This window comes from Semicossyphus pulcher, unplaced genomic scaffold, assembly GCF_022749685.1.
Source record: "Semicossyphus pulcher isolate SPU_LCO1_2020_fin unplaced genomic scaffold, fSemPul1.0.p SCAF_6, whole genome shotgun sequence".
Taxonomy (NCBI): Eukaryota; Metazoa; Chordata; class Actinopteri; order Labriformes; family Labridae; genus Semicossyphus; species Semicossyphus pulcher.
The window spans coordinates 24,063,474-24,191,054 of record NW_027211737.1 but is presented as its reverse complement, the minus strand read 5'-3'; the positions used below and the strand labels follow the sequence as shown (position 1 = coordinate 24,191,054).

The 127,581-nt window shown below is 42.0% G+C and overlaps 4 protein-coding genes across 8 annotated transcripts; 1 reads left to right on the top strand and 3 right to left on the bottom strand.

Annotated features, from left to right (window-relative positions):
• Positions 1-53,646: 53,646 nt before the first annotated feature.
• Positions 53,647-84,034, bottom strand: gapvd1 (GTPase activating protein and VPS9 domains 1). 4 transcript variants are annotated; one of them, XM_069682674.1, is made up of 29 exons: positions 83,931-84,034; positions 78,003-78,221; positions 76,734-77,001; positions 76,066-76,638; positions 75,894-75,977; positions 75,674-75,808; positions 74,291-74,483; positions 73,586-73,666; positions 71,258-71,412; positions 70,841-70,970; positions 70,432-70,557; positions 70,158-70,331; positions 66,104-66,241; positions 64,742-64,876; positions 63,946-64,065; positions 63,522-63,599; positions 62,400-62,746; positions 61,699-61,786; positions 60,876-60,908; positions 60,189-60,260; positions 59,947-60,075; positions 59,762-59,855; positions 59,535-59,647; positions 58,710-58,869; positions 58,375-58,562; positions 57,912-58,125; positions 57,087-57,159; positions 56,784-56,981; positions 53,647-56,550 (listed from the first exon to the last, which is right to left on the bottom strand). In XM_069682674.1, exons 2-29 carry the CDS (start codon positions 78,185-78,187, stop codon positions 56,410-56,412), a joined length of 4,425 nt encoding a protein of 1,474 aa, XP_069538775.1. In that variant the 5' UTR covers positions 78,188-78,221; positions 83,931-84,034; the 3' UTR covers positions 53,647-56,409. The 4 variants fall into 4 exon arrangements, with proteins under 4 accessions (XP_069538775.1, XP_069538772.1, XP_069538773.1 ...); XM_069682671.1 differs by lacking the exon at positions 60,876-60,908; XM_069682672.1 differs by lacking the exons at positions 60,876-60,908; positions 73,586-73,666 and having other exon boundaries at positions 71,258-71,415.
• A 1,935-nt stretch (positions 84,035-85,969) lies between these two features.
• unm_hu7912 (un-named hu7912) lies at positions 85,970-93,286 on the bottom strand. The gene is made up of 2 exons (XM_069683756.1): positions 93,151-93,286; positions 85,970-90,606 (listed from the first exon to the last, which is right to left on the bottom strand). The coding sequence occupies exon 2, from the start codon at positions 90,552-90,554 to the stop codon at positions 87,348-87,350; it is 3,207 nt and encodes a 1,068-aa protein (XP_069539857.1). The 5' UTR covers positions 90,555-90,606; positions 93,151-93,286; the 3' UTR covers positions 85,970-87,347.
• A 7,264-nt stretch (positions 93,287-100,550) lies between these two features.
• syn1 (synapsin I) lies at positions 100,551-114,662 on the bottom strand. 2 transcript variants are annotated; one of them, XM_069682526.1, is made up of 14 exons: positions 114,409-114,662; positions 113,687-114,132; positions 112,667-112,724; positions 110,560-110,651; positions 110,320-110,476; positions 110,125-110,214; positions 109,549-109,611; positions 109,318-109,460; positions 108,621-108,695; positions 108,428-108,530; positions 108,185-108,334; positions 106,665-106,734; positions 106,048-106,543; positions 100,551-104,520 (listed from the first exon to the last, which is right to left on the bottom strand). In XM_069682526.1, the coding sequence occupies exons 2-14, from the start codon at positions 114,001-114,003 to the stop codon at positions 104,385-104,387; spliced, it is 1,950 nt and encodes a 649-aa protein (XP_069538627.1). In that variant the 5' UTR covers positions 114,004-114,132; positions 114,409-114,662; the 3' UTR covers positions 100,551-104,384. The 2 variants fall into 2 exon arrangements, with proteins under 2 accessions (XP_069538627.1, XP_069538628.1); XM_069682527.1 differs by having other exon boundaries at positions 100,551-104,482.
• vgll4l (vestigial like 4 like) lies at positions 114,450-121,966 on the top strand. Its single transcript, XM_069682528.1, has 6 exons — positions 114,450-114,701; positions 118,078-118,428; positions 120,042-120,165; positions 120,256-120,517; positions 121,036-121,117; positions 121,247-121,966. The coding sequence occupies exons 2-6, from the start codon at positions 118,362-118,364 to the stop codon at positions 121,525-121,527; spliced, it is 816 nt and encodes a 271-aa protein (XP_069538629.1). The 5' UTR covers positions 114,450-114,701; positions 118,078-118,361; the 3' UTR covers positions 121,528-121,966.
• The last annotated feature ends 5,615 nt before the right edge of the window (positions 121,967-127,581 follow it).

The following is a 127,581-nucleotide window of genomic DNA, read 5'->3' as shown; positions in this document are numbered from 1 at the left end:
GGGGCTGAAGGTGGATATCCCACAATGCTGCAGCCCGCCACCTCCCATTGTCTTGATAGGGGAGCAAGAGATGTACAGCGGCCTCAAATGGAGGTGGCATCTGGTGCCCAATTTGTCATGCCTGAATTACCCAGGAGCTGATAAAGGCTGAAGTTTTAATAAAAGTTGGGAGCAGCAGATAGCTGGGTGAAGGACACTGATGAAGTGTCTTGGGGCCTATTTCCAGCTCGAGATAAGAACCTACAGAGAGAGGTGGGTCGAGGGTCTCGCTCAGTGTGATAATACGCTGATGCTGAGGAAAAAAAATAAAAAGTGCTGTTGAAATGCAACACAGCACACATAATGGAAAAAATAATAAATAAGCAAATAAATAATGATGATGATCTAAACGAGGAGAAGCCAGGGTGGAGGCTGTGGAGTCCTGAAGCGTCTCTGCCTGTAATTTGGCCTCCCGCCAGCAGCCATTGCTCACCCTCAGCTGCGACGGCAAGCTCCAGATGTGCCAACGGCACGTTTTGGATTTTGCCAGCTGACTGCACCGTTTGATAGCCCGCTCTCTGGATGCCCATCACCGGCCGCAGAGATAGAATTAAATGATGATGATCTTCCCACAAGTTGGGTGAGGAAACAACGCATATAAATCTTGATTTCATCTCAGCGTGAGAAGTCTTTATCCATCATCACTCTTAATGAACAAGTCATTAGCCGCGATGAATGGCGCTCTGGGCTCCGGCTCGCCACTGCTGCTTTTGTTTGCAGCTTTCAGGGGCAACTTCCTGTGCCCTTTGAGAGGGTCAAACTCATTTCTCCAGATGTGGGGTAACCTCTCTGCTCCTGGGGTGGCTGCACACCCGTGTACTAAACAGGGCCGGGAAAAATGAGGATATACAGGGGCTTTTTCTGTTTGTGCCACATTGTCTGCTCCTCAGCAAGTCTCTGCATGCCCCATCATCCAGAGAAGCACATTAGCAGACTCTGTGGCTGCCTATTATTGTAATTGTATGTGCACAAGCTGGCTATGTAAACAGAAAAAAGCTTTTTGTTGTACTGTAATAGAAAACTACTGAGGAGATGTTAAAGCATGCTGTGCTCTGCAGATACACTGTAAAACAAATATATACCATCTACACTGTGACTACGCTGGATTTTTTTCTCTATCGGCAAACTTGATCAGTCTTTTATCTGTGCTGATAATTCCCGCGTTTGAAATGAATGACCTGTTTGGAGAACAAGATTTCTTCAAGACAAACATTTCCTGGGAGCTTTCCTTCTTATTTACAATCACCGTGCGGCTAAAAGCATTGTTAAAGAGTTTTACAGTGCGCAGCACGTACCCCGAGGCTAGCAGAATCTAAAACACTGACATAAAAGTTGGATGAAACTGTTGTGATCTTCTCCTCCTTCTTCTCCTCTGAAGAAGAACAGAGCCTGAAATATGAAAAAGGATGCGCATCAATCCAGCTGCACGGCGGTAAACGTGAAGAGATAAAGGTTGACACGAGATAATTGAAAATATCTGGCGCTAATACACCAGAGTCCGTGTTTGTATTTGAACATAAAGGGGAAGAGTGGCATGTGACTTTCCTTGTTAGTGACAGCTGCCATGTTCCCCAGTCTGCAGGGACGTACTGTACTGCAGCATTCATCTGACTCGTACAGTATGTGTGAAGTTCCTCAAATCCCCCGAGACACAGCTTTACATGTTTGATGATTTTCCTGAAGAGGTTCCAGTTAAATCTTTTCAGAAGTTTTGTGCCTTGAATTCCCCGAACGTTTAAGTCACAGGAATAAGAGAGAGGCCAAACACAGATGGAGAATTTGCAGAAGTGCTGTTGTACCCATGGGATTATTTCTGCTCTTTAAACACGATGTTATGATTCAGTCTCTAATATCAGCGATGCTTCCTCTCCTCTGTGTTTCTAGTGATCAGTCTAATGCTTCAGTTGATGAAATAGAAATTTACTGATGTTGTGGATACGCGCCGTATTTATCTGTGTTTCCAGTTTCAACACGCGCTCAGTATAGGTGCAGAAGTGAAATACCCATTACTGCATGTGTCAGTGTCATAAACAATAGCGTCGACTCCTCGGAAGGAGGCAGGGCGGTAATGGAGGCAGTGCATCAATGTTCAGCACAAGGTCTGCAATTCACACCAGGAGAACACTCACCTGAGCATCAGGAACGCTGCGAGGAGACGGCATTACCACGAGCAGAGGTGTGGAGGAGGACCGGCGTGTAAAATGAGCCCGGTACACGCATGAACATGCAGCTTAAAGGGTCAGTTCACCCAAATCCTGAAGAAATCACACGTTTTCTAGGCCTGCAATGTGCGATTGCGTTGTTCAATATTGATATACCGATATGAAGTGCGATAAATTAACACATATTAAAGAGTGCAAATTAGCTGTAACTCTTATTGTCTATGTTTCTGCCGTTCTGCATCTTTTACACAGTACCTGTGTTTGCAACAGGCCTCTTCCTGCATCAAAAATAATTCCAAACAGCAGGGTGTTTTTCATCAGTAAATTGACACCAATTAATCTGAGGGGAGCTGATGCTAGCTTGGGCTTCATACGGTCGCATCAAAATGGTGTGAAAGCACGCCCATTATACCCAGGGCTCCATCCAATAGGTGATATTTACACATACTGAGTGAATAAGCAGGGCTTGTTTACATAAAATAATTTTCTTATTTATTGTGAAAATTCACACTTCTGAGATGTGTTTTTGGTGAAAGCTCATGTTGTTATAACGATGAAACTGGGATTTATTTCGCAGCCCAAATGTTTTCTCTGCTGTCCCTGCTGGTATGCAGCCATACCATCAGTAGCATTAGCTCAGGCTATTTCCAGAAATGACACTGTTATCCACGATCCTGTTCTTAAATCCTTCTTTATTATTTTGTAGAAAATACTATACTAGCGATAATAACTATATCAAGTTAAAGGGGTTAGAATTGGGGCTGCACCTCACTGCTAGATGAACGTGGAGTTTGCATGTTCTCCCCATGCATGTGTGGGTTCCCTCCGGCTTCCTCCCACAGTCCAAAGACATGTTCGTTAGGATAATTGGTGACTCTAAATTGTCCGTAGGTGTGAGTGTGAGCGTAAAAGGTTGTCTGTCTCTATGTGTCAGCACTGTGATTGACTGGTGATCAGTCCAGGGTGTACCCTGCCAATCGCGACCCTGAACAGGATAAGCGGTATAGATAATTCATAGAATTGAAATTAAAGTTAAAATGACATGTTAGTAGTTAATTCATTCAGTGGATGTGTTGGGTTGTGTAGGATAAACCTCCACAAATCCAAGTAAAACTTAAGTATCTGCAGGGTGAGATTGTGGAACTGTCCCTTTAAATTGAGAAGATATTAAAGGTACTGTGCTGACTTCTAAACATAAGAACGTATATTTAAAACAGGTGCTTCATAATTAAGGCCTAATACAAGCATAACATTTGTTTCCTTTCTCATCAAACATTTGCAAAGTGGATTTTCCTCTAGATCCTTCTTTGTTTACATCAGCGTTTGTTGTCTTGTTGTGTCTTCCTCTCGCTGCCTTGGGTGGCACATTGCTTTGTTTTGTAGTGCGTTACAGTTGCCAACTCTTGGTGTTTGAAACTGTCTGCAGGCATGTTTGACTGTAGCATTGCCTCTAGCATGAGAAACAGACAAAGCAGGGCCCACTCATGTAAACAATGCTCTGTAGTGCTAGTGATCAGAAGTCCACGGGATAGCTTTAATGATGTGAAAACAATGAGGGATGTTCCTGAAAATGATCAAGGGCGGTCTTTGTCATTTTAAATTAACTTTTCATTTATAACATTTTGATTTAGCATTCATTTATATATTGAAAATCCAAGCTACAACATTAGAAAATAACACACATCACAGGTTTTATAGATAAACAAACAGTGTTAAAATAAAAGTACTGAAACACTTTCTGCTTCATGTGCACATGCTACATGTATTTTGGGAGGTTTATTTTGGTCCCCCATATTGCAGGTCAGAAGTCTTCTCTATCTTCTCTCAGCATAAGAGCCTCAGTGCAGCTCGGCCATTTGATAATGAATAATAGAGGTGCTAACAGTGTTTGAGGGGCTTCAGTCTATAAAGCAGTTACATACTGTAGGTCTCTCATGACCTGAAACGCGATGGTGCCTGAGGCAGAAAGTGCAATTACTTGAATAAAGAAGAAAACAAGCGCAGAGGGGTTTCCTAATCTGCAGCAGAACATGTTCAGAAGTTTGATCCAGATTATCGTGGAGGAGTAGAGAAACGAGGCTGAATGTGGAAGGATTTCTGTGTGAGATGTTTTTTTTTCTAAGTGGCACTGAGCCGAGGAGTCTGAAATATGTTGATCTGCAGTGAGGACTTATTACAACGTTTCAGTCAACATCATCTAAGCTTTATATTACTTAACCTATTTATGAAAACAGAAAATCTTTCTTTAGTCATTTTACAAAAAGACAACAGCCAGCAGGAAAATATAAGTTACGTGTGTGCGGTTTACTTTTTCCAAATGTTTTAGAGAACAAGTTCCCACGCTGTCTTTGGGCAACACCTTCTTACTCCCAGTGTCAAATACGGCAGAATATTCTGTGGCCCTAAGCTACAAGTATAGAACATTAAGGAACCACTCTACAATCAGTTTGCCATATGCAGGACTCCACAGTCAATTTAGCTATAATAAATAAGCAATGTCCAGTTGGACTTTCAAAACAAAGCAGTCCAGTCACTGATAACAAATAAACAACATCTGGATACATTTTCAAAATAAAGCTTGTCAACAAACGTGTCACATTTGATTATTTTTAGACAAGACATTACCAACACACCATAAATTGCGTAACTAATTTTTCTCACAATAACCAATGGTGTGCCTCAGGCATCAGTCCTGGGACCACTCCTTTTTATTCTTTACATCAACAACATTAATCAAAATCTTTTTAATACAAATTTTTACGCTGATGACACTGCAGTGTATTGCTCAGCATCCACTCCAGACCAGGCTTTCTCCCAGCTACAACATGCTTTTAACACTGTTTAACAAAATGTGTATAATCTCCTTCAACGCAGATAAAACTAATCGAATCAAAACCACCAAACCTTCCTTCAGTCTCCTCTTTTCAGGGTACACAGCACGAGTCTGTGTCTCAATACAAATATCTTGATATGTTAATCAATGAATCTCCTTCTTTTACACCACATATTCAGCATTTGGAAAAAGGATTAAAACTTAAACTGGGTTTTTATTTTAGAATTAAATCCTGCCTTTCTTTTAAGTCTAATAAAAAGACCTCCATCAAATGCAGACTCCCACGCTCTTAATACTAGAAGTAAGAACGGTCTGTATTTAGGAGGTGCAAAATAGCCTACTAGTCATGCCCTGTGTTTAAGCTTGCACGATAAGAGGCTAAACTATGGAAAAAAACGGTCCATATGACTGACCTGCAAAAACACCACAGTCACAGCGTCCTTGTCAGAAACTGAATCTTACCTAGAGCTTGAGAACCTCATATGAGCAGTGAGAGTGCTGCCAGATCACGGAGCCTCTTTTCTTTGCCTCTGACTGACGCTCCTCTACCTCAGTGGTCAAATCTGCAACCTCTCCCTGTCGTTCTCAGTGTCCTTGAGTTTTTCTCTCCCCGAGGACCTCCATCACCCGACCTGCTGCCCCTGGGACTGAAGTCTCAGGTGTGGATGCTGAATCTTTCAGTGTGAGATGATGAGTTGTGGGTCATCCTGGTCCGACTACTGCAAAGTGAGATCAGTCCTGTTGACCTAAGTACAAAACTAGCTAGGTCCTAGCTACCTCTGTGTATATACACACATTCCTTCAGCTTGATGTGCACTGAAGAAGTCACAGTCATCTAAAATGAGACCTTGACTCCAGCCACCTTTACAATAAGACAACCTACTGCAGGCTGTTGGAGTCAAAGATATGCAGTCCAGTGCAGAGCAAATCTATGGCTGAAAAACTCACATACATTTGATAAAGACAAAGAGGCTGAACTGGACTGAGTTACGGCCTCAACATGTTAGCCCAAACAAAAAGAATGAAATGCCTTAGAAATCAAACATTATTCTGGTGCTAACCCAAACATATAACGGCACAATTCTGATCGACAATTGTGACTAAGTATTTCCCAATCAGAGTTTACGCTTGACTTTTTTTTGACAGCCAATTTGGTCGTTAATATTCCAGAATTGGACATGTGCTTTAAATATCACCATGTGCCTTATTAATAAATTCGACATAAATTAATTTATTAGACATCATCCTAAATTTGTGTCTTTGCATTTCACGGGACTTGTGCTGGCAGTCTTTCCAGTCGGAGAAGATTTCCCCCAAATATCCAGCGGTGTGGAATTTCAACCTGCCATAACCACGCAGCGCTGTCATCTTCGGCACTGCATCTCAACGGATACCGAGATACAAATGATGAGTCGCACTGCGTCGTTGTCCGTCTCTGCCTGTCCATCTCACAATGTTTTAACAAAGGCTGTATATGTTTATATTTAAGTTCTCTTAGAAACACTTCTTTTAATTAACACAACAGCCTATTAAATACACCATTACTTATTTTTTAACTATCTATTTATTTGGCATATTTTCCCACCGAACATTTTGGCCGTTGATATCTTTACCTGCCAAATAACTGCACGTCATACCGGCGGAAAGTCGGTAGATACCAGCTAACGTTAACCCTGTTCCCAATATTTTTCTACGAATAAGTGGGCCTACAGCAATGCAGTGACAAAGAAACCTTCATCATACTCTGAACAATTTTCTAAGCAACAAAATAAGTGCATAAAGTGTAAAATTGAAAAACCTTTTCTTTATTTATCGTAAATGACTGAGCTGCAGTACACTAAGGACCAACCACAGGGCCTACACTTTGGGAATCACTGCATCGGAGGAAGAACATTTAAAATGAATTTGAATGGTGTTAATCTTGACTTTGATTTCTAAATAGAAAAAACAAATCTTTAAGTCTCCAAGAATAGTAAGTCACAGTCCAGTAGTGTAACAATAGGCACAGATGCAGTCCTCCAGATGAAAGACAATGCTTCTGAGAGTTTGATGGCATGCTGGCTCCTTTGCAGCTTTTTTGTTCCCACAGAGCTGTTATTTCCCTGCTTTAAGGTGAGCGTAATGCAGCTGCTGATGGAGAGAGAGAGAGAGAGGCAGAGCGATGCTGTGACGACTGTGGCCTTGTCAGTAATTCAGCAGATCAGATGACACTTCAATAGAGGAGCCGGAGTGTGGGCTGGAATCTGAAAATTGAGTTGACAACACCAACTATAAAGGCGTTATGGTCTCCGGTATTGGTCTTTAAACGGCCGGTGATTCTGTTGTCGAACAATGTGCTGGTGAAAGATTGCTCCATGAAGCAGCAATATTGCCTCTTGTACTTAAAAGTTCTGGCTTTAATATTTTGTGTAAATTGAATAAAGGCACAACAGGAAGTCTCAGCAGGTGTGGATAAAGTCTAAATGTTACAATCCGGCTCGGCCTGCGTTGCGTGATAAATGCTCGTATTCTCTAATTCTTCTGAAGTCAGAAAGCAGCGTTTTTTTATTCTCTAAGACCATCAAAGAGTAAAACTGCACACAGATTATAACCCAGCGATGATGCAATATATTTAAGAGGTGTGAATGTGCTGGATTTAAACAAAAGCAGCTGCGGTGTAACGTTAACGTTGCACCATCCTGTCAAGATTTCAGTTTAAAGTGTTATTTTTTTCCCTCCTCGCGCTTCTGTCTGATTTAAAACGGTTTGGAGGAACAGTCTGCAAATCCTCCTTGAGCGGATTACAGCTGAGGTTGGAAAACTTGGGGCAATTTCATGTACTTGCTAAATTGCATAGATATGTGAGTCAGAGACGTATAATACTGCAAAGCCCATTTTTCTTCATATTTTCTCCCTTAAAAGCATCTCTGTGACTTTGTTGCCTCTCTGTGCTCGATGTAAAAATCCATCTTGAACCTTTTGTCTGTTCGTTTTCTATTAAGAGAAAATGTGCAATCATTTCATAAAGACAATTGTTAGCATGTGTGTACGCTTTATAATCTCGCTCCTGTATTAACAGATGAGCATTGTGCATCTACAGAGAGGTGTGATTTTCTGAAGGAATTGCGTCAGCTTCTGAAGAATGCCTTTATGTTTCCAAACGCGCCTCTTTAACACACATTTCAGAGGAGGCCTGTCAGCTTATGGCATATTAGCTGGATGGGTCTGTTTCCCCCGGGACGCGAGCGGCTAGCTTGGAGGGATCCCAGGGAAGAAATGGAAGACACACTCTGTGAAATGCTTTGCTCTGTCATTCCAATTCAGCACAATAAAAATCAAAGGCAGCTTGGCCACAGCCTCACCTGGAGTACCACAGTACAGTGCCGGCCTCAGACACTGCACAGCTGTGGTAAAAAATACTGCCGTCCTGTCTCGTTCTATACTTTATTAAAGGAGGGACTGTAATTGAAAAATGAGCATTTTTCTGCACAGCAATATCCCAGAACTCACGCTGCATTCACAGCCGTCTTACACATACTAGTCCTTGTAGTTTAAACACCATGTGATTGGATGTCTGAAATAGCACCGTGTGATTGATGTCATTTAAATTCCTGTGCATAACGTGTGCACTCACTTCAAAATAAAAGCAAAAATCTGAGGTACGTCTGCATTATCTTTAATTATTTAACACATTAAAGGTAGTAAAAGTGTTTTTTCATCACGTCTCGGTGTTAAAGCTGCACTTTCAGCTCTCCGTGTTGTTTCCCACCGCGTACAGTAAAACAACCTCCGCCACGCTACTTGCCCTTATGGACCCAGAAAAACACGAAATCAATACTGCATGCATTTCAAGCAGGAAAATTCTGTTATTGAGTATACTGCTTTATAATGGTTTCCATTATTGACATCTATGAGTTATGAAATAAAACCTAATGCAATGAGGATGAGGAAAATGGTATTTGAGGGTTTTTATTGGATCAATTTAAAGTAGGAGGAGTGCAGTCTGATGACAGCCGAATGCAAATTTAGTCCAGTATACACAGCAACAACAAAGGTTAGAAAAGTGCAGAGGTATCAAAAATGTTAACACGAGGGAGCGGGAGAAATAATCAGAGCGTTTATAGGCTCGTCTTTCTTGTGTTGTTTCTGGACAAGCATGCTAGAATCTAACTTTCTTTGGTCCATGAAGGAGGATATGTTTTTACAGATTATTCAGTGACAGAAAATTGATGCAATACAAGGTCTAAAAAATCCAGTTAACCTGTGATGTTTTGCAAAAGAAACCTTTTCACTTTTGACATAAGAAAGTTGCAATAAGTTTGGTGCATGCTGTTTTTATCTTTTTTAAAATGTTATGTTATTTTCCATTTTCTCTACAACATAACCACTTTTGTAATACATAGATTTATTATAAAATGAAATAGAAATAAGATGTAGAAATATCAAATCTAAATCTAAATACATTTGTACAAACAAACAGATGTATCACAGTCGTCAATCCACAATGTAGTTAGGTCAGAACAGGAATCAGTTATGGAAGAGTACACTGTTTTAGTGTTTTCATAAATGTCAGAAATGGTCACCATGTCTTATAAAGTGTACCAGTAGAACCACCCAATGTGTAAAAACCCCATAAGATCTCCAGCCCACTGCCCATGTGTGGGAGAGCATTCAAGGAAGTCGGGAAATCTGAACGCTAAACAGCTTTCCTGACACAGCGTCAAAATGTATCTCAAGTTGAATTTTAGATCTAAAACGGATCGTTAGCTGTTGGCATGCAGATGTCTGTTTATATTGATTAATAAGAAGCTAAATCATCGTCAGATAGCTGCTGATGGGAGCCGGGATGTCACTACAGCGCGTTACGTTCTTCCTGCTTTTGTTCTCCACACAGACTGTGTTTCCTGCATACGCTGCAGCCTGCTGATACGTGATTGGTCAACATTACTGGGACTACAAGCGTAGTACAAACAGAAACCAGAACACTTGGCGTCCTAAAATCCACGTCACTTCCTGCAGATTCTACATTTCTTTATGTAATCGATAAATAGAGATAAGCGTTTGAGTAGAGTCTGGGAGGGAGTGTGTCCTCCGGTGCAACTCCGAAAATTGCAATTTAAGGGGAAGGGGCAAATTTGACCCCAAAAAACTCTCAAAATGTATCAAACACGGCTGTTTTTATCTGAAATATTATATTTAACCCAATATTTTATGCACCTTAAATGAACATTTTCATGTAAAACTCAGGTCCTTTAGCCATAAAACCATCAAATCCTTCATCAAAAGTATTCTGGATTCTTATTTTACAGCTTTAAAAATAGTCTTGTAGAAATTAGCTTTAAAATGATATATTTTTTACTGTCATCATTAACGTCTCAGACGCTTGTGTTGCATTGTTTGTCATGCACTGGTCAGGAAAGTCGTAATGTACATCTGTAACAGTCTCCACACAGAGCAGAGCGTGTGCATACAGTAGTCATTGAAACTGTGCTATTGATGCAGCCCTCTGAACATGGCTGATCTCAGATGACCCTTCCTCTATTCTCCCCCCTGTATCCCCCCCCCCCGCCTGCACCTACCACCCACCACCCCCTTTCTTATCCATTACATGGGAGCTGAATGATGGTGATTTGGTTGAGGCCCAGTGAGTGCCTGTAGAAAATTGGTTGGTTGATAAAAACCCTCCTATCAAAGGGGGCTACTTTCTCATTTACATTTAGATGAGTATTGATTATTTATTTACTCAGTGGAGTGGGATTCTTTTCCAATCTTATCTCTCGTCTGGGCCTGTCACCTGGAAAAAAAGAGATAGAGTTCTTGACACCGCGCTAAGATAACGGCATTTTGTAGACCAGATAAAACTTGGAATGGTGGTCTCTGCTTCTATAGCCCCTTTTTTTCTTCTGCACAATTTTGACGGAAAAGCGAAAGTTAGGAAAATTAAAACTGATAGCCTCTGTTCAAGAGAGAGAGGGGAGAGGGGGGGAGCAGGTGAAGGAATCTCAATTTGCAGGGGGAACAAGTCAAATTGGATGTCCAGATATGTTCCGGCTGCTTCCACAGGGGGAAATCTTATCGTAGGTGTCTCAATAGTTCAGGATTTGATCAGATATAATATCATATTGTTTGATAATTGTGATGTGAAACAGAGCTGTACACATACTATAATAAGATAGTATCACATTCTGCGCGCTGAGCTACATATGATCCCAGTGTTTGCAGTCTGTGTGGAAATGAAGCCCCCGGACGTGTCTGTCATGTTCTAAGTGCTAAACTCTGGTGATGTTTGGGAGCCTGAGCTGGGGATTGGTCATGCATTGCCAATGAGTCTGGAGGCTTGTGGCAGCGTGAGGAGCTTTTGCGAGACTGACTAAAGGTGTTTAGGGTGGGAGGTGCAGCATGTGGGTGCTCGGTAGGAATTGGGAACCCCTGACAGACCCTGCCTCTTCTTCTCAGCTCTTTGATGGAGAGTGAAGAGTCTCTTGAGGTGGCCTCTGTCAGCTCTACTCCTCCTCAAAGCAGACACGCGGCTTCAGCACAACACTGCCGCGCCTTCTCACCCTTCACCCCCCGGGCCACTCCCATCCTCTCATGGTCACTTTTCATCTCCTCTGTCTCTGCGTGGAGGAGGATGTTGCCACATGTAAATGGACTTGTAATCACTCTATTTAGAGTGTATCTAATGGAGGGGGGCTTGCATATGCTTTGACCCCAAAGTACATCAAGGTTGGCTGTATACTGTAGGTGTGCACAGTGAGAAGAGCTGCATGGACAATGAGTCTTTTCTACTGCCCCACAGAAGGTGACTTATTAGACTGCTCAAGGATTAAAGTCCATTTTTCTTTGTTAGCCAGTCAGTCATTAGCCTAGTTACACATCTGGATCCCAGCAGCAATTTAAGGATGTGGACGGTTCCCTCAAAAAAACCTAATTAGTCCAACAGGAGAGGAACATCTTGTTTTCCTACACCCCTAATGGATTGGACCAAGGTCTTTTGAAATGCAAACCCATCAAGGAGATGGCTGATAACGGCCCCCACCCCCACCACGCCTCAGAGCAAACATCCTTACTGCTAACCTGCCAAATACCTTTAGTGTATTGTGCTTAGTGCGATGCAGCTTTCAGCATTAATATTATTTCACATATCGAAATGTAGTAGTATTTCTTAGCTCTACTTTTAACGCCAACCCCATCACGTTAATAGCTAATTAGCATGTTTTGATGGAATAGATTCAGGTATTTCTCATGCTGTAATGTGATCTAAAGACCTTTCATATGGACATATGTCATCACAAAACATTTTATGATATGCTATTAAAAAAATATACTGCGACAAGGATGATTTTCCAATCAAAAAAAATATTTAAATCTAAATGAATCATTCTTTGAGAATGGGGACAGGAATACAGCTCGTAGTAAAGAATGTAACAAGTAAGGAATATAGTCATTACAATAATAATAATGATTAATAATATTAGTAGCACATTTTCTGCATAAAAGCAAAACCTGCTTCCTGTTTCTCTTTAGATCCTGACACAGTGTATAAATGTAATCTTCGCCTTTGTCACCCAAGAGCTTTACAAAAGGCCGATAGCGAGCTGTAATAATGTTAATGAAGTTTGTCAGATACTTGCCGGACGGTAAAGAAGGGCCAACAAAACTCAGTGGATCATCATCAGTCAGCCTGTCATATAGAGATAAGTAAACAAGCCAGAGTCTGCTGTAACTCACCCACATACTCACTGTTTGTGCCCACAGGAGGAGAGCACGCATGTGACTGGAGCTGTGTGACAAGTTGCCACGTTGTGAAATGCGAATGTAAGTGACACGGCGCTGCGCCACATTTCATGGCCATACGCATTAAGATCTCGGTTATTTTGGAACACGTTCTCCTTGCCTTTTCATGTCATTCTTATTATTTTTAACATGCAATAAAAAAAGTATTCGCAAAGTAAAAAAGTGGCACATGCAGTCCAGTGAATCACCCACACCTCTCAGGCTGAGCGTGGTGTTGTTACTGTAGCTGTGAGGGAAGAGAAGTGAATTGGTCCATCAGCCTTCCAACAACAACAGAGAGTGAGAGACAAGGTAAGTACAGCACAGACTTGGTTAGCTCGCTGATTAGATGACAAGCTGTAAGGTTCGGTCAATCAAGTACGCCTCAGAACTGCTCATTTAAGGCTCTCGGTTAGAAATGACGTTCTCAGCTATCCCCACAGGAGAGCGCGAGTCCAAGAAGAGATCTCATGTTTCTATCTTTTCCTGCAGCTCGTTGTTACACGGAGACGAGAGCTGGGGAAGACAACTGAAGACAACAACCATGGACTTTTGTTTTCTATGCAAAAAAGAATTATAAGAAAACATGATGATATTTGATGTTATTTTTGTAGTATTTTTAGTACAATATTGTTTCCTTCCTGTTATCAAGTTTTATTCTCTTGTTTTTACAACTCAATTTTAAAGAGCAGCTCCAGTCATGTTTTAAGAAATATAAAATGCTCTGCTTGAAATAATAAATTGTGTCTGATATGATTTTTCTACAAAATATAGTTAATTACCTTGTAAAAATCCTCCCAAGGCGTCTCCTCCTTTCCCTCATTAAAATTCCTGAATCTGCATAGGCCCCGCCCACTATGCAAATTTACAACTGCCCCCTCCGTCGCGAAAACCAAACACGTCTCTGCCATCGTTTAGTGGCACCTTGTTAAAACTTAGCTAGCTTTAAATGTAGTAATTAGTAGCAGCAACGTTAACGTTAGCAGTCAGCAGTGAGTTTGCAAAAATTCCGATGACGGTTACAGCTGGCTCATGCATCGCTGAAGTGGTTGCCATAGGTTACACATAATGATATGCATAGCGTCACCCCATCCATTAACGGGATTGGCTCCTTAGGTTTGTGACGTCTCAAACCTGCCAATCTGAAAACGTGTTTTCAGCCTGTCCTTGGTTCACTGCAGTTTAAAAGCAGACAGGCCCAGCCATGGTGATGACTGCTGATGTTGTCCCTGATATGTCTGGTAGCACATGAAGAACACCACATGGAGATGTTTACAAGGTTACACACTTGATTTTCACTGGAGGGGGGGCTTTAAATAAGTCATGCTAATAAATAAAAATACAGTATTTTTTGTTGATTTTATTGTTTTTAATACAGTTGATGTTATTATAATCAATTTAGGTGTTGATAGACATGACGTCACAGAATCACGTACAGAGCATAAAATAGGACCGATGGTCAAAATTTCTTTGGAGAGAAGGGAAGAATGTTGAATCAACTTTTACATCCAAAAAGGAATTAGTTTTCTCCTCTTGAGGACAGACCTGGCAAAGCTTCATTTTGACTTTTTACTAATCTGCTCATGATGTTGAAATTTTGGCAAATGTAAGACCCGTTAATTAAAGTCAATCACAAGAAAAAACGGATTATTTTTCTGTATACAATGCAGCACGCAGAAAAGGAAGTCGTTTATCGCTAACCGCCAGCTACATGCCCCGACAGGTGTCCCAGAGTTCCTGTATTTGTGTAAACATTTCCTACCAGTGCTCAACTTTTCTTTCTTACAACATTTTTAGCTATTTTCTAATAAACGTTAAATTTCATTAATCTGACCAAACTTCTGACAGGTGATACGGACGATTTGGATTCCTGCATTCAAACTTTTTTATGCACCAGAAAACCCTCCTTTGTTTCAGACTCCCACAACCCTTCCGCTCTGAGCAGAGAAACAGGGCCAGAGGTTGTGAAGCGGACCTGTCTGAAGCATCACTACCTCCATTCCTCATGCCTACATCTGCCACAGCCTCCTCCCACCTGTCTGCCGCTGCTCAGATTTATGTGGCTGTATACGAGGAGGCCAATCCGGCGTGCCAGGCCATGTGTAGGCTTCCTCTTATACTGACAGTTGAGTGTATGATACTGTAGCTGGCTCACAGCGGGGCCTGGCCCAGTGTGTCTGAAATCTGTCATAAGAGAGAGCTTGAAAAGGTTAGGACAGTTCAGGGGAGATAAATGGTGGATTGGGAGGACAGCTGATGTTGGAACACAAACACTTCAAGACGATGGAGTGGACTGCGGCCCGTCTTCTTATCCCGCCACACACTTCCTCCTCCGCTCAGTCTCCTTCCTGCTACAGACGGCTGAAATCATCCAGAAGTTTCCACTGCGCCGGCCGTCCACACGAGCCACTCTATTACTCTCATCAAAACAAATGATAAAGAATGGTTATTGGGTTTTCACAATGTCTTTTGTATAATAAAGCTCGTTAACTGCATTGCGCCAAACAAATGGGCAGAATAATCAGTATACTTATTGACATTGTGTCATTTCTAGTTAGAGCAGGAAGACGACTCTCACTGTTGCTGCGGGCTTCGCCTTCCATCTCTCAGGAGGAAGAGCGCTAATGGCTTCTGAAAGCCGGGATCGAAGGAACTCATAAAGCTCTGCAGGACGAGACGAGAGGAGGAAGAGTGTTATTAATCCTTCTTCATCTGAATACATGACGCTCCGTGCTGTACAGCGTCCAGACCTCAGACCAGGACTCTGCTGCTGCTGCTGCTGCTGCAAATTAACTGCAGATGGCTCTTTATGGTGGACTCTATAGAAGACAGAAGGAAAAGGGCTTTGGATGTAAACTTTTGTTCTTTTTTCAGAGATTTCGGCTTAATTTAGTCTAAAAAAGTCTAAAAATTCAGCTTTGTAATTATTTACACCAAGTTGTTGAATTTCACTGAATTTATAATAATTTTTTAGAACTTATTATTATTATATTTAATTTATCTAGTCCTCCAGTTTTGCACATTCAGAACTGCATCTCATGTTATGAAATAAAAGTGTTTTATTTTCTCCATTTATTCTGTAATGCAAGTATAGTGCAAGTGCCTAGTCTATATGTTCAACTGTCAGCCAACACAACTGCTTACAGACAGCATTAAATAGAAACAAAGATCGGTGTCTCCTGTTGTAAGATCTACAAAATATCCATCTAAAAAAAGGTCCCATTTCTAAATGCAACTTTTTAATTATTGTCCAACCCGTAGAACTTGTCAGAAGTGATGAGTGACATTTGACTAAAAAAGTGTAACCCTTCTATAAACCAAATATATAAGACATAACAATTAGCAATGATGGAATATAAGGAACATTACACCACAACTAAAAAATATGAAAAATATGTGCCAGATACATACGAGACTTACAATAGACAGTTATGTATAAGGAAAAGGGAAAAAACAACGTGAGACACTGCTCCGGTCCACGAAATGTTATGTAATTTGAACATTTTGGGGTTTTTTTGCAAACAATGTAACAAATGTAATAAGTGAGATCCAGCATTGCTAGTAGGTGGATAAAGCCAATGCTAACGGATTTGCCCTATCTATATGCTAAGCTGTCAGCTGATTGTAGATTCATATTTAATGTACAGTCTTTGGATAAAGCCATTGCTAACTGATTTGCCCTATCTTTATGCTAAGCTAAGCTAAGCTACCTGTCTGCTGACTGTAGATTCATATTTACTCTACAGTCTTTGGATAAAGCCATTGCTAACTGATTTGCCCTATCTTTATGCTAAGCTAAGCTAAGCTAAGCTAAGCTGTCAGCTGACTGTAGATTCATATTTACTCTACAGACATGAGTGGTATCAATCATCTCGTTGAACTCTGGGCAACAAGGTGAATAAGCATATTTTCCAAAAGGGAAAACAATTCTTTAAAGCATATTCTGCAGTGTTCTTATTGTCAGTGAGTATGATTATATTGATGTTAACGTCTTCATATCGCTCATGTTTTACCCCCTGCTATATATTTGCTAATAAAATGTGAAAGATAAATCAGGGTGTGAGTGTCTACGTGGCGTCACAGGTCAAACTCCCAGCGAGCGAGCCGCTCTGCTCCAATCATTAGGAGATGATTGACAGCTGTCATGTCTTCATCACAGCAGACTGATATTTGTCAGAAGCCATCTCAGTGACAGAGGATCTGAGGCTCTTCTGCTGCCTGTGTGACTGCTTCAGTGCTGCGAGGCATCACCTGCAGGAGAGCAAGGCCTGTAATCAGCCTGCGCAGAGGAAATTATGTCTGTCTTCATTTACATTACATTCTGTCACATGGACGCGCAATATATCTGCAGCTTTTTATTATTATTATGCACTTTATTATACATTTGATCATGTTGTTATTACTGCAGAAGCAATGTAGCATGAACACACACCTGGATTTACAGTGATGATTATTAACCTGAACTACAATACACACCTGTAATGTGTTTCTGCCTCACGCTGGTGTCTGCTTTTTAATGATGCATACTTTATAATTTATTTAAAAGTCTGTCTTTCAGCACTCAGCTGTGCTGGGTGTTTATCATCATTTATCATGTGCATCAATCTGCCCGTGCACAGACCCATGCTGGGAGAACGAGTCTCTGCTGCTACTGTTGCTTTGTATCAGCACCTTAACAACCCAATCAGCTGCCCCGCTCTCTCTTCCCCTCATCAATGCACGCTCTGTAATGTATGATAGAGGCCTGATTTATAATCCACGCTCAAAATTAAACAGCATAAATTACTCTTATTTACTCTGCAGGTGATAAAGATCCCGTCAAATAATGTCACTCGAGCATAATTTTTATAGAACAAATGAAATTTGTTATCAGGGAAAAGCAGGTCAAGTTCATCAATTAAAAAGTCTGCTCTTTTTTTCCTCTCCCGTCGCTGTAAATGGTCCGGCGCTATTTAAGATGATTGATTTTATTATTTCTTCATTTATTAAAGTACTACGTGAGGCTGCAGCGTGAGTAATCAGGACAACAGAAACTGACTCAGCATGAATGTCTCAAAGTGGCACCTCACACTTCAGCTCGTCTCTTCTTTATGACTGATTCGGCCTCATCTATTAGGAAAAACACACACAGGAGCGTTTTTTAAGACATTTAAGATACAATCCAGGAAAAGTGACATTTCGTGTTTTATTTAAAGAAGCATTTCTGCTTTGAGTGGATGGTAAGTGCTTTCATGTGTGTCAAACCTTTGGGAAATGACTGTGTGAATAATGTATACAGCAGAGGGAGGAGGAAGGGTTTTAATAAACGTCCTGTCAGCGACTCAAAGCATCCATTAATGAGACAAATCTATTTTTACGTTATGTCTTTAAAGTTTTCATTTTGTTATAGATATGTAGTCAGGAATGGCCCACCTTTTTCTGATTGAATATTATGAAGAATACACAATAACTGCCATAATGTAAAAAAAAAGACACTGACAAATAACCTGTAATTTTGACATTTGTGATAAATAAACTAAATATAACATCATAAATAAATCAGAGGTGCTGGGAGGTGTTTTTTGTGGTTGTCTTTAAATAAAGCCATGCTAGCTTTTCCCCTTGTTTTCAGTCCTTATGCTAAGCTAAGCTAACTAGCATCTGGCTGTAGATTCATATTTGCAGTTCAGACATGAGAGTGGTAACAATCTACTGACTTATTACACGGCTGTGTTAAATCCTTGATTCTTATTGGTTAATTATGGCATTCCGAGGTCTGCTATTTTTCCATAACAGACTGTTGCTTTGAAGAACAGACCGTTGCTAGGGATGCGGATCTAATCACACAATCCAGAGGACGAACTGTAATCATATCAATCCACCGAAAGAAGTCCGGTAAATTTGACGTCGGTCTGTTTACAGAGGGAAAAAAAGAAAAGAGACAAAACAGCAGAGAGAAAGCAATAAAGGTTAAAGACGCATCTAAAGGCTACGACAGAGAGATCTACAACACTGAAGACGGCACATGAAGCAAACATTAAACTGAAGACAGTACGGGATACGGCGCTGTTTTAAGACGGTGAACGGAAAAGAAAATATCAACAGACTGACAGTGACGAGACAGAAAACCCGAGCTGATACGACACGTCACAGCAACATCACGTGACTCTTCTGAGGAAGACAGCAGTCGAAACATGTCGAGGTAACAAACACCTTAATATCATTGTCTGTTGATAATTAAAGTATTAATAAGACAGAAAACCTCAATCAGCTGCTGCGCTGATTCCTGCGGGCAACTTGTCTTACTTCACCATCAGTGGAAATGTTTCCATTTAATGTGAGTAATATTAGCTCGGTTAGCTGATTTTAAGAAGGCTACAGAGTTAACTGTTGCTATGGACGCAGCTCTCACGGTCAGTGTAACGGAATATTTTGAAACGGAATCAGAAATATAATCATTTTTAAGTGAATAAAATCATTTGTAAATCAATATTATTGTCAAATAATTGATTCTGTAAGTAAAAAGCCATGTAATAAGCGGGATAATGTTGAGTAAGCAGGTTGTTTGTGCAGAACATTTTCCCTTACTTAACCACTGAGCAAGAAAGCCACTAAACATATTTTCCAAAATATCAAACCTTGTACTTATGTATATTCTCCAGATTCTTTTTATGCTCTATTTTATTATTTCTTCATATATTTTTGCACTACTTGGCTCTTCGTTTAGGGCTTGTTAAATCCATTACTAGGTAAAATAACATGTTTGGTCCTAACAACAGTTCTGCACATTGTGTATATGTAGTTTAGAAAAGCGGACAGACATTTTAACTTTTCGGTGCATTTTTACATGTGATTTGGTCCCTGTAAGGTTAATAAAGTGTCTAAAAAAACCTCTTATTTTAGCTTATGTTTTATTTTCTAGAGAAATTACATTTTTGATTATGTGTAAAGTATTTTACTTATATTCAACAAACAAAAATTAAACCCTAAGATAAATACAAAAACTAGATTTCCTTGTCCTTTAAACCGCACAGGAGCAGTATTTTACTTTGGTAAAGCAAAAAATTGAGTTTAAAGATCTGAAACTTTCAGTAGACTCGCCATCAGTTTCAATTTACTGAACCCAAACTGTTGATTTAAAAGGAAGAACATTAATAGCATCTGGCTTAAAGCAAATTTGTAAATGTAAAGTAAAGTCCAACTATCTTTTCCTATGTGCTCAGAAGTGACCCCAGCTGTGATCTGAAGGGGTTAAAAATCTGTGCTACTTGGAGTGTGTCCCCCCCCCAAAGAAAAGGAATGAGGTCCCGGGGAGTGTTTTACAGATAAAATAAAAAGAATCAGGAGGAGAATGAGGGAAAGAAGAGAAGTTGAATATATATTTCATGTGATAAGAGAAAGATGAAGCGCGAGAAAAAAGATTCCATTACAGCTGCGACAGTTACAAAACTGCTGCTGTGTGGACTAGCCTCTGCTGGAAAGATTGATGCAATAAGGACTGACCTTGGCTTGGAGCAGGAGTCGGTGATGTATGTATGAGCATCTCCCTGCTAAATGGACCCAGATTTGTAGCACTAATATACATGGAAGCCCAGTACCAAACTGGCTGCGGCTATAAATCAACAGCCACTTTGGGTGTCATTTCTGGTTTATATTCTACTATTGTTCTGTGCTTTTAATTCGTGTCACTGCCATCTGTTCATTTGATGCAGTTTCATACTGTATGATTTGGCTGTGCAGACAAACCCTGTTAGACCATCGGTGCAGATTAACTGCAGACGCTAAATTCCACTGAGGCTTTTCTCTGACACAATGTAAATAGAATCTGATTTGAGTGAAATCTTTACACATCGGCTCAGTGCAGAAAAAATAAATATACAATGTTAACTTCTATTGTCTGACAGGAACTCTGAAGGGAAGACATTCAATATGAAAAGCACAAAGAACTCCTGTTAAACATCCTTTAAATATTTCTTCTATCTAAGACCAATGTGCTGTGAGTTCAGATGCTCTGCAGGTTTACTTAAGGCACCTAAATTCAACTTTTTCACCATTTACTTACGTTGTCAGCTGTGTACCATCCACAACATGCATCCTCTTTTGCTGAGGTTTCTTTTTTTCACCAACTAAAGTTAATAAAGATAAAATTATCCGAACATCATTGGATTGAGGGTGTCATATTCTGTACAGATTAGATGACGTGTGATTTTGAGCTGCATAAATAAAGTGACTGACGTTCTTAAAGGACATTTGTGCAACAACAATAAAATAAATGTATGTATAAAAATTTGACTGAATTTGAATTTGCACATCATTACTGTTTGTAGTCCCAGAAAAAGCAGCTGTAAACATCTACAGGAGACAAATGCAATTGTGCAACAGAGAGTGCAAAGGTTCTGAGATAAATATGATGCTGTTGACTTAACTGACTCCAAACAAAAGTAATGTTACTCTCTATCATAACATAATGTACATTAATGTGTGTGACTGACTTTTTGACTCACAAACGCCTATATTTACGCACAGCCTGTAGAACACATGAAATATTTGGGGACCCCAAACAACAAGGAGGTAAAGCCAATATCTAGAGAGGGTTAGCTTCAAAACTTCCTGCTGTGTATTTGTTGTTTTACACTGACAGCTTGGTAGCGTTTCATATGCAAAAAGAGGTGCATTAAAGGAACAATAGGACTGATTTAAAGAGTCAGTAGACAAGATGAGATTCCGGCCAACACCTCTCTCATCAGTGACTATGTTATGTCGGCAAAGATGGACAAAAACAGAAAAGGAATCTTCCGCTAAGAAGAGATGCTATCGCTTGATTTCAATGGAGTTTAAGCCGTTTAAGTGTTCCTTAGTTTTAAATGAGTACCCTAACAGGGTTGCTTTATTACAACGGTATATAAGGGTCACAGGAAAGAAAACAAATAATAAAGTTGTAATTTTATGAAAATGAACTTCACAAGATGCTCCATGTTCCTCATTTTAACGCAACCGACTGACCGCTCTTCTGATATTCCCCTTCATAGTAATATACAGGCTAATAATAGCCTAAAATTACGACTTTATTCTCGTAATTTTACAACTTTATTCTTGAAATCTTAGATTTATATTCTTATACACATGGCTCTAATACTCGTTCATACTTTCTGAATGTAGCCATCTGAGATTTTTCTTTATGTTACCAAAAGAATATAATTGGAAGATTAATTTTGAAAAAGCAGTTGTAAAAAAAAAGGAACATCAAAACTCAAGAGCAAAACATTTCTAAGTTCCATATAAAACTTTTAAAGCCTCCCTCACGTGTCCTAATCTTAGATTTCTTTTCATTCCCGGCACATGTAGGATACTATTTCCTCCTTTAAGTGTGCGTGCTTGGGAAGGAAATACACTGACAGAGGTCAAAGAGGCCATTTTTGTTTTCTCCTTTAAATCCCTCGGCAGTGTCGCAGGACATTGTGTCTTAAATTGTGTACATCACCCTAAACCTAAAATCATCCTCTGCTGCCTTTAATAAAGCCCCCGATAAGTCCCCTTTCATCCCACGGCCGCTTCAATTTTAGTGTGCCACCGAAGTTATTTAATCAGCGCCGCAGTGTCCCATTCACAGTGTATTACCAATTCTGTCTGCGATCTGTATCAGCGCAGTGATGTATGTATGAGGCAGATGTTCACAGAGGAAACAGAGGCCATGAATGAATGAATTATTGGACTCACCAAAAGGAGCTATAGATATAGAATTTTGAGCCCTGTAATATGTTTGCTTTCTCTGCCTTATCTCGGCAGACAAAAATATACCTTATCTCGGCCTGCTGGGGTCTGCGTGAATGTGGAGCCTCTCCAGATCATCCTCTTGTTCAGTTTCTTTGTGTTGCATCTGGATGCGTTGTTGCTGTTTGTTGTTATTCTGCTGTTTGGTTGCTCCTCTGCATGTAATTCAGGGACGGGGATCTTCTGCCTTGTTTTGTGTCATTGCTGCAGAGGGGAGTGTGGGGACTACTTTTCTTATATACTTGAGATGATGCAAACACAACAAGCAAACACAGAAACACACTCTCATGCAGGCCTCACCCTTCATTTTCTTACACACACACGTAGCGTTACCTCCCTGTGCCCTAATTTAGACGCCTAGACAACAATAAAAAAGCAAAGATGCCAAATGTGTGTCCCCATGTTTCCTGTTTGTGAATTTGCAGTGTGTGTGTGCAGAAAGGGCATCTCCACACACACACGCACACACACACATACAGCTGCGAGCCAGAAATACACTGGGCTGCTGGATAATGAGGGTGGACAGGGCGGAATTATCACTTCACATCACAATAATATTATCCTTCTCACAACTCCCGCAGCATCCTCCATGACGGTGTGACATTTCCATTTTACTCGAGTTTAATCTTGGTCCTCTAAATAAAACCGTAGCCTGCAGGCCCTTCCCAAACGGACCCAGTCCCATTTTAATCACATGGAATTAAATAACTGCAGTTTAACGCTGGACTTGTTCTGACAGCAGTCATGACAAGTAGTTTGCACAGAAAACTTCCCCTCTGGTCAAATAAAGAATACAAACAAAGTAAATGCAGGCTGAAGATGACAGGAGTGATACTTACTAATAGTGAGAACTAGAGTGAAGGAAAACAAATATGTGAAGAAATCCAAAAGGAAGTTTTCTTTTTCTACTAGTTTACTTTTTTCAATATGTGCTGAGTTAGCAAAATGTATCAAAGCCGAAATTAATTAGATAACTATCACACACAGGTTTTAAGCTGGTTCACCTTAAAAACATTTTCCTGCTGCCTAAAAAAATAAAAAGCATACTGAACTAATCTAAAATATCTAATGTAATGTAAAGTCATCAAAGTTGGGTGACGTTAAATAACCTTTAACTTGAATTCAATAACACCTTTCCTCAATTACACAATGAGAGGTCACTGGTGAGTTATAACAATGCATGCTGGGAAGGCTGCTGTTGTTCTAATACTATAGCTGTGTCCCAATTGAGGGGCTGCATCCTTTGAGGGACGTATTTCAAGGCCGACTGCGTCACAGCGGCGCATCGAAGGCTGTCTCACCTCGAAGGCTTCTTCATCTGAGGCCGATAACTTCGTCCTTCTTTTTCCCAGGCCACGATAGAGCCATCAGATGCATCCTTGTAGCCCGACATATCCCAACATTCATTGCGCGTCAACTCAAACAAGATGGCGGATTCTCAAGCAACCCATGAAAACATTTTAAATTCTAAACATTTTTGGTTTCAGCTCAAATAGCTAGAGATACAAATGTTAAAAAAAGACAAGGGCCGCAACGCAATTGTCTAATAGTAGGTTAAATTACGTGACGTTAGCTAGTTAGCCAGCTAGCTACCTGTTGCTAGGTGGCAGGAATAGCTGGTGACGCAAACAGGAAATCCTCCGTAGACCACACCGTCACATTTCAGTTCGGCCTTAGGTGTGCACCGGCTACGAATGACGCATCCTTGGTAGCCCGTGTCCTTCGAAGGATGCAGCCCCTGAATTGAGACACAGCTAATGTTAACAGCTAGCTGTGAAAATAGTTTCTTCAGCAGCTTATTTCAACCTGCAGTAACTGATTCTTTTTGGCCACTGGGGTACGGTGGAAACAAGTAGTGTAGTGAACGTAGTATCATTACTTTAAAGTCTACATGGCAAACTTGTTAGCATAAAATTGCCTGTTTACACATTCAGCTGTTACACTCTTTTAACTCTGCTCTCTAATATATGCTAGCTAACCAGGTAACTTCCTTTTTTATGTTTGAAACGACTCAGCTGGAAACAACGTTATGAGAAAGGTAAGAGTGAACTTAAAAAAGTAAGGTTGCATGTCAGACAGCTAACATAATAATTCCAATATTTAATTTAATATATTGTTTATTATATTGTATATTTTAGCTATATTTTAGAAGACTTTTTTGTTTTGAGGTAAGCGGTACAAACAATAGTCCATTAGTTTTATCATTAGGTCTTAAAAGTTGAATAAAATTACGTTATTTTACAAGGAATAATGCATCTGAGCCACAGGAACGGTGCAGGTAAAAGGAGACGCTCGTGCACTTGATTTTAAAGCTGCATGATATGGAAGCTACGCAGGAGATTATTTAGACCGACTCTTTTGGCTTCATGAGCCACTGAGCAGCTTTTATCCTGCTTTCCTTTGCACATCCATCCTTATAACCCTAATCAATACATATATTTAAATCACAGCAAGCCAAAATACTTCAAGCCTAAAATAAGGTTTTAATATAAATATTGCTGCCTTAAGAGCTTCACTGTCAACTAGTTTATTGTAATGTTTGTATTAAAATGTTGGTACCTGACAAACTGTAAGATATGACATTTATTGGATAGGCCTGACATAAATATAAACTCGCAGGATATTTTTATTGGCACCTGTGAGTTTTTGCACAGGTCAGATAACACTGCAGGAACTTCAATTTTACATCTCTTGTCAATTCAGACGGTGTGCATCTCCCCCTGTGAGCCGGCTCTCCTCCTCCAGCTCATTCCTTTGTTGCACTGGGGCTGAACACTATGTTAACCTAGTAATTGGCACTGGGCCTTCCCCATTATACGGCTTTCTATTGAGCCGTTCTACATGACTAGTTAAAGAAGATGGCATGAAGATTAATGAAGTCCAGCTAATACAGGAGGGGGGGTTACCTCTCCAGCACTTCCACTGAGGAGATAGCAGAGACCAACAACAGTCTGCCCCCCCGGCTCAGCCGCTTCTCCACACCTTTTTTTATATTGCCTGTTTTAAGCCGTGAACTGTGGACCCTCCACTTGTGTAGCAAAGCCACCACAGCGTCCTGGTTTGATTGATGTCGCTACAGCAGTCACTCTTTTCCCTCTGAATTGAAAGGCCCGGCTCTCCAAAATAGATTTTCCAGCACAATTCACACCGGCTGCCAGCAGACAGAATGGCAGGGCAAGCCTTTATGCAGTTTCATTTAAAACCATGAGGTAGCTGACGTGTTCATTCACTTTTGCCAAGTGCCCCTTTGGATAAGGTCTACAGTTTTCACTTTCATAGCGTCTGAAAGGGTTTCATTGCTGTTCTGAGCCACCAATAACAGTGAAATGATAAAGCAGAATATGTGTCCTCACTGTGAAACCAGGGTTTAAAAAACAAAAGAACTGCAGGAGCATGAAAGTATCACACGTGGACCTGTGTTAAAATGTTAAAACTCTGACCTCAATCATACTTTAGTTTCTTTCTCTTTTTCTATGTGTGTGTATGATTTATCATCGTGTACTTAGCTATAAATCTGCAATCACAGTTAGAGGCAAATTTACCATTTGACTTGTAAAAAGCATCTTAAACCTGCATTAACGTTTTATTTTGACTACTTGAAGACAGCAGAAACAAGCACTGACATCTTACCAGCTTCTATGCTAACGCGACAGTTTTTCTTTCTCTACGGAGAGCATTTATTTAGTCAAGTTTCTCCCAACCTGATGAATGTAAGTCCAATATACACTTACCTTTTACCTCTGTTTTGGTCTCTACTCCAGGAGAAATACTAGCTACTAGGTCTGCTATTTTCACTAGCTAGCCGCTAACGTTAGCTGTGTCTCAATTCAGGGGCTGCATCCTTTGACGGACGTAGGCTTTGAAGGATGAGTCATTCATAGGCCGCGTAGATCGCTAAGGCTGAACTGAAATGAGATGGCCTGGTCTATGGAGGATTTGTTTGCGCCTAGCAACAGGTAGCTAGCTGGCTAACTAGCCAGTCACGTAACTTAGCCTATTATTTAAAAGATAATTTAAAGTTTCAAGGCCCCTTTTTGTTGCGATTGAGTCGAAACCAAAAACATATTTAAAAGTGTATTCCTCGGCGGGGTAAGAGTCCACCATCTCATTTGAATTGACGTGCAATGAATCTCGGGATATGTTGGGCCACGAAGGTTGTACCCGATAGATCCTTCATGGCCCAGTAAAAAGGATTTGACGGCCACATCTGAAGGAGTCTTCGATGCGCCGCTGTGACGCAATCACTCTTCGTCCTTCAAAGGATGCAGCCCCTGAATTGGGACACAGCTTCTGTCTTCCGTTTAGTGCTCAGAAGGTAACAGACAGTGGGGTTTTAGAGCTTTTGTTTGGAGGAAAACAGCCTGTTAAGAGACTAAGACTGAACCCAAAACTAAAGTTAGGGGCCGTTCAAACAAAACCTGTGAGTTAAAAGCTACAAACACAGATGAAGCCAAGAGAACTGCAGAGTCAGGTGACAACTGCCCGCTAGGTTCCTCATACTAGTGACCCCTTTCACATCTCACATGGTCTCTTGATCCATTGTTAATGTAAGACTATTGATTATCACAGCTTGAAACCTCCACCACATCTGTGCATTTACCAAGCAGGCGTATAATGTCCTTTTCCTGAGAGCGGAGCCAGCACGCCTCATTGCTAACCACCACCACGCCACGTTTACGGCTGCGTAAAAACACTAAAACCCCAGAACTGCTTAGATGCAACACTCGTGAAAGGTTGACTGCAGCGTGTTCTTTGGGTGCTCTTGTAATCAGATAAATTAACCAAAGCTATCAAAAGATTGCAATAACACTCAACGCCGCCATAAACCTAAGAGCTGCAACTGTGGCGGAGGCTTTATGACAGACGTCAGTAGAGCATGCTGATTTATTTGTGCACCCCTGTCCTATCGATCTTTCGTACGGAGGCCTCACTCTGCCTCTCAGGAGAGACCTCCTGAGCCAGGTTCTCACCGGCAGCCATCAAAATCAACTCTAAAGCACACGGATATTGAATGTGCCTGCGTGTGTGTGTGTGTGTCTTTTATGACCCCGGACATGTGACAGTGAGTGTTTTTTTTTTTGTAGTGTTTGCGTGCATGTATTCCTGTGGTGTTTGTGTAACATTAGTACATCAGGAAAGAACGCAGCTAATGAAATTAAATAGAAAGCATGTGTGGGTAGCAAAGTGACCCGTATCCCGTTTGTGCATGTAATCAATATTATAGCTTGGCCTCTCTCGGTTGTTACTTTAATCAAGAACAAGCTCTACCTCTCTTAATCGCTTGGTCCCAAGATGAATGTTTCACAAATGCTGCTGAACATATGCTTTGATATATGCATCTGATTGGTGGGTGTGATATACGAGGGCTCGCTTTTTCAATCGGCTCCGAGAAATGTTATAATTTGGACGGAAAAATTCATTAATTATTCTTATATATCGAGACCTTTTAAGAATCGCTATTTTCCCCTAAAGACACCTTTTTGCCGTTTTAATCATAAATGAAGAGTATGACACATAAGGGCACCCAATCATATGGTACATATTGCCTCATCCTTTTAACAAATATGTTTCATAGCCCTATTAAAAGGGGTCTTCATCCGTCCTGTCAAAAGGCAGCCTAGCTGGGTTTTTTAGTTTAATTACACTATCCAATTAAAAAAAAAAAAACGGAGCCGCGTTCTGATCCGCCTCTCCTTGGGTTTGAGTGGATATGACATTTACAAGGCTCGCCTTTCAAGCAGACAATGGCGTGATTGATGAGGTGCAGACGCTATGAAGGAGGCGATTGCCATGTGGAAGCAGTGCTTAGTGCACTTTGATTTATTTATCATCTGTTTCTAAAGCAAGGCTGCCCGCTGCAGGTCCGCGCGCCGCTAGGTGAGCCGGTAGGTGCACGGCGGCCTTGATGCTCCGCGCTACACGACTCTTTAACATAAGAGGAACCCGGTCGGAGCCTGAGAGGCGGTATCTTAAGGAGTTTCCGGCCTCCAAATTGTAGCCCTCATTGTGCGGCGGTGTTGAGTCCAGTAAATGTTGCTGTTATTGACATTGACATGCTGTGGTCAAGCAGCAGGGGCCTCTTGTTAGCTGACTCGTGCTGTTTTGTGTGTTTAGAGAATGATTAATTCATTCAGGAGGGAGAAAAGCTGGATTCAGTCCACACACGGATGCTGACAAGTGAAAAAGAAAGGCTGGGAGCACAAGTATGCATCGCCTTTATGTCAAAAGTCTTTGATATAATGTTCAAGATAGAATATTTTTTGACTCTAATGTTAAAGGGGTTTTTGTGGGTCATTGGGTTTCTGCAGAATTATACCTAAGAGGGCAGTAAGACTCCAATAAAACATCTAGTTAAAGCCGATTCATAAAGACTTCAGCATCACATTTCTGAAGTCTCTTCTCTGAAACTATTAAGACTTTTAAGCACAAATTCAGGGTCTTCTACAAAACTCACTTTTCCAAAGGAGACGGTAACATCTTGATTGGAACATCTTGAAAAGCGCAGCTGCATTGAAACTCAGCGAGGCGTGCTCGCTCTCCGCGGCAGCAGCACCAACCTCATCAGAATCCACTGATGAACTTAGCCTCTGACATCTCTCTTGTCTTCACACTTGTACGGCCGTGGAGTCAGAATAATTTAGAGCAATATTTCATTTTTCAGAGCGGATGTCTCGGTACGGGTTCATGAACAGTAACACTAAGTCTCTCAAAGCTCTTACTTTGAAAAGTAAAATGTAAAAAGTAAACGAAACGGCATCATGTGACGGTTTTTCTGTTTTTGGTGCCTTTTTTTGAGGGCTGGAAAAAGATAAATGAATGTGAGTTTATTTAGGTGATATTAAATCTTTTAATGTGAAAATCAAGCAAATCCTCCAAAATAAAAGCACAGAAAAATACCAAACAGAAACTCTGTGATTCCTCGACACTCCTCGGCCCGGTCGGGCTCAGCGCTGATGGGTGGCTCTGTAAGCTCGGCGTGATGATGGTCAGCCCTCGGAGAGGGAGCAAAGGGTGAGCCACCTCTGTTGTTTATGTGCTGCCTCCCTGGCAGCCTCCCCCGTACGCAGACTGAAGGGGGGAGTCAGGAGACAGATGCTTAACGACTCCCTCAAGGCCACGGCTCCGGCCCTTATCTCATCCCCAGTTTGTGCAGGTTGCCATAGTAACTGACCTGAACACTTGAAAGGACGAGGAACACTACAGTATGTACTGTATATAGTATGCATACAGTGTACACACTGCAGTACTCGCTACTACAAGAACTCATTGTGTACATATACAAATAAAAGCCTGGTGTAATGTTGGGTTATAACGTTCACATTGCTTTGTATTAAAGCTGTTAACTATTTAATATAAAGGTCGGGCATTTTAATTGATTAGATTGTGGTTGAATATCAGTGACTAGTCTGTTCCTGTTTAAGCTGCACTGGATGGCAGTGAAAGAATGCATGAAAAAAGCAACATCACATCTCTTTGCTCACAGTCAACGTATTCTGCACGTTCTGAGTTGTACATTAAGCACTTCTTTTATGAGAAGAGGTTCAGAGATAAGATGAAATAAAATAAGATAAGAAAGAAAAGGTAAAACAAGTGATGGATAAAAAAAAATACAAGACAAAAAGACAATAAAATACAACCATAATATTAATAATAAATATATACACTATGTAGACCTTTCACTTATTGTGCATGGTTACGTTTTTGTACAAAAAAATTGCACCAAGTCAAAAACACACACGGTGTGTATCATGGTGATATGGTTGATGATAAGTAAAGTGACATATTGCAGAATAAATAACAATTGCACATGAGAAGTAATTGCACGGACATGATTGCACAGTATGGATGGGGTAATAAATAATACATTTGCAACATGATGCAGGAAGAATGTCCTGCATCATGTTGTCAAAATAAAATACACAAAAAAAGTGCAGAGATTTAAAAAGATTCCTACAACCTGATATTTGGACATTAAAGAAAGCCTGCTGACTGAAAGCCAAGTAATAAATTACAAAAAAACAAATATATTTTATTCAATCCACGTACGCGAGTGCAGGGACAGGAAGGGAACAACTGAGTTGCCAATGAGAAAACAGTGAGCAAACACTTTACCCTGAACCAATGAGACATCTGCTCTGATAGAGGCAACAAGTTGGGACGGACAGGAAACACGTTTCTTAGCTTAACTACCATCATATTCTGAGTTAAGTTTAGTTGGTCATAAACAGCTATCATATTCAGTCTCAATGTGAAGCTGCCATGGTACATCAGGCTAAAATAATCCCACTTAAAATCATAAATCTAATTTAAAGCACAAAGTTACACAATAAGTAACCCTAAAAATGCTCTCGGACAATATGTTGTAATAAGTGTACCAGCTGTCAGTTAACTGCGAGATAGACACAAGAATATAAAGTGAAAAGGGATAAAATCCAAACAGCACTACACAGTCTAAATGTTACATGATCAGATATAATCTCAGAGTTCAGGCTCCTCCACAGTAATGTTAAAACTCAAATCTGCAGTGTCTACGTCAGTGAGGCGTCCGCTGTGTAGTCCCAGACCGGCCCTTGAAGAGGAGACTAAACTAACAAGCAGTGGTTGCAGTGTTGCAGGCTGCAGCAGCATGTGCACCGCAGTGATCAGACAGGTGTTTGACATCTCCCTCTCTCCTCTCTCACAAACATCTGGCTCTGCTGCCAGGACTAATTGTAACAGGATTCTGCAGCCTGTCAGTAACCTGGACACTAACAAGCAGGATTATGATCATGATGCAGGTGAAGCCTTTTGGAAAACTGTTGGCCTGCACTACTTATCACTGGGATCATGTGTTCGGCCTGTAATCATTTATTTTAAAATAGCAGAATGTGCTGTTTGACTGTTGGGTATCTACAGGTGTTACTAGAGAGCATGTGTGTGAAAGTTTGTCTTTACTGCGTGTGTTCCTAAATAAGTTTTCAGCTCACTTCCCTGGAACAGCTGCTACAACAGCCGTGTTTTTGAAGTAGTTTGGCGACTAAAATTTGGATCATTTTACCCAAATTCTTTGCTAAACAATTTAGCAAGAATACCATTTAGAGCAGGTAGTCTACTCACCACAGTTGTAGGAGGGAGAAGAGGAGGTAGAAGAGGAGGGTTACAGGTATTTAAGTTTCAAAGGGCAAAGCACAAGATTTAAAACTTATCTGCAATATAGTCCCAATCTACCAGAGCGACCAAGTTTATGTGTATTTTAATTTTATTTCCATGCAGCTGGACCCTGCCATAGAAACTCAAGTTACTGGTACATGTCCTCTCAGTCGTCTCTCCATTCTTTTACCCTGTCCAGGATTATTTTCCTCACTGACGTGGAAAGTTTCTGACCGGCGACCACATGATGAGACGTCCCCTGTGGATGCAATGCACACTGGCAGCCTGGACAGCACTGCCATAAAGCCTATGAATATCTCTGATCACAATGATATTCTATCTAGGCTATATGTGTAGCATACACTGTATTTTTTGTATCTCAACCAGAATTTACCTGGTTGGACCCCAGGGTTTTTTTTGATCCCGGCTGCAGGATTTCTGTGGTTCAATCAGTGTTTGGTCATTTGATTAAACACAAGCCTGTTAAGAAATGATGGGACAACGTGAGCACGACATAAATGAAACATTTCAGGTCTTAAAACTTCATTTTGACACAGGAACACAACATGAGTCTATTCTGCAACAGACCATAATCAACACACTGAGAGTCTGGAGTTTGGAGACAGCTGGCCATTTAGCTGGTAATCCATCTTTGGGATTACCGTAAAATTCTGTGTATAAGTCACACTTTTAATACCGTTTTTTTTTTTAATCTAAAAAGTGGGCTTTCTCCTTTATACGGGTGCAACCAATATACCAGTATAAAATGCAGAGAGGTATGTTATTGTGTTTCTGTATTTTACCCGGACGATGGTGCTACCTGGTTGTTATGGTGACGTCACATCTCCACATTAAACTGTTTCCGGGTACGAGCCACTACAACGTCTCCTATTTACAACATGCTGCAGTGCTGTTTTCCTCGCTGTTTAAAGTGAGGAACACTAACTTGATTGTTGCTAACGCTTTGTCACAGACATGCACTGTCATGATCGCCATTGCAGCCGCCACCCTCACAACAATCAATGTTACCGTAGGCTGGCTACAGCACCAGTAGCTAACAGGATTGCAGACTCAACAAACTCAACTGAAAACAGCTGGTAAGCTGTGATTTGTGTGTTTTGAATGTGTTTTAAATGAAAATAAATAGAAATAGTGCTGAGATAACTGGTATACACTGATTTATTCATAAATAGCTAAACATGCTGCACTTCATGCAAAAAAAAATGTAAAAAGCCAAAATAAAACATGTAAAGTCTTGTAGCATTTATGTTTATTTTTAATGTCTAAGAAAATGTTGCGACTTGTGTTGTTAGTTTTTCTGTAATTTAATTATGATGAAATTTTGATAGAGTTTGGTACATGTTAAAAGTCAAACTCCAGATATAAGAGGTGAACACAGCTTAGAAAAAGTAACCGATTGTAAAACCTATAAAAGGCTAGAAATTGTTTAAATCTAATTAATGATTTTTATTGTTTTATGAGCATTTTCATTTCAGTTTGTATCCACGTTTGTGTCGTTATGAAGTCTGAGTGAATGATGGCACACTTATGTCAAACATCACCAGTTCACCAGTAAGATATCAGGCCGTACAGTCATTACCATACACTGCAGAAATGACAACATGTCAGTCAACAGGTGTTTATAGCCGAGTGTAAACAATGCTTCTGATTGACATCACACTCTGTATGACTTTCCATTAAGCCATAATACTACAAACCCTGTGTGTGTGTGCCAGTGTGTGTGTGTGTGAGAGAGAGTTCTTTGACAAATAGAGAATGAACAGTTTTATAAATGCAGACAAAGGGGTGTTAAGTAGAAGTGTGGCAAAGAAATTAAATGAGCCCAATAAAAATGGTATGAGCCGTTTTACGAGTGACAAAAGATGCTTACTTTTACAGCATCCAGAGGACAAATTCCTGTGGCAATTGTGAGGAACAATTACTTAAATAATTGGGCTTTCAAAGAGAAGATTGATTGTCTAAAAGCTGTTTTCTGTGGAGAATCCATTAGGGGAAACCATTTTTCCTGGCTCCTTGACATAGTGTTTTTATTAATTTCTACTCGCAGAGATGCATGATTCTTTGCTTTTTTGCTGCTCTGTCGCTGGCCTGTATGATGAACTGTGCTGCGTGGGGAAAAGTCATCAGATGAACAATTTAGATCCAACCTCTGATTTACTGTGGCCATATACATATACATTTCTCAAGCAAAAAAATCTTTCAACTTAAGGGAAACGCACTAAAATGGATTTGTGCAGTGCTCCTGAATGTTCGGAGCAAACTGAGACGTCGTCCCCGCGTGCATTTTTCTCTGACTGCAACAGTATGCCATCTTCTTTATATGCACAAAGCTTAATTAGCACCTATTCAGTACATGCTCTTCACACAGCGAGCAGAGGCGAGGGATGGGAGGCTGCTGAAGGTTATCTCCCAGACAAGCTGCTCGGAGACGCCGCAGCCTCATTCATAGTCGACCACGAGGCGCATCAGGCGGGTCGTGCCCCGTCATCTTAAACCTGATTTTATTCCGTCTCACTTTGAGGAATATATTCCTTCATCTAGATCCCATTTTTAGGCCCCGTGCGATAGGCTCTACCCTTGACTTTAATGTAACTCTGTAAGTACCCTGATGATTGATTCAGCATCTCCTGTACGGTGTGATTAGGGGTTGGGGTTGGGGGGGTTTTGGGTGTTGTTAAAAACGTATCACGCTGGTGGGATGATAAGGCGTCTCCCTCAATGTGAGGGGGGCCTGTGGCCATCTTGAGTCCCCCTTCTGTTGTGCTGATGGGACAGAGCCGCTGCCATCTGCTTCCCATCCTCCCCTGTTCTCCCCCCCATGGACGCGGCCGCTCTCTGATGCCCTTTCATCCAGCGTGCAGGCATTGTCTTCCAGCTCTCCTTGGAGGTCATGCGGTGTGCAAGTACAATAACCTTAGCGGGATGAGGGAATCCAGGCCGTGTTACTTTGAGATCCAGCACAAAGATGGAGACATTAGTAGCTGTTTCTGCAAAAGTGATACATTTACCTGCAATAAGCGAGATGTTTTGAGTCGTAATATTAAGGAAGCTAATGTGAATTAGCATCCAATCCTGCTGCTTTAAGCATGGTCACATGACTTCATAAACCTTGGGGCTGATCGACGTGATGGTACGCATGGTGGAGTATTATGTAAATGTGAGCAGAGGGAAGTGTATTCCAGGAAAAAAAAATCGCTTTATTTATGTGTCCTACATCTCAACTTCTATTTCAATCATCCCCCTCCGACCCCTCCCCTCCCCCTGAGCCGGGACCCGCAGCTTCGCTCGGGGGCAGTCTGGTCCTCCTGTGACTGACACCCTCCGCTGCAGCCCCCCCACCAGGATGCTTCACACACAACCTGGGGGGGCCCTGCGTAGAATTAGCTTTAAAAAGTAGGGCACAGATAATTGTCTGGACAAGAAAGTGTATCAGTGCTCTGTCATGTTCAAGTTCCTGCCACTCAGCCTCATAAGGCTAATCCTGGGGAAGTACCTCTCGCTGCAGGGGCAGAGTCGCGCTGCTTTTTGACTTATTTCTCTGCCTGCGTACATACATGTTAATGCACTCCTCAGCCCAAGGCAGCTGAATATAATTAATATGTATGAAAGGTGAAAAAGGGAAGAAAAGAGGTGTTTTTGATTAATTGTTCCTCTGTGTTGGCTTTACCATATTAATAACCAGGAGGATTAAGAAGGTCAGGACTGACCTGGTAAACATTAAAATTTCATGGCACTACTACACAGAGCTGACAGTAAAAAGACAGTAAGCATACACGCGCAGGCTCTCACGCTGGCATGAATATAAATTACTCACACAGCGTAACACCAACCAAATCTGAAAAGTGTGCTGGGATGTCATTAATAATAAACAGGCAGGCTCCCATTTATTAGAATAGTGAAAAGTCATGTTTTCTCCAATGTGGCCTATTTTAAAAGTGCATCTGTGGGAATAGAGGAAGCGCTGGCTGCCTGTGTCAGAGCCGGCTCTCCGCTGGGAGGAGGTTTGGCTCCCGAGCAGCTGAACACACTCTTCATTCTGCTGGGACAAATAGCAGAGGGACTCTTTTTTTTTTTAAACAGAAGCTGGATTTCCTTTACACTGTGTCTCCATCCTGCTTATCATGTAAAGATCTGGGATTTTATTAGCCATGAAAATGTTCCGTATATTTTTATGCTTGGAGCTATAAAATGTAATGAAAGGGGAACACCCCACGGTGCATAAAAACCGCTCCGGTTTTCTAGGATCCAGCTGATACAAGGCCAAAGGGTCCATTTTTATCTTTTGATTCTCGCATTAACCTTCCATTAAAAATTATCTACGTTATCATCACCCGAGATTTAGCCTAATAAATTCCAGTTTTATGAGCCATCTTGGAGGAGAATTATCATGATGTTATAGTTTAAGTAACATATGTTCCAATTTACTGACATCTACTGGATTTGACACGGCATCAGCCATCCATTCACATCATCATCATCGTTTCGTGGCACGAAATCCCCCGCAATGAGTCGCCTTTGGATTTTGGTGATCAGGCAGCACATGGAGCCAGAAATGAAACAGAGCTGCTGCAGGAACGAATGAATGAGTTTTTACTCTTATTATGATCGTGCAACATTATGTAGCAGCGTCTCTTTAAATAAGAAAGGAGACAAGCACTGCGCTGAATAATGCGCCCAATTTTCTTTGTGAGAGTCCAATTAATGTGATGCTGAATCCTTACATTTAGGCACCTTATTGAGTGGAGCTCTATTAGCTAAAAACACAATGAATTATAGCGTGATTAATGAATATAGCTGTAAAAAAGTTTGTGCCGCATCACGGTGCTTTATTTCAGGAAGTAGAAGAATATATTCAGTGATTCATTCTGCATGAGCCGTAATTGATGGTTGATATATAACGAGAGTCAAATATTTCCTGAGGTCATGGGAGATGTTTGGAGTCTCTGAGGTGTTTATTGCCAGGTTTACCCGGAGGAGGTTGACAAATGCAGATGTAAATCTAATTTTTAAAGGTTAATGCTTCAGAGGATTCATAGTCGTATAAAAAGAAAGACGCTGTATTCATAAGTTTCTCTTTTCCTTCTGGGAACATTTCCCCAAAGCTCACTCCATTCTTACTTTTGTGGCAAAGAAAAGCATAGAGTCATCATTTTTTATTATTTTGAATGAAAGAAACTGAAATTGTCTGCTGTGTTTTAAACAGCATGCATCAAATGCATCTCTTTCTATTAAATGGTGGTGATTAAGACTGAAAAACATGTTTTCTTTGGGGTTTTTTTGCACAATGCATTGGCGTCAGTACTTTGTGTGTTGGGAGATGACTCGTACAAATGTCACGAAATAAAACCAGAGTGATATCACTAAACGCCTGACGCCTCCGCACGGAGCGAGCGGCAGCCTTTCAGGAGGTCAGCCGGGGTCAGACGCTGGGAGGAAGACTCCGGGGCAGAAAAATGAAGCTTTTCTGGACAGCTGCTGCAATAACGTGAATAAATGTCTTCCCCTCTGCAATTAAACCCTCCCTGATTACGTCTCCCCGGCTATCGATTGGAAACTTTCACTTAATAACCACTAACATGGTCTCTTATCTTAACCCCAAGGTCTAGCCTTCAAGGAGTGACTGTGCAGAGATTTATGTGCGCTTCTTTAGCGACTCCTCCGGGACATTGTGTCATTTCTGTATTCTGAGTGTGGAGAGGTCTGTTGATTTCTTGTTAAACCGAATTATTAAACACTGTAGGCTCACGGTTTGCAGGTCAAATCTTTTTGTTACAGTGCAGTGAAATGTGATGAGGGTATAATGGTTGAATGTTACTAATGTTACTGTCATTAATTATAAATTATGTCATAAAAAGCAGTATTAAAATTTGTATGACTTTACTGCTCAAAGTGATCATTCCTGTCATGTAGGAGTTCACAAAGAGAGCTGCTCTTATGTCTCTGTGCATGGAACCTAAATATACTTCAGTATTAGCCTACACGTGTTTCTAGAAGTTACTAAGAATTGCGTTTTGTTGTCATGTTGTACTAACCGTGGTAATGTCAGAGATCCAGGGACACAGCACCATTGCTAAAAGTAATTAAATAGGCGTATAAATACAATCAATAAGACAATTACTAACAACCCCACAGGTTAGCTAACCAAGTGGTTAAATTATTACCCTCAGTTAAAGTATTCCTGTGTAACAGAGGATTATTACCAACGTTACTGGCGCACTCATTTCTGTGGATAAGCTGTGTCTCAATTCAGGGGCTGCATCCTTCGAAGGAGGCAGGCTACGAAGGATGAGTCCTTCGTAGCCTGCGTAGACCGCTAAGCCCAAACTGAAATGAGACGGTCTGGTCTATGGAGGATTTTTGTTTGCATCACCAGCTGTTCCCGCCCTTACCCTTGCGTCACATAGTGCCGCTCCTGTTGCTTAGCAACAGGTAGCTAGCTGACTAACTAGGTAACATAACTAACGTTACGTAACTTAACCTATTGTTTAAAGATCAATTGTTTCAAGGCTACTTTCGTTTTTTAACATTTGTATCGCTGGCTATTCGTTTAAGTTGAAACCAAAAACTTTTACATTTCAAAGTGTACTCCTCGGCTGCTTGAGAGTCCGCCATCTTGATCTTGAATCTCAGGATACGTTGGGCCCCTAAGAATGCAGCCGATGAATCCTCCGTGGCAGGGCAAAAGGAGGTCACATTTGTCTGCCGCATCTCAATGATCCTTCAAAATGGGACAGCCTTTGATGCGCCGCTGTAATGCAATTGGCCACAACTTGTTATCAAATACCCCTTTCCCACCGAAATTAGCGTGTTGCCGCTGGTTTTTCAGACCGGGAAAGATGAGATGCTGATTGTCGCTTTTCCCACTGCCAGCGGAGCAGCAGAAAAGAGCAGCAGCTTTCTGAGACCATCGGTCTCTTTTCTGCTGCGACGTCACAAACGCACCCAAAACACTGTTAGTAAACGGTGAAGATGTTAGGGTGGTTAGGTCTTTATTGTATCTATTACTCATTCATTCTGTTTATGAAACTCAGTGCAACAAATTTGGAACGATGTTCGAGCGCTGCTCGGACGGAGACAGGCGGAATTTGTAGCTGAAATGAAAAGGTGTCGCAGAAGTTAGCGACAGAGCATAGCATTATTAGGCTGAGATTAGCGTGTCAACCCGGGTTTTGTGTTCCCATCAATGGCGATCGGAGTCAAGGCGATAATTACCCGGGTCTACTGTAGTCACGCTTGTAGCCTTTCCCACTAAGCAAAAAAGCCAGATGTTAGCGGGTTTTTTGACCAGTGGGAAAGCAGCTCAAGTTAACATAAATGATGAAACCCAAGCTACATGCTAACAAACTACAGCTAGCTCAGGGAAGAGGCAAGGTATATGAGGCTAATGTCAGATTTAGTAAGTGCCTTAGTAAAGGGGCCTTAAAAGAAGAGTATGTGGACATATCTGACATGCTTTGATACCTAAAATAAATGTAAACTCAAATGGTAAACAAAGCAGGAAGTGCACCAGCGTTAGCTGTCTGAGGCTATAATCAAGTGTCTTTTGCCTTTATCGATACATTGTGCTAAAACTGCTCAGAGCATTTTAAAGATAAAAGAGGCACATGGTGGAGCATCTAGTTTAATGATTATGTTGCTTTTGTGATGCTGAAGTGTAAGGTACAGCTCTGTCAAGCAGGTAGAACAGTGAAGTTATTGTTAAAGATAATAAATAGTGAGTTATAATGTGAACTCAAGTGTTCAGTGTCGTCCAGATCTTTCCAGACAAAATGCTCATGATGATGCACAGGAAGTGATGACTGTTTGTCAGCATGCAGTAAATAAAGAGCGCTGTGACAAAGGCAGTCTGTGGCTAAATGAAGAGGCCTCCTACACAGACTGAGAACTCATCTAAAGATAATCCAGACACCACAGGACCGACATCACTATGAAAGCAGCACTTATTAGCAGATTCCAGATGGCACTACTTCTATTTTACTTGTCATACTGATGAATGCGATTCAAGCCAATGTTTACCTTTCATCCTATAGAGTGATAATAATGTAAGGACTGGTTATACACATTTTTCACAGAACAATAGAAAAGCATTTTGGCGTTTGAGAGGAAAAAGTCACAACGCGTGTAAACGTTTCCTGGGACAACTCCAAGTCGCTGTTTGCTCCAAAAGCAACATTGACTTGTATAAGAAAATTCACCCTTCACAGCTCACGCCTCTGAATCATACACCTGCTTGGTTTCAGCGTGCCAGTCTTCCTCGCTCGCCCTCTGCTCAGCCATGTGCACACAGCGCAGGTTGTCCACAGTCCTGCCCTCAGGCCCCGCAATGTGTTCAGAGCCCGGCTGGCTGGCTGGCTGGCTGGCTGGCTGTGTGGGTGCATGCATGCAGGGGAAGAGGGAAGAAGGGAAAAGGAGGGGGAATTAAATAAATAATAGCATGGCCTTTCTCTGGGTGAGTAAGCAAAGAGGGAAGCAGAGTTTCCAAGTGGCAGACACGGTGCCCTTTTATTTTCCGGAGCTTAGAGCCTGTGCTCTTTATGGTAAATACAGAGCTTAAGATGATATAGTATGTTTGCTGAGTGCAGGAGAAGCTGAAAGACAAACTGTGCCATGAAGGAGAAGATCCACCTCTGCTGCAGTTCGTATTTATCTAAAGAAATAGTCCGAATTTCAACATGAAATTAACGTGAAATTGGGATAATCTTTGGAACGTGTCGGACATAACAGGGTATTATCTTTCAGATGGATAGATGTTTGGTTTTCTGTTCTCTCTGTCTGCTGTCTGATCTTGGGCTAACTGCTGCATTCATCAAAGGCCGACTCAGACACACAGAGACAATAGCTAATGAGTGGAAGCTCCCAGTTGGGCTGATCTGGGCTTTGGTGCTCCAGACAATGCAACAACATCTGTGCTGCTGCGTGCTGACAGAAGCGTCCCCAGAGACGGAGAGAGAGAGAGAAGGGGAGAGGTGGTGGTGGAGGGGTCTTCACATGTCCTGGACATACAAACCATCCCTCCCTCCCCCTTATCCGAGCCCTCTCATCCCCCATCTGTACTGGGGTCCCAACACGCCGAAGGGACGCATGAAACCAGGATCCATTTCTCAACAAGGTATACGCCACTTGCACAAAACTGGAAGCATTTGAAACGTCAAGAGTTTTGAGTTACCACTGGAAGAGAAAGAGGGATGATTTTTCCAGAATGAGGAGGGAGGGGGGAGGAAACAGGTGTGGACCTCCCTGTGGATGAAGCTCCTCCTGGGGAGGGTTAGCGATGACTGGGGCTGGATGGATGCCTCCCCACAGGGAGAGAGGTGCACATAATTCAGCGAAGATGCCGGTCTCGCCCGTACACAGAATTAGTTATGTTGAGTGGTGACGGGTCGAGCATGAGCAATAAGATCCCGAGCGTTACGTTACAACATTAAGCGAGGATTTCATTGTAAACATGCAGGTAGAGATAAAGCTCACGCACGTCTGCAGACTCACTCCCACCAAGGCGGTGACCCATCCGGAGGACAAGGTGTACCTGGTAATTAAAATGCAATCTCTGCTGCTGTGCCCCCTGGAGTGGCGGTGGCAGCGGACTCACCCAGGAGCCCGGGGGCGAGAGGTGCCACCTGCACTGCCACGCCACCTGCGCCACCACTGCCTCCCTTCATTAAGCCTGGTATTTATACGAGCGTCTGCCCCCCCTCCAACAGCCCTGGTCTTCGTGGGCCCCGGTAAGGCAGCGCTTTATTAGAATTAATGTGGCACTTCAGAGGAGAGTGTCAGTGTGGCGCGTACCGGGGTGCCAGGAGAAAGAGTCCCCAGCTCTCCTCTGTCACATTGAATAAAGGCGCCGCAGCCGGCCCCGAGCTGAGATGAGCGTGGACAGCACATGACAGAACTGTTTTCCAGGGCCAAGGGAAAGCAAAGTATTCTTTATTCAATCTGTTCTCATGTTTACAGGATGAGCGATTATATCGTACACGGAGAAGATCCGGCCTCAAAGACAAGCGCGAGTCAGAGCGTTGTGTCAACGTTTAACAAAAACCGGACATTCGACAAAACTCGCCTGAGAACGTGACAGTAGAAGAAATTAATATGAAATGGCCCCTACAGTCCGGAGGGCTAGCGAAGCCTCCTTACGTTTTGAATTATGTAATTGTCAAGTCAATGACGTCCAGATTTAATACATCACGCAGATGACACCTCGCTTTCTCACTTTACATGTTGCTTTTTCACCCCTGCCAAGGCTTAACTTCCTGTGACTGATGACAGAATTATCACATTATAAATCCCAGCACCAAAAATAATGTGAAACAAACTGATTTAATAAAGTTCCCACATGAGTCATGAGACTGTGTCTTTGGCAGGACTGTCGTGGGCACTTTTGCACCTCTTTGTATGCCAGGAACAAAAAAAAAAAACTGTGGCTTTTAGATGCATTTAGCCTCTAATGTCTGCATGTTGTGTTGCCACATTTAGAGGTGAGTTTGCAGGGAGTGTGTTTCAGACGTTGTTAGCAGTATGTTTGGTCATTTCTGCGAGGATAGATGGAAAAGGAGGGGTGGCAACACGGATGCTACTTGTAGTCGGGCAGCAGGGGAGGGCATTAAAAGCTAGTTTGCATCACTCAGCGCCTCCAATTAAACACGAATAACCAGATACAAGTTCCTGTCTTCAGATGTGTTTTATGAGCTCCTGTGCAGCGGGGGAATTCTCCAGAATATACTGTACATCTCCCCGCAGTTTGGCCATCTCCACTGCACGCCTCAGTTCATTAGTGTTAAAAATGGTAAGCATTTTACAGCCAGATGTACTTTTTAAGTCTTATTAGCTTCAGATGATGTTGTTTAAGGGGCATGTGAGGCTTCCAATTAAAGCCGGAGAAACTAAAACAGAAGTTTCTGCTATGTGTTTTTTTCCTAGAGTTAGATGCAACTTTTTTCTGAGCCACCGGCCTAACTGTTAGCACGCTCTGTATCAAAGGCTGACATCAAAGGCCTTCTGCAGCGTCTGCACACACAGCTAGATTAATCCTAAAGACAAAATCTTACAGGCCTGACTCGGAAAGAGGAACGAACAGTTAGATCATCATTTATTGATGTTGTCCGTCCTCGGTGTCGCTTGAAGTGAGCATTGGTGGTAAACAAATGTTAGCATTAGCATTACAAAACATTGGCTCAAACCTCCAATCATGAAAACAAAGTTGTTCGCACCATATATTGATGTTGTGGAACTAAAAAAGCTTTGTAAATGTCAAAAGGTATTTCAAAGGAAAAGACGTGTAACACACATAAAGGATACAATAACTTTGCTAGCAGCGCTAGGTCACAGCTAGGAGTTTTTCGCTGGTTATGAAACAGACTGCAATTAATTCTGATTACTTTGTATGAGCTAAAAAAGCAAACCATACCATCAGCAACAAGATCGATTATTTCTACTTAGTTATTTTAATGCCTGAAAGTGCTGGCGGGAGGTAGGTGTCAGACGAAGCGATTAACTGCTAGCTGCCTTTGTTTACATTTTCCAGGGCTAAAATTGAGTGATACATGTGACGGTTAAAGAAAGCAGGATGAGATTTCTTGTTAAAACGACCGCTTAAGCACGTACAGACCAAAATCAGCAAAGAGATAAGAGGTACGGCTTTGTCCACAGGGGGCGCCAAAATCAACTCAACAACAGCTTTAATTGAAAACTCTCCGTAAAAGTTAATGTCTCTACTCTTACCAAGACACAACTCTTTTGGTGTCTAATTTTGTGTTGGACTGGTTTTAATGGGATCCTCCTGAGCCACAGCAGAGGCAGAAACCAAGCCCTTCAGCATCCCCCAGTACGTGGAGGTGCAGCGAGGCCGGGCCGTGCTGCACTCCCCAATCCCCTTACAGTGCTGTCACTATTCATTCACGCTCTGCCCTTCCTCCGCGCGCCGCAACCTCAACAGCCGCATCGCTCATGATAGAAAACAATGAGCATGATTTGTGAACTCTCGCCGTCTTTGTAATTTCATCAGTGTAATGGGATTATATTTCAAATCACCACTCCTTTGTTCATTACACATTTAAACTCCTCTGACAGACAAAAACTTAAATAAAATGTGCATGTCAACCCTGGTTGACTTTGCCCGCTCCTGCACTTGATTAGACAAACAGCGTAGCGGGGCTGCGGAACGGGGGGAAATAATGTGCTCATTTATTCATTTTTCAGACAAGTCACAATAGATTTTTAACGACCAGTGTCTGACCTCCCTTAGGTACTTCTTGCTTAGGGGGGTTAATAAAGCCGAACGCCGTGGTGCTTTAGGAGCAAGCCGAGAAGAGGCCTGTGATGAAATAAAGACAGGACCAAATCAAGAGTCTCCGAAATACCCGCTCCAACCCCGGAGAGAGGGCGAGAAAGTGGGGGTGGTGGTGGTGCAGGGGGTTGAGGCTGGAAAAAGAGACTGGTATTCCACTTAGATTCCAATTCCACAGGTCTCTGAGGGACAATTAAACCAAGTGAGGAAGAAGTACTCTCTTTTCTCAATGCACTGGGGCGTGCATATTAGACGCCGCAACCATGGAGATACACTCACACACAGAGGAGACTGCCAAGATTTAAACTGGGAAGCTTGTAAAAGCCGCCCTGAAAACTTCACATTGACATTTCAGAACACACAGAGATCTCTCTGAATAGTTCTTAAATTTAAAGTCAAGTTGTGTGCAGTTAGAGGAGAGGCTCTGCGTCATGGCAACATTAAAAGAAATGTGCGTTTGTGCAACAACAAAGTGCCTAATATAGAGAGTTTAAAGTTGCATGTAGGCCCTTTGCAAGCCTGTTAAATGTGCAGCCAGACAGCGTTGGATGTGGTGTGTCTGGGGAAAATGTCAAAAGTTTGGGCTCACCAAACACACACACACACACGCACACACACACACACACACACACACACAGAGCGAGAGAGAGAGAGGCAGCCTGTGCAGATGTGCTGCCACTACACATCCATCTTGTTTTCCCGCCTAGCTCAGTGCTCTATTTGTCTGAATCTATGTCATTTTAGCTCACTCAGGTCAACGGCAATCCAACCTCCTCTTTCGTCTGAGGCACTTCAGAATCATAATGTGATGCATGTGGGATAGGAACCTGCTAAACACAGTCGCTGTCACCGCTCAGACATCGCTGGATATAAATGATACGAGCCCCGCGCTTGCCTTCCCCACTCTGAGCCAGACTCCATCCTGTTTCCACCTGTCCAGGACGGTGCAAACGTTCTCTCCCACACCTTCTCAGGTAGTGTTCACCATGTGTCACAGCAGTGGAATAAAATCACACCCGCAGAAGCAGCAGAAAGAGAATAGCCTCGTCGAGATGTGGAGGTAGAAATAGTAAGAAAGGGGTTTGTTCCGAACAGTCAATATTTCATACTTTTTCTGGCCTTGTTTGTCTGCTTTTCGTCGGTGCAGCTCTCCGCTGGGCGCCTCTTGGGAACGGAGGAAATTACATCCTACCTGATAATTAGCAAAGTTCAGAGCAAACTAAAATGTGCCCCACTCTCTCTGCTCCCCACCACTGGCAGCTTTCTCTTAGCAACTAATTAAGTCCGCCTCTGAGGTTTTCAGACAGCATCGGCGCTGCATGCTGCAGCAGCAGAATTAAAAAACAAAAGCAAGAAGGATGGAAATGAAGAGTGAGGCCTCCTTTTTTTTTATGATGTTCTTCTGTTTCATCTTTTTTACACTGACGAATAAAATATGACAATGCTATTCCTGGAGGGAATATTATTATTTCACACTTGGATGCATTCTTCAAATAGAAATAACAGCGTTGGCCGCCATTACGCGCCGTAGCAAATAGCGAAGCGCCCTCTGTCCATAATGTTCTTTAATTATTATAATGTCATCATCCATATCCGGCAATGTTGCATGAAAAAGGAACAGCAGAGCACACCGGGTATTAAATGCAAATCACTAATCTCCGCACAGCTGAGAGAAATCACAGCACACAGACGGCATTATTAGTGATGTTATCGACAAGGGTGCAAATCTTATATGAAACTTAGACGCTCGCAGAATGATGGTGATTCTTTTTTCTCCTCTTTTTTTAGCTTTATGTTATTTATTTGTGGTTTAAACACTTTAAGAAATCCTTTGTTTTGGTCGTCCTGTTCGCTTTAAATCTAAAGAGAGAGAGAGCAAGAAAAGGGAACAAACAGGAACAGGGACTTTTATTGTGTTTCATTGATACTAAATGAGGTTTTTCACATAATTAAATAATGTTAAATGAATTTGCTTGAACAATATTGTGTGGAAATTGTTGACATAGTCAGGTGTAGTAGGCCCCCTTAAAATGACACTGTCATTGTAACAATAAAAACCAGCTAATTAAAGCTAAATGCAGTGCAGCCTCCTTCATCGTGGTCTGAGCTGCAGAGCCGCCTGAAACTGGAGCAATTTATTAGCTTGGAAGATTATTAAAGCAGAATTAAGGATCATTTGATCAGTGAATGCACCTGTCTTGTCGCTGAATGCTGTTAGATGAATTTCCTGCTTGTCTCAGTCTGCTGTCTGCTCTCTGTGGGAAACTTTTTACGCGGCTGTCTCGGCCAGAACTCCACTGTAAAAGAGATTTTGTATCTCAGTGGGATTATTTCCTGGTAAATTAAAGGTTAAATAAACTACAAAGTATTGTTTAATATTGTTTTACACAGTTAAGTAAGAGCTACACATTAAGCTACACATGACCTATAAATGCTATCGAACTCAACTCTGTGTGGAAATTGTTGTCACACCTGGATGAAGTAAATCCAACAAATGATTTTTCCGAGTGTAAGAAATTCTGTAATTCCAGCACAACACAAAGAATCTAATTGTAATCTGTCATACACCTCGAGTTAAACACTTGAATACAAGTTGCTCATTAGAGACGCTTGAGCCACCGGGCCTCTGATGACTCGCAGTGTAAATGGAGCCGGCTCTAAAAGGCAGCCCAGCAGCCTCCTTGATAAGGCTCTCGGCTGCACTGAGACTGTTTGTGATGTGCAATCCATGAGAGACGGGAGGAAGCAGGCAGGCAGGCAGTCATTATTTTCTCCACAATTACCTGAAGTCCTTGATAACGAGCAAAAAAAAAAAAAAAAAAAAAAAAACGCCATATAATTAGAAAAACACCAGCAACACCATTATTGTCAGGAGAACACAACAGTATAATGAAGCAATTATAAATGAGCAGCTTTGTGCTTGTCATTAATTTCTGCTTTTAAGGATGTGGAGATGAAGCATGGCTAAACGTCAGAGCGGATGTTTAGGTGGGTGAGGCTGCGAGGAGAGCACTCTGGGGTGTTTGTGTGTGTGTGTGCGTGTGTGTGTGTGTGCGTGTGTGTGATGAGTCCAGCAAGTCTCAGCTTGGACCAAATGTCCACTGGGGGACACTTTAAACACATTATAATAACCTTCGATCATGCAAGTGCAGCTAAAGCTTTCAGTCTGATATGTGTGTTTACAAATATGGCCGGATGAGGACATGCAGGGTCCAACAGACGGCTGGAAATCATCATCACAGTGTTCAAGTTGTTTATTTTGAATCAAGTGGAAGACGCTCGGTTGCCAAATGAAAGGTAATGAGGAAAAGTGCATGCGGGGCGAGGAGCTCGCCCTTTTCACACATCATCACAGAGATTGATCTCTCCTTCTCTCCCTCTCACTCCTATCTGCTCTCAATTGAGAGATACTACATTTGAAATTCATGCACATTTTCCTTTGAAATGTATAGTGTGCTCCTGATGCAGCAGCGCAATTAGGTAACGTGTTGCATTTCATTAAAAGAATTTTCCTCCCAACCTCTGAGCGGATTAGAGACATGTCTTTTTATTAATGAGCCTTTTTCCCCTCTTTGATTTCTCCGCATATTGAAATGAGCGGAGACAGGCTGAAATCCCAGTTTCCTCCTGATATGTCAGGGCTGCAGCGAGCTATGGTTTGTTTGCAGCCTCGGAGGCATCAAACAGAGAAAAAGGTGAGCAAACAGGAGCAGCAGTGAGTGAGCGGAGTCACTCCGACTGGTAGGGGAAGAACTCCAAAGCTTTGTCCTCCTCAGTTAGAAATGCCATCTTATTAACACATCCTACAGCACACTTCATCATATTGTCTGCAGAAGGCAATTGTATGGAAGGGGCAATTAGGACGGAGAAGCTGTGAGGTTGCCATTATTTTAGAATTTAATGACCACGCAATACGGAGCTAGATGTAGAAATGAGGGCTACAATACTACAATTATGCATAATCTGGCAGATCTTAGCGCACCCCCCACACTCCTCTTCCTTTCGCCTTGAATAAATTTACATGGAAATGCATCTCGGCCTAATTTATTCAGAAAAATTAGAATATACATTACAAATATTTCCATAGACGACATGAGCAACACGCGGTAAGGAATTTAATGACTTATTTCTTTGTATTCATGCTTATGGATCAGGCTGGCAGGGCACCTCCCCCAGGCAGGAAACAGATAAATAATTAAACACAGGTGTATGTATTGGTATTTATATTCACCTTTCATTTTTTCAACCTGCTGTGACATTCATTGTATAGGAAAAGAAAGCTTTCCGGCCCATAACTCCAGAGAGGATACACACTGTGTGCACTGTGTGTGTGTGTGTGTGTGTGTGCGTGCCACTTGTAATGGCAAGATGCATGACTCTGGACACAACCCAAAAGCAGAGATTATTGACATGGATGCTCCACCATTAATAAGCCGCTGTATCCTTTGTGTTCGGGGTCGCCGTAGCTGCAGTTAACCATAACTTGTCAAGGCTGCTGCAGCCGCACAATGCGCACCTCATGCATCTCCTGTCAGCAGGCATAATTCCTGGATGCTGGCACGCCGCTGATTTCTGCATAAGTGATGCGAGCCTTCGAGTAGAGTTAGGAGCACGAGTCTTTTGCCATTGAGAGATGTTCATCATTCTTGATCTGGCTCTGTCAGGACCTGGTGTTTTAGTGCCTCTCACGATTAGGCAGAATTGACAGGCCAAGAAGGCAGTGAATAGCAAAAATGTGTGCAACTAAGGGGGTGTGGTGTGGGCTGCAGGGTGAAGTGGAGTGTGGCCGCCATTTAATCTGCAATTTATCAGTTTAGGCTGCACCATGTAACATCAGGGAGATTACATTCCAGAGAGAAGGGGCTCCATCGCCCCTCCGTCCCCTCCTCCTCCTCCCCTATCTCCTCTCAAATGCCTCCTAATGTCGTCTGACGGCGCAACGCCGAGGACAAAGAGGGAGGACTGTCTTTATTGTCGCCATTATTGTTTCTGAAACCCTTAATTAATATATAGCATTGTGGACTCCTCTGCGAGTAAGCAATGAAGTGCCAGTGACGGAGAGACGGAGCGTAAGAGGTTTCTCTGCAGGGAGACATCTTTTATGGAGGCTGTTTGTCATAAAGAGAAAGTTCGGCCACGTTTAACATGCACGCACGTGCACACGCCACCATCGACGTGCGCTCACGACCTCTGACAACACTGATCACGTTGGGCCAATAAATGCTTAATTGCCATTTTTCCGTTGGGCTGCTTTATTGATGTCATTTCAAAAGTGATTAATATGAACTGTTAACTAGCTGTAGCACTCAGCACCAAAACAAAACTGAGCTGGCATTTTGGATTTCATAGATTTCTTTGATTCCTTTAACACCGAAGAGACAGAATATATTCGTGTTAAACAATGACATTACACTACTCTGTCAAAAGGGTTAATGTGCAACAAACGACAGAAAAAGCTGAAGAAGGAATGAGAATTACTTCTTAAAAAGCAGGAGGACACAGGTGTTTTCTTCATATCTACACAAATATCACAGTCAATCTAATCCAAAATATTTTCCCAGCATTTTTACACCTTGCACGCTCTGCATGCTTTTTTAAAAAAAAGGACTATTAACAGGGTCACTATCTCTATTAATATACACAGGGAGAGTACACCAAAGCACGCTCACAAGTCCAGTTTTTATCTCTGGTTGGGAGGGCAGAAGCAGAAATATGAAGACGGCGGCTTACAGGAAGGAAACCCGTGGCAGCCTGATATTAAAATGGTTCAGGAGTCAAGTAGAACAAGTCAAGTAGCTGCAGGGCAAACAGAAGAGAGAGAACGAGGAGGGAGAGAACAGGTCATTCTTAAAAGCTAATGGACTGTCAATGGTCATATTGTACTATATCGAATATTGTGAAATATGTTTGCTTCGAGTAAAGACTCTGCTATTAGTCATTTACTGTCTATTATTAAACCAAGACTATTGAGCAACCCAAATACAAACATCAAATTTAAATATTTAATTGGTGTGTTCATTTCTACAACCACAAAGGCAAGTTTTATTTTATTTTCAAAAACTGCTTTAAATGTGTTAAACTCAGATTACTGACGCGCCTGAACGCATCTTCTTTCTTTTTCTTCTCCCACATCTTGGTAACCTTTCCAGTGTGGAGTCCGTCTACCAGCTGTTCACATTGGGGCTCAAACCACTGCAGCTGACTGTGCTGACCACCAGATGGACTGCAGCCTGAATACCCGGCCGTGCAGGGCTCAAAACAAATCTGCAGAAACCGCAGCCATGACTTGTCCAACAATACTCATGTGAAAGGATACAGAGTGCACGCAAACATTAGAGCAATTTATGGCCTCGTGATCAGCCGTTATTAAGCGTGCTCGTATCCCAAGGGTTCTTTTCTAGACATTCCCAGGAGGAAGCACTGACGACCGGCTGCACAGCCTCTCTGCAGCGACAGAGAGCCTGATCCATCCTGAAAGGGGGATTGAACTCTCACAAGATGAAGACATGACATCTTGGGCTTACTTGATGTCAATGATAGGACAGCTCACTTGTAGATCGGGCATGTTGCCAGCCGGCTCTCCCTGGGTCCTGAACGCAGCGTCTGAACAGAGGCCAACGACACAGATGACATCCAGGGAAGCCCAGTCACCTGTTGCTTAAGGACAGAATAATCAAAGTGGGTCATACCGGGACGCCGGGAAGCTGATGTGTTCATTTCATGCATGTGTGTGTTTGACTTGAGCTGAGCCCTGAAATCCACCCCAGTGACAGAGATCATCAGCATCAGGAGCAGATCTTCAGCCTGGATCATGTTCACGATGAGATCTTTGCCAGGCGGCGACACCACGGCACACAAACTCAGCCTGCCAACACATTTCTGAACATTGATTTAGAAATGTTTAAATCAGCAAGCACGAACATTTCTCTTGGTTATAACAAGGGTCATTTTAATCTGCAAAAATAACAACTCTATTGATTCACATGCATGTTATTGCTGCCCTTAAGGGATTTTTTTCCTTGACACTTCCCTAACAATACTTCTTAATTGCACCCTCAATGAAACATGCATGCTCAATCAGAGAGGGAGTTTACTGTCCAATTTATGGAAAAGCATGAACGAGGCCTGTGTTAGTTGCAGGCTACACCTGCACTTGTCAAGGTACTCAAGTACGCCGGGTAATTGGCTGTTGATTGCTGCCATTAACATGTGATGGCTAAGTGCATCTAATTCCCGTTCTATTTCCGCCGTTCAATTTGATGTCACCACCCACTCTGTATTCCTCGTAGGTGATTAGCTGTGCAGGAGGAAAATTGTTCTTTTTCTAATGATATAAGCACAATATAAGGACGGAGCCGTGGTCTCACAAGCACCATTGTAACTGACACCTTTTTAATTGATATCCTTTGTGGTGAGCAGGAAAGGAGCAGACAGGAAGTGTCATTTATTTCCACTATTTTAGGCAAAACCCAATAGGTTCACCGCCATAATAAAAGTCTGGAGATATATCACATGACTGTTTGGGTCTATGGTTTAATATTAACTCTCTAAAGCAGCCTTATAATGAACAAGAGCTATTCTGTTATTTGTTACAAGACACAAATCCCCCTTTCAGCCCTTTGTCTTCGTGGTTAAAGCTGGAATTATCACAGAGAATTGTGCTCACTTTTACTGTTTGCATCTCTTACAGTATCTCCACCTCGGGGCACACAGCCTCGGTATCCCTTTGAGTTTTAATCTCCTCCTCTGCCTGCGTCCTCGCGGCTATTTCATTTAAGTTTTAATATGTGTATTTGACATTTTCGTCCATTTAGACGCGCCCCCTCCTCCTCTTCCTGTATGCCCCCCACACTTAATTTAATTGACGTGCTGCTGCCTTGTGTTGTTTATTCTGTCCTTAGTGAAGATTTCCCGCCACAAACAGCAGATCAGTCCAACGAGATATGGACCTGTGCAATGCAGTGTACAGTAGGTATGCACGTGAGGGGTGGAAAGAGGGCGCGCGCTTGTGAGACAACTGGAAAATACCATATAGTCATCAGTCTATTCTTATGTGCATAGTCGTAAAAGATATAAGTATGTGTCTCTTTGCATTTTCATAAACGTTTAGGGTGAATGTAAGGTTCAATGTCCATCCTACTAAAAGGCCTTTACTGAAATTATAATAGGCCGATAATAATAATAATGCTGATAATAATAATAATTGATGTATTTTTTAAGACGAATATCCACCATAAACAAAACGGATCCAGTTCCAGACAGCGAGTCTCTCTGGTTTTAAATGTCAGGCCGTCGTGCCCCGTGGTGTTCTTTGTCTGAGCCGCTCTCAGATCAGATCTGCACACCGTCCACAGGAATGGCGCGTCTGCCATCTGCAGGACACACAGGGAGAGACGCGCACATTCACAGTGGACATCACGAGCAGTGACTGAGGTAAACAATGCTGATGTTGTTTGCTGGATTTAAGATAAAAATAATAAAGCTAAAATTAATGTAATATTCCAGGTCACGTGCATATAGCCTAATGATATACCTTTAGTCATCCTAATGTGGCTTCTTTTATCTACTCTTGAATCCCTTCAGATCAGGCTAATATCTAGCAAACCTAATTATTAATTATTTTTAATTATGGCATCTCCTTCAAAAACCACAACCTCGTCCTACTGATGTGTTTAATGACCTTCCATTGTTGAGTAAGGTCACAGCTTTACAGTCAATCTAACAGGAAGTCAGATATCATCTTCAGTGATGCAGAGCTGGTGTAGGATACAGTAAAGCAAGGAGGAGAGGGGGGGTCTCCTTCCTCAACTGTTCCCCTACAACCAGGAAGTAGCAGACCACCGTGTGAAGTCATGCACGAGCCCCGCTGGACTGATCATCTGTCTTCCCACAGCCATCTGGGTGAGACCTCAGGCCTGTTTATGTCTGACATCAATATGAAACTCAGACGAGTCCAACATCCCCCTCTTCTTCTTCACTTGATCCATCTGCCATCACCTGTAAAACAACTTGCCCTAATATCTTGTTTATACTTAATTAGATTGCACGGAAAACATGTATAATGCCTGTAAAGGTCCCAGCTAAGAAGGTATTAGCCAACATAATACAGTATGCAGAGCAGCACGATACAAAACAAAACCAAGCCTCCTTGTATCTCAAATCAGCCGAGTGCCACATAGTCAAAAGATCCAATCTCCAAATCTGGCCTATCTAGCCATTGGCTTATGCAACTAATTAACTTCACACACCAAAATTTGAATTTAAATTAACAATTGCGAGATATCATCAGGGGACACAAAGCACCCCACGAAGAAGTTTATGATGAAAAAAAGATGAGTATTAGAGAAGGCACGCGGTGAAGTAAGGAGGGCTTTTAGATGAGGGGATATCTCCAATTACAATCCAGCGTACACTTGTCAGCAGTAATGAAATGTTTGCTGAGAGGTTGCTATTTGTGGCTGCTAGATTGGATGATGCTGCTCCACTGCCCCCACTAACAATTATATTCCATGCATAAATTTCCCCACCATCTCTTTCCATTGTGTGAACCGTCGGACAGATATACCTACAACTGTCTGATAATGAAACACTGTCGTGCGTGTGCAGTACAGGAGGTACGACATCCTCCTCCTGCACAGGAAATGCATGGTGTATCTGAAGAGTCACAGAAGAAGAAGAAATAAAAAAAGGAAAAACTTCTGCTTCTTTTATTGTTTTTAAAGAATTACATAATGCATTAATCACAGTAAAGACAAACCGGCTTTCCCCGCATGTCATAATTGTGCAAGCTTACAATTAAATGTAAAATTAGATGTAAGATGTAAAACTCTTTTTCTCTGCTCTGCCTTTCGACTCAATTGTACAGGGAGCAGAGCAGTAAAGCTTTGAAGAACAGACCAGCTCTTCAGTCCGTTTTCTTGCATACAATCAGAGCTAAAGTTACAGTAAATCTCACAGTCGTGTGTGTATAAATATCTGGTGTTCGGATCCGTACTTCACCGGGGTCGTCTGTAGCTGCTGAGACCGGCTATCTGAGGAGAAACACAAGCCAGGTCCCAAATAATTTCATCAGATTTGTGGAGTATGTATTTCCAATTAAAGTGACATCACATAAACCTAATTAGTATAGATGCAACCTGCAACTTGATTTTCCAGTGCATGGTTTTCTCATCAAATTGATTACACAGACCCTGCAAGGAAGTACACTGCACTTACACAGATACACGAGGTGCATGTGCTACTGCTGACAGACATAAAGATGCATTTTTTTGATGCTGCCTCTAAGTGTGAATGTTTATCAGCTTGAAAGAGTAACAGTCAGGTGCATCGTTTAGCTACTCGCATGTTATTTCAATCACAATATGTTCATGTGGAATAATGACAAAATGCGCTGCTCCCTGTAAATTTGCTCAGGAAAACACGTCTGTTTTGTGCAAAATAAATCATCGAGTTCTGATATGCAAGTTTCACGGACACAAAGAGAAGCTTTGCATCCTCTTGCAGGTTCGATCACTGGCCTGTGGCAGATACTAATCCTATTCTACTGTTTATCATGATAGAGAAGCTACAGACCATCCAATGACTTCATGCAAGAGGAGGCAGAGGGTCAAGCAGTCGCACACTCGTCTCACGCACACACGCTCACTAGATAAAAACCACACGCACGTACTACACCAACCACTTTAGCATTAAGTCAGTAACAAGTCAATAGTGTTGATTATTTGCTCTTCTATCCTACTGTGTTTTGTGCTGTCAGGTCATCTGCCGCGGAAAGTAATGGGTTAACGAAAACTATAGTACACGTGGCACGTCTGTGCGCAGAAATGAAGCAGAGGATCTCAGGAGAGGAGGAGTTTTAGTCATTTTGGGATCATTAAAGACATGCGTGTTCTAGAAGTGGAAAGTTACAATGACACTGGGATCTCACAGCACGCCAAATCGGGAAAGAAAAAAAGAAATATAAGTGCACATAAACACAAGTCCCTTTCTTGAACTTAGGAGGAGGTAGAGAGCTAATTTCCAACAGCCTGCCCATGCGAACACATGTGGCCTCTCAGGTATAAGATTAGCAACTAAAAAGTCTTTGTTCACTAACAAAGACGTGTTATTTAAGGGTGATGTGACCGAAACAAGCATCACAGCAGCTCAATATACTTTCCCTCCCCTCCTCTAAATGTCTTTTTTTTTTAACCCAGTGCAAAAAGTGATCCCGAGCTCTGTTGTCAACCAACACAGGACAGTTTCCAGACCGATATCAGGCTCATTGGTTCCAACTCTGAGGTAGGATCGAGCAAACCAAAGGGGGTATTTGTTCAAGTGCATTAAAGGGACTGAGCCTGGACAATCAGTGATGTGGCGATGCGTGGTTGGCCCATTGGAGTCTTTGTACGTGGGGGCAGGGCGGGGATAATGCCTAAGCTGGGTTTAAAAAAAATAGGTAAAAATAACTACCTGTACAGAGCGCCCCACATCAAAGGCACTATTTTTCAATATCTCCATAAATGCCACCCCGTCTCTGTGCACGAGTCGACCCTGTTTCATAATCGCCCACAATCCCACCCCCCACCCAGGGGCTACTCCTCGCTAAGGTGCCTTCCTAACTCTAGCTCTTCTAGCAGGTTAATTACAATAACACCACTTGCCTCAGACATCTCAAATGGGCATGATATGCGTTTGCATTTTTTCGTTAAATGAGATAAACAAAGCATTAAATAGAATTACAGAAATAAATACATTTTATTTCATATAAATATGTGGGCCCTTATGTCCAAATTCTCACTGACACACTCGTGTTTGGGAATCAGATGAAGTAAACAATTCATGAAAGAAGCTGCCCGACTGTTTGATACACTAACCTTATGAGTGTTATGGTTGTTGTGAATTGATCTCAGTGTTTATGAGTCTCTAAATCCCATCAGTAACCATCACGCACTGTAAATCCCCACGTTACAATGCGTTTAATGAACATTATATTGTAATTTAATTGGAAGCCCTTCCCTCGCACTCGGGGGGAAATAAAGATCAGTGATCACATCAAGGAAGTCTGGTCCCTTTATATTGAATTATCTTTTAGGTCGATTTAATGTCATTTTGATAGCTGAGTATATACACAATTCCTAACACAGACCCCGAAAGTGAAACATGATTAAAGAGACAAAAAGAGGAAAAATCCAATCAGGTTCAACGTTAACATCTGGCCAATTTTTTCCCCAAGGCCGTTTTTTTTTTCAGCACGGCTAAAACCTGGATTTGTCCACGTACGTACAGTAATATATATTTTGTAATCTTTCAACGTCTCTGGCTATGTACAAGCTATACAAATAAAGAGCAGGCTGAGGGCCAGGTTTCATAAGCTGTGCAGAGGGAGCAGTTGGTTGGGAAGTCTCCCAGTCTCCCGGCTCCTTCCCCCGCAGTCTGCCCATACAGGTGGCTGTTCTGCTTCACTTGCGATCGTCGATGGTCTTAATGAATTCCAGCGCCGCGGTGAACTGCATCCACCAATAGCACTCCTCCCCACTCAGCCGGCTGGCATAGAAATTATTGATGTACTGAACGGTGGACAGCAGGCAGGGCGGGTTTGCCTGGAGGGGAGGAGATGTGGGGATGGGCTCACATTAAGCGCTGAAAGAAGCTCACGCAACGGCGTGCAGATTACAATCACAAATATGTAAAATATATCCACTCAGCTTAGTAAACAGCTCTGGTTATTCTTAGTTCTCATTTATAATAAAGCCAACACTGATCCATACTCAACATACAGTTTAGTTCTGAATGCTGTCAACATGTGTGGGACAATGAAGTAAATCTGACTCACCCTTATGAGGACAAAGACGAGTACAGGGACAAAGTCGTCCGCTCCGGGGACGGAGTCTTCATTGGCCAGACTGAGGAGGTTCATGATGGTGGAGCACATGCGCAGTATACACTGGACTTTGTCTCGTGGCGTCTTGTACGCATTGATGGTCCTGATCTCAGACTGAGCGGAGGGCCAGGGGGCCTCTTTCAGGTAAACCTGCAAACAGAAACGACTCACACAATGACAGTACTGCACCAACAAGTCTCTCCCTTCTCCATAGATTCATGCATGTTATGAAAACAAATGAAACCAAGTAGATACCTCTGGGACCTGAAGAGCTTTATGACTGGCTGTCACAACTTTGGAGAGCCGCTGGATATGTTCATGGAAAAGCCTGAGTGGGGAAATAAAACTCTTTTTACAACACATCATGTCAGATCCAAGAGTGCACTGCACTGGGAACAAATACATCGAAATATTAAGAAGTACATTTTAAATGATCTTCCTGTTTTTAACTTTTTAGAGATTGATTAAGTGGCTTCAGAAAGAAAATACACAACTTGAGCTATCTGGCCTGCTAGTAAAAGTTAGCAGCTAAAATTAGCTTTCATGCTCATACTTGCTGTGAGTAGCAGGCTATGGTGGTACTTTTAATTTAATTAAAATACATTTTTTCAATCAAACAAAGATGCAGTTAAATTAACCATCGTAGCATTACAGCAGATTCTAAATGTATACTTTAAATTAAAAATAGTTTCTGGGTGTAAAACATTCAACTCTTGATAGCAAATATTTCTCTGTTGTTGCTCAAACAATTATAATCAATATCGTGACATGTCATAGCACTATTGTATGAAAAAAGGTGTCCCAATGTGAAGATGTTAGTGCCAATTTTTACAACCGATCACATGCTGATTTATGAGATTATAAACATTATAAACAGTGCGCAAGTTAAACAAAATTTAGAGGAACACTATTTATTAGGTTCAGAATAAAAGTACTATTCTGACAGATGTTACTTTCAAGCACAAATTACAGCAGCCCTCATAGTTAATGGGTTAATCTTCATAAAACAACTCTAATAAAATGGATCAGTGCCCAGAGATACTGTTTGTGAGAGGCACTGGTGTCATTCCAGCTACTCACTGGTCTCTGAGAATGTCTCCATCCTGGTTGGGGTAGAAGGCCAGTTTGAAGATGCGGTTCATAACGCTGCGCTCGATAGCCATCTGGGCGTCCTGCAGCTGGTCCTCGCTCGCATACTGCCAAATGGCATCACGGGCCATGGCACCGTACAAGTAGCTCAGGAAATCCTCCACCGCTGCCGTCTTGTCATCTGCTGCTGTGCACCTCTGGAACTCTGGAGGGGAGCAGAGGAGCAACAGATTCAACACCAGCGCAGGGCAGGGCTGCAGACTCGACTGTGCAGCAGAAGGATTGTTTAAGAGTGAGTCAAGTTGAGCTTTAAACGGAATAGTGTCAGGTGGGACACCAAAGATCAGCGTTTTCTGTACTCTAGAGGTCAGCAGCAAAGGTCAGCTGAAGGACAAGTAGCTCAATATGCTAATATTTGGTTTCAGTTACACTGAATGTAAAAATGTAGATATACCTTTAATGAAGTCAAGCATCTTGGACTCCATGTGTTCAAGGAGGAGCCGAACACAGACAGTGGTGAAGTAGCGGTTAGCCACCTCCTTGTCTCTGAGCACCCTCTGGAGGAGCCTCTCCAGATGGGCCTGTGAGGTCTGCAGGCCCTGACGACACCTGGTTAGATAGGCGATATATGGGGCCCGCTTTCTATAGGAGACACACACACCACCACATTATATCATTATTGTTGACTTCATCTTTGTAGTTGCCTAAACAACAACATGCATTGAAGAAAGAAAAGATAACAACTAAATGAAAAAACCCTAAGTGAGTTTGCATCGTCTCCATAGTTACCTGTAGTCCTCAGCGATGGCAGCCAGCAGCCTCCTGCAGGTGCGTGCGTCAAGGCGGCTGACGCAGCGCGTGGTCTCCTGGATCTGGGCCATCTGGTTCTTATCCTGCAGGTTGATGGCTTCTGCGAGCTGGACCTTCAGGAAGCAGACGATCTCATTGTCTGAGGGAGAGGACGATAGGGAGACGGACTTAGAAAACACTGCTAGCCACAAAGGAATTCGACTAACCCGCTGCCTCCGCATGACAATGGCGACAAAGATGGAGTCCTACCATCTTCCCAGTCCTAAAGCTTTAAGAGTCTTACTTTATTTTGTGCTACATTCAAACTCTTCTGTTTTTGAATAAATGTTAGAACAATATTATCTTTGTGGTTGAATGGGTATTTGTAATATGTAAGATGGTTTAAGAATGTGGTATTTTACTGGCACCATATGGGAATTCTCTTCTAACATCCCCCACTCGTTCAACCTTGCCTCAAACCTTGGAAGGCGAGTCAGAAGGTGAAGGTGGTAGAGATTAGGTGTCTTGCTTAAGGACACTTTCAGCCGGTTGGACGCTTGCCAACATTCAGGGCGTGTACCCTGCTCCCGATGGAGAGCTGTGATAAAGATTCCGAAAAGTCTAGTAGATATTTGCAAATTAAAAAACAGCAGTGCTTTCATGAGGAGTTTATTCGCCAATACAGGAGCAGTAATATTTGTCCTGCAAGACCACAAATTAAAATGCAAGGGGAGAAAAAGGAGGTGTAATACTTTTTAGTTAACATCAACTGAAAGAGCAGGCTACTATGGATGAATTTGAATAATATATTGATGGACTGCCTACCTTCAGGGTCCATGTGGTCAGGCAGCCCATTGCGTGTGGTCGCAGGAGCCATGATGGGCAGAGCCACCGAGTCTGCAGAGCACAGCGCCAACCTCAGCTTCTTCTTTGCATCACTGGAAGACACAAAAAAAAAAAAAAGAAACCTTAAAAACAGCTAAAAATATCTTCTAAGGATACTCTACAGTTGTTGGTAAACTGGAGTTTTTGTTGGGTTATGAATTTCTTACCTGAAAGAGAACGAGTCAGGGAGGTCGTCTGAGGTAAAGTTCTGCAGAGGGTCCTCTCTGGGAGAGTCATGAACGATCTCCCCCACACCAATATCTGTCGACACACACAAAATCGTCAGATTACTCAATTTATCGACTGCCAGTGTTTCAAATATCCACATGTAGCAGAGTGTTTTATTCCTGACCTCCTGTACCATCGTCAGAAGCTCCACCTGTGGCTCCGTAACTCGGGCTGGTCCTCTTGATGTTCCTGTATTTGTCCAGGATGTCTTCAGCTGCCTGCGCTTGAAAGTTCTGTCTGGGTATTGGGTCATCTGATAAAGCACACAAGATGCATTATATTTATACCACTCATAATATATATGAACATTATTGTTAAGAGTGTTTGTTAATATTAGGAGTGTAATTAAACCCGACGGGGACAGACCTTGTGGGACACGCTCCTGAGGGATGTCGTCTTTCTCCTGCTTGTCCCTTTTCCTAAACGCTGCAATCGGAGCTGCAGACGAGAGACAAAAGACTTTTGGACTGACGCCACTTTCACTATCACTTGACGATAAACTGATGGTGAGTCACTTGCTGACAGCCACTTTGGTAAAATGCCATTTTTTTTAAGGTTTGTATTGTGACAAAAGAATCTGAATGTAGGATGTAGGGAAGCATACAGTGCCAAAACAAGTCCTGTGAAGAAGATTTAATAGGCAAAAGAATATTGAAATGGTGAATAAACCTGGTTCATATCAGAATATCACAAAGGTTCATTGATTCTTATTATGAGGGTTGCCGTAAATAAGCATACTGATGCTTATCCTATCAACACAAAAGGTACAAACAGGAGACACAGAGCTGACACACACACAGGAAACACCAGGTGGATTGTCTACATTGATATTCTGTATTCTCCATACAATTAAATGGTGACATACTGCAGCAAACACACAAGACATGTGATGGTAAATTGGGTGCATGGATGAGGAGTGTTGGCGTAGGAACTACACCATGTCACAACACAGCTCTACAGCTCCAAGGCCACATCTACAAAAGCAGCACGGGCACGCAGCCGCTGGCTCCAGCAGAAAAAGCTAGCTGAATGACGACAGCGTGGAAGCGTTACCTGGGACATCACTCTCAGCCGTCCAATACAGCACTGTGAGGGACACAACAGACAGGGTTGGCCTTTCACACACAGGCTGCCGCTCCGCCCGACATGACTGTGCGTCACCATGCAGAGCAACAGGACAAACACAACGGGCTCTACAGAGATTTGGCGGGAGATTTGTGGTTTGTGCTTTACGGCTCTCCTCTTCTCCATGTGCTCCGAGTCCTTCACTTTATGAATATCAATGTAATGTTTACTTAAGAAACATCATTATCTCAAAGAGTAATAAGCAGTCATTGTGTGTGGGCACAGCTCATTATTTCGCAGACAGATGTGTGAGAGATGGTTGTAGAGTAGAACTGCAACAAGAGATGTGTCATCTATCAGTGCTGATGACAGAAAGGTCTATCTAATGACCATTAGCCGCTGGCTGACAGCACTGCTGGGAGGGCTACAGCCATACAATCTACACAGCTAAAGCTCCTCTGATGACTGATTAGCTTTGAAAAGTCTATATAAATCTGCAGCCAGTGAGACGTGAGGGAAAAAGCAACGGACACGTCTCTGGTGTAACTTCAAACAACAAGAAACATAATTTTCCAACCGGAGCGTCAGCAGTGGAGTGGACAACATGGATCATCATTCTCTTTCTCACATTATAAATTGCTTTTTGCTCGGCTCTTTAAAGTGTGATATTTCCTGTCAGTTGTGATTAAGAGAACTTTTTTTTTCGCTGGGCCGCTGTGGGCAAACAGATCACTTTTAAATGTCTAAAGAGTCGTTTATCAGTTCAGAAAGGAGGTCACACTTAAAATGCCCAATTGTTTTCTTTCCTTACCTTTGGGAATGGCCGACACAAAACGCTTCTTCCACCATGGTCTGTTGCGATCAGACTTCTCATCGTCACTGTCTTTCCTGTCCTCAACCTTTGGATGGAAAGATAGATGAAGCTTATTACACTTTACAACTTGGTAAATCGATGTGATTTATAGCTTTTCCTCAGTATTTATGGCTATAAATAAAGCCGCTTTGCCACTGGTCAAAAACCCGCTAACACCCCCGGCTTTTTTGCTTAATGGGAAAGGTTACAATCGGCATTCAGACCCAGGTCAAATGACTCTGCAGTAGACCCAGGTAATTATCGCCTCTGATCCGATCGGCATTGATGGGAACACAGAACCCATGTCGACACGCTAATCTCCGCCCCCCTTCCGGCGCGATGCTATGCTCCGTCGGTAACTTCTGCGACTCCTTGTCATCTCAGCAACAAATTCCATCCGTCTCTGTCCAAGCAGCGCTTGAACATCGTTCAAAATTTTTGACCTAAGGACCGTAACATCTTCACTATTTACTAACCCTGTTTTGGGTGCGTTTGTGACCTCCGACGGGTACGCAGCAGAAAAGAGACCGACAGGAGTATACTTCACTGGCAATGGGAAAAGAGACAATTGGCATCTATAAGCAGGTCTTCCCTGGTCTGAAAATCCCGCATCAACGCGCTAATTTTGGTGGGAAAAGGGTCTAAGAGAGTCTGATTACCTCTCCCTTCAGGGAGTCCTTGCTTGGGGATGAGGACGGTCCCAAGGCGAAGGCTCCGGCAGGGTCCCGCTCTTCGACTGCTACCCGTCGGTTAAGGCCGGGGTCGCTTGTGGGCCGGCGGCCCGGGCACACAATGTCAGAGCTGCGGCTACGTACCAGCCTGTCAGGGAAAGAGTGGCGCTGCTTGGTGTGCTCCAGCTCAGCCTGGACCAGGCAGTGAGGCATGAAGAGAGAGTGGCGCGTCTCCGGCCCCAGGGCACTGGCTTCAGGGATGGGAGGATCGGGGGGAGGGTGAGCGGGCCTGGCGTAGTGGACTTTAGGCCTCACGATTGTTCCAGTGAAGGAGCCTGAGGTAATAAAGACATAAGATAAAGAATTTTTCAGTAAATGAATAATACTTATACATCCCTGTACACTTTATATAAGTGGTTTATATTACGTTCACTCTGATATTTAAGTTACTCACTTACCAGCTCATTGCACTGGCAAGACTTTTCTCCCCTAAGTAGATGTTCGTATTGAACTGTTTGAAAGCCTTAAATATACTAATGCAATTCTACAAGAGGTAGTGTCTCTTGTTGCTAAAGAGTAGTTTGCTTAACATTATAAAATTAGGAATCTAAAAACACCTCAGAATCAGGGGAGAGTGCTAAAGTGAGATGTTAGTGGGAGATGAGCCCTAGGTATAGGTAGGCCACCTGTTCCAAGGGTACACTCTCTCTCCTGAAAAGCTTCCAATGGCAGCCTCGTGCCATGAGCACAGTGGGACAAGGGGACAGTGCCAAAGAGCCTGGGGTGAGGTCTCTCAACCTGTCATCCCTTCACCTTGCCACAAACACACAGCCGCGACCATTTCTCTCTCTCACTGTTTCCACCTGCACTGCAAACTAAATGCAACAGAACAAAGACGGCTAAAAGTAATCTGAGATACTAAACGGGCCAGATGAAATGACACTTCACTTGCACTTCTAATGTGTCCGGTAATTGAGGCGCAGGAACTCTTTAAGTGTATTTCGCAGAGCTCAAGCTGCTCGGAGAGCCCGCAACATTAGGGTTGGTATCTAATGACACTTTCATTTCTAGCTCTGATTGGCTGTAGAGCATTCAGGGAGCGCAAATTACCTTCAGCCGAGGAGAGGGGATCGAACATGGCCAGTAAGGAATCGGCCTGTGAGGGTGGAGATGTCAGATGGTGCGCGCCTGTAAAAACACAAGAGGATACAAAACAATTACGAGCTTTCACTAAATGAACAACCAGTAAGCGAGAGCACATTGCTGTATTTAAAAATAATAGTTTATATGATTCAATTGGAAAGATAATAGCCTGGTATCCACTTGTGATTCCCCAGCCAGGCAAACAAAGAACATTTGACTCTACTCTATATCTTTATTTAACAATTACACGTGTTGAGAACTAAAGCAGTCATTAAGCCGTCTGCAGCTGTGGAAGTGACAGGGATTGATCGCTCTGGCTGATGCTGTTTAGACCACATAGACACTGGACTGATGGCTTTGATAGCCTAGCGGGGATGTGACACTCTCCTACCGTGGCCTGACTCCTCCCCATCTGGACTGGTCACAGAGTCCTTCCCCCCAAAGTCTGAGCTGCACTCTGACCGCAGGTCCTCGATCTTGTTGGGGATGTCTTCTGAGGTCGCGCTGATTCCTGCAGCGAGGAAAAAACAACAAAACAGTTGTGTTGACATTCAGGACAAAAGCCACTCAGTAGAGTAAACTTTGGCTTGGCAGCAGTCAGAAAACAAAACCTGCATGTTCAATGTCTCTCAAAAAGAAAGAGGACATTTTTTTCTATTTAGACTTATACTGCATGGTGTCTCTCGGATGGGGAACCCACTGGGAACTCCAAATTGGTAACGTAAGCTCCCATGGGTTAGAGGAAAGACACGGATAAGAGTGATCATCAGATGCAGACTATCCATCCACTGGATCCCACGGGACGTTTTCCTGTGAGCCGAGCCAGGGAACATCACCGCTGGCTTCTTAATCTAGGATACTACTTCATGCATGTCAACACATCCTGTCCACAAAGCGTGTCCACCTGAGCCCACGGAAAAGACAACCAACTGTGTCATACAGAGAAATTCACACTGACCCCATGACACTGGTTAAAAACCCTCCGAGCAACATGAGCACTCTGCACAAAATAAAGGAGGGTGAGAAACGGGCAGTTTATTTAACCAAAATTTAACAATACAGGTCAATTCAGGACTTTCTCCACCATTCAGAGGACAAAGGGGACTGCAGGAAATAGAACTGATAGTTTCAGAGAGAAAACCTTGGCAGAACATGTTAGGGAGAGGAGTTGTAGGAGAGGCTCATACCTGAAACAACACTGAGACCAGGTGTGCTTGGTCTCGAGCTGACCTCTCTGACCTCCGTGTCATCTGAGGTGCTGCCGACACCTGAGCAGCTCTCCAGTTCCTGCAGCCGCTCCTCCTGTTTCAGGTCAGGAGCTTCTGCAAATAAATGAAGAAGAGTTATAAAAATATTGTCTTCAGAACAAAAGACCTCCAAAACAAGAAGATGAACTTTTTCTGCTTCAAGTACCATTTAAAATAAACACACAAACCACAGTAGTTGTAGCAGTTTGCTACGGCTGATGGTCATTCTCTCTCCCAACCCCCCCTCTGTTATGATTATTGGGCAACCAAGTGGGCACATATGCGTGAAATCAAACAAAGCATACATTATCATGTCTTATAACTGCCAAACCAAACCATAAAGCTAGTACGGCCAATTCTTCGGCTACCCAACGGAGCTGTTGGGTCGAACCCAGAGGCTCCATACTAACAGCAGTACTCATTTGCATGCTCGTTAGTAATAATGTGTTGCTGAAGTGCTCTTCAGAGTGTAGTTTTCTGCTGCCTAGCCATGAAACAAGCGCTGTACTCCAAGCGAGTCTCCTATCGCGCTATTACCGAGCAGAACAGGGGCAGCAAACGGAACAAAAAGCAATCAAGACACTCATGCATGTCATTTCTGTGCTGCACATATTGAAGTGGTGTACTACTTCAATTAACATAAGGCTCAGGCTTTTCAAAGAAACACTTAACGCTGTTAATAAAAACACTCTGGTGATTTTCACAAAACACTGCGTTTCAATGGGGAAGTTAAGCACATAATCTGTTAATAATAAAAGCATTGGATTTTATGTTCGATATGTAAGAAGGGACAAAGGAAGTGTAATCTATAATTAATACCATGTTATTACATGTTGATTGACACAGTGACAAAACTGTGATGCCCTGCAACATTATAGTCATAACAATACAAGATGTAAATAATAATGCATTTTACATCTCGCCATATAAAAGACTGACACCGTGTAAAGTGAGGACAGCTGCTGTCCTTGTGCTTCCCTCCCCACTCCTCCACCACAGGTGCAAACACACCTGGTGGTCCCTCTAAGGAAACCCCGTTCTGCCTTTTACTGGCACAAGCAGATCCGCCCTGAAAGACAGGCAAGTGTGCAGAAATATGATGACAGATGCATGCACACATTTATTAGTATGGAATGCTGTGCAACCACACCTGGTGTCCCAACCCCCACTATATGGAGGAAATATAAATATGCACGCATGAATACACATATGTGAGACTGCCATGAAGATAAAGTGCAAGAATCAGGACAATAACAAGGCAACATAAAAGTCTTCAACGATGGAGTGAACCCTGGTCCCCACCTGAGTCACTAGGAAGGACCTCCACGCTCCAGGCCTCACTCGTGGTCTCTGAAATGGTGGAGCCGTAGGGGTCCAGCAGAACTGAACCCGAGCCAGGAAGACACAGCAGGCTGCCCAGCATGTTCTCTGCAGCTGCCCCTGAGAGCACCGAGAGGAAGAGAGAAAGAGTTAACCTCCTTCAACAACATAAAGCAGCTTTTTAAGCCTGGAAAAGTGTTGGAGCAGCAAGAAGTCACCTCTACACTCAGAAAGTCAACTTGAAGGCTGCTTGTTGGTCTTTAAAAACATCTGTGTGTTGTTGGAGCTCTGGTGTTGATTCATATTCTGTAATTACTTCTCATAAATTATTCAGATTTTAAATATGAGCATCATGTGTGCTTGGGAGTTCCACTACAAAAATGATGCCTTTCATAAAAGCTTGGAAATTTTGAGTTACATGCACGTTTATATTTTTTAATGCTCTATTCAAAACAATTGTAGATGGTACTACGGGTGAAACTTCAATTGTATTTTAATTAAGAAATTAATCATTTAGTCTATAAAACATTTTTTTTAAATCTCTTGCAAAATCCTAGAGCCCAAAGTCAAAAGCTTGAAAATGCTAGTTTGAAAAGATTACAATTAAAATGATTTCAAAGAGAAGATCATCACATATAAGAGCTGAAGCAAGCTTAATACAGCCTAATAATTTTTCATGTATTGTAGGGCTGTGAGGGTAAGCGCATGATGCTAACCGCGGGATGGACCCAGTGACCGTCATCACCACTTTGTTATTTTCAAGTATAGACCCAGTGTGTTGCTAGGTACGCATCCAGCATCTCTGGTGCATTAAAATCTAAAGGAACGCAGTGAACTCCCTATCCATGCGTCCCAGGGAAGCACCTCATCTTTCCACACAGAACGATACATTGTGAAGAACAAAGTAGTTTTAAAAATCACTGCAATCAGCAAAAGAAACCTTGCTGTCAGAGGACTGCTGTTTCAACCCTCTGCGCATCTTATCGGCTCAGACGAGCTCGTTTGCAGTCTTGCGACATGCTAGTTTAGCCGCTACTACAACAACTAGCACGTCCATACAATTTTTTTTTTTTCAACAAATATGGATACGAACTTAGCGGTGATAATAAACACGTGTTTCCATCGCTCGTGCTGTGCTCACTCATGATGATGTTTTACCGTCTGGGGGACGCGCTGTGAAAAGTGAACGTATTCCGGCAGCGGGCTGAGGCGACGGTTAACCCACAAACCACAAGGGGGCGTCAGTGTTTCACCGCGGTTAGAAAAATTCAGTACCGTCAAAGCCTTAATATCGTTTTCTATATGTTTTAGAGAAAATGTTTCAGCACTATGTGGACAGATTCTTGACTACACATGATGTATCTTTAATTAAAAGCTGTTCCAGTAAGCCTTCAGACGACACCGTGTAATAGCCTGAGATAAGAAAAAACACTGAATAAACCCTCTGTGAATGTTGTGTGGTCGGGGGCTTCAGAGACACTGAGCTTTGCATACAGAGACACAGAGAGAGTTGGAGGTCGCATACATTTCATGCTGGGACCCACAGGCACATATACCACTGCGCCAAAGGTCAGAGGTTAATGGTAATATCTCACCCTGCCCTGGACTCCAGGGCCATGACTTTGAGCTGTTGATTACGCCTGGCATTACTCACAACCAAATTACCGCTTCACCCAACCTCCCACAAAGTCCTCAGCACCATCCCTCCATCTCCTTTCAGGAAGCCGTGACTTAACAAGGCGGAAGAATGCGAAGGAGGGGGAAAAGAGTGAGCAGGTGTGAGTGGGAGTCAGTGGCCAAGGCTCAAGACCAAGAAGTCGGCCTGTGGTAGCCTCGCCCCCTGATAAGTCATGCTTCCACTTCATGGCACACACGCGCCATGAGCACGCATATGCATGCCAGCACCCAGGCAACAGTGTGTGCTGATGTTGGCGGGGGCAGGGCTCTCAGTGACAGTGGGAGAGCTCTATCCCGCTGTCCGTGTTTACAGTCTTCAAGGTAGGGGCGCAGAGTACTTGTCTTTCAGGTGGATGATTAAATGAGTGGCACAACAAGAAGTGAAACAATTAGAATTTCTGCCTCATTATCATGGTAATCTTATCAGTGGGATAATGAGGTATTAATGGATATTTAATGTGCATCTCATAACCCAATCCCTTGGAGAAAACACATAAGGAAATCGCTGTAAATTCACTTAATGATGGAAAAGTCCCCCAACGCCATATTCCGAAGAATGAAAAATGGTGGATGCAAATGAGAAGGAACCAAGGTCAATAAGACTGCAGGGACTGAGTGAATGTCAGAGAGAGAGAGAAGGAGAGAGAGATGGGCAGGGGGAAGGCTGTGACGAAACAGACTCAGGCAGAGGAGATGGGAAGATGGGGGTTTGAATAACATGAAGATAATCTGTGTACAGCTGGTTTAACATCAGATAAACCGGTTATCTTTATTACCTTTGTCTCGCTGATGTAATTTTGCCTCTACTGAGTGCAGAAGCTGAACTCTCCCTACACTCTGTATTGAATAAATGTATCTTTTATATCAACATATTATGATTATGCATGTACTTATTAGATCCATCCACTGGATAACCCAAGCTAACTTTAGCATATACAGAAACCAAGAACAAACTGGTACACTACTTTTATCTATTTAGCCTTAATATGTCCACTGATTAAAAAAATGCCAACTAATATTCAATACTAATATTCCTAGTTGTAAAAGAATAAATACCGTATAATTCGGAGTAAAGGACGCACAATTTTTTTTTCATCTAAAAAAGTGGGCTGCATCCTAACCGGTGTGACCAATTTCCCAGTTTAAAAAGCAGAGTAAGGTATTTTATTGTGTTACGGTATTTTACCCAGACAATGGCACTATTAGCTAGCTAAAGCTTCGTCACAGACATGAAGCATCATGATCGCTACCGTCACAACAATCAAGGTTAGCGTAGGCTGAGCTCAAATACTGCACCGGTAGCTAACAGGATTACAAACTCGACGTGGCCAAAACAGATGGTATGCTGTAATTTGAGTGTGTTTTGAATGAAAATAAATAGAAATAGTGTTGAATTAATTTTCACGTTCTTGTTATTTAATAGCTAGAGAAAACCTTTTTCCCTCTGGGATACCCCCCAAAAACCAGTCTGACTTATATTCAGGATTTTACGGAACTGAGATTCACTGTAAAACCCAAACTAAGAATTGTTTTTAAAGTTCAATTTGGCTGAATGGACTGACTTTGAAACCCAAAAAGACAAAATGTTTCATATATTAAGCAAACTGTGTATTAAACCTTAAACCTATATCATGATATAGGATTTTTCTTCCCATGACGATATATCACGATATAGCATGTTTTCTTGTAATTTAACAAATAATTAGTCCATATGAAATAAGCACATAGTAAAGCCTATTTTTGGATAATCCTGTGTGAATTAAATACTTGACAAATAAAAAGTACTGAGTTTCTCCCTCTATGGTTCACTCCCACGTGCGAGAATTAGAACGTAAACGTTGTCAAAATGACAGGAAATTTGCCGTAAAGCAGTTCAGCCGCTGATTTTGTGACATCACGATAGAGACGATATAGAAAAACACATACGATATATATTGTCATATTGCCCAGCCCTACCTTTTTGACAACTACAACTAGAAGCGCTGACCTATATTATTACTTTTATGTTTAATAGGCAACAAATTGATGATGTGCATTATTTATATGATGAGATAATACAAGCTATTTCTAAAGCACTAAAAACACACAAGATAATGTATAAAGCGTCATGCATGTGTTAAAGCAGCCATGATGTGTTTCACTTCTTTGTAGTACTTAAGCTCAGCTGAAGACCTGCCTTCTGTTGCCATTTCACCCACACACCACAAGGTGATGACATTTCCCTAAATCCACTTAATCATCAGCCGGAGATGGTCCCTACATGGTGCTAATTCATCTCATAAAATGGGCAATGATCACACAGGCTGTTTACATCAATCAATATGCTTAATGAAAAACAGGTACCACAGCCAGGCCCCACCTGCTATTTCCTGCAGCCGATCCTCATCCATGTTGGGGTCAAAGTCGCTGCCGAGCACATCAGTGCTCCACGTTTCGCTGACCGTCTCAGAGATGTCCCGATCATCCGTCAGACCCATCATGTCTCTGATCTCAAACTTGCGCAGTTTGTCATCCAGGTTGTCCTGAGTGGTGGCTGCAGGAGACGCGCATGTTAGACTGAGTCATGAATATCTTTCATCTGTGATCTCTCATGTGTGTCCTCAGCATTTTAGCAACATTCAGATATTACACACCCTGCTCATGCTCCAGAAGCTGGAGAGCCTCCACTCCGTTGCTCCCTGATGGTCCAGCTCCCAGCTCAGAAACAGACTCTCCCTCCAGGTCCAGAGATGACACAGAGTTAGAACGATTGGATGGACCTGAGACAAAGAAATGAACACAAAATGTAATAAGAGTCGGTCAGTGATTCAGTCAGATTGTGGGTCAAAGACCGGTTATGACATCTGTGATCTAAAACTGTATATTGGAGTGTCATGTTTTCAGCGTAGGCTTGTTTTTTTTCTGGTCTACACAACTGTGTGATAAAGGAAAGTACAAACACATTTTTGCTCATCAGGTTTTCTCTAAAAACACAGCAGAAATGTGTTCTTTGTTATTATTATATATTTTTTAGAAGTGTATGTCTTCAGACTGCACACTGACCCTCTGAGATGCCCTCCAAGTTGTCACTGCACAGGGAGAAGCGCAGGGTTTTGTCGGGTTTACCATGCAGCTTAGTATCATCAGCATGGCCTTCCCCCTGGGCCCCATCAGCCATCTGCAGGTTCAAAACCTAGAGAGCAGTAGAGAGAAGTGCTTACTTAAAAATAACAACTCATATTTGGCTGCAAACTATCTTTGCCGTAAGTTATTTTTGCCAGAGATAGGAGCCAGTAGATTTCAAACCAGGGAGTTAGTCTTACATAAGATACAAGGCTTCTTATCAGTTGCAGAGCACACACAAAGCAGAACAAACTGCATGACACACACTCCCCTTCACTGACAGGAAACAATATGACATTGAATTTATCACATCATCATCTCTCCTGCAAACGAGTGCATTAATTCAAATCACATTACCTCATTCTCTGACATCATCCCGGGGACAGTCTGAGGACCAGTTCCCAGTGAAATCACCAGCACCTCCTCTGGCATCAGCTCCTGTAGAGATTCTTGTGAGCTGGCCTCTGCCTCCCCCTCCTGGGCGATGTTGGTACGGCTGCGGCTCCGAGCAGCTGCTGGTTCGCCAGTTGGAGGAAAATAGCAGGAAGTGATTGTTACTTTATGATTCTTGATGTTTCAATAATAAAATCAAAGTAATGTTGAAAATGGAGATCTGGCTAATAAACTACAGAACCAAGAATCTGTCTGTCTGCGATGTCACACCAATGTGCTGCCTGTGACCGCTCTGCAATGAGAATGACTGGCATCATTAGTCACATGGCCTTATCAGTTCAGCTAGGAAAATGTAAAATTTGACTTTAAATGTTTTCCAATTAGTTCCTAAAGTAACTGTACACTGGTGTGACATCAAAGACGGTGTTATTTCTAGTTTCAAGATGTCAAACAGCGGTTAGTTCAAAGTAAAGGATGAGGTTTGTTTAGCATGAAAACACCTTCTCTGTCATATAATCCACTGTGCACAGTTTAGTGGTTAAGCTGAAACAAACACACACACACACACAAGCGCATAGAAAGCTCTGCTCATGATGTCAAATGAAATCAAATCACGCTATATCTGCCATATTGATTGAACATAATTATTCCACAATGCTAGAGTAAAGAACTTCTGAATCAATGTACATAAAAACACCGAACATGAATTAACCCCACTCTGGATATCACTTGGTGAGGCATTTGCTGAAACATAGCACTCTGTGCATGTTCAAATACCTACCAGTCCTGACATAATGAAACACTTAAGCAGGGCATGACATTCATACCAATCTAAAGACGAGTCTTCCGCCCTGTGCTTTTGTGGCTGTAGCTCTGTTGTATTGATTCTTGAGCTGTCTCTATTGAATACACAGGAATAAACTAACAAGAACTAAGAACCGGAGCCTGGTGCTCACTTCCTGAATCATCTCAAGAGAGTTACATAAATACAATCAAGACCACATTACACCCATCCTGGGTTGTGTTTCCTGCTCAATACAAGTGCCTGTCTTGTTTCTAAACAGCTCCTCGATGAAAGCATAACTTCAAGAATATGTAAGGGGTGCTGATAACGGCTGTCACTTATCGAAATTCAACATATTGTTCAAAACTGGTGAAATTTTAATAGTTCGAACTGTAATGATGTGATCAAATTCAAAATTGAAGCACAGCAGAAAATTGATAGTCCCAGAATGCAATCACGTTTAAAGTAGTGTGCCTTTTATTCCAACTGATAGCGATATTACGCTGCCTGCTACAAACCAAAGGAGGAAACTAACAAACTAACCGTCCCGACCGTAATCAGAGAGCATAGGGGAGATTTATTGTTGTTCTGCTACAGGGCCAAGCTGTAGCTAGCTTCAGGGCTAACTCTCGTCACTTTAATACGCCGGCAGCAAGCAGCAAGCGAGACCGGGGAGTGCGGCTTGAGTCTTGAGGAGTCGTAGGCTTTATTAAGCACAAACACAGTACATTAGTTCTGTTGTTTATACAGCTACCGATCACTCTTTACTCTGCTCTTAGCTCTTCCCAAAACAGAGCTACGCTTCTAGTATAAGGCCGTGCTACAGAACCGACCATCTCAACACCAACGCACCTCAAAAGCGCTGTATGTACCACACTACGTACCCAGTATGTAGTGTACCACTACCTACCCCCCTTAGTGTGTGATATAATTCCAACAAATTCCATATCAATTTGATTTTTGGGAAAAGTGACAGCCCGAGTGCTGATTATTATAAATTCTTCATTAACAACATTTTATCCTCTAATCCCTCAAATTCATTCACAAACAGGCAATCACTAATAATCTTTAGTCTTGCCACTACAAGTGAGTGGATGCCATATGTACTCTCATTGTCATAAGTCAACTTAACTAGAGTCTAATATTTCTGACCACTATTCAGGCACAGACTAGAGGGAGGAAAGGTGGAAGATCGTTCCCCACTCTACCTGGTAATGAAAAGCCATAATCCGCTGAATGAGGAAGCAAAAAGGAAAACAACTTCAAAACAAAATCAGTGCAAAAACATTTCGACTTCTAATAACGAGCTGCAGCAAATATGCAATGCAAAGCAAGCGTGGTGAGAGCACATGGACGACAGCAGCGCTAGGCAAAGGTGGCGAGGCAGGGAGGTTACTGTGCAGCTTGGAGCATGGACTACATGAGTGTGTTATCTAATACGCAACCGAGTGGAACTACAGATACATGGGTTAGGTTCTCTCCAGCCCTGCGACTGACAGGCTACCCACCAAACGGGGTTACTAATGGAATGTGAGCAGACAGAGTGGTGGTTGAGGGGTCCCAGGATGTAATAGCTGCTAAGTGTTGTCCTGGTCATTCATTGGCAGCACAAGAGGAAAGAAGAGGGACAAGGCAGGGAGTTGAAGACAGAGTACATCTCAGATTATATATTTTTAATATACTTTATAAGTGTATCAAGTCAAAAGTCTGTGTATAAACGTCATATTTCAGAGAAGCAAGCACAAGTGGTTCATTTCTAATTAAGGGGGCGTTGCTGCAGCATCATTTGTCTTGAGAATGCTAATGAAGGGAGTCTATGCATCTTTTCCATCCATTCCAATTAAAACCAGTTCATTTATATTTGGTAATTTAATTGGTTGTCATTTCTGTAATTGAGCCTCAATCCAGGCCATGCTAATTATCTTTATAACAAGCTGAGAAGAAGCTCATTAGCTTCCTATAAAACACAGGCCTTTCACTAGCAATCACCACTCAACTCTACTTGTTTATTTTGCTTCGCATTACACAAAATATCTCCCTTTGCTTTTCTAGTCCTGGTTTCAAATGTGATATTCCTACAGAGCAAATTATCCTTTAGATCGTCACATCAGGAGATTACAAGAGGTTGCATCATATTGAGCACACCGAAACATCTATTCTAAAAAAGCAGAAGAGGTAGCGGGAGGAGAGAGGAGAGCGGTGAAGGCAGGTACCTATGGGGAGCCTGTTCTTCTTGTTGGCAGGAGTGGTGGCTGGGGAGAGCTGGGGGGTGTTGGAGGGAGTCAGCTCCAGACTGTTGCTCTTCACAGTTCGAGACTGTGGCACGTTGGCAAGAAGGGTCTCCAGAGCCACGTGCTCCTCCTCCCGAAGGTGGTCGCCTGCCATCACGCTCCGCACATAGTCCACCTGTGCAGGAAGTGGAAGATATTATTCTTAAGAATGTCACAACAAAATTCATCTTTGGAGGCTAAACAGTTATTATTATTCTGTTATTCTGACGAAGAGTGTGAAATGACAAGTTGGCACTTGCCAAAGACATGTTCTGCGTCAATCTGAGCTGTTGCTGCAACAAGTGTGGGGATTACAGGTGGCTTTACTGTTCACTGACGAAAAGAATCAACACAGAAGCCACACACAGCCTTCATACGCAGATAAGCTGCCTTGAGCTGCCTTACATCCTGACATCAAAGTTACAATCTATGGATAACTCAAACCTCACACTGACTCACAAGATTAATTCATGTATAAGCCTTTCTTCCTGACAAATTTTAATTCAATAAAAAGAACATAGAATGAAGAAGACACAGTAACAATGGTATAAACAATAATAAACAGTGCTCTTGTAAATCATATTTGATGTCATGCATTTCAGCTTCTTTAAATCAAGGCTTTTCTCATAATACCTACAAAAACTAAAACCAGTCAGTTTCTCAAAATAAAAACAAAACTACTTATGAACTAAACTAAAACTACACTGAAATCAACAACCAAACAGAAAGACTTCATAAAAATAAAAACTAATGGTTCAGAGAGACTATTCAGGCTGTTTTTACCTTTATAAAGGCTGCAATGACAAGTTAGTGTTTCAGTGTTTGTCTTCAGTCTATTAAGGCGTTCACATTCTGCTTATAGGTGTCACACTTAACAAGTAGGAGTGACTCACTTGTGTAAAATGTGGCCAACATAATCATGATTAAACAGCCGGTACGTTAGCTGTAATCACTGTGGTTAAAGACAATAATGGTACAAGCCGTAAAACAAAAAGGTTGCAATTTTACACATGAAACTACACTGACTTATTGCTCAACAACACTTGAGCAATAAGTTGAGCAAGAACACTGCAGGAAACATTAATGCTTAATTCAACGAAAAAACCTTGATCAAATGAAAATAAACATACTGAACATTTCCAAAAGAATGCACATTCTCAAGGAAGATTTTAAATATACAAGATGCTTTAAAAAAAAGTCTGGAGAAAGTAACCGACATGTGGCCCTGGCTGTTTTAGAGTGAATTGTTCACAAGGTCTACTAGGAACATCAAACTTTAATTGTATATTAATGTTGAATTTAGATATCAATTACAAAAGAACCTACCAGCACGAGCAGCTGATTATGTGTAATATAGACCGCAGTCCTACTGAGGCCTTCCAGAAGGTTCATTGAGGACATGGGCGGGGTCTCGACTGCTCTTCCTCCAATCACAACATCCAGAAAGGCAGCAACACAACTCTGCAGATGAACAGGAACATTAGTAACAGTAGAAATATATTGCACTTAGGCTGGAATTAGTAAAGCATTACAATGGTTCACACACCTTATCAAATTTAGACAAACTGCTTTTCCGTCTCGGATCTGCATCGTCATCAGTCATCGCCAACTGCTGCAAAAGCTGCCCGACCTGTAAAACAACAAAGAATGCATGCATAATCAGTCTGTACTGCAGAATAAGTGTGTTGTGCAAACAGAAAACCAGCTGTGCCACTGACCTGCATGAGATTGAAGCGGGCCACTTCATTGATGGGGGCGTCGGAGATGATACCATACTGCTCTGGGTTTACTATAGCGGGGCAGATGAAGCAGGTGAGCAGCAGGTCTGTACACATGGTGCGCACCTCGCCCACCTCGAGACGCTCCACACACGACAAAGTCTTGTACATCTGCGACACAATCCAGCGCAGGCTGTGGGGGAAGCAGTAGGTGTTCTGCTTCAGGTAACCGATAAACTTGTTGACCAGAGCTACCAGCTTGGCTTCGTTGGCCTCCACAGCTGCCTGCACCCTTTGTTTGTAGCCATCAGAGCCCTTCTCTCCAAAGCGTTCCTGCTGGGCCGGAGTGAGGCGCTCCGTCACCTTAGCTGGGTCAGTCTCAAGGTGGTCTTCATCTTCCACCAGCAGCTGCATAATGGGTTCATGGAGGGTGGCAGTGAGGAAGAGCTTGGCTGAGTACAGGCCCTCGGAGAAGAGCTTGAAGAGGATGCTGAAGGCACAGGTTCCTCGTCGCAGCAGACGGCGAGGGTTGTCGCTCTCCTTCAGCTCAAACTCTATCAGGTAGCGCAACACCTGGGAGGAAAAGGGAAGTTTAAAAAGATTAAAAACATCTTGTTGAGAAGCTGTTTTACAAATGTTTTACACTAAAGACTTAGAGGGCTGCTGACCTGAAGCAGGTAGCTCTCATCCTCCTGCATGATGCAGTTGCCGTAAAGTGAGGTGAAGACTGTGTGGATGACCCCCTGGGTGTGCTCCTGGTTCAGCCTCTCTCCCGCCACCAGACAGGAGGCCACCAGTCGGGGGTTCTCCCTCAACCTGGCCAAGAACTCGCCATAGATGGTCTCCTGGAAGCCCAGAGTCTTGTAGCCATCGACAAACTGTGTGTCTTCCAGCATTTTGGCATGTTGGCAGCATTCAGCCGGAGAGGCCTCCGCACTGTGGGACAGAGATGTTTCATTACTAATATCTTTCACATAAAATCCCCAGTACCAACTGAAATCATGATGTACTTTAATTTCTTCTCCTTTTAACCTGCAAATCTCATCCCACCTACAAGCACAGTGTCTAAAGATGTAGCCTTCTCTGAGTGGTACGTACATCATACAACCTTGTTCTGACTGAGACTTATCAACCTTTAGACAAGCAAGTACATTCATTAGCTGACACTGCAGTTCTTCTTAGAACAACTGATTTAAAATGTAGTGACAACTCATGGTGCTACTCATGGTGATTCAGGTTGGGCCTCTCTTTAAACAACATAACAAAGAGTCGGTCTAGACCTGCTCTTTTTGTAAAGTGTCTCGAGATAACTCTGGTTATGATTTGGCGCTATACAAATAAAATTTAATTATATTTTATAATTTGGATTTGACAAGGCCATGTGCACACAAGAGCGCCATACAATATCAAACTCAAGCTTGTGTTTGTGTCCAAGGATGGTTATATTTTCATCAGTTTAAAATGGTCAAAAGAGATTTAAAATAAAAACACATTTTAGCAATTGAATTTGCATTAAAAAAATATTGAAATCATTTGCATTTTACAAGAAGTCTACTTATTTTCTGAGAACCTACAATATATTGCTCTTTATGACTCATTCAAAACTGAAACAAGTTTCACAGGATACAATAATTAACCACAGGCAGGCATAACAGGAAATAATAGCTTTCAAAACTCTCCCAAAACACATAGATTGTCCTTTCTAAATGTATTTAATTTTAACAGGTTTTGTGCTAATACATTAATTTAACAGGTGCTAACAGATATATCTTTTTATTTCACAAAGAGACAATTAAGAGACAGCTGTTAGCCAACTGATCCAAATGTATACCCTAAGCTAAGCTAACCAGCTCCTGGACCAAGTCCTGTCCTTTATTTCCCAACAGACTGAATTATTCCATTTAAAGGCCTCATTTAATCACGATGGTAGATCTGACCTGGTGAGAATGAGACGATCGAGGTTGATCCTCTGCTGCTTGGCGATCCATGCGGCCCGGTACAGCCTCTCGGCCGTCTTCAGCACATCGCTGTTGAGCCTCTGGATCAGCTGCTTCTCCGATGCCACGTACAGCCGCTCCTGCTTCAGGTGGTGGGCCAGAGTGTGGATGTCTGGCTTCACCATCTTCACCAGCTCACACGGGCTGAACGCTAAATGACTGGAGCACAAGGGGACAGGTAACAGGTAAATGAGGTGAGAATGTAACGGATATTAAACAAAAGTTTTAATGAACTTTTATCAAAAGTTAAACCAAAGCCAGATTAGCAAGAAAAAAAAAGATATGTTTCTTAAGTCAGCTTTGTTGAAGTTAAACTACATCAATTTTACATGTGAAGGTCAATTTACTTATTTAATAAAAGGTAGATTAATAAAGATACTACTCAGCACTTTTCCAAACACATTACAATTTAAACAGTGTCTCTGGAGATGCTTTGGCCTTTAAGCTCCTCCAATGAGAGGATTCATTGCTATACTCTGTTTTACAGCATTGTAGATTATATCTGTGGTTTTCAATTGTTAGTCAGACAGTACAAAAAGTCTTTTGAGAAACTATAATGAACATTTTTTATTACTTTTCTCAGTGGGAAGGAGTTTAAAAAGACAGTAGCCATGCAAATTAACCAAGCAGGGAGGGTCTAAAGAAAAGACGCTAGTTAAGGCAATAATTAATTAAGGCAAACTGCAGGATCCAGCATACCTGAAACGGAAAGCTGGACACTAAAAAACTCAGGACATTACAGCCTAAATTAGTTCTTTTAATCTGTCTCCTGTAGGTCCTCCAACTTATGGAAGTGAACAATATAACGCTGGTGTACTCCTTTAAGCCTCAGTACAGTGACCTGTGAGGATTGTCAGCAGGGGCATCAATCACAGAGGAAAAACAGCAGGTTCTCATTACGATGTTACTGTAACTTTCTCTGGCATGGGACTAGTGTGATGCTGTGAGGCAGTCAGGCATGTTTACTTGTAGCATTTGCATTTAATTTGCATTCTGAACTACAGTCTAAATTATTTATACACATCCTATATTTAGTTTTTTAGTAAAAAGGAGCAAATGGCATCAGTATTCATATACGAGTTATTATGGATTTAATAGTAAATGTATTTGGAGAAGGAAAGAAGGAAACAGTTTGCTTTTCTTTAGAGGTCTATCTGAACAGTTGCTCAAACATGATGCTCCTGTCATACAAGGAAAGTCATTTGCATTCCATGAGCTTCACAAACTGGCCCAACAACAACAGCAAAAGCACACTTTTTCACAAGCTGCAGGAGACGCTACACAGCACAATATGCAAATCACGCTCCTCTTTTTCAAGATATACACAGCCAAGACATACAACCCAAGCCAAGTGCATGAAATTTGAATGATTTCTTGGTGAATCCTTTGCACAAAAGCCCCTTTGTGGCGGTCGGCTAACATAGCAAACACAGATTTAACTGTGGAGTTATGGCTCGGAGAGGAGAATGAGACTAGACTGGAGAAAACTGCCTCACAGTGGGAATGACTGCAAGGCAGTGTCACTGCTCGTAAGCTAACAGACAACCACAACGTTGGAGTGGATATGCCTGACAAATCAGATTGGTTATGCAGATTGAAGCACGAAATGATGAGCTCCACATTGAATTCCCCTGGCAAACCAAGAAAAACCGTGATAGCCAATCTCCAATTACTGTTATAGGCTGTTGTTATTTTTGGAAAAAATATGTTTAGGAACAATATTAGCTAAATAAATCGTTGATCAACAAAAAAAAGACAAATTAATAAATCATAAGTACCTTATAACATTAGTTTGTATGTGACATTCACCCATTCACATCACATTCACACACTGATGGCAAAGACCTAAGTGCCAATTTGCAATCAGGATCTATTTGGGGTTTTAATTTGGGGTTCAATGTCTTGCCCAAGGACACTTTGACATGTGACTGTAGCAGTCAGGGATCGAACCCCCAACCTTCTGATTGAGGGACGACCGACTCTACCACTGAGCCACAACCCCACAGATAAACATAAACAGATAATGAATTACATTAGGCCTATACTTAATCAAAGTTCTAAACTATGTCTTCAAAGGAGAATTTAGTGCTGACAAACACTGTAACACTTACAAATATCCCTATGGCTCAGTACAACTACATTACAGTGATACAGTAATAATACATTATAAAATGATATGTTTATACAATGCTTATGAATGTTAACAAGCAAGAGAAAAATGTGATGTGATTGGCAGCCTGAGTTGGGTCTTAACAGGCTACATTTTATTTCCAACACTTCAATTTATTTATGTTGAACAAATAATCTGCAGATTATTTTCATGTTTAATCTACCATGTTGTTTGCCTATTAAGCATCAAATATTCTGAATATTATCTGTTACAATTTCCCTGAGCAAGTGAAATCTTCAAATAGGTTTTTTTTTTTCTTACCAACAGAACAAAACCCAAAAAGTACTTAATTGACTACCAAGAGAGGCTGAGAAAGAGAGGGCATTTTTGCGTTTGAGAAGCTGGAAAACAACAACTTTTGTTTTTGCTTAATCAAATATTAAGCCAATTTCATCTCTACAATAGTAACAGAAAACTAACCCTACAGAAACATTCTGACAATGTGAATCTTTTATATTTCAGTTGAATATGATTTCACTCCACTTTTTGAATCTTTTGCTGTAATTACTAGAGGTTAGAAACCATTCGACTGTATACTCTCAGGAAGGAACAAAAACAACTCAGGTACTATTATCAAATCCTGCAGAAGGGGGTTGGACTAAAACCAGGCACTTAAATTATCGTCATCTACATTTAGGACTCTTCATGATTACACAGTCTATGATACAAACAGAAAAGAAGACAAGTATTACTTTTCACTTTTGTGTTCAGCTGACAGGTAACTAACTGACAAATACACCCATGGAGCACTTCCATGTATGTACTTGAGTTCTTGAACAAACACATTCCTCACATACTTGGAAGGAAGTGAAAAAGCAAGTAGCTGTTAAGTGGCTAGCAGAGAGGTTAGCTGCCATTTGTCAAGGCCTGCAGTGCCCATGGCTCCAACACAATCTACCCCAACTAGAGCTACCTGGTGAGTCAGCCATGAAGAGAGCTGAGGAACTCTAAAGCAGAAGAGAAACCAAACCACAGACAGTGCAAGGGAAGGCATCATCTGCAATCCTCTTACTTGTATGAGGATGATTGTAGCTGCAGTTGTAAGGCCACTAACTACTGCTTACATGAGTGACAGGAGGACCTAATAGTTCACATCTGTGTAAGCATAAAAAAGGAGGCATAAGAGACAAGAGACAAAACAGAGGATTTAAAATACTACGGCATCTTTCAGTACACTTATATAATGAAAAAAGTGTAAAAGGTCAAATATTTTTTGGAAATGTGAAGCACAAAACAACACTTTCTAGAAAAAACAATGTAAGTAAATATCACAGCAGCCGAGATAAGGTGTTTGGAACAGAGCCCTCTCCTCCCACATCATGATCTAACACACAACTACACGAACCAACATATGAGACACAGTGCTTTTTATAGATATTCAAAGGATTTCACTTTCTACAAAAGGTATTCATGGTTTTGAGCCAACATCCTCTTCACACTTCCCTTTCAGATAATTTCTTACACTGCTCAGAAAGCAAATACTGTACACCGATTATGTACATAAGGTTTATAAGGGGCTTTCCAATCATTCGGGATGGGTACTGAATCAAACTTTCCAACTTAAATCTTTCCATACCATCGATAACTGGGGAACTGTCAAGAAATTAAAGCTGGCTTTGAGTGTTTGGTCAGATTCTTAGGGTCGGTGAGTGGGCGAGGTAAGGTGAGGGAGCAGCTCAAGAAGCCAAAGTGTTGGCGAAAAGAGAGAAAAAACACAATACACACATAATCTGGAGCTTCTATGTTTTCAAACCAAATACAGTATGAAGGGCACAATAAGACCTGTTTCATGAAGCTCCCCCAGAAAACAGTGTTTAAGCAGTTTTGTCACCGTTTCTTTGCTTGGATATGTAGTAAATCACAGGGTGTTATGTGGAAGTTTTGGGGATAAACAGTATTTACAATTATCATGAAACACTGGTTACCAGTTGTCCATCATATGCTTAAGTTAAATGTTTTGACTTGTATTGTAATGTGGGGTATCATGGAAATAAACCAACTTCCTGCCATCAGAGGTTTTTAGACAAAGCCAGGATAGACCTTTTCAACTGGGGAAGAGACACACATTACGCCAAGCTATGAGGCCCTCTGAAGGACCCGTGAAGGTAGGTTAAACCTGGTCCTGTTGCCCAAGATATCCAAAGCAAAAATCGAATTTGTATAGCAGACACAAACAGCACAAATCTATGCCGATACATACATACCAACAGCACAACAGGTCAGTTACTAATAAACCAGGGACTAACCCTTATAAACCAAGCAACAGGCTAACACAAACAGAGGAAAGGAGATGGATGGCTGCACTGCAATGTATGAAACGAGTGCTGTTGTAATGAGCAGATAATTCAGTACCAGTACATTATGACACTTAATTGGAAGGTAATGACTGTATATCTGTGTTGTAAATAATAATGTTGTAATTATTTTCCTATTTTAAAGCTCCTGTGAGGAATTTTCGGATTGTGCTGATTTTGGTTCCCCCTGTGGGCAAAGCCGTACCTCTTATCTCTTTGCTGATCTTGTCCTGTACATGCTATAGTGGTTGTTTTTAACTAAAAAACTGGTCCTGCTTTCTTTAACAGTCATGTGTATCACTCGCTTTAAATGTTTGCCCTGGAAAATGTAAACAAAGGCAGCAAGCAGTTTATCACTTCATCTGACACCTACACCCTGCCAGCAGTTTCAGGCATTAAAAATAATGATATAGATACAATCAGTCCTGTCGCTGATGGTCTGGTTTGCTTTTGTAGGTCATACAGAGAAATCAGAATTAATTTCAGTCTGTGTCATAAAAACCAGCAAAGAACTCCTCACAGGAGCTTTAAGCTTAAAGTCACAAGTTCACTGAGCTAGGTCTTCCTTTGTTGCTTATTTTGTCAGGCAAACAATTCCACAGGGTGACATAAAACAGAAAAATATCAATAATGATCAGTATTTTAAGGTAATAAAATAGAATAATTAACCTCATTGACTTTTTCCATTTATAATTACTACAGTCATATTGGACAACATACTGACACAATTAAGGTACTTCTACTGCACACAGAGTTAATGGTCACATCCGGTGTTTAAACATTTATGTTAATAGACAGTACAGACACCATGTCTGAATGGTTGTGTTATTAGGGTATAACTTAAGACATTCCCTTTAAAAGCTCTGTGTTTGGTGGGGGCACATTTAGCAGGAACAGATTACATATTTAATGTGCTGTTAATGTTATGCTGCAAGTTGATAGCGTCCTTGATTTGATGGTGTACTTGCCAACCGAGATTTAGCCAAACAATCAACAAAAAGATGGGTTGGGTTATGTGAATGTCTGCTTCCGTTTGCTAGGTTTAGTTAGCATAGATTACCTCAACAGAGCTGAGAATCGTTACCAAATAAACCACGTAACTAACGTCAGGTCAGCTAACGTCAACGGCTATGAAGGAAACTGTCACAACCTAAATCAACCAGGTAGGTGTCTTGTCCCAGACGAACTTGTATTTGCACTGATTTGAAGAAACAGCAGCAGTAAACTGATGAACTGGCTAACATAGCAGCAGCCTGCTAACGTCACCCAAGTTAAACGTTTGCTAGTCAAACAGGGTAAGCTAACGATATGCTAGTTCGCTACGTTAGCTTAGCTTAATGCTACAAGCTCCTGAGTGATCAAATGTGATCAATAAAACATGCTAACAGGAATTCAGTAACTTACCAAACGTAATTACCGTGTGGTGGTTGTTCACAGTTTGTCTAAACACAGCTGATAGAAAGATTTCTCGGATCAGAGGGGTTGTTTGTTGGCGGTTAGCCGTCTAACACTGGCTTCTGCAGGAGCGAACAGTGCTGTCATTTGCTGTCATCACGAGGAGACCTGCGCAACCCGCATGCGCAAAGGCTTGTTAAAGGGAGATTCCACACTAATACAGAAATATACAGTATCAGGGAAGCTACTTATTACTTCACAATGCAAGCAGTTAAACTACATCAAAGCTGCCATAGGGAGAAATCAAGTTACACCTGGTGTACATATGTTGTATTATATTGCTTTTTAAAATATCTTATTCTTATTGTCTATTTCTTTTATCTTATTCTATTTAAGGTCCCTGGTGGTAGGAGTACTAGTGTTTAATAGCTTTTTTTAAAACTTATTTTTATTCTAGTTCTGTGTTAATTGTTCTGCATCTAAACACCAAGTCAAATTCCTTGTACGTGTAAACCTACTTGGCAATAAACTTGAGTCTGATTCTGATGTGAAATCATAACAATATACCCCAGTATTCACTGGAAAGTGAAAAGCATGTAGGTTTGTCTGCTAACTATTTTGTAAGGGTTAATATTGGACAGAACACACAAGTTGAAATAACAAATTAAGTAGGCCTATATCAATTCATATATCAGTATTGTATAGTGGCACTATTGACTCCAAATACAGAAAATACTGTCCGTTTTTCTCGAGTAATTTTGTGACAAGAGATTTCATTTTTTATTAATTGTTATTTGTAAAAAATATTTGATGTTACATCACTTGTATCTCTGTCCCAGCCTGAATATACTGGCAACCATCCTGTCCAAACTGTGCCTGTGTATTCCCTCGTTCATTAATAATAAACAGTAAAGGCAAGTGATACTGTGAATTGAGACGAACAATGTTACAAACCACTCAGGAAATGACACTAAAGGGTTTCAGAGATAAAGCAGATCAGTAGCTGAATCTCTGTCTTTCTTTTTTTTATGTGAGCTGACTACGTACTTTCAGGATATGACCACATGTAGCTCTGAAACTGTACCCTGCCGCACAGTGCCAGGATGAAATCAGTCAAGGACATTTTTGTATTGACACACTTAAAAAATGCAACTGAGAAACAGTTACAGTTACATGTTGTTAAAACATTGCAAAAGCAATCACACAGGTGTATCCATAGTTGAGTGGATTGGGGGAAAAGATCAACTAGGAGGCACTTTCCTTAAAATGATCACTAAAGCAGAACTTCCTGCTTCTGACAGAACTGTAATATTACAATGCAGGACGATAACACAGGTGAAACAAAAAGGCCTGCACACTGTTCATTTTGATATCATGAAGGGAAGGTTTGTCAATAACGACAGCAGAATGCAGATATAAAGGATATTAATATGTTAGTGTGGTGTGTGCGTGAGTGTGTGTTCATTCTAAATTAATTGAAGACATGATGGTGGATACAGTGCTGCAGATACAAATAACAGTAATACATGCACTTTTCCACTAGGTGGTGATCTAATAACATTGAAAATCTTGGCGTGAGGAACCTGATGCAGTCATATAATATGAATCAAACAGGTTCAAACACGTATCTCAAATAAATAATTTAAAAAAGAGTGAATTTCATTGCATCAGCTTATTTAAAACCAAACCAGTGCCTTGACAAAAAGAAGCAATGGAACAAAAATAGAGGGATTAGGTTTGGCGCACATGGTTATAGCTACAAATGGCACTTTATAACAACAAGGATATATTTACTGGCATTTAGTCTATTCATGTCATTTTTGCACTTTTTAAGAGCTATGTGCATATTTGTTATAAACCCTTGTGAAATTTTCCATGTAGTGAATTTCCACCTATTAAAGAAGGGAGTTGACAGATGTCTTCAGTTATGTTGAACAATGTCTAGGCCTATATCTGTCCTTTGGATGGGTACTGTAGTACTTTCACCCTATTTCCACATCAAAGGCCTAATAAGGAAGTAATCTGAAGGAGAAATGCAAAGCCACAAGGTCAATCGTTAAATTCCATTTATTATATATTTATATATGGGTTATAAACATCACAAAATAGAAAGTTGAGGAAGGTCTTGCACAAAGATATATATCATATCAAGTAAAAGAGCAACCTTAGATTAGTCGACATTGGCAATAGAAGCAGGCATATCATCATATCTGTGTTCAGTGCTGCAGCTGTAGAACATTCTCATTTAATAATTTATATTTTAGTGCAAACAAAGTCTTTGCAGCTCTTGGCTCCAAGGGATTATTCAATACAATAATAAAATAGGTTTTCAGAATATAGATATTAAGGTTGCTCTTTTATTGCATATTGTTCAAGAACATAATGTGGTAGTAGTTACAATAAGGTCTCAAGGTCATGATGTTGAAATTATCTAATATCCAATATATATACCTCTTACATTTCTAAGCATCAAATGGTATTTCGGTAACATAATAAATTTAATTTTAAGCAATATCAATATTAAAATACCTGAATATAAATAACATGCTTTGAGCAAAATAATTGTTCATTTACAATGGTAGTTCAAACAACCTAAGTCCAGAGCTGTCAAGGCTTTACAAATAGCTTAATCTATACATTGCTTTGTGTCAAATGCAGTTTTTTTTTTCGACTGAAGGCCACTTTCAAACAAAGCAATTTACACAAGAATGACATCAAGTCTTATCATGAGATGACGTGAGTTTAAACTTACAATTTTAATGGAGTGGGGAAACAAACAGGTGATTTGATTGTACCTCTTCATCTACCAAACAATAACTAATATAGATATAATCTTAAAGAATATCCACACAACTACAGTATACTTGGGAAATAATACTGTTGTACTTATAAACAGTTGTATTATTACAACCACTGCAACAAGGTATAATATAAATTTGTGATATAACATTTGTTGGAGAAATCAACAGTGGATGTCTTACACTATGAGAGATAGGCTGTGCCTACTGTTTTATGGTGGCAATGAGATGTTTTCATCATAAATATTGTGTGCTTCATACATTGTCTGCAGAAACTGCACAGATCATACATGTTCACATCTTAAACACCTGGATAACTGGGTTTGTGCCTAGTCTACATGCAGGCTATTAACTCTTCTGAGTGCAACAGGATCAAAACAAGCCAATAACAAAGGGCAACCTTTTAAAGTGTGTGTATACACTGTATGTGCGTGTCTGTGTGTGCGTTAGTGTTTGTGAGTGTGTGGCAACAGAGAATTATAAGAAAAAGAGAGAAAGAAAGAGAGATTGGTCACACATATTAACATATTTCCATATCAATTTTCAGTTTGCTTTTAACCACACCATCTATTTACAGTATGTACATTTACTGTAGCTGACATCATCATCATTACTATTTAGTGCTCTACTATATAATGTCATCCAGGAGGTGAGGGGTACCCACCCAGTCCAATGTTCTTGGCTCAGATGCAGCCATGATCATGCACATAAACTGTTTCCCTGTTCTCTTATCTATCGGGTAAATCGTAGTCGGCGTGAACCTTTTGTTGCTCTCAACAAACTCACACAGCTGATTATAGATTTTGGGGTACTCGTGACGGAGGAACACTCCCCTGGTCCTGAGCTCACGCTGGATGTTGACGAAGCAAACCTCCCTGGCTTTCCTTCCCTCCTCCCCCTCCTTGTCGATGTCTGGTGTGCCTGGAGGTGGAGTGAGAATGAGAGTTTCCATTTCACTTTCCTTCTTGAGCACCTTTTTGTCAGGGCTTGAGGAGGCCAGGGACACCTTTGCATATTTGCGAACTGTTGGTGCTTGGACCCTTGGGGAAGGTCTGTTAGGCACTAGCTCACCAACAGCTACGGATACATTCAGAAGAAAACATTCATTGGGGTCGTACTCATTGCCTGCCAGCTGCAGTTCCTTGCAGTATTCACCAAGGTTGTCCTTAAAGCCATCCAGCTCTCTTAGAGAAAGGTATGTGGGAGACATGAGGAGGCTTTCAAGCCCAACATGCAGGAAGTTGTCAGCTGTCTCTGGATTAGCAAAACCCAGAAAGAGAACGCCTCTCCCTCTGGAGAGGTAGCCAGCTTTAGCAACTCGAGAAAAGGCTTTGTGGATCTCTGAATTCTCTCTGCAGAACTTGAGAGTGTGTCGACATACACTGTTCACACGACCGTACAGACACGTCTCTTTGTGGATCTCCCAGTCGTCCCTACGACAGTTTCGTGAGCAGTAGAAGGTGTAGCAACTGTGACATGATTTGTAGTACAAGCAGGCGTTGAACATATTTTCAGTCCGGTTGCACTTCTTGTTAGCACAGACCATTGTGTCGTCTTCATCTGTGCTGTGGTCTGGAGAACATTCTTCTGCACTCCTCTGTAAAGCATCACATCCACTATCAGGGTCTTTGATTGTGTCAGGGCTGGATTTAGAGGATGGGAGCTGTGTGTTCGGACTCCCTAAGTTTTCAATTCCAGAAGATCCTCTGTCTTTGTCGTCATCTTCGGTGATTAGTTGTTTAAGCTGGTCCAAAAGGTCTTCACTCGACTTTCTGCTAGTTGGTGGTTTGTAATCAATGACCAAATCAGCCAAGAGTTCATCCAGTTGCTCCAGGCTCTGCTGAAGGGAGAAGTTGTTGTGTTTCCTGTCTTTGGTTATTTCCGCTGTGTTAGTTGGCTGCTTCTGATGCATAACTCTTGGAGACGGTGACTTTTCACCATCCAACATATCCCAGCTGACAGAGTGCACATCACGCCGCTTCTTACCCGCACTTAGGTCATTGTCCGTTATTGTGATCTCAGGAGTTACAAACCAGTGCCCACTCTTGGAATTCCTCCACGGACTGCTTGAGCCCCTCTCTAATGAGTTTTCAGACATAGAAAGAGCAGCATAGCGCCTTGGTGAGCTTGAGAGGTTAAGAATAACAGGCTGTGATGTGACTTCAGAGGATGGTCCATGCCTCGCTTGGTAAAACAGATTCTCATAGCTTCGTCCACGAGGCACCGATTGCTCTCTTTCATGCCGTGGATACAGAATATTGTCCCAAGACTTGGAGTGGTTTCTGACCTCTGCTCCGAGTCTACTTGTCTCCAGACAGCTGTTAAACCAAGGGGGTACACTGGGGTCTTGTCCAACTCTTGGAGGTGTGATCTGAGAGGACTGGTTAGAGTAACCAGATATGCTTGAGCGATACCAGTCATCTGAAAAGGCCTGAGACATTCGAGGGCGTCTGCGACCCTCTGTATGATATGGCCTTGGTGGAAAGTACTGCTCCTCAGGGGAGCTGTACTGTTTGGGATAATACAACCTTGAGCTACTCATGTGGTATGGATTGAACCGGCTATCCTCTCCATAGTAAGATCTGGACAGTGGAGTTTGAGAAAAGTATGATCCTGCCTCACTTGTGGAGTAAGGCCTACTGTACACAGAGTTTGCTGACTCTCTGTTGGACAGTTGGTCGGTGTAATAGGACCTGACAGGAAGGGTGTGCACCCATCGAGTCCTGGGATCATACGGACCAGTCACAGTACTACCATGGCTGGTTAGACTGGACCGATCATCCTGGAAGTATGCTCTAGAATAGGGATGAACTGAATACCGAACAGGATCCTCTGTATAGAAAAACTTGGTCGGTATGTTCGGATTTGAGTAAGCTCTTTGTTCTTGACTGAGATATGGCGCTGTGGGTGATGCCATTCTGTGCATGTCTAAATGCTGGTAAGAGATAGGAGACATGCTGGTGGTATAGTGGTATCCTTGTCTAAAATCTCCACTGTAGCATTCGCTCGGAGTGGGCGTTGGTGAGGAGACAATCTGTCGTGGTACATATAAACCTCGACTGCTGCTGGCCTGAGAGTACCTCTGCCAAAGATGCTCAGTGCGTACATTGGGAACCTGCCTAGACGTGTGCTGCAGAACGGAAGCATCTGGTTTAATGTCCATACGGCATCTGACATGAGGGGTTACGGCTGGTTTATCTGGTTTGTCCTCCTCGAAACAGTCTGAGACATAGAGGGGAGAATGAGGCTGCAGTTTGATAGGATGCACATCATTCAAAAAAGCCCTGTTTGAGGAGTACGACTCTCGATTAGTTTCAGAAGTCCTCACAGTATCTGAAGCAGGCTGGGGTGCGTCCCTCCCCTTGGTGGCCCCTGGAGGAGACACTGAGATGGGCACAGGAGTGAGGGTGGCCTTAATTCTCGGAGCACTTTTCGACCTTGTTCTCTTTTTAGAATCTGACCATGTAAGATGGCTAGTTTTGTCCTGGGTGGAATGCTGCTGGAACTGCCGGGTGTTGAACAGATCGGGGGACGAAAAGCGTAGGTGCCCAGGTTGATCTAGTCCATTCCACATTAGATCTTTGTTTAATGTCTGATGCTCAGTCCTCTTGTAAGGATACTCCATTGAGGAAGAGAAGGACTGCGGGTCATCCAGTGACTCGATAAAGTCAAAGCTACGGCAGTGTCTTTTGTTAATGATTTCTGGTTTGTCAATCATTTTCAAGTCACATTGCTGAGAGGACTGAAGAGAAACGGAGTGGTCTGTGAGGGGATTTAGAGTAAAGTCCTGATATAGAGTCGATGCCAGTATATCAGGAGGATGTGTTCGTGTCATCTTAAAGGAACTTCAATCCTCTCCATTCAGTGTGATTCAAGATCAACACAGCCTGTGAAAAGAAAGAGACAAATGAAACAAATTCACTTCAGTGCAATGAAAAGATGTGAGATAAATGTTCTGCTAACAAGGCGGACAACTAGGATAGGATGAAACATTTTGAAATTACTCTCACACTTTTTTTATATATAAAAACATCTCTAAAGATGAATAAGATATAAGTATATCTCTGGAGAACCTCTTTTACATGATACAGAAACCTCTAATGATGATTGTATATCATTTTAAAAGATGCAGCTACTCATTTACTAACCAAGTTAACTCTATCCCAACAGCCACAATATAATATAATATAATGTCTGAGCAATGTGACAACCAGTCATGATTTTGATATTTATACTTAAAGGTATATTAATATAATAACTAAAAGGACTAAATATAACAAATGCAAAACTTGCCATTACATTATATCTAAATGTAACGTAAGACAAATTTATAGTAATATCATTGCATTACTGCAGCATGTCTTTATTACCCATTATATATATAACCTATAACCACTTACATATCATAGGCCCCACAGTGTATACACAACTACTATAAAAAGTGAGTTTTAGTTTGAGAAAGTAACAAAGCATTTCTATTTATTACTGTTTGTGTTACTCACATATTATAAATGAATAATGTGAGGACTACTGCTTTCAATGTCTGCTTTATCCTCATCCAAAGTATTATTAAGGCCTTCAAATACCATGAACAAAACGACGCCATTTCAACAATGGATTTATGTGTCATAAACACATGGGCTTTCTTGTTGGCACCCACCCACAAGCTAACCCTGAGTTACCATCTGTTCACCGTGAAGAGAGAGGACTGACCAGCCATCCCGCTCTGTCCTGTCTCCACAGCACACCTAAATATCACGTCTGTTCACACACGACCAACCTCGACAGACAAACCAGCACTGTAGTCGCTTTTAATAAAGGAAACACAGCAAGTATAAAGTTGCATACAAGACACTCCAAATGAAAACCAGATCTTAATTCTTTTGCAAGATGTATTACCTTAATTTAGGATATTCAATCGTATATAAAGTATCAGCTTTTGTCTGATGAATAAGGTGTCAATTTAGATTTCTAAATTCAACAATTAAATTACAGTGTAGAGAGAGAGTGCATAATTTAAGGGTTAGCAAATCTTTTGAAATCACAATATTATTTTACCAAAAAGTCTGCTGTTCCTAAACATCTAGTTGCTAATACCAGCTGTTCTGTCATCATTGGGACTTCTCATAGGTCACTAAGGTCTAATTGATGGCTGAATGTCAGTATAATAACACTACAATAATAATAATAATTTAAATCTTCCTTTTCTTCTAGGTTTAAATGAATTAGATGCGGTGCTAGCGAGATGGCAAGGGCCTTAACTTCATTTTATTATAACATGTAAATAAATAGGCCTAATAAGGTGCAGGGTGAGCGGTTCACTGCCACCATTTATCTGTCTTTAACAGCTACCCAGCTTTATCACATTAATAGAAATGAACAATAGCTCCCACTATTGTTGTATGAAAGGGTCTGCACTACTATTCAAGACCCTATAAGAATGATACACTATGTAAATCCAAAAGAAGATTAATAAAGTATCAGAATAAATTGTGTAGGTTGACAAAAGGTCACTATTGACATCACTATTTTTTATTGTTTAAAGGCCCTGAAGGAATGCTATCACACTTTTTCTGCAGTGGGTTTCATTGCCGTGATTAAAGAGAAAAGATAAGAGCAGAAGGTTTTTATTCCAGAAGAGAAGACAGGAAATGATGCTAATATTTTCTAACTGCACACTTCCCTCCCTCTGCTCATCTTCATGGTCTGAGGCAGTTCTTCAACAGAGGGACCTCACTTTCTAGCACAAGTAGAAGACCGCATGCCATGTACTGTCTCCATGGCTACAGCAAAGAAACCATGAAACACTCCTGGAGTTGCTCACAGAGGGCACATTTTCAGACTGAAAACATGGCCTCATAATCAATATGGATGGCTTTAATGTTCTCTGTGTGGGCAAACCACCAGCGCGACTTTAATCTGACCTTATCAAAGGATGTACCTCTGTTTTAATAGCCTATTCACAGAGCTACAGGCTGTATCTTCCTGTGCTAGGGTAGATTTATGTTGTATGAGGTCATAGTTAAAGAGAAACTCTTACATAAATTAGGCTCATCTTTATTTGCTTACAAGTGTGTGCGTGAAATAACTTCGATGCGTGAATTTGAGGCTTATTATCCAGGTTTTCCAGACAATAACAAATGTGATGCAGATCGCCTCCCCATGGGGCCACATCGAGGCGGCGCATTCAGCCTTGAAGCGTTACCAAATACTTGCTCCAACGCACTTGGGCACCCCTTTTATTTTGGTGCTGCGGCACTGACGGCCCTCCATCCTTAGTAGCTGACCTGATGCCTTTGCGCGCGGAATGACATCATTTGCGGAAAAAAGAGAAGCAAACGGGGTTCAAACCAGGACAGAGGCGGAAAAAATGAGTTCGGCTTAGTTTGTTAATGTCAGATTTCGGAGGGTGAATGAGTTAGGGGCCTTACCGTCTCGTCAGTGAGTGAATCCGTTGCGGTGATCATGGTGAGGCAGCAGCTTGTTCTTCACCCGTTACCGCACCTGCCGTGTTCCTCCCGGAGCCGAGCCGTCCTTCATGCTGCCTTACATGTTTCCTACTTCACCCAGCGATGCTCTCACTCTCGCTTATGTCTTTTTGGTATGTGTGTGTTTGTGTGTGATGGAGGGGAAGGAGGAGGTGTGTCTGAGCCTGCGCCTGTGCGCGTGCCTCTGGAGGCGTGGTTGTGCGTGTTTTCGTGAGGAGGGAGGGGGGATTGGGGGTGTTGGTGGGAGGTGGGTGTTCAGACTAGTAGCAGCACTGCGGTCTCTCTGTTCATCTCTGAATATGGGAGCCCTGAGGACACTTGCGCGGGCACTTCCGGTGGAGCTGCTCCCTGTTTGCTCTGTGCCCTGCAGGGAGGTGCTCTGTAATCACATTTCTTCATCAGGATTCAAAACAGTTCTGACATTTACATTTTTACAAAGTTTGCAGACCGGCTGAAACACTGCCTGCAGTGTTTGGCCTCTGCAACAACTGACAGCTCACCTCTGGTCCTCCTCCTACACTTTTAGACAAGCAGTAGATGTGGTGATGAGAAAACTCACTCTTGTGCCAACATAGTGCAATTTTGTACTTTATTTTGACGACAGAATAGTGTGATTTAGGCTGTGATTTAAGATTGATAGTCTTAATTTTCCAATTAAATGCCTATTGTGTTGTCAACTAATAATTAAGCCATCAGAATAATGTGAAAAAGGCTGTTAGAATTTCCTGTAGCCCAATGTGACATCTTCAATGATTTTTATTATTCGACACAGAAAAGCATGACAAAGAAAAGCATCAAATTCTTATATTTAAGAGGACACACAGCCAAGGCCACTGTTTGCAAAGTCTGGACTAAAATAGATGATAGAAATGACTATTATCCGATCAACAGCCAAAAAGGCGTTCAAAAATGTATAATGTATGATGAAGAAAATTCTTATCAATTCTTATATATTAGAAGCATTTTGCTTGAGAAATGGTTTCCCGGTTTCCCTCAGTGGTTAAATCGCATGTACATGTACAGAGGCTCAGTCCTCGATGCGGCGGCCCTGGGCTTGACTCCTACCCTTGGCACCTTGGCACCTTGCCACGTGTCATCCCCACTCTCTCTTCCCCTGTTTCTGCCTCTACACTGTCCTCTCTGTCAATAAAGGCATAAAAAGCCAAAATAAAAATTGAATATTATTCTGTCAATAAAATAGACAATTTGGTTTCTATTGATTAACTAAAATTCCTGGTTGTTGCAGCTCTTGTGAGATTTGACCTCTATGGCCTTCAGTTGCTCCTCTTAGATTAACTGGATTGGTGGTTTGGCAATTTTTATTATTATCTATTATTATCATTATTATTATTATTATTATTATTATTATTATTTATTGTGCAAAAGAAGTGACAGGAATGATACATAAACATGACAGGAATGATACAGACAACAGCAACAATGACAAAGATAAGCAGACAGGTTAATGATAATGAAAATGAGAAGAAGAAGAAAAATTAAAAATATATAAATAAAATTTTTAAAAAAAAGTAAAATGCTTGAGTAGAAGTTGCCTGTATATTTAGGCAATAAATCTTAAAGGTGTCTTATGAGTGAGGCGAAGGCATATGTTGTGTTGTGTTGAAAAACATAATGCTATCCTTCTAAATAAATAAAAAGGCGGAAAAATAAGTAGGGAGGAGGGACGGGGGAAAGGGGGTGGGGGGGTTGGTAGTGGGGCTGGGTGGGGGGATGATTGCAACTGGGGATTACAGGGGGAGTTAATGCATGGCACCAGGGCCATGGGTCAGTAAGGCCACAGGACAGCAACGTTGGGACAGAGGTAAGTATCAATTAGAGTATTTTATTTTGGTTCAGATTGTAATTTGATTAACATATTTCTTACTTTGCGTATGTTTTCCTCTTTTTCCTGTTTGGGCAGCCCCCAGACCCTAGGGAGGTTGCATGCCAATCTAGCAATGTGCTCTTGTACCAGATGGAAATACGGTATTCACCCCTCTTTCCTGTGACACTCCACGCTCAGATCAGGTGCAACCAATGTCCTTCTGGTTAACTTGTGCATCCAACTTTTTGGACCGCTCTTGTTTTGTCATCGATGGTAAAAGGCCCCAAAAGGCCTGTTTGAATTCAAGGTTGTAACACAGTAAAATGTGGAAAAGTCAAAAGGGGCGAAGACTTCTTCAAGCCCCTGTAATCCCTGATACAACAACATTTTGAAACAACAAAAGCGTCCTCCTTCCTCGCACATTATCTCTGCTCTCTGCACTCTTACAAGGTTAAAGATAAGCTACATTATGTGGTCCCTGTAGCCTCCCTGTGCCACACACATCTGCCCCACAGTCTCACCTCCCCTCAGCTTCCTGCATTGTCTGAATTGATGATGGGGACAGCTGGCTGCGAGCCCCGGCCCGGCCCGGCGGAGCATGTGACTGCTGCTGGAAAAAGTGCTTACTGAAGCACTCTGACGGCAGATAGAAATCACCACAGACGAAGTGTGCTGATGGGGCTGAAGATGGTGATGATACTTGGCTTGGACAGAAGTCGTTGTGTTGTAAGAGAGATATCTTTACACCGCTTGAGCACAGTCGATGATCACCACTCTTTATATACTTCTGCCTGCATCTCGGTTACAAAAACCCTTCGAGCTAACCGAGCCTCCATCTGTGACACACCACGTGTATGAGACATGATTCAGACTGACAGTACAGTGGATCTCACATTGTGCCGCATCCAGCCTCCCTGAGAGTGGGATCTATGTGAGCGTGTGTGACTCACCCTCTTCAGCACAGTGCATTGGCATCAGTTTGTGTCAGCTGTTGGTGAGCAGGCATGAGTGTCTGTCAGCTGGCTGCTAGCAGGTGTCTTCGGCACCTCGTATAGGCTCTGCGGAGAGGAAATCAATGGCTCTGTGTTGATTAGAAGCCCCTCTGACAGGAATCAATCCGGCTTATACCAACACAAAGTAACAACATTCAAACACAACGCTGCCTCCGCTGCTCAAACACGCTCTCGTGCTGCTCTGACGTATCAGCCGTAATGAAAGGAAGAATCCGGACATTCTGCTTTGTTCCTACACACATGCTGGCACAGTAAACAGCCCTCAGTTCTCCAGCTGCCTCCAATTAACTCCATATTAGATTAAGCGACTCTCTACAAACTTTCTTTCTGGTTTTTCTGTGTTCCCATCTGAGGGTATTACATAAGAGATGCGGGGATGCACACACAGCCAAGGCCACTGCTTACAAAGTCCGGCCTAAAATAGCTAGTGTGGCAGCCTATTACAAAGCAACGCTCAGCCTCAGTTGTTTTGGACTGTAATGATGTGTGAGAGGAAACAAGGAAAGCACATTAAACGGGGGAAGAGAAGGCGAACACATTTCAGCCTGACGGATTCACAAGAAGTCCCCGAGGGAGCGAAGGATGTTGTCTCCGGCCTCTGCAGTGGTTAATATTTCACACAGCCAGAATTAGACCTCTTAGATGGACATATGTCTGCAAGTGGGTGGTTCCTCGAGCTCTTACGCGACCCTCTCATGCCCCTTATGAAATATGTAGATGCTCCGATTCAGAGGGCGGGTGAAATGCAGCAGCAGGGTATCCGAAGACGCCATGGGAGTGCACCCAGTCTTCCCTTAATCCCAAATGAACTCTGATTAAGTCCTGGACAAATTAAACCACTCAATCCTTCTCGAGCCCAGACGTAGTTTACAGTTGTGGCGGTTGGTGTAGGCCGCACGCCTCTCGGACCGCGTGTTTTTGTGAGGATTTAAGGGAAGTATTTGGATGCTTTTTTGGAAGAGCCCCGTTGGTAGAGCTTTGATTCCTGGAGGATCAGACGAGATTATATTCAGCGGATTGTTCGGCTTTTCCTGGGTGCACTTGACTTATTAGAGGGACTCTTACTAGTTTTTCTCATGCAGCTGATACAGGATGTTGTAAAAGTGTGCAATAGAAGTGATTCCTCCCTGAAGAGGTGCCCTACTTCTCCAATAATAGAATGAAATAGAATCAAATAAGCGTTTGAGTGTACTTTTTCCGGGGCTTATTTAGCAAATTATGTTGACTTTGGCTGCACAAAAAAAAGAACATTCCCATCCACTCCAAGTTACACTCATAAACAAATTCATGTGCGAGCCAAGCCATTTGGGAGCGGTATCCATGGTAACCCACACTGAGTAGGAGCAAAAGAGGCTGAAATGATTTCAAAGGGAGGAAGTAAAGTGCTGATGGGAGTCTTCCATGGAGACCGTAAAAATCCACGTCACGAGGAGGAGACGCAGGGAGGTGAAAATTGCTCGTAAACGTGAATGTGACCGTCAGCAGGGAGCGAGTTCTGCGGCCTCATGTCGACCGTGTGTTTAGTGTAAAACGTGCAGCGTGGATGTCTCTCATGTCTCTCAGAGATTGATCATTTCAAGTTAACATAAGGTTCGCCATAAGGAGAAAGCCTCACGGTGAAAATACGAGCTACGTTCACGTGGGCACACTCTCACATCCGCCTCTCTGTAGGCTACATGTAGGTCATAGTAAGAATAGATATTATTCACAGCTGCAGTGTGCAAACACAAACTCCTCTGTACCCGTCTCTGGAGTCACAGTAAGACATCCCGTGGTGAGTCTTAATTAAATCTTTACTGTACACACTCCTCTCTCATCCCTCATCATCTGCCATCTTGGCTCAGGACTCACTCAGTCATGTGTGCAGGTTTGTTAAAGGGGAAACACATTTTAAAAACCGGCCTCTAGCTGTGTGCACTTTCTCTCCAAAGGCTCCTGGTGGTGTGAATTATTTCTGCATTGTCACAGTGATACTGTTACATAACAACTCAGAACATCATATTACAGTCAGAGCAAACCGCTCTCGCTCACAGTTTCATCCGATTTTCAAACCCCGATTGAGGGCAGCAGGAGGTTTCATAAAGCAGGGCTGTCCCGCTATTCAAGACTGGACGGACAACAAATCTTTTGTGCCTCGCTGAGGAAGAATCAATGAGGTCCTTCTAAATATGGATATCTCCCGACTCTCCATCCCACAGCAGCACAATGCAAAGCAGTACTGAGTTGCACTAATTGTGCAGAGCTGCACGCCATGTATAATAGCTGTAACAGCCACCGTTTCCCATTCAGCAAAGTGATGCTGAATAAAACATCTGAGTTGAGGGTGACATTTGCATTCCTTTTTCTCTTCATAAAAGAATGACTGAGAACACTTGGTCACAAGTTTTGATCCTTTTGACTTGAACGTGCTTCCGTTTAACTCATGCATATTGCACTACCACTTATCAAATCACATGTGCAAATCAGATTTGACACTTAATGTATGTAATTACGTATGCACCTGTGCTCGCAGCTTCTCCAGGCTGTTTAAATGGGTCAGCTCTAGAAATATCCTGCTCGCAGAAGAAGTCATGAGTGCTGAGCGCTCCTCCCCTTTTGTCTGTTCTGTGTCCATAAAAGAGCAAAACCATTGCTGGAAACACCCTTGAATCCTACGATTGTGACCTGCAAAGTCATACGAGTTGTATTAGAGTGATTATGCCTCACGTGTAGAAATCACATTTTCTGCTGTGAATGGACGGCGTAGTTTGCCAGATAGTGATTAACTCTGTCCAGAAACAAAACCTCCTTCTTTTGAGGCACTTAACTGATTCCTCTGCTAGTGTAAGCTCAGAATGTGAGCCGGTACAGTAAGTGTGACTTACTAATATGATGTCTTTCCTGGTCGGAGCACCGTCACTGATAACCTGGATTTGTGCAGAGAGAATAGCACGGCCGGCTGGGCAGCTGTAAGAGATGCAAGCAAGCATAGAGAGCTCTAAACCCCACACTGACCTTTTATCAGGCCGAGCCGCCATATAACATCCTGCCTGCAAATTGGATTTTGCGCCCCGGACACTTTTGTCTGCAATAAAAACTTTCGAGGGAAAAAGACATTGATCCATTTGGTGATTAAAATTGAGCTCTGGTCCTCTCTGCAGGAAACCAACCAGCCACAATATGCACACAGGGATCACCAGTTTATAGCTGGATGAAGGGAGAGTAAAATATCTCCGTTTGAATGTTTTTGTTTCAGCCGTAGAGCTCGTTGAGTTAAGAAAAAACAAGCCAATGAAGCACAGTGGTTCTTCAGACTGCAGGGTGCATAATACTACCAGCCTCCCTCAGCTGCAGCTGCTGCATTCAGATTTGCAGCCCTAATGAAAGCCCAGAAGATACTCGAGTATAATACGTGTTTTTCCTCAAACACCATGAATTAGGCCGTTCTTCTGAGAAGAAAAGATAGGCCGAACTGTGATGAGTGGCATGCAGGGAGCCATTTGTTAGTGTGTGCCAGATTAGTTTTGTTTAATAGGATTATGCACACATTGGTATTTGTGCTTTCTGTGTGATTATGACTCAGCATTGTGTAATTAAAATGTATGCCTCTGAAGAAACAAAGAAAATGAGACCTCATAGGGTTTAAAAGAACAAACTCCTGTCTGTAAAATTACCAATATAATATTTGTTTTATAGAATTTAATTATTTAAGAGGGATGCATTTTCAGGTTTATGCTCCTTTGAAGTTTCTTTGCATGAAAATGTTTGCCCAGCGAATGTAAAGTGATGTAATGAATAGTCCTGATGAATCACACAGATCATTAGAGTGTGTAAAATGAGTTACATAACCTGATTAATGTTGTGCAGAACTGAAGTCTGTGCTAGTCAGACTGCAGGCACACACCACCTTGTGGTCACACCAGTGAGACTGCTATTACAGATACTGTGCAGAGCACTGTTAAGCTGATCACAGGGTGCTGAGGTTACAGTTTGTGATATGCATTTGATCTGTCATTGATTTATTGCTTTAAACACATTTTAAAGATTTAATTTAAGACTCTTTTCTGCACCTTCCTGACCTACATTTAGATCTATTTCTTATGATTGGCATCATTATGAAAGAGGCTTTTTTTGGCTTTAAAATGGCTGCATGGCGGTGCAGTTGATAGCGCTATTGCCTTACAGCTAGAAGGTTCCTGGTTTAAAACCTGGCTTGGGTGAAGTGGGCCTTTCAGTTTGGAGTTTGTTCTCCCCGAGAGGCGTGCATGTGTGGGTTCTCTCCACGCTCGCCCCGCCTCTCGCCCAATGACAGCTGGGATAGGCTCAAGCCCCCATGAACAGGGATAAGCAATGTAGATAATGGATGAATGGGCTTTAAAATCTGTTCAACATCCTTCAACTATCAACTTTCAAGAGGAAAATCTCAACAAAAAATATTCGATCTTCCAGGATGGACAGATTCTTATCCATGAATAAGTAAAACTAAAGCTGTCTCTATTTTCAGTCGACAATCACAAACAAAGCGGTCACTGTTGGTCATAGACTTTATTAGACATGTGCATGTTTCAATAACATACTCATTTCCACATAATATAGCTACATTGCATATAACATCAAATATTTTTTTTTTTACATTTAGTTCAATATTCCACCATGATTTACTTTATGCAGTTTCTTATTTTGGATCAACAAAAAAAACCTCCGCTGTTTGATTCTTGCACGTACATTTATGATAATCTGGCAGGCATTGAAAGACAATCAGTTCCACTTAAATGAAAAGAATTTCCTCCTTTCACAATAGTTATTCGATGCATTTAGAAAACAATAGAACGAGCTTTAACAGAGAAAATAAAGTACATTCACGGTCAAATATATCCACCATAAATAATGTAAACTTTTCAAAGGAAATCTGTGAATATCAAAAACATAAAACTACGTCTGTGCACGTCTGTCGCAGCTCATCCTGTCAGTCTCAGGAGTTGCCATGGCCACCGGTATGTCTTAATACGGCCTCTGAGTGACAGGATGACTTTTTTTTTTTTCAAAGCTAACCATCCGTGCTAATTTTGATGGCTCATTTTCATAAATTACACACTCAGTGCAACACTTACACAAGGCTGCTCGTTCCGATTCTCTTGGCAGTCGGCTGCACCTCGACAAATCTGACAGTCATGTACCGACGCTGAGTCATTGTAACATGTAAAAATGAAGCCCTGAATCACTAATGCATAAACGTACAAGCCCCAGATAGTCCTGCCTCATAGGAAAAAAAATGAAGCAGGTTCAAAAGATTTAAATAAAGTTTCAAAAATGAGAAGAGCAGAGATGCACATATATCAACAAGCACAAGTAGCAGCAGGGGATAAAGGCGACAATCTGCATCACTCAGAGCTCTGTACAGCACATCTATTTGGTTTGACCAGTTACAGAACAACATTCACACATTTATGCACCATTGAGCACAAGGGGTCACTGTGGCTACACAGACAGACTGATAATCACAGGCAGCATGGAGGATCTGCAGGGGAACCAGGGCTCCTTTAGACTTTTGGCTATTGGGTCTTCTCTAAAAAGCGTGATATTGCCATACTACGTCCACTTTCAAATGAAAGCACTCCTTCTGGAAGACATTTTTAGTGCCTGGAAACAGAATCGTTCCGGTTTTTCAGAGTTGTGATCAAAGAAAGAGTTGTCAACGCGAAGGAGGGATGACAGGAAGTGCTAAATCTACTGCAGAGGTGCGTCCCGCAGGTGACATCCCTATTCTTTTACACTGTATGGTTTATTGTATAGTCTCTTCTCAGGGATAATGAACATGTTGAAAACCGTGAGGAATATATGAAAGCAGAAATGCTGCTGCACTGCATGATACAGACTTTGGGTTGGCTTTACTTTAGTGCAAAATCACAATGCACTCACAAACGACTTAACTCTTAAATCAATCACTTATTGTACATCCACTAAATCAGAAGCTGGTTCTTACATTACATTGCTTTTCATAAAGGGAATATTAAATAAAACTGTAAATAATCTAAATGCTCACTAACTCTACCTGAACCAACCCTACCTATGCTGTACTGCACCTGTTAATGACAGTACCCAAAGGTGGGGACACTAAGGCCCTGTTTACGCCTGGTAGTATCATGTGTTCGAGATGGACAGCTCTTAGTACGGCTGTTCACACCTGGTATTAACACGCGTCTCCAGTGACCACTTTTGATTAGATCTCACGTTCCCGCTCTATGTGCAAATAAACACAAAGAACACATCGTCTTCATTATAAACAGGGAGGTCATATGGCCGAGCGAGGGAGAGGGAGCAGGAGATTACGGACTGATCTGATATAAAACTGTTTTATCATGAAGCCTGATGCTCATGAACAGTTCTGTGGTTCATCAGTGAGTGTATGAGCTCTACCGCAGACTGGAGTCTGCGTTAACAGAGAAATAAACAGACAGAAAGATCAATGTGATTGACGCACAGGTCAGCATTATGATGATACCCTGCGTTTCTGTCACATCTCCTGCAAATGTTCCTCCAAGCATGTGGAGACGTACTTAATGCATCATAGTTGGGCTTGAAAATAAGGTAAATAAGTCTAATTTAATGCATAAACTGTGTCATTACATGCTTGGAATGACAGGAGCAATAAGTTTCCAGAGACAGCCGATAAATATTCAAACAGACAAGATTGCTAAAAGCAATTGGTCTGTACCTCAACTTATCGTTGCCCTGGTTACGGGGAGTAAGCATGCCTTTAATGTGGCCCAGGTCATGTGCGTGTACACACTATGAAATAAATATGGACATATGCGTCCCAGACCACCTCTGAATGTGGCCTGAGTGAGTGGATCTCAGTGCGTTTACACCTGTACTTAAGGTCACCAACTGTGATCGGATCACTCGGACCGCATGTTAATACCAGGTGTAAACAGCCTCTCTGTGCTGCTTCGTCAAGTAAATAACCCTGATAATATAGTCTCCATACATCTCTCAGTGTCTCTCTATTCAAGTATCATAATTCAATATACTCTGTGTGCAAATGCTTAAGAAATAAAACATTCTACCTCATTTAAATGCATGCTTTTCCTTCATTATTAATTCAACAACCACAATAAAACTGTAATGGAAGACCCTCACCCACATACAAGTGTCACAATCAATTGGACATCCCTGAGACAGCTCCATTTGATCTGACGCTCTTGTCTGTGTAAGGCATGCTTTCGAGGTGGAGAGCTTTCAGGCTTTTTTTTTTCTTCTTGTGCGACTAAAAACGTGAAGAAAGTGGCGGCAACGACATCCTCACAACACCTACTAGCTTACTTTACAAACTAATGCAACTACGTGTGACGACACAGTTACAAGCGCCAAATGTCAGGGGTTGGAAAATGCAACCATTGCCTCCTGTTGACATGCAGCTAAGACATCACCATGAGCGGTCACCAGCTTGGACGGATCTAGCGTTAGCTAAACACTGGACATCCTATGTGCGCGCGGCTGTGCTGAGTTAGGGACTGTACAAAAATTATTAGGGGCAGAGGGGGCAGAAAAGTAGGAGGGGATTGTAGTTCTGCTTTTTGTGAAGGGAGCGGAGGCTCAATTTAGGGGGGAGAGCAGTCATTTTTTCCTACCTAATATTTTAATTCCTATTTTTAAGATTAATTAGATAAAAGGAAATCAAACATTTATATCAAAAAGATGCAGGGGGTATGGGTTGTGCTGCCCCTCAGGAGAGAGCTGTTGATTGTGCCCTTTTGTGGCTATTATAACAGTTTTGTAAGCAGCTCTTTATCCAAAAATAGATAATACAACAGTAGATAATATTTCACAAAGTTTGCCGTAAATATATCATTTTGAAATTCCCTTTTTATAATAAAAAATCTAAGATTCGGCACTTCTCAATAATTGTCGTACAGCCCCTTGATTCATTCGGTTGGTCAGCAAACCAACCAAACTTCAAACATAACGATCACAATGACTTTACGGCACCAGCAAACAAGTGGGAGCAGGATTGTGTTGTTTTTTGTGTTGTTTTTTTTCTTATTGTGTGTGTGCTCATGCATACTGGCTTTTTTTGTTTAGTGTGACACAATGAGTAGATGACTTAATTTAGCTAGAGGCGAAGCAAGGAATGTTTCAGACATTAGTGGCTAAATTTACTGTGTGTTCTACTTTTTGCTCAAAGATTTCAACGTTTTAGGCAGTGGGTGTCAAGTGTGTACATTTTCATATCAGGGTCAATGTACGTGAATTGTCGACGGAGTTCTGTTGGTCCTTGTTGGTTGGGGGAATCTGTCCTTCAGTTTTCCTGTCCATCTTTCTTTCAGTGGGAGGGAGGGGGGAGGGGGGCTTTTACCGTCTCAGTCTGAGAAGAGACTGGCAAAAGATTTGCGTAGGTTGCGTATGGTTTCAGCCTTCACCTCATCCTGGCTAAGGCTGGCTCGTGGCGCCGGGGTTTCTGGAATGTTGAAGGTATTGGTAAGAGACTGGGACTTGCTATAAAGAGAGGAGAATGGCAATAGAGGAAGAGGCTATTAAATTCATGCAGCAAACCAATGGAATGAAAAAGACTGGAGCACGGCTGGATAGAGAGAGAGAGAGAGAGAGAGAGGCTGCAGAGGAAAGGCTTTGTAAAAGAAAATAAAAGCGCATTCATCATTCATTCTCTGTGGTCATTCAGTATTACCTTATCATTTCAGGTGAGCTTTGAAATGATGTGAATAGTGAATGACTTTTCAGGATGTAAAGAGATGCATGTTTTTATCGGGGATTGATGATGAGTGTCTCTATTCCAAGAGAGCATACTGCAATCTGATTACAGTACTGTAGTCTAAAATCAGGGTCACTTGTCACTTGTCTATGTAAACCATTAGGCGAGCATGTATTGACCCCAAAGCGAGAAGCTATCATTCACATTTAATTTGCAGCGATTGCCTCTGACTGAACCTCTAAAGCGATCAACAAACACAGAAGAACTCGTGCAGCTTTGATAGCTTCTAAACCGAAATACATTCTAGTTTTCACTAGTGGTAAATGCTGTGTTTTTAAATTGAGCTCATAAATTGTATAATTGGGTGGACATAGCTTTGGGGTCTGAGCATAGACTGTTTAAAAACATGGACAACATGACAGCTCCCTAAAAACTACGGTCATTGAAGTTTCCATACGTGTTAACGTTAACCTCATACCAACACAAGAAGCTGTTCTGCTGTTAAACAAGCCGACGTGCGGGATCTTTGCTGGTTTTTGTTGGTAAGTTATGTGTGTGTTTTTGTTAGCGCAAGTGGCTACAGTGGCTCCACCCGCCGATCTCTACTGCGCAGCTCTGGCTCCAAATGACGTCACCATCGCAAGTGAAAAGAAGCGCCTATCACAGGGGCTATTTTGCCTTCAATTTCATACAATGACAGCAGATGGAGACGCCTAGTCCATCTTTATATAGTCATTGGGTCTGAATAGTAAGGCTAATGCTCAAGTGTCTTAAACCTGCATTCTTTCTAGTGGTCAGTTATTTCCTAATGAGTTCATGGTTTCAAATGGTAGCTTCAAGTCTTTAAACAAGTTAACACATGTTATGTTTATGTAAGTTGTTAAAGTATAGCTTTATCATTATACATTTAACATTTTGGGCTCATACTTGCTGAGAGAAAGAACAGATTTAAAAGTAAGATTAAACTTGGTCACCTCTGTCCTAGAGTATGTATTGTGACAGATTTAGTAGATTTATTATGGGTATGAAAGCCACAAGCCAAACTCCGCTTGTTTCACATTTTCTCAAGACGATCTGAAATGTCTTGTGAAACCGCTGCTGAAGGACTGAAAATCTGGGATTCAATAAATCATGCACATTCAGGTGGATCATTTGTCGATAAAGAGCATGAATAGGTCTCTTATGTGGCATGCACATTTAAATGCAGGCATAAAAGTAAGGGAGGATCTTCTGTACAGATCTCCTGTGAGATTCACGTCATGAAAAATGAAAGGAAACTGATCCTGAATCATTTATCATGTGCAGATACTTACTTTAATTGTGGAGACCCGCCCATAGCCGGGTTGTCCTGACTGGGCTTCTGTGGGGGCTGAGGCTTTTGCTGCAGTGGGGGGCGCCCACCTGGCCCCCCTTGGCCTTGAGCAGCAGGTCGGGGCTGCTGGGTGGTCGCTCGACCTTGCTGGCCAGCCCTCTGCGGCTGTCCCCCCTGTGACTGCTGCCGAGGGGGCTGGGCAGGCCTCTGCTGGCCTGCTGGAGGTTTTGGGCCTCCTGCAGATTTCTGCTGAGGGAGGGACTGTTGCCGCTGAGTTTGAGGTGAACCTCCTTGGCTACGCTGGGGAGAGCCCTGACCAGAAGCAGGTCTCTGGCCTTGAGAAGCTCCCTGACCTGATGGCCGTGGCTGGGCTGCAGGTCCTTGGTTAGCCTTAGCGCTGGGATCACTAGCAGGGGTTGGGGCAGACTGCTGGGCCTGTGCAGGAGGTTGGCCTTGTGGCTGAGGACGCTGAGATGGGGGACTCTGCTGAGGACCACCTACAGGAGAAATTTGAAGGTGCAATCACATACATTTATGTTGCAGAGACTTGGAAAGAACATAAAAATTATTTCTCAATAAAAAAAATAAAACATATCATTTTAACCTTTGACTTCTTACCCTGAGGCGAGGGGCGCTGTTGAGCCTGTGGTACTCTGGGCTGTGAGACAGGCTGAGGAGACAACGCTTTCTGCAAAACACAGAGGATTGAAAAGGGCAGAGAGTAAATATTTATCTAACAAGAAAGAGAAAAATAGCTAATGAGCTAAAATAATTAAATCAAGTTGCTGTAATATTTATTTTATTTTGATCAGAAAAACATTCTGCAATGAGTTGTTCGACATTTGCAATGAGACCATGTCAGATCTTTTAACTACTTGGTCTAGAGTGCCCCAGGGATTAATGTTTGTTCCAGTGTTTTCTTATCTACAGAAGCCCTTAGTGGAAATGCATCAATACATTTTATTTATTATGTTTACCCGTGATAACGTGATATTTCTGGTTGTTTTCTCGAGATCTCGACTTATTTATCACGTTATCTCGAGATAACAACGCTGCACCACCGTAACGTCAGAGGATCATAACTCGAATCCCCAGAGCTGCAAAAGCACAAAACAAACGTAGAAACAGACTTGCCTCCCCTCATTAGTGTGGAATATGGCAGCATGGCATGTCCTGCTCTGTAATATCACAGTGACCAGCCTGTTGTTTTGTTTTCTAGATCGCCGGAAAATGATCCCGTTATCACAAGAAAACCAGCTTTGTTTTCCCGAGATAACGAGAAATATAAGTTGAGATCTCAAGAAAACGACCAGAAAGAACTTGTTATTAGGGGAAAAAGGAGTAGATAAAATGTATGGATACATGTCCACTAGGCCTTCCATACTTATCCTTAAATATGACTTAAATCAACCTCTATGCTGATGACACTCAATGGTATATACCCATTGTCAGCCTGACATACACTTCTGAAACATTTAAGTAAGCTCACTTTCTGGTACATAAGAAATATGTGTCAGCTCACTCGATCTGTATGCAAAATGTTATAAGACTTAGATGCTAAGTATGGATTCAGTCGGCTATAAGCACCTTTTTATACATTACCCCAAATTTTGATGGCTACACACAGAGCTAGCATGCTAAAAACGTTTGTGTCCGACCTGTTTCTATCCTCTGAATCAATACCATCAAAAGCTGTACTTTTAGATTTTCAATACAATCAGTATTTATTTTGCTCATTTAAAAAAATATACTAATATTACGTACATTAAAAAGTCAACCAAATAACACAAATTCTACACTCAAGCTGATATGCTACACTTATTTATAAGTATATATCTAAGCCTTGCATGGATGGCCATCACTTACACCTGTACGTGTATGTGTTTTACTTTGTATTTACTTATTTCCTGTTTATGAAGATCAAGTCTGTAACCATATGCAATATAAACAGTACAGTGTACATCTGATGCTGCTGCAGCCCTTCTATTATCTTTATAGAAGTTTAAGGCGTACTGTTACTATTTTTTTAGCTTCATCCGCACATTTTCTTTTAAAGTAAGATGAAACTGAAACCTTACTTGAACCTTACCAAAAAGAGGAAGGCAAATAAAGCGAGGGATTGTTAGTGGTGTGTTCACCTGTACTGGCTGTCCTGCTGTGGCACGGACTGTGGAGGGGCTTGAAGTGAGAGGAACACTCTGGCTCATCTTGAAAACAACCAGCTCTGCAATCTGAACACGATCCTCATCCTGCTGGTCCCCAATCAGTGGCATGGAACAGTCATCAACCTAAAAATCAAGAGGATGATAGATTTAATGGCTGTCACTAATGATCACAGACAAATATCCCCTCGTCATTCTCATTACAGTGCCCTCAAGTACCTCTATAATGTAGTCCTTGCCATCTTTACCATGTAGAGCCTCCACAGCACAGATATCCAACCCTCCAAAGATGTCAGCACAAGAGTCCACCCACATTCTGTACCTGAGTTGAAGTGTTAAAAAGAGTTAATATAGTACACTGACTCATCACAGGATTTACAATCCCAACTCATTTGCATTTTTGAGCTCTTACTTGTCTGACATGGCCACCTGCTCAAGCATCGACGAGCCAGTGTTGGTTTTCCAGTTACCAGAAATCGATGTCCTCCTGTTGATAAGAAATTCAGTTTTATTTCCAAGTTTAAAGTAATTATCAGGAAGATTTTCATTTAAAGAAATGTCTGTGAAGTCGCTATCTATTGCCGAACGAGGTAACACAATGGTGATTGAGCCTATGGCCCACTGATGAAAGCCTTTGCATTTGCAGTAATATGGATTGGGTGTCTATGGTGACTGTGGTTGGTCTGCCAGAGAGGGTAGGCGGAGCTAAGCGGCTGCTTTTCCGGTCTCTGCAAGTGTTGCGAGTAAACAGTAATCTACTATGGCTGAACAAACAACGAAAAGATCCATGACGACAGATACAACCTCAAGAATAAGTGAAAATCCAAAGAAAAAGAAAATTTTGGTTTTTAATTGGACGCTCAGATGAAGGCAAACATCTGAAAAGGAAAGCGACCGTCAGCAAGGAAAATCAAGAGTTACAACCGGAGCCAACCGTGGACGTCACACATGCAACACTGTCTGGATATCTGGGAAGTGTGCTTCCGCAATTACCGTTTATCCCCATAGGTGCCGCCAAAGAGAACAAAACTGAGATCTTTGAGATTATAACTTTAGCTATTTAATTTGCTCCAACATTACACATGTATCCACATCCTAATTTTACTCACATGTAAGCTTTGTAATTGTCCCCAATCTTCTGGATGCGGACGTCATACTTTGCATCAATGAAGGGCTCAGATGTGGCATAAGTCTTGGTCAGTGCCACAACACTGGCAATATCTTGAAAATCATACTGATTGTCCACTTTCACCTGAGGTAGCAAAGGTCAGAATATAAATACACTGATATATAAGGCTTCCAGAACAGTTGTGTTCACATTAAAATGAGTAGAATCCTACCTTTCCCATTCCTGAGTGAGCGTGGCCCATCTTCACCACTACAGGGAACCGAGGGGAGGTAATCTGTAACAAGAGCATTATCACATATTTACATTTCTCTTTGTCATACTCGAATAATTATCGCGATTTATATTACATTCTAATCGAACAGGAGAGACACATAGCACCTCTCCTCCATTTCTGCAGGAATATCTGATACATATTGATGGCTTGAAAGCGAGCCCAGTACTGTCAGCCTGTCACTGCAGGGGCGGAGATGTCTGCCCTGTACGACAGTCTCAGTTCAGCTGTACTGACACTGACTTATATTCAAAAACTCTGCCTTCACCCAGAATAAATAAAAAAGACACTCCCCAGATAATTATCTTGGCCTCAGCTGTTACACGAGATGGAGTATTGACAAGGAAGTGAATGACCTTCCTAAAATGTGACCCGTGCAGAAGGACGGCCTGCCTGTCTCTGTGTGTGTGCGCGTGTGTGTGTCTCTTTAAGGCTTGTTAGCATCGAGTCATACCCATCAGCACAAGTGGAAAAGGGGGAGGAGAGAGAGGAGGACAGCAGATGGCAAAGACTCACCATTTCCTTGTGGTTTGGATAGTAAACCTGTTCAATCAGTGGGAACTCCTCCGGGCCCAGTTGCTTGAAGACTCTAGTCATTTGAGCAAACTAGAACAGACACAAATGTCTATGATGGAGCTTTTATAACTAGGATATAGGTTAGTCTTTTTTTTCAACATGCAAAAACAAATGTACTAATCAAATAACACTTACCACCCAGGGTTTGTCACAGAAATTGTAGACCGAGTGCAAAGAGTTAACACTTGGTAGTCCAGCATACTGCAGTCCGATCACCATGTTCCTGTGGTCTCCATTCTTGTCCATGCTGAAGGCGTGCTGTCGGATCAGCACAAAGTCGGGCCTAAAGGACCTGAAACAGAGGGCATTAGCAAAATATTAAACTGCATTGCAAGGCAAACTGAGCTGTCGTGTGGAGCATCAAACTGTGCTTACTTAGTAACCTTATGCCCATTCCTGATCGCATCAATGTCCACATTGTAGGAGCCGGTTGCGTTGGCCACCAGGTTGATCTCAGAGAATTCAGCCTAAAAAGAAAATGCTGTTTAATCTCCAACAAACATGGTGTAAAATACTGCGATCAACAGGAGGACATTCGAAGAACTACACCTGCTGCATCAGCCAGGTTGAACAGGGTATAATTATGACATGGTGGACTGAAGTGTTCTTCTTTTTTAAGGAGTCACAGGGGAAATAATGGAAACGCTAGCACAACGTGAAGAAGAGGGACAAAAATAGTCGGAAAGGAAAACACCTCAGGCAGGGAAAAAGATTTTTAAACTTTCATGCTCTCCTTAAAATACTGTTGGGTGGCACGTGGAATAAACTGCCGCTGTCACACGATCCATCCATCCATTATCTATACCGCTTATCCTGTTCAGGCTCACACGGGGGCTGGAGCCTAACCAAGCTGTCACACAATAGGTGCTTTTCAACAGCAGGAACTTTCCCCAAGAACAAGGAACCTTTTGAGGAACTCTGTGTGTTTCGATAGCAGGAACCAGGGTCTTAATTTAGTTCTGGGGTTATTGATTTATGATTGCTTGGGGGGTAGTATTTTCCACAGGTCCAGAAACTTTCAGGGCGGGGCCTGCAGTGCTGATCGTTTCTGATTGGTCGAGTACTCGCAGCATTTTATTTCACCCGCCATGTTTAAAAGACTGCAGCTGCAAGCTCACTGTTACCATCGTCATCAATCAGCTGTTATCAGTGCAATAAAGCACGATCAAAAACAGCACAAGTTGAATCTCCTCCATGCTAACAGGCTAACACAAATGATGATACCGGCCCGTTCGTCACTTTTTATGGTGTCATCTTTGTTGTGTGGCCTTCATCTTCTTCTTACTGCCACCTACTGGACTGGCGGTGTAGTGCAGTTACTTTTATCGCTACTCCATACATCATTGGCTGATTTGCATAATCGTCCCAGGACTTAAGGCCACTATGGAAACAGGAACCATTTAGTACCTTGAAGAGAGGTTCCTTGAACTAAAAGTTCCTGGTACCTTTGATCGAAAAGCACCTACTGTATCGATAAATATTCTTTTAATGATACACATTACTATTTACAAATGATTCATTATTATTGGTCAGTCATTGTTGGAGCGGCTGCACTGTGGTGCAGTGGTTAGTGCTGTCGCCTCACAGTTAGAAGGTTCCTGGTCCTGGAGTTTGCATGTTCTGCCTGTGCATGTGTGGGTTCTCTACGGTTACTCTGGCCTCCTCCAAGAGTCCAAACATGCTCTCAAGTTTCATTGGTGACTCTAAAACTGCCCATAGGTGTGAATGTGAGCGTAAAAGGTTGTCTGTCTCTGTGTGTCAGCCCTGTGATTGACCGGCGATCAGTCCAGTAACCCCGCCTCTCACCCAATGACAGCTAGTATCGGCTCCAGCCCCCCTGCGACCCTGACCAGGATAAGCTGTATGGATAATGGATGGATGGATGGATTTTGTTGGAGTGTTGCTAATCAGAAAGACTTTGTGGATGCATCTGCCAACCAAAATATTAATCTTACTGCCAAGAAGTCAAGAAGATGAATGAGTGCAGCCCTTCTTCTGTCAATACTCACTCATTAGCAACTGGACCCTGGGGGCATTACCTCTGTAAGGCCTGTCTTTGAACACAGCTATAGCCCACATCGTACTGAATGAGTCGTCTCTTATTACATGAAAAATAAATGATTTGTATGTTTGTAACCGGTCTGTCATTGGTCGGTTCACCTATAATACAAGTGGACACATAAGATTTAAGACTCACCAAGTGACCTACAAGAGACCCTGCCTCGGAAAATAGGATTTCAGTGAAGGCATTTAGCATGGACGGGGGTGCGTTTCCATTTCACCAAGTCTCGACATAAATAGATCAGAGACTGTGCTATCCATTAATTAAACGTCTGCTGTTACAGCCCTACAAATGAAGCTCACAGTCTGGGCTGGATTCTTTTAACGAGTCCAGCCTTTGCTCCTTATTTATTCCACAGCTCCTCTGTCCTCCTGGTGGAAAGTGAAGATGAACACAGAATAAAGAAAATGTAAAACCTACCTGTTCGACTTTGATGTCATATTCGCCGTGGACCTTTCTTCCCCTGAAGACCTTCACCCTGCGTGTGAAAGGAGGATTTCAATCCATTTGTTATTTGAATCCAGACACAAAAGATTTTCTCCAGCATTCACAGAACATTTCAACACTATATTCTTGGCTGTAAGAAACTATGATGTCAAATATAACCTGACATCTATGGAACATAATGCCACTTCATGCAGACCTGGTGATATATTAGCGATAGCATGCTGCATACGGTTATTACAGTATCATAATGCATCAGGTTTAGGAGGTCTGTGCCCCTTAGAAGGACCCATGCAACATAAACAAATAGGTAAATCCGAAGTAACCAACATTTCTTTCCAACCTGGGACACAGGGAAATAAGAATTGAACATAAATACTGGTCCCTTTACATGCGTGGGCCTGTATTTATTGTCTCTGCTGTGACAGTGGGGAGAACCACTTGGAGTCTGTGCTGTGATATAGAAGGGTACACACACTGCTGAGTTTATTATCGCCTAGGGTGTCATCTTGATACAAGAGTGCAGTCTTTTATCACCTCTGACTTGAGCGCAAAGCTCCAATAAGCACGCTTAATGTGCACTGCTGAAGAGGCTCAGGCTAAACCTCCTGGTGCATACATTTTCCCTGTGCATTGTCCTCACATGCACTCCATCTGAAAACGCCTGCATCATCATGGCAGCAGCCAGCACACTGGTATGCTTTCGAGCATTTCTTTGGCAGAATATTTCGACACAAGCAACAGCTGATCGTGTAATGAAAATGGCTTCTCTGCCTGCAGTCTGTTGCGCTTTTGCCATGGCACTGTCAGCGCAAAGAACACATCTGCACGGTGTTTCTGGTCTGAGCAAGACGCCAGCAGGCTGCTGCACGTGATATACCTCACAGCACTGAGTGAATCATATGACCTTCTAGATATTAGGCCACTGCAGCCCACAGTCTGGCACACATTTCAGTCTAGACGATGCACGGAGCTGGCACTGCGCACTGCCCTTACCAGTCGGTCTGCTGGTCGTCGATAACCAGGAGGTTCTTGGCGCTGCTGGAGACTCCTGCTCGGTCAGCTGCCTCGGATAAGGTCGCAGCCGCAGCAGCTGTGGTCTGTTTGACAGCGTTGGAGATGGAGGAGAAGAAGCCGGAGCCTCCACCTCCCGCAGGCTGCGGCTGGCTGGTGGACTGGCGCCTCTCCGCCGGCACGGGCGACACTGCGGGGCTCTGCTGCGGCGGGTCGGGGCGTTGGAGATCCGTCATGTAGCCATTGGGCAGGTTGGACATGAAATTGCTGTCCGAGAGTCGTCGACGCAGGTAGTTCATGATGGAGACTTAGTAAAATGAGGGGTGTCCGAATTAGCTCCAACTGGATGCGACTTACAACTTGGTGTTCAGGAGGAAAATGGGATGACTAGGCTACTTTTCCATGAGCAGATGCAGGATCAATGTTTCCTAAAGACAGACAAGTCCCATGTTATCAATTAGGAGGAGAATTTTAATATCTAATTAGCAGTAGTAAAGAATCGTGACTGATTAGCTTAAGTAATAAGCTAAGGTAGCGTTAAAGCAAACCATCCTAGCTGGAAAAAACACCCTAGATAAAATATAAAATAGATTTCCTCAAATGAAATAATTATGTTCTCATATTATCTCATTTAAACCGGATATGATGAATAAACTCACCTATCAAAACAACCACTGATCTCTATAACTGTCAAAACAACCTACCTGGGAGTGTATCCTTAACTGATCCGCCCCACAGCTGAGGCGATGACGGCTAATTATTGTTTTTCTCTCTCTCTCAGGAAACTCTACACATATGTGACTCTCATGTCCTCTGTGCACGCGGGCAGGCCGTGCATCGGGCTTGAACCTGTGAAATCAAAGCTACAGTCCCTCCTGCATCACCGCCGTCTCATGTCCTTCCCCTCAAGCCCCAGTTTTTTTTTCCGTCTGCCCTGCGTCACTCCCAGTCATCCTGAGGGAGAGGAGCCTGAGAGCCTGGACCACAGACAAGTCAGGTAGTGTGCGGAAGAGCACTTCCGGATTTTGCTTTCAAAATAAAACAAAAAGTTAGATATTGACGATTTTTTTTTAATTCTTAGCCTATGATATATTTAGCATAGGGCTAATTGCAAGAGGACAAAAAATAAACAATAATTATAAATTCATGTATAACTAAAAATACTGTATTATAATTACAACTCATTAAATTCAGTGGAAAGGTGTTTATTACCATACCCACTGGGTTAACAGTTTAGTTCTGTTTTGGTCATTGTTGCTGTTATATCGTTTGTCAGGTTTAGTTGCTGTCTTTAAGGGGCGATTTCAAAATAGTTTCGTCAGACACATGGTTGAGTTAGTCTACGGGAAATCTGTGTATATATGAATTAAAAATGTATGTCCTTTCTCAAGTTTAAATATAAAAAACAGCTGGATACAGCTTTTGAAATGTGAGGATTAAATGCTACCTCCGTTTTTTGTTTATTAGCTAAACAAATCAGAAGTTCAGTAGGCCTCTTTTGGATGAGTAAACAATGTAAAATCTCTAAATTGAAGTGTTAAAAAAATAACTGAAGTATCGTGTAAGGTTTTTAAGCTATTAAAGGGATTATGTGTCCAACTTCCGGTATGGTTCAGCCTGAGTGTGTCTGACTTGACGCAGCTCGGTGCAGGATCTGATGCTGGTGCTGATGAGAGCAGGGTGACAGGGCGTCGCTCTCTGTCAGACACGAGCCTGCTGCTGACTCCACGGGGTGCACGTTGTTGATGTGATACTGCACCCTGGTGAGTTCAATAAAGCAGAATGAGCGCCCTCACTGTTTGGCTTTAGCTGGCTCAGGGTGTGACTTTTTATTTCCAGCACAGTCAATACTGATTTGTAAGTGATGCGCCATCTGTTGGTGACACCCAGAGAGAGTGATCATTACAGAGCCCTGGGGAGTCAGACAGTCCCAGGCCTCTGTGGAAACTGCAGTGTGAGCTGGATAATGAATGTTAAAACGGACAGAGATTAACATTAATAAATGCATTGTCAGCTGACAAACTTTACTATTTCCTGGTTGAGATCGGTTTAACTCTACTTTTCTAATAAATAGCCTGTTTTATGCTAAGAAAAAATGGCAACAATACATATATTACAATGCTGCAGTTTATATAACATGATGATTGTCAGGCAGTGTACAAAAATACGTTTGCTCCAATTTGCATGTTTGTTAGGTTAGGATTTGTGCAGAATAGAGACGTTAAATGGCTTTTTCTGCAGGAGTAAACAAGTGAATTACTGATTGATTGATTGATTGATTGATTGATTAATTGATTAATTGATTAATTGATTGATTGATTGATTGATTGATAGATAGATAGATTTTTTTAACCCTGCACCTTTTAATTTAAGTCCAAAATTTCTGCCATGTCAGCAACATGTTTTTTCTTTTATCACCACATCATAGGTGAGACTGCAGTTGGTGGGAACATCCATCTCATAGTGCAGCAAATCAAAACATCACAATTATTATCAATGTTAACTATGTGATTAGCGATATCAATATGTGGCCTAGTGTTGTTATTGCCTGGTAGTTTCATTGGGGAAGAAAAGGTCACAGTTGTATGCTAATAAATATTTTATAGACTATAAATCATTAGCTGAATACTGATGTTACATAAATACTTAAATACTTTAGCCTTCTGCTGAGACAATCGACTCCAGGAGTTCAAATCTCTTAAGTATCTCATTGCCTTGTATAATGTGTCAAGGGCTGGTTTGGACAGATTAGAGTAGTATTTCACATCTCCACATGTGCTACAAGACATATCAGGGACAACATCAGTCATCTCCATGGCTGGGCCTGTCTGCTTTTAAACTGCAGTGTACCAAGGACAGGCTGAACAACACGTTCTCAGATTGGCAGGTTTGAGACGTCACAAACCTAAGGAGCCAATCCCGTTAATGGACGGGGTGACGCTATGCATATCATTATGTGTAACCTATTGTAACCACTTTGGTGATGCATGACCCAGCTGTAACCATAAACGTCCTTTTTTGTAAACTCACTACTGATGACTAATGTTAACGTTACTACTACTAATTACTACATTTCAAGCTAGCTAAGTTTCAACAAGTTGCCACTAAACGATGGCAGAGACGTGTTTTGTTTTCACGACGGAGGGGACAGTTTGAAATGTGCGTAGTGGGCAGGGCCTAAGCAGATTCTGAGTTTTTATTGAGGAAGAGGAGGAGATGCCTTGGGAGTATTTTTACAAGGTAATTAAATGTATTTTGCTCATATCAGACACAATTTATTATTTCAAGCAGAGCATTTTATATGTTTTAAAACATGACTGGAGCTGATGATGGATATTCAAACCACTAATGTATTGCTGCTATAAATCTATTTTCTTGTCTTCTTGGCTGTGTGAGGCGCAGATGTGATGATCAATGAAGCTACACAAGCGGAAAAACATGTTTGCACATTCAGACCACACACATCTTGATCCCATATTTACAATATGAGATATTAACACTGCATGGTACCGGTGTCTCAGGATAACTACACAGTTAGAACAGCAATTTGGTATTTCTAACTGTTTTATATGCATAGGCAGTTCTGCAGTGGAGGTTTTGATGGCATGCGATTGCAGTGTAAAACTTAGGGTGGCAGTGTTGAGCTTATATTAATCTCCTCATAACACTTTTCATGCATGTATTTACAGGAAGACCTTCAAGTGTGCAGCTACTTCCCATAATTTAGTCTTGTTTGGCAGCTGCTTTTATACTGAACGAACATCCAGTATTAAATGGATTGAAACAAGCTTACACTTCAGCCAATACTGGAATAATGTTTTAGTGTATTTTTAATGCCTTAATGTACAAACACCATATGATAAAAAATGATTGATTTTTTTATCAATGACACTCTTTTTTCTGCTGTACAAACACCACACAGTTTCTCAGTTAGTGTCCTCCTGGGACTTTCTACCTGTGTCCGAGCTCCTCTGTACGCTCGGGTGAGAATGTTCTCATGGCAGCAGCATTTCCAGGACTTAAGACTCTTTGTCTGGCCATCAACAAAAGCCTTTGGATTACTGGTGAGGCAGGCTCACAGTGCAGCTGCGTGCGTGTACGGGCAGGTCAGTGGAATGACTGGAGCTCCGGTGGGCTAAGAGCTCGAAAAAATGCAGTTTGGTGAGATTGCAGATTAAGTGGGAGGGAGGGGAGGGGGAGAGGAGGGGAGGGGGACAGGTGCTGGATCATGGAGGGAAACAAAAGACACACTTAAGTTGCCTCAAGGCGGAAAATAAAGAAGATTTAGGACCACATAGCTGTAAAAACTCTCTATAACAAGTGTGGGATCTGTGGTACTTTGACATTAAGCAACTCCACTTTCTACCTTTCAGACACCTACCTGTGAGCTCATTCTACCTGTAGGACAACAACAACGCTGACCGAATGAGGTCTTCTGATTGGCCGAGAAGCCAGCCAATCTGCACGCAGGGAATGAGTCACAGGGAAGTCACTGCACCTATCTGCACTCACCTGATCCTTTACCTGGCTGAGCTCAGACACAGCATCTCATTACTTTTCCAATACAGTCTATCACTGAGGCTCATTGTGTGTGAACGCTCCTGCAGCCGAGGTGTTCTTCTGTGTGTTCACTCAGACAAAGACAAGAGAAGGAGGCATGGCTGTAGCTAATTTCCACTACATCACTCGGATGAGCAGCGGCTTCAAGGTGTACATTTTGGAAGGTAAGCTTGATTTTTCGGTTTTTACTTGAACGCCTCATGTCGCATGATGAAAGTGAAGACTTGTGTTACCTTCATCAGTAGAATTAAATCTCTGCTGTTGCTTTAAATTTAATTAAATTTCATGTCAGAACATTATAATATTGTTGTTGACAGTGTGTTTATCTCTAGTCTTTGACTATTTATGTATATCAGTATAAAATGTGAAGAACCAAAAGATGTTATGACAGTCACATGGATGATAAACTGGAGTGTTCAGCTTTAAATATACTTTGGGAAACATGTGAAGCTTTTTTGTCGTAGATATAAGTCAAGCTAATTCCACACAGGTAATTGATTAATTATAAAGAATAAAAGTCGTCCTATTAAAGCTCATTGGCTTCTAAAATCTTCCTATCTATCCTTAAAATTAAACTACAAGTCTGTAAATTGTGCTCAGAACTTTTCCGTGTTACTTTTCCACATCCATAAAAACCATCAGACGTAAGAAAACACAAGGTCAGGCTGCGTATTCCTGCTGATAATAAGGAAGAAATACCCATGCCCGAGGCATTAGAAAATCAGCATAGGTGTGGTTATACCTGCCCCCCCCCCCCCCCCCCCCCCCCTCCTCTTCCCACTCCTCCCCTCCACAAAGGCACTCACTGTGTGAAGGTGTAGCTCACAGGTGTTTGAGACTAGGATGGGGTGAGCACTCAGGGTGTGAAGACACTGTGAACAACTTTAATTGTCTTCCAGGTCAAAACAGACCATCAGCTCACGGTCTGATTTGAATGATAGTAGGAGAGACTGCTTTAAGATAGTGAATGATACATTTGAATACAGTTAAAGGAGCTCCCATCAGTGTGGATTATCAAGTGCTCACTAGGAATACAGTGAAACAATGGGTCATATTATAATTACAGTTTCAAACAATGCTTTGTGTTTTGACTGTGGACACGTGAGATGACTGATGTGCGACACCCAAGTGATGGCCTTCTTAAATACCCTCTTTATGTTTAACTTGCAGCCTGAATATACAGTTGCTTTCTCTTATTAAGCACAGCTCTGACATCATCAGCATTTCATTGATGTGTTTCAACTTGTGTATTGCAAAAACTCAGAGTGCGCTCTCCTCAATGGACCTCTCACAAGCGGGTGCCGCCTCAAACCAAGGGTCCTCAAAGTTCACAGAGCTGCCTGATGTGTGTCACCCGTCCATAACAAAAACCTGTTGACGGTGTGCTCCTGGCTGGGTGACGGGGCTGAATGCCAAACATCATGCAGAAAAACAACGTTTACCGTTAACATTGAATCAGCTGTGTCGTGTTGTAACCTCACTCATCAGGTAGATCGAGTTCTACCAGTTAACGGAGTTTACAATTAACGGTGGCCAAAAAAAAAAAAAAAACGCTTTCCCACGAATAGCAGTCATGCAGGTCGATGTCACAGATCAAAACAAGAGTGAGTCATCCCAGTGTGACACAAACTACTACCAATGTAGTAAAATCATCAATGCCAGTAAATGACTGAACCGTCTTCCTGGATTGGATGAGCCATAGAGCCATAAACTTGCGACATTGTTGCAACTTTCAACGTCTTTTCTTCTAATACTTCCCCTTGATTGTGTTTTCCAGGTCAGCCCCACCTCAGAAGCGAGGACAGATACAGACACATCTCAAACGACCGCGCTCGAGCCCCGACTGTGTATCCAGTCAAACGCAAGCGCAGCCACGACAGAGGCCTGACCCTGGAGGAGAGGTTGGTGGCACTGGTTGATTGAGTGATCCAACATTAAAAAGGATTAATAAAAAAAGATTCTGATACTGATGATGTTGTCTGATGTTTCAGGCGAGAGCGGGTGCTGAGCAGAAGCAGTGGTAAAGTGACCCAAAGAGCAGCACCTTCACATGCACCAGCACCGGTCGTGTTCAACAGGCCTCAGAGCCCCACATCCACCTGGAGTCCAACCCCCAGCCCTACCAGTCCTCTGCCCACCCATGTGTACTACGCACCTGTCATGGACGAACCCCTCGCCCTCATCAAGAAACCAAGAAAAGACCCCGAGAGCTCAGAGGAGAAGGCGAAAAGCTCTGCGAACACTCAAATCCAGGTAAAACACCAAAGATGTTTGGGGTCTCATAGCTGTCAGTACTGTATGCCCCTTTGTAGTCTCTGTAGTGTAGCCGCAGGCTACCCACAGCAGTGATACATCTCCCATCTGTAGTCAGAGTGTAAACAGGCCTAAGCTTGTCCGAGCTATGCAATCCAGCCGGATTCAGGGAGAAAATGTGAGCAATGGAGGGAGGAATGCCATCAACAAGACCAAACAGACTGTTTCTGTCTCTGACCCGCATGTGCTGCCACACTGGGAGGGAGCAGTTTTTCCATGGGCAAACCCAACCTGTTCAATCACTTTTTGAATCATTAAGTCTTTATGATTGAACTTTGTGCTACTTCTTTTATTATAAGGGATGAAGTGCGGAGTGAGGTTCAAGGGATTTTAGACAGTTTGTGGGCTGGAAAAAAACAATAAGTTTGGTTTTCGTGATATAAATGTAGAAATAAAATCGCTTTTTGGTGTATTTTAACATAATGAATGACCTGACTCTTTTATGTGTTGTTTTTCAGATGCGTCCCTCTGTGATCACTTGCGTCTCCTCATCCAGAAACCCCTCCTGCAGGCCTGAGCTCCAAAGAAGCTCCTCATCAGGTCAGTGAATGGTTTAATCCAGCAGACGGTCACTCCCTGCCCGTCACGCTCGCATCACAATGCACCCATCCACTCACTTTTACTGACTCACTGAGGTGTGTATCTGATGTTTAATCCTTTCCTTTGCAGTGATTTCCAAATCCAACTATGACCACGTGGTCGAGGAGCACTTCCAGAGGAGCCTCGGCGTGAACTACCAGAACGCGGCTCGCTCCCAGCAGCTCTCCATCAGCGTCTCCGTCGACGACCACTTTGCCAAAGCTCTGGGAGACAAGTGGCAGCAGATTAAGACCAAGTCCTCCTCCTGCTCCTCCACACCTCCCAGCAGCCCCAGCGTCACTCACTCCCCCACTTACAAAGAGTCCATCAGCAGCTCATCGCCCACCTCCAGCCACTGGTCTGTCAATTAAAGCAGATCGTATGGGAAGATAGCGGACTTTAACATTTCACTGCGTGCAGCTCTGCTTGTGGAGCAAAGGAAACGCCAGCGCTAGTATTGAGAGGGCGAGCTAACTGACGCAGGAGTGATGTCACTCTGGACCGTCCAGGTTTAAGACACGCTGACGCAGACGGATGTAGCACGAGTCGGGACGTCCTTGTTTTGTTACATTTCTCTCCTCTGCTTGTGGATAGCATCAGAATACCCGAGGTTCTGTAGATGGTGACGAGGGATGATGAAAAATCATCAGTAATCCTTTACATTTCTTTGATGTCGTTCTTTTAACGCAGTCTGAATGACACCGTTTTATTGTATTATATTTATATTCTGGGTTCCTTATAGTCTGAATGACTTGCCTGTCTGCTGTATGATATTGTGCTTATAAGCTGTACACAAACAAAGACTTTCAAAAAGACTTTGAGAAATAAAAATATCAAAAATCATTCGGTATCAAGGTTTTGTGTGTTTGTTGTTTCCAAAAGTATCCGACAAATGTGTTAACCTACAAATGAAAACTTGTTCTTCAGGAGGAGACGCAAACAATGGCTAAAACACCTTTAAAGTTCGAGTGCACGTACACCCTGTAAAAACTGGACAGGGTGGTGCACCAGACAACCTAATTTGAGTTGTGAGTCAGTGTGTGTCTGCAGCACGTCCGGTGCACACACAGCGTTTTACACTTTCAGTCGTTGCCACACACTAAGTGGAAATTAAATGGATGTATGAGCAACACGTTCGGGGCTTTTTTCCTGTAAGTTGGGGGAATGTTGGATGCATGTTGGAGCAGGCAGCAGGCCTTGTGTTCTGACATTCCTGTCTCCTGAGAAAATGACTCTGTAAGATCCTACAGATCCTGTTTGGCAAGGGACGGGAGGGAGGGAAGAGGGGAAGGAAGGGTTGGGCTAATATAGGCCTGAGCATGAGAACCAGCAGAGCGCTTCGGTTACTGATTTGCATGTTCTATCTTGTCGGACTTTAAATATGATAAGCAACATTTTACAAAATACCCAAAGCTTCAGTCTTTGAAATTACAGAGTTGGGCAATTTTATATGAGTGGGAAATAACCTAAATGCTTTGACAAGTGGAAGATCTTTGGGATATAGTTGTTAAAGAGGGTGGAGAATGCACACTGCATATGTTTTTGACCTTTAAAGTGTTGGCTAACCATTACAAATGTGCATTCTTGTGTATTTTGTTGTTTTGACTCAAGACATCTGAACAAAACCTACTAAAATCCGTCATTAACATTAACTTAACACAAACAGTGCCCAAACTTCTGTTTAATTCTTTTCCTCATTAAGTGTCTAAACTGGTATTTCCACATGGACTTTATTCATCAGACAGTGTAACCTGAACAGAGGCATTGATGCCATCTAGAGGCCCTGAGGTACCTAAATTTTGAAACAGCCAACAAAGTCAAAGACAGCTGGTCTCATGTTGCACGATGACGCGCACAAACAGATAAAACAAAAGTCTGTGGGTTAACTTGTTGTTGGGTGAGAGAGGGAGCTCGACAGAGTGACCTTTGGAAACCAAAGAGAGAAAAGGGAATATAATACTTCCCTAAGGTCACCACTAGGGAGCGACTACAGAGCAGGTTTTTACAACTGAACAGACATGAAGTCTTAATCCACTTTACATCTAATTTAAAGAGCGTTTATTGTGTTTCTCTAATTTAATATGAAGCTTATGTGGCCTGCGTGCTTAAATATAATAATATGAACACACAGCTCTTTGATAAATGAGACTTTATCAGTCATTATTCTGCAGCATTCATTAATTTATTGACTTTATTTCAGGTAAATAGCTTTCTGATTATGCAAAGTAACATGCAAGTCTGCAGGATAATCTGAATTAAATGTTCAAATATGGGCAAGTTGAAATCACACAAACCAACTAGTCATGAGAATGTTAAGAGAAAAACCTTCTCAAGCCACTGCACAAATGCACATTAGCGCTTGAGGCAACAATAAAAGATAATTACACTCCTGGATGCGACACAAAACATCATTTAAGTCCATCTGACTGCAGCAGCAGTAATTAAATATGCACCGACGTACAGGAGATCCTTGGGAACGTTCTTCCTCTTTGTTTGCTCTGTCAGAAGTTTGATCACTGTCAACAGCGCATGAAGCATTTTGTAAATAATCAAAATTACAGCTCTAATCTCCTGAGAACATGATTGTGTTGAATGATTGTTGTGGAGCAGCGTAAGTCGTTGTCTAGGTTCTTTAACCTCGTCGTATTTAAATGATCACAGATAGCTACCTGATTGTTTAAATGATGATTGCTCGGCGTCAGACTGATGGGTGTTCCCAATCTGCCAGCTTTACTTAACCGCACAGTACCGAGACAATGTGATGTGAAACGAGACACTTAAAACAGCTGTATGCTCATATTGTTTTTTATATTATACTATTGCTTTTGATGCAGATGGATTTCATGAAACCACAGGTGATATACAAAAATAAACTTACATACTCAGCCTGATGTTAGTTAAGAGGCATAACAGCAACCCAAAAGTCTGTTTCCAGGGTGGAGAAGCACTCAAAGCTTGAATTTAAGTAAAAATAACAAAACCACGCTTTAAAAATATTCCATAACAAGTTAAAGACCTGATTTAAAACCAAAAGTACACAAGAATTAGCTTCAAAATACACCTAAATTACTGAAAGCTCTCATTCTGCAGAATTTCCAGAATATGAGCAATTATATCATCAATGTATTAACCTGTGTACTGATAAAGGGAGGGGTTTCTAATTACTGTCAATGCAGCTTGGCAGCCTGTGAATTTATCCTGTGGAGTTTTTGACACATTTCTTTTCATTATTAATTTCTTCATTGGTTCTATTTTATTTTATTACAAACTGGAATGAATCTTAAAAGTAGTAACTAAACTAAATGCAGTTTAATGAAATAATTATATATGCCTGAATTGTTGTGAAGTGTAACAAAGCACAAAGGAAAAATACTCAAGTCAGAGTTCATAAAAAAGTTATTGAGTCCTACTGTATACTTTAAGTAAATGTACTTTCTACTGTTTCTTTCAGAATAGAAGTGCCGACATAAAGGACAAATACAATCTGCAGTAACTACAGAGAATCAGCTGTAAAATCTTGGCAAAAACATTTTTTCCTTACTAAAACTTCCTTTATGTGTTTGCTATGCGTTTCGTAACAGATCAAAACCCTAACATGACAACAGTGGATCTGTCTTAAGAAGCAGAAAGGCAGGCTAAATTATTTACATTGATTAAATGTTCTGTACATGATATATTAGACCCATTAAAGAGCCTGAAATAATGATTTTAGTTTGTTTATGTGGAATCTGGGCTTTCTTGGAGATGGAGATAAATATTTATGAGGAGGGACACATTATACTGACCAGTGTGCAAACTGGGCTTTAAGAAATCTCTGTTGACAAGTGTCGCTGTTACAACCTGGACTCTCTTTAACATCATGCGTGTTGGTTTCTGTCCTTCACTGCAGTGTTGAGATTCTCTCTTTGCCCTATGTTTGCCGTTAATACTCCAGAGGTCTAACAAGCCCCCTACTTTTATCATATATATACAGTTAGGGCTGTCTATATATAGCTCATGTAAAACAACCAGGAAGCTCCCTGATCTGCAAAATAAAGCATGATCCAAGTCACTGGTGGAAAATGGACATTTAAGCAGGAAGGTCTCAGCTGATTGTAGCTTCTGTAATGTTCTGATTTGTTGCAATATATTTTGACTGTATGCATGCGTATGTATAGGTGAGCACATGCATTAAGTACCTGTCTAATGCTCTGTGGTACCGGTATGTATCATACCAATATGTTTATGTATATGAGAATGCACATGTATGTATGTGTGGGCATGCCACATACAGTATGGTTCATGTCGAAATCATACAGTGATCCCCCGCCTTCTCTTCTTTGTGTGTCTCTCTGCTCTCTGTGCTGTGTTGCTATGTTCTGTAGTCGTGTGTGTCGTGATCCACAGCTGGCAGGGATCCAGGGATTTTATGTTGTGTTGAAAAACGAATAAATAGGTGACTTAATGTTTATGATCGTGTAAAAATCTGTAACACAATTCACCACTTCACAAATGCAAACGTAAAATTGAAACTGTTTTTGACAACACAAACAGATAACTTGTTAATAAGTCACAGGATGTTCACTCTGACACCTCCTTACATTAACTGAAGCACATACTATATATAATTATAAAAGCTGCAGGTTAATAGTGTACTGACTTTTTCCACCATGCTCACATTCCATTAGTAGAGCTGTGTGTCACTTCCTTTTGGTTTGTCGAGGAGGTCACAATATTCCACACAGGAAGCATTATTGTGCACGTGTTCACTTGTCAGATGTCGCAGACGCAAACTACATCATCTATCAGGCGCTAATACCCCAAAATAAATGAGTAATGAAGAGGAACTTATCAGCACATTTGGAGGCAGTGTAGCAGTCCGGAAAAAGAGCCAAATTGTGCTGACACCGAAGGAGGCCGGACCGTCTCCTGAAGTTTCTCATGAAAGTGACGGTTTATGTTAAATAACAGGTTGATCAGTAACAAAAGGACTGTTGCTTCACGTTCTGCTTAGCTACACCTGCTTAATGAGCTATGCATACTATACAGGTGATTCTCCATAGCATAAACTTTAGTTCTTATTATATATTGTGCAGTTTTCTGTGGTGATAATGTTTTATTATAATTATTTATATTTAAACCAAGAGAAGGGTGGACAAAGAGAAAAATAACCATAGTAAAATAACACCCTCAACAAGACTACAAAGTGTGTACATGGGTGGAAAATGCAGAGATCCTATTTTTTATGTTTAATGTGCATAAATATATAGTTTGTCCAGTAGGTGGCACCAGAGTAGAGGCCATGTTGTTTAATAGAAAGATTACCTGTAATAAATGCAGCACCTATCTGCTCCTCATTGATAAATCAGTCTGCTAAAGCACGTTGTCTTTTTATTTGCAGTACACAGAATAAGTTAAACTATACATAGCGTACAGGAGTGTTTGGGGGATATTACATTGATTATATAAAAATAATTAACCACAAACACACTCTGGCCTTAAATACTTTAATCGTTTTTTCTTCGGGCACAAGTAGAAGATATATTTAGGTAAAACAATAGACATTTGTGTGTCTCCCTGGGGGTTTGGGGAAATTTTGGAGGATTTCACGTTCAAAGCGACATAATCAATGAAAACTGTAATTATTCCCCCCCTGCCAACAAACACGTTAAACATTAGCTTTAAGACAGCAGTGGTCCCATGACCGGTCTGTGAAGGCGTGTACTCTCTCAGCTCGTTATATAAACCGACCTCCACCAGCAGCAGTCAAACATTCAGTCTGCTGCACCAACTACATCCTCCTCTCAGCACACAGCTCTCACAGTGTCACCTGTCAGCAGGACAGTGAAGTGGACCCAAACACTGACGCTTTCACCTCGGTCTCACGTGTAAGTATTGTTTTAGTTACTTATTTTTCTCCTTTTTTATTTATTCTTTTGTGTTTTTTCTGTCCTGTGGCTCCATTTGAATTATGCAAGAGCAGCTAAGCAGATTAACATACCGCTATTTTCTATATTAACGGCGAGTTTGTTTAAAAATGACTGGCAGACCTGAATCCACCAATTATAAGCAGCTTTAAAAGCCTTACTTTGAAATTTAAAGGCGATTTATTGTGTTTCACATGAATTTCAGATGCTAATATAATGATGTAATGTTCTGTGTAACTATAGGCTACCTGTTGAATGTTTAAGGCAAAGTTTTACACGATACACGCACGATTTTATTACATAAATGGATTTCGTTTCATTTAAGTATTAGCTGCTACTGGTCCAAAGTCTTAGAAAATCCTATTAAAACACCCCGGGGGATTATATTCAACTTAAAGTGCTTTAAAGTTGGTGTAAAGTCACTGTTTTAGCTACTACAGCCTGCATGTGTCCCCGTGGAAATAAACATGGTTCTCAGCCATTTAAACAGTATTCTTCATTTAAGGGAATATTGCTGTT

Bases quoted from the DNA above. Each gene is read 5' to 3' on its own strand.
- vgll4l (XM_069682528.1), top strand. From the start codon at position 118,362: ATGGCTGTAGCTAATTTCCACTACATCACTCGGATGAGCAGCGGCTTC. The intron at 120,518-121,035 runs GTAAAACACCAA...GTTGTTTTTCAG, and splicing joins CTGCGAACACTCAAATCCAG to ATGCGTCCCTCTGTGATCAC. The intron at 121,118-121,246 runs GTCAGTGAATGG...TTTCCTTTGCAG, and splicing joins CCAAAGAAGCTCCTCATCAG to TGATTTCCAAATCCAACTAT.
- syn1 (XM_069682526.1), bottom strand. From the start codon at position 114,003: ATGAACTACCTGCGTCGACGACTCTCGGACAGCAATTTCATGTCCAAC. The intron at 110,652-112,666 runs GTAGGTTTTACA...TTTTCTTTTTAG, and splicing joins ATGACATCAAAGTCGAACAG to GCTGAATTCTCTGAGATCAA. The intron at 110,477-110,559 runs GTAAGCACAGTT...CCTCTGTTTCAG, and splicing joins AATGGGCATAAGGTTACTAA to GTCCTTTAGGCCCGACTTTG.
- unm_hu7912 (XM_069683756.1), bottom strand. From the start codon at position 90,554: ATGACACGAACACATCCTCCTGATATACTGGCATCGACTCTATATCAG.
- gapvd1 (XM_069682674.1), bottom strand. From the start codon at position 78,187: ATGGTGAAGCCAGACATCCACACTCTGGCCCACCACCTGAAGCAGGAG. The intron at 77,002-78,002 runs GTCAGATCTACC...TCTGTCCCACAG, and splicing joins GATCGTCTCATTCTCACCAG to TGCGGAGGCCTCTCCGGCTG. The intron at 74,484-75,673 runs GTAGGTTCTTTT...CTTCCTGCACAG, and splicing joins ATAATCAGCTGCTCGTGCTG to GTGGACTATGTGCGGAGCGT.